Below are 121,896 nucleotides of genomic sequence, written 5' to 3'. Positions count from 1 at the left end.
GGGGGTTACTAGGCAGGGAAGTAAGTTGAGACCACAACCAGATCATTCAAAATCTTATAATGGTGGACCAGGCTTGAAGGGGTTAATGGTTCACTCCTGCTCCTGAGTCCTCAGAGGTTCCTGAAACTTTAATTTATTAAGACCCTTCCATTTAGCTGTCTCTGACCAAGTGCTGGGTCCCCACAAACCCTCCAGAAATCACCATCTGTAGCATTATCCTGGCCTTGCTTCTCTGAAGGGTTTGGGCCCTTGCTTTTATTGTTTGATTTCAAGCCACCAAATAATAAATGCAAAGGACTGAATAGAAAGAAGTGACCTTCCCCTGCCACTGCAAGAATTGCAAAACCTGCATCCATACCTCTCCCTCATCTCCGTCCAAGTCCCCAAAGGATCCTTCCACATCCAACAGAAATTTACCTGTAACTCAACCAACGTCTCTGTTGCACCCGATGTGGTCACCTCTATATCAGGGAGACAGGACGCCAACTTGTGAATCATCTCTGGGACACTCACACCCAACCCCACTGCCCCGTGGCTGAACACTTCAACTCCCCCTTCACTCCACCGAGGACATGCAGGTCCTCGGCCTCCTCCATCGCCAAACCCTCACCACCCGACACCTGGAGGAAAAACGCTTCATCTTCCGCCTCGGGACCCTCCAACCACACAGGATCAATATGGATTTCACCAGTTTCTTCATTTCCCCTCCCCCCACCTTATTCCAGTCTCAACCCTCCAACTCAGCACCACCCTCTTGACCTGTCCATCGTCTTTTCCATCTATCCGGTCTACCCTCCTCTCCGACCTATCACCTTCTCCCCCACCTTCATCTACCTATGACATTCCCAGCTACCTTTCCCCCAGCCTCACGCCCCTCCCATTTATCTCTCCCTCCCCCCAACCCCGGCCCACAAGCCTCATTCCTGATGAAGGGCTTATGCCCAAAACGTCGATTCTCCTGCTTCTCGGATGCTGCCTGACCTGCTGTGCCTTTCCAGCACCACACTCTCGACTCTGAATTGAAATTTAGCCAATGCTACCCCAGGCTACAAACTTGTGGCCAATTTCTTACCAGTTGATGATGGCTTGAAGGTGAACAGTAGAGGGTGGAAAGAGAATGACAGTTGAAGTACCCCAGGCTGGTGCCAGGGATAAACCTAGGCAGTTTGTAGAGGGTGGAAAGAAGGAGACAGTAGAGGGTGCTCTTCTGGTAATAGGTATGAGGTTGGGGTTAGAATGAAGAGAACATTTGGGCTACATCTTTCTGGCGAGTGTTTGTTGTATAAAATTAGAAAGTTAAAGATCACACAACACCAGGTTATAGTCCAACAGGTTTAATTGTTGTGTGATCTTTAACATTGTACACCCCAGTCCAAAACAGGCACCTCCAAATCATAAGAGTATAGAGAGCACCTCATTCTGCAGTCAAAGCATCAGGAACAAAAAGAAAACAGAAATTGCTGGAAAAGCTCAGCAGGTCTGGCAGCACCTGTGCAGAGAGAAATCAAAGTTAACGTTTCGGGCCGAGTGACCCTTCCGCAGCACGGGGATGATAAAAGAGGCATTGATGTTTAAAAGCAAACTTAAGGCGAATACCCACTGCTAAAAAAAAAACTCCCTGTCATGATAGTGACTGGAGAGGGAATAACTCTTCCATACATGTAGATTTTTTTTTCCTGTTTTTTCTAAATGAAAAGCCTCGAAGCGGATGATGAATGGACACGGTGGCGGTTTTGATCAAGATGTGAGTTGGGGAGGGAGGGGAGGGAGGCGGGGGGAGAGAAAGGCGAAAAATAGCCTGAGTAGAAACCCTCCCACTGCCAGCAGACGGGGCAAGAGGCGAATACTCTCTGGCTGTGGCTCCCACACAAGGAAGGCTTTGTGCATTGGAGCGACAACATTGCATCTCTCCCCCCTCTCTCTCTCTCTCCCTCTCCTTCCCTCATGGATGCAGCAGCCGCTGTCTGTGATAACCTGCCTTTCTGATTTATCTCTTTTATCATTATTTCGTATTCCAGGCGCCCTTCCTGCTTTGTTGCCGATGCACTGAGATTAAAACACACAGAGAGAGAGAGAGAGAGAGGAAGGGAGGCAGGGAGAGCAGAGATTCGGATTGTTTTTGAATCCTTTTAGAAAGAGGGGCTTTTTTTTTTGTTAGTGGTTACAGTGATGGGGATGGGAGCTCTCCGTTCGCACATCCCCCGCAGACGCTGCATTGGCGTGATCTGCATCCCAGCTGGAAGGACACTCAGCCGGGGGACTATGTGAGGCTGGCCCGTTCCCTCAGCCCCTGCCTCCGGCCGCTGTTGGAGCATGCTGTGGAGGGGGCTATGCCCCCGCTCCCGGCTCTCTCTCGGGCTCGCCCTCTGTGTCTCGCTGCTGTGCTGGCTTTATGTCTACCCGGTCTACAGGATCCCCGACGAGAAGGAGATAGTCGAGGAGATCCTGCAGCAGGCGCGCTGGAAGAGGAACCAGACAGCCATCGCCGCATTCAGGTACAGCAAGGACAGGGGAGGGGGAGACTGGCTTACACCGACATACATAGCGGTACAGCAAGGTACCGGGGGCGGGGGAGGCTACTGGGCACCGAGGGATCATCACAGCAACTGACTCAGGCTACAGCACCTCAAATACACACACATTAGTATATCTCACATACGCATTTAAACATATCTCACACATCTTACACACAAATATATCTCACACGCAGGAATATCACATACAGAAATATAACACACAAATATCTCACGCAGAAATATCACACACATAGAAATACCACACAGAAATATCTCGGGCACAAAATTATCTCAGAAATATCAGATACAGAAATATAAGACACAAATATCTCGCACAGAAGTATCACACACAGCAATATCGCACACACAGAAATATCCCACACAAAAGTATCACACACAGAAATATCTCAGCCACAAAAATATCTCACACACAAATATCACACACAGAAATGTCACACGCAAAGAAATATCACACACAGAAATATCATACACAGAGAAATATCTCAGACACAAAAATATCTCAGACACAAAAATATCTCAGATAGAAATATCTCAGTCACACAAATAACACGCACAAATATCACACGCACAATTGTATAACACATAAATATGTAGCACGCACAATATACTGCATGTTATAAAGCATTGGAGCTTGGATAGGAAAATGCCTAAATTAATATATAACATAATATTTATAGCAGACATTCGTATATGAAACATACATTTAACACATACCTTTATGTATTATATAGTATATGCATAACACTAATGCATATGACACAAAGACAATGCACCTGCGTACAGCACATGTTCATATATTCATGCTACTTGAAGTGCATATATAAATTACATTATATATCTCATGACATGTTATGCACGCATACAAAAATATAAAACACACCGTGCATGCAATATATATGTTGTATATAAAATGTCAATCAAATATGTATAATATATTAATTAAATATGTATCCATGCAGAAGGACACATATTTAGGTCCTTCTGCACCACCAGGAGTCTGAGATCATTAACACAGCAATCCGTTCCCAATAAAAAGTCCCTTCTGTCCATACATTCTCCATTTGTAATCTCGATCATTTTTTGACTCACTGACAGTCAAGCTGTCTGACAGCCAAAGCCTGCTATCACTCCCAGTGTCTCTAAGATAGTTTTAATCTTCCTGTGAGTCCACAGTGGCGAGACTTCAGGACTGGTGAGGTGAATTGATTTTACTTTGGTGCTGTGACTCCGCCTGCACACACACACACACCCACCCCCTTGGAGCGTTTAATCATTCACCCATTCTTATTGTTTCAAACTATGTGAGGAGCCGCAGGAAATGGGGGAGATACTAAACGAGTATTTTGCATCAGTGTTTACTGTGGAGAAGGACATGGAAGATATAGAATATGGGGAAATAAATTGTGACATCTTAAAAAATGTCCATATTACAGAAGAGGACATGCTGGATGTCTTGAAACACATAAAAGTGGATAAATTTCCAGGACCTGATTGGGTATACCCTAGAACTCTGTGGGAAGCTAGGGAAGTGATTGCTGGGCCTCTTGCTGAGATATTTGTATCATCGATAGCCACAGGTGAAGTGCAGAAGACTGGAGGTTGGCAAACGTGGTGCCACTGTATAGAAGGGTGGTAAGGAAAAGCCAGGGAACTATAGACCAATGAGCCTAATGTTGGTGGTGGGCAAGTTGTTGGAGGGAATCCTGAGGGACGGGATGTACATGTATTTGGAAAGGCAAGGACTGATTAGGGATAGTCAACATGGCTTTGTGCGTGGGAAATCATGTCTCACAAACTTGATTGAGTTTTTTGAAGAAGTAACATCGAGGATTGATGAGGGCAGGGTATGATCTATATGGACTTCAGTAAGGCGTTTGACAAGGTTCCCCATGGGAGACTGGTTAGCAAGGTTAGATCTCATGGAATACAGGGAGAACTAGCCATTCGAATTCAGAACTGGCTTAAAAGTAGAAGACAGAGGGTGGTGGTGGAGGGTTGTTTTTCAGACTGGAAGCCTGTGACCAGTGGAGTGCCACAAGAATTGGTACTGGGCCCTCTACTTTTTGTCATTTATATAAATGATTTGGATGTGAGCACAATAGGTATAGTTAGTAAGTTTGCAGATGACGCCAAAATTGGAGGTGTAGTGGACAACGAAGAAGGTTACCTCAGATTACAACAGGATCTGGACCTGATGGGCCAATGGGCTGAGAAGTGGCAGATTGAGTTTAATTTAGGTAAATGTGAGGTGCTGCATTTTGGGAAAGTAAATCTTAGCAGGACTTATACACTTAATGGTAAGGTCCTAGGGAGTGTTGCTGAACAAAGAGACCTTGGAGTGCAGGTTCATAGTTCCTTGAAAATGGAGTCGCAGGTAGATAGGATAGTGAAGAAGGTAGGAGAAAGTGAGGACTGCAGATAGATTAGATTAGATTAGATTAGATTAGATTAGATTACATTACAGTGTGGAAACAGGCCCTTCGGCCCAACAAGTCCACACCGACCCGCCGAAGCGCAACCCACCTATACCCCTACATTTACCCCTTACCTAACATTACAGGCAATTTAGCATGGCCAATTCACCTGACCTGCACATCTTTGGACTGTGGGAGGAAACCGGAGCACCCGGAGGAAACCCACGCAGACACGGGGAGAACATGCAAACTCCACACAGTCAGTCGCCTGAGGCGGGAAGAGATGCTGGAGATCAGAGCTGAAAAATGTGTTGCTCAAAAAGCGCAGCCTGTCAGGCAGCATCCAAGGAGCAGGGTGCTGAAGAAGAGCTTATGCCTGAAACGTTGATTCTCCTGCTCCTTGAATGCTGCCTGCCCTGCTGCGCTTTTCCAGCAACACATAGTGAAGAAGGCGTTTGGTATGCTTTCCTTTATTGGTCAGAGTATTGAGTACAGGAGTTAGGAGGTCATGTTGTGGCTGTACAGGACATTGGTTAGGCCACTTTTAGAATATTGTTTACAGTTCTGGCCTCCTTCCTATTGGAAGGATGTTGTGAAACTTGAAAGGGTTCAGAAAAGATTTACAAGAATGTTGCCAGGGTTGGAGGATTTGAGCTATAGGGAGAGGTTGAATAGGCTAGGTCTGTTTTCCCTGGAGCATTGGAGACTGAGGGGTGACCTTTTAGAAGTTTATAAAATCATGAGGGGCATGGATAGGATAAATAGACAAAGTCTCTTCCCTGGAGTGGGGGAATGCAGAACTAGAGGGCATGGGTTTAGGGTGAGAGGGGAAAGATATAAAAGAGACTTAGGGGGCAACTTTTTCACGCAGAGGGTGGGACGTGTATGGAATGAGTTGCCAGAGGATGTGGTGGAGGCTGGTACAATTGTGACATTTAAAAGGCGTCTGGATGGGTATAGGAATAGAAAGAGTTTGGAGGGATATGGACCAGGGATTAGGTGGGACTAGATTAGGTTAGGCTATCTGGTCGGCATGGACGAGTTGGACCAAAGAGTCTGTTTCCGTGCTGTACATCTCTATGACTCTCTGACTCTACGTAACTTTATACCTACAGGAGGCCACTGATTAAAGGGTCAGGAAAAAGATGATAACTAGGCTTTTGCTTTTTTTAGTAAATTAGAAGTCTCGCCGTCAAATCATCCACTGATTATAAAACGTAAATTCTCACGTAAGCAGGGAGGAGGAAGTGTGTGGTTTTGCAGAGCCTCATGCAAGAACCCTAGTGGCAGCTCCAAGTACACTGAGTGAGCAAGTTCCATGTCCAGGACTCTGCTCCTGTTCCAGCACCATTGCTAAGAGACCAGTCTCAAGATATACTGCTGATAGTATTTTATCTTAACTGCCCTCTCGCGACCTCCCCCAGCTTGGAGAATGGTGTGTGGGGATTTGAATACAGCTTAGTCTGGGGTTATATATCAATAGGAAAAAGATGGCAGAATTCAATCTTCTCCTGAAGTGTTGAGAAAGAAAGGTCCTTGCATTGAAGTGTCATGGCTTCAGGACGTTACAATCTTACAGCCAATCATTTGAAGATTGTAATAGAGGAAAGGCACAGCTAGCAATTTGTGCGCTGTACAGTCTCCCAGAACTGCAGTGCTGATAAAGGCAAATTATTGCGGGTTACTGAAAATCTGACATAAAAACAAAAACGGAACGCAGGAAGTATTCGACAAGTTTGTCTATAGATAGGGAGAATCTGCTCCTTTTCCTAAAAGATAAAAGAATAAGAGGACATAGATTGAAAGTGATTTGCAGATGAATCGATGTTGTTTTGACACAGTGAACACTTAGGGTATGGAATGCATTGCCTGGAATTGGGGTGGAGGCAGACTGAGGTGAGTCAATTGATTCAGTTCAGGAGTTGTTGGATGGTTATTTGGATTGAAACGGTGTGCAGGGACCTGGGGAAAAGGTGGGCGAATGGTACTGGGTAGAGGAACACTTACAGGTGTATTGGGCTGAATGGCCTCCTTCTGGGCTGTAACAATGGCGTGATTCTGTGATAAAGTTATTTTTAATTCATCATCATACATCATCATAGATATAAATATTAGCCAGAACAGCCAGCAGAACTGCCCCTGCTCTTTTTTTCTGTCCTTAATGAGTGTGACTATGTCATTGTGATGAAGGCCAAAGTTCTATCCATTGCCACTGAGCATGACCGGACAGCCTCACTGGGAGGCAAGCTATGCAAATGTTTGCTGGTGCAATGTAAGAGCAGGGAGTTGCTAAGTGATGTATAGAATAAGGTATGTCCTCACAGCTCACCGTATCAGCCTACGACAAACTGCCTCTGCTGAAGTGCCTTTCCAGAATGTTTTAAATGAGTCCCGTTTCTTGTGTGGTCGTTTCCTGATGAAGAGCTTTTGTTTGAAATGTCGACTCTCCTGCTCCTTGGATTAGATTAGATTAGATTAGATTAGATTAGATTACAGTGTGGAAACAGGCCCTTCGGCCCAACAAGTCCACACCGACCCGCCGAAGCGAAACCCACCCATACCCCTACATTTACCCCTTACCTGACACTACGGGCAATTTAGTATGGCCAATTCACTTGACCCTGCACATCTTTGGACTGTGGGAGGAAACCGGAGCACCCAGAGGAAACCCACGCAGACACGGGGAGAACGTGCAAACTCCACACAGTCAGTCGCCTGAGGCGGGAATTGAACCCGGGTCTCTGGCGCTGTGAGGCAGCAGTGCTAACCACTGTGCCACCGTGCCGCTCACAGGATGCTGCCTGACCGGCTGTACTCTCCCAGCGCCACACTTTTTGATTCTGATCTCCAGCATCTGCCGTCCTCACTTTCTCCCCGTTTCTGGTGTAGTCAACAATTAAAACAATACATTTTTAAAAATTCATTCACGGGATGATGTCATCGCTGGTTAGGCCAGCATTTGTTGCCCATCCTGGAGGGCAGTTAAGAGTCAGCCACATTGCTGTGGGTCTGGAGTCACATGTTGGCCAGATCAGATAAGGATGGTCATTTCCTTCACTAAAGAACATTAGTGAACCAGATGAGTTTTTTTTTCCTGACAATTAACAACAGTTTCCGGGTTATCATCAGACTCTTTAATTCCAGACTTTTCCTGAATTCAAATTCCACCATCTGCTGTGGTAGGATTTGAACCCAGGTCCCCAGAACATTTCCTGGGTCTCTGGATTAACAGTCCAGTGACAATACCAGTAGGCCATTGCGTCCCCTCAAATAACTAAAATAGTGGCCTAAACGGAGCAAGTCAAAAAATGGACAAAATTGGCATACTTCATTAAAGTGTAGCATTGGGCAGAGCATAATTTAATTATCATATTACCATTCTGTCCAGTCCTATCTAAAATAAATGCCTGTGCAATCATAGGACTGTGCCGCACTTTGGCCGTATCACTGTGTTTGAAAATGTAAACTGGCAGTCTTGGGTTTAGTAAACTCTTGAACAAATTCAATAGAAGGTTTACCCATTTTTAGTTTACTTGTAACTTGACCTATGTTATTGCTGTCCAAAATGTGGTCTTCATTGTAACCTCTGTCTCAGATATACTAACAGCTGTTTGGTAATGCAGAACTTGACCTAAAAACAAAAGACACACTTTGTTGAAGCTTTTCATTTGCACTCATCAGGACATTTTGCAAGAATACCAATTCGAGTGGAAAACCACCATTTATATTGCATCAGAGGAGAGTGCTGATTAGTTGGCAAACAGACAATGAGTTGCAGAGGCAGTGTCATGGAGAATGCATCCATTAATGCTAACCAACGGGCACAGCTTCTTACTCAGTGCCAAATGCTGCATGTGCCCAGAATTTCCCATATGGAACTCTAAGGTCGCTTCCAGGTGTTACCCATGCTATGCAAAGGCGGAAAGTTTAGTATATATGTTTGTAATTTTGTGACTAGTTGCAGAATTGTTCATTTGTAATTGAACAATATTTAATCCTGTGCAATTGAGAGAGATCATTAAAGCAAGAGTAGCAATGGTTGATTAAAAAAAATAGGAATTTAAAGATGAGCAAAGATAGCATCCTGGAAGTCAGACAACAGTATTGAAGTTGGTGACTTATTGTATTGATCTCTAATCTCTATCAATTAATGGTAGGGCCTTGGGTAGTGTTGTAGAACAGAGGGACCGAGGGGTGCAGTACATAATTCTTTGACCTTTACGTCACATATAGACAGGGTCACAAAAATGGCATATGGCACACTTGCCTTCATTGCTCAGTCTTTTGTGTATAGGAGTTGGGACATCATGTTGAAGTTGTACAGGACATTGGTGAGGCCTTGTCTGGAAAACTGTGTCCAGTTCTGGTCGCCCAGTTATAGGAAGGATATTATCAGGCTGGAGAGAGTTCAGAAGAAGTTTACCAGTATGTTGCCAGGTATGGGAGATTTGAGTTATAAAGAAATGCTGAATAGGCTGGGACTTTTTTCATTAAATTGTGGGAGGTTGAGAGTCAATCTGATAGAAGTTTATAAAATATTGAGGGGTACGGACTGTGTTAATGGTTATAGTCTTTTCCCAAGGGATTTCAAGTCCATGGGACACATTTTTAAGGTGGCATTTAAAAAGACAGAGCAAGCAATTTTTTTACACAGAATGTGGTTGATGTGTGGAATGAACTTTCTGAGGAAGTGGTGGATGTGGGTACAATTACAACGTATAAAATACATTTGCATAAGTGCATGAATAGAATCATAGAGCCACAGAGGTATACAGCACGGGAACAGACCCTTCAGTCCAACTTGTCCATGCCAACCAGATATCTTAAACTAATCTAATCCCATTTGCCAGCACATGGTCCATGTCCCCCTAAATTCTTTCTATTCATATACCCATCTAGACGCCTTTTAGAGTCATAGAGATGTACAGCTTGGAAACATACCCTTCGGATCAACTTGTCCATGCTGACCAGATATCCTAATCTAGTCTAGTCCCATTTGCCAGCATTTGGTCTATATCCCTCTAAACCCTTCCTATTCATATACCCATCCAGATGCCTTTTAAATGTCATAATTGTACCAGCCATCACCACCTCCTCTGGCAACTCATTCCATACACGCAGAGATCAGAGTCGAGAATGTGGTGCTGGAAAAGCACAGCAGGTCAGGCAGCTTCCGAGGAGCAGGAGATTCGATGTTTCAGGCAAAAGTCCTTCATCAGGAATGAGCCTGATGAAGGGCTTCTGCCCGAAACGTTGACTCTCCTGTTCCTCGGATTCTGCCTGACCTGCTGTGCTTTCCAGCACCACACTCTCGACCATCATTTCAACATTCTCCATTCTACCACATTCTTAGATTAGATTACATTACAGTGTGGAAACAGGCCCTTCGGCCCAGCAAGTCCACACCGACCCGCCGAAGCGCAACCCACCCATACTCCTACATTTACCCCTTACCTAACACTACAGGCAATTTAGCATGGCCAATTCACCTGACCTGCGCATCTTTGGACTGTGGGAGGAAACCGGAGCACCCGGAGGAAACCCACGCAGACACGGGGAGAACGTGCAAACTCCACACAGTCAGTCGCCTGAGGCAGGAATTGAACCTGGGTCTCTGGCGCTCTGAGGCAGCAGTGCTAACCACTGTGCCATCGTGCCACCCATTCTGTTTTATCTTCACTTGAAAGTAAAAGTTTAAAACAAAACTGTCTTAGAAATCGTATACACCATCACCTGCACATAATTTAATGCGATTAATATACATTTAAGCGATCCCTTCTATCTATTTAAGAAATAGTTAGAGCTTATATATAAAACCAAAATTTCAAAATAAATTACATTAATAACTCCATATTCTGTACATTATGAGACATGTTGCCTGAAGGACCCTCAACAGTTTCTTCACTCCATGGCAAATAATGTTAATGAGAACCCAAAGAGATTCTATAAATACATTAAGGACAGGAGGGTAACTAGGGAGAGAATAGGGCCCCTTGAAGATCAACAAGGCAGTCTATGTGTGGAACTACAAGAGATGGGGGAGATACTAACCGAGTGTTTTGCATCAGTGCTTACTGTGGAGAAGGACACGGAAGATATAGAACTTGGGGAAATAGATGGTGACATCTTGAAAAACATCCATATTACAGAGGAGGAAGAGCTGGATGTCTTAAAACACATGAAGCTGGATAAATCCCCAGGACTTGATCAGGTGTACCCCAGAACTCTGTGGGAAGCTAGGGAAGTGATTGCTGGGCCCCTTGCTGAGATATTTGTATCATCGATAGTCACAGGTGAGATGTCGAAAGACTGGATGTTGGCTAACGTGGTGCCACTGTTTAAGAAAGGTGGTAAGGACATGCCAGGGAACTATAGACCGGTGAGCCGGACGTTAGTGGTGGATGAGTTGTTGAAGGGAATCCTGAGGGACAGGATGTACATATATTTGGAAAGGCAAGGAATGATTAGAGACAGTCAACATGGCTTTGTGCGTGGGAAGCCATGCCTCACTAACTTGACTGAGTTTTTTGAACAAGTAACAAAGAGGATTGATGAGGGCAGAGCACTGGATGTGATCTATATGGACGTCAGTAAGGCGTTTGACAAGGTTCCTCATGGTAGACTGATTAGCAAGGTTAGATCTCATGGAATATAAAGAGAACTAGCCATTTGGATACAGAAGTGGCTCGAAGGTAGAAGACAGAGGGTGGTGGTGGAGGGTTGCCTTTCAGACGAGAGGCCTTGACACGTGGAGTGCCACAAAGATCGGTGCTGGGTCCACTGTTTTTCATCATTTATAGAAGGTAAAGGAGGTATAGTTAGTAAGTTTGCAGATGAAATCAAAATTGGAGGTGTTGTGGACAGCGAAGGAGGTTACCTCAGAGTACAACAGGATCTTGATCAGATGGGCCAATGGGCTGAGAAGTGGCAGATGGAGTTTAATTCAGATAAATGCGAGGTGCTGCATTTTGGGAAAGCAAATCTTAGCAGGACTTATACACTTAATGGTAAGGTCCTAGGGAGTGTTGCTGAACAAAGAGATCTTGGAGTGCAAGTTCATAGCTCCTTGAAAGTGGAGTCGCAGGCAGATGGGATAATGAAGAAGGCACTTAATATGCTTACTTTTATTGGTCAGAGTGTTGAGTACAGGAGTTGGGAGGTCATGTTGCGGCTGTACAGGACATTGGTTAGGTCACTTTTGGATTATTGTGTGCAGTTCTGGTCTCCTTCCTATCGGAAAGATGTTGTGAAACTTAAAAGGGTTCAGAAAAGATTTACGAGGATGTTGCCCGGATTGGAGGGTTTGAGTTACAAGGGAGAGGCTGAACAGGCTGGGGCTGTTTTCCCTGGAGCGGTGGAGCCTGAGGGATGACTTGATAGAGGTTTATAAAATCATGAGGTGCATGGAACAGGTAAATAAACAATGCCTTTTCCCTGGGTTTTGGGAGTCCAGAACTAGAGGGCATAAGTTTAGGGTGAGTGGGGAAAAATTTAAAAGGGACATAATGGACCACCTTTTCACGCAGAGGGTGGTGTGTGTATGGAATGAGCCGCTAGAGGAAGTGGTGGAAGCTGGTAAAGTTACAACATTTAAAAGACATTTGGATGGGTACATGAATAGGAAGGGTTCAGAGGGATGTGGGTCAAGTGCTGGCAAATGGAACTAGATTAGGTTAGGATATGTGGTCAGCATGGACGAGTTGGACCAAGGGGTCTGTTTCCATGCTGTATATCTCTATGACTCTATGTATTTAATATTGTAAAGTCATCACGATGGTTGATGGCTTGCATCTCCTTGGTTGATTTAAGATATCTCTTTTCTCTTCAGAAATTGGTTCGAGCCCCGGCGATGTCAGTCTGTAATTTGACAGATGATGCCATTTCTCACTGGCACTCCTTGGTTGTGTGTACATTATTCTTTAAGGAAAGAGTTGTAAATGCTTGCATGAGCTTCAGCATGGTGATTGCACAGATGTGCAAACCATGTAAGAACTAAAATTCCATATCCAGTACTTCCTTAGGAACCAATGTTTCAGCAATGAAAGTATTTTCATTTGACCTTCCTGTTACATCTCCCATTTTTGCTGATACGAACTATTATAAGAACAGCTGCACTCGAAACCCCAGCAGCATGGGAGGCATGTGAAAAATAACTGGTTTCATATTCCTATGACCTAATGGTATGCAGTTAGACAGACTGAATTGTTTTTAATGCTTGATTTCCCTTTGAAACATTTTCTACTTTAGTGTGTTCTGTTGCAGTACTTAGCTCGAACACATGTCTAAGTTCCTAAACAGTTCAAGTTTCTCAATTTCTCTGTCTCTTTTGGAGCTGACCTGGTATGTTTATTCAGGTTGAGAGTAACACTCTCTAAGTAAGATTGTTGATTTAAAGTTCCTCCAGACCTACTTTGAGGTCCTGTGGTGCAGTAAGTATAGTCCTTGCCTCGAAACTAGAAGTTCCTCGTTTGAGTCCGACTCCAGGATCCTGATGGCCACTGAACCTATATGTTCACAACATTACTGAGGAGGTTGAATGTCATCCAGTACATCTTTCCAATGGCAGATGGTGAGAATGTGAGAGTCTCCTAATTAACCATGTTAATGTAGAGGGGCACCCCCTCAAACTGTTCCACCATCAACAGGAGATAATGACTGTGGAACTGAACATAAGAGGGTGCTTTCTCTGTCTCATCATGAGTGGATGTAGAAGTCTTCTGTGTTTAGAATCTACTGTGAGTAGTATCTGAACCAGTGTGTTTAAATACCTCCCAAACTATTTCCCATTTTTAACATATTTATTCCAACATTTTTAATATTCTCAAATCCCGTGTTGAAAGAAACCAACAACATGCATCATAAAGGTGCCTGAATGTTCTCTTTGTGACACCCATAAAATGTTATAGGATGTGTGTTTAATTAACTGCAATTAGTAAGCAAAACAGAGCCTGCTGAAATGATGATCGAGTTTCACTTGTGTATCTGTGCTGCCTTTTCAGTGGTGGCTGGGTGCAGGGAAGGTTTTGCGTTGTGTGGGCGGTGGGATTGGAGGTCTGAGTTTCTGAAGTATTTCCATCTAAGAGTTATTGCCCTGCGGAAATCTGGTTTGAATTTTGATTGGTCTGCACTCCTGTGGATATGTCGTCAAAGGACCGACAAATATTTTGAAGATAGTGTAGACAATTATGGGAGAGTCGACGTTTCGGGCATAAGCCCTTCTTCAGGAATGAGGAAAGTGTGTCCAGCAGGCTAAGATAAAAGGTAGGGAGGAGGGACTTGGGGGAGGGGCGTTGGAATTGCAATAGGTGGAGGGAGGTCAAAGTGAGGGTGATAGGCCGGAGTGGGGTGGGGGCGGAGAGGTCAGGAAGAAGATTGCAGGTTAGGAAGGCGGTGCTGAGTTCGAGGGATTTGACTGAGACAAGGTGGGGGGAGGGGAAATGAGGAAACTGGAGAAATCTGAGTTCATCCCTTGTGGTTGGAGGGTTCCCAGGCAGAAGATGAGACGCTCTTCCTACAACCGTCGTGTTGCCATGGTCTGGCGATGGAGGAGTCCAAGGACCTGCATGTTCTTGGTGTAGTGGGAGGGGGAGTTAAAGTGTTGGGCTGCAGGGTGGTTGGGTTGGATGGTCAGGGTGTCCCAGAGGTGTTCTCTGAAACGTTCCGCAAGTAGGCGGCCTGTCTCCCCAATATAGAGGAGGCCGCATCGGGTGCAGCGGATGCAATAGATGATGTGTGTGGAGGTGCAGGTGAATTTGTGGCGGATATGGAAGTGTCCCTTGGGGCCTTGGAGGGAAGTAAGGGGGGAGGTGTGGGCGCAAGTTTTGCATTTCTTGCGGTTGCAGGGGAAGGTGCCGGGAGTGGAGGTTGGGTTGGTGTGGGGTGTGGACCTGACGAGGGAGTCACGGAGGGAGTGGTCTTTTCGGAACGCTGATAGGGGAGGGGAGGGAAATATATCCCTGGTGGTGGGGTCCGTTTGGAGGTGGCGGAAATGACGGTGGATGATACGTTGTACATGGAGGTTGGTGGGGTGGTAGGTGAGGACCAGTGGGGTTCTGTCCTGGTGGTGGTTGGAGGGGCGGGGCTCAAGGGCGGAGGAGCGGGAAGTGGAAGAGATGCGGTGGAGGGCATCGTCGACCATGTCTGGCGGGAAATTGCGGTCCTTGAAGAAGGAGGCCATCTGGGTTGTACGGTTTTGGAACTGGTCCTCCTGGGAGCAGATGCGGCGGAGACAAAGGAATTGGGAATATGGGATGGCGTAGCCACCCACCCTCTGACGAACCAAGACTCTCGCCCACCCTCTGACGACCCCTTCTCCCGCCTCCAACACACCCCATCCACCTAGACACCCCGTGCTGGCCTCTTACCCACCCTCGATCTCTTCATAGCCAATTGCCACCGCGACATTAACCGCCTCAACCTCTCCACCCCTCTCACCCACTCCAACCTCTCACCCTCGGAACATGCAGCCCTCCACTCCCTCCTTTCCAACCCCAACCTCACTATCAAACCAGCAGACAAGGGAGGCGCGGTAGTAGTTTGGCGCACCGACCTTTACACCGCTGAGGCTAAATGCCAGCTCGCGGACACCTCCTCCTACTGCCCCCTTGACCATGACCCCACCTCTCACCACCAAACCATCATCTCCCAGACCGTCCATAACCTCATCACCTCGGGGGATCTCCCATCCACCGCCTCCAACCTCATAGTCCCACTACCCCGCGCCGCCCGTTTCTACCTCCTGCCCAAAATCCACAAACCTAACTGCCCCGGCCGACCCATTGTCTCAGCCTGCTCCTGCCCCACTGAACTCATCTCTGCATACCTCGATACGGTCCTGTCCCCCTTAGTCCAAGAACTCCCCACCTACGTTCGGGACACCACCCACGCCCTCCACCTCCTCCATGATTTTTGCTTCCCCGGTCCCCAACGCCTTATCTTCACCATGGACATCCAGTCCCTGTACATCTCCATGCCCCATCACGAAGGACTTAAAGCCCTCCGCTTCTTCCTTTCCCGCCGTACCAACCGGTACCCTTCCACTGACACCCTCCTTCGACTGACTAAACTGGTCCTCACCCTGAACAACTTCTCTTTCCAATCCTCCCACTTCCTCCAAACGAAAGGAGTAGCCATGGGCACCCGCATGGGCCCCAGCTATGCCTGCCTCTTCGTAGGATATGTGGAACAGTCCATCTTCCGCAGCTACACTGGCACCACCCACCACCTTTTCCTCCGCTACATCGATGACTGTATCAGGGCTGCCTCGTGCTCCCACGAGGAGGTTGAACAGTTCATCCACTTTACCAACGCCTTCCACCCCGACCTCAAATTCACCTGGACCGTCTCAGACTCCTCCCTCCCCTTCCTAGACCTTTCCATTTCTATCTTGGGTGACCGAATCGACACGGACATTTACTATAAACCGACCAACTCCCACAGCTACCTAGACTACAACTCCTCCCACCCTGCCCCCTGGAAAAACGCCATCCCATATTCCCCATTCTTTCGTCTCCGCCGCATCTGCTCCCAGGAGGACCAGTTCCAAAACCGTACAACCCAGATGGCCTCCTTCTTCAGGGACCGCAATTTCCCGCCAGACGTAGTCGACGATGCCCTCCACCGCATCTCTTCCACTTCCCGCTCCTCCACCCTTGAGTCCCGCCCCTCCAACTGCCACCAGGACAGAACCCCACTGTCCTCACCTACCACCCCACAAACCTCCATGTACAACGTATCATCCGCCGTCATTTCCGCCCTCCAAACGGACCCCACCACCAGGGATATATTTCCCTCCCCTCCCCTATCAGCGTTCCGAAAAGACCACTCCCTCCGTGACTCCCTCGTCAGGTCCACACCCCACACCAACCCAACCTCCACTCCCGGCACCTTCCCCTGCAACCGCAAGAAATGCAAAACTTGCGCCAACACCTCCCCCCTTACTTCCCTCCAAGGCCCCAAGGGACACTTCCATATCCGCCACAAATTCACCTGCACCTCCACACACATCATCTATTGCATCCGCTGCACCGGATGTGGCCTCCTCTATATTGGGGAGACAGGCCGCCTACTTGCGGAACATTTCAGAGAACACCTCTGGGACACCCTGACCATCCAACCCAACCACCCTGTAGCCCAATACTTTAACTCCCCCTCCCACTCCACCAAGGACATGCAGGTCCTTGGACTCCTCCATCGCCAGACCATGGCAACACGACGGTTGGAGGAAGAGCGTCTCATCTTCTGCCTGGGAACCCTCCAACCATAAGGGATGAACTCAGATTTCTCCAGTTTCCTCATTTCCCCTCCCCCCACCTTGTCTCAGTCAAATCCCTCGAACTCAGCACCGCCTTCCTAACCTGCAATCTTCTTCCTGACCTCTCCGCCCCCACCCCACTCCGGCCTATCACCCTCACCTTGACCTCCCTCCACCTATCGCAATTCCAACGCCCCTCCCCCAAGTCCCTCCTCCCTACCTTTTATCTTAGCCTGCTTGGCACACTTTCTTCATTCCTGAAGAAGGGCTTATGCCCGAAACATCGATTCTCCTGTTCCTTGGATGCTGCCTGACCTGCTGCGCTTTTCCGGCAACACATTTTCAGCTCTGATCTCCAGCATCTGCAGTCCTCACTTTCTCCACAATTATGGGAGTGTCCATTCTAACAACCACATAACCCAGTCTCCCAAACCTTGAGCTGTTAGCTGCACTTTCACTTTCTGACTCTCATTCACAAGGAGTCTTTCAGTTCAAATCCATCAACATGACTAATTAACTCCTCGTGATTGTTTCTTATTAGTTTATCGTCACGGCCACGAGGAATCCTGTATTCATCTGGGTCAAGACTGCATTGCTGCCTTCATTTCATTATGTAATCTATTCAAGGCCTCTACTGGCATTTTTTGGATCTGTCAAGCTTACTACAGAGAGACGACTCTTGTCACCATCAAATGCTCATTCTCCATTACAAGAAAATTCAGGAGAAACTCAGCAGGTCTGGCAGCATCTGTGAAAAGAGAAACAAAGTTAGCATTTTGAGTCTAATATTGACTCTTATTCAGAATAAGTTCTAAAGATATCAGATTTGAAATGTTAACTCTGCTTCTCTCTTCACAGATGCTGCCAGACCTGCTGAGTTTCCCCAGCATTCTCTGTGTTCATTTCAGAACTCCAGCATCTGCGATTTTTGCCTTTAATTGAACATTGCATTCTCCATCACATGCTTGTTTGCGGATCTATGAGCCATCTTCTGACCCAGTATCAGAGCTTGCACTACTTTTTCTTACTCTTCATTCTTCCAGTGCATTCTGCCAGTCCATGGACCTCACGTCTTGGCCATTATCCGGAATATTCAGCTAATATTCAAACTTCCCAGTAGCATTTCCCTGCAATTTATGTCAATGGAGTATGCATTCTGGCCTGTTGGCTTGTGGATTTGTTATCTCTGTCATGATCACTCACGTTATCATATCCAACCAGTTGTCTAATGCATTTGGTTCCTCAAGTATTCATCAGAAAACCCAAGTGCCTCATTTATTTCATTATCTTTTACGAGTCAAAAATTTGTAATTCGTACTGATGACTTGATGAATGAACTTCCAACAGTTTCATTTCATGATTTGAAGATGCCGGTGTTGGACTGGGGTGTACAGAGTTAAAAATCACACAACACCAGGCCAACAACCACCTGATGATGAAGGAGCATCGCTCCGAAAGCTAGTGCTTCCAATTAAACCTGTTGGACTATAACCTGGTGTTGTGTGATTTTTAATCTAGTTTCATTTCAATTTTGGTGAATACGATTTCCCATTACACCTATCACTTTACTTGGTCTTTCTGTTCTCTCTGACACCTCTTGTGAACTATACCAAATTTTCTGAATTGAAATCTCATTCAGATGGTCATATAGAGTCCCTCATTGATCTTGAAATATTTTCAAGATCTTGGCCTTGAGGAAATTTTGTCTCCTTGCTTCTGGAGAATACATGGAACTACTTACTGCAACTTCCAGAGCAGGGTGTCTATTGCACAGAGCAGTAGGCACTATTCATTGTTACTTTGATAACCTCCAAACATCTGGAGTGAACTCTGCATGAACTGTATGAGGTTGTACTCGAGTTGATCAGCTCCGGATTTATGCATCGATTTGTCACTCACCATATGATTCCTTTTGTAAAGTGTGTGGCTGAAAGGAGTTTTGGATGTAGTATTCAGGAACGTAATGTTTCTGTTTTCACATGTGTCATAAGAAAAACTGACATGAGGAACAAATTCTCCATTCACAATAAAATCTGAGTATTCCAAACCAGATATCTGTTCATTTCTGTGTGATTTTGTGGATAATCACCCTTACTAAATATTATTGCAAAAAGACTATTCCTGGTAGCTGGGTGAAAAGAATTGTAAAATTGAACTATGTCTATTATTGCAGGCAAAAGTGAGGACTGCAGATGCTGGAGATCAGAGTCTAGATTAGAGTGGTGCTGGAAAAGCACAACAGGTCAGGCAGCATCTGAGGAGCAGGAAAATCGACGTTTCGGGCAAAAGCCCTCCATCAGGGATGATGAAGGGCTTTTGCCCGAAACATTGATTTTCCTGCTCCTCGGATGCTGCTTGACCTGCTGTGTTTTTCCAGCACCACTCTAATCTATTTCTATTATTGTCCCAGAGCATGACAATGATCGTCTTAAAGTCATATACCAAGGGAAGGCTTAGAGGAAGACTTACGGCACTCTCCAATTATTTGTATAGACCTTCACAAGTCTTTTTTTTAAATTAATTATTGGAATCTGGATGTCACTATCAAAACGAGGATTGCTGCCCATCCCGAAGTGCCCTAGACAAGGTGGTAGTGAACTGCCTTCTTGAATTGCTGAAGTTCTCGAGATTTTGGGGCAACCACACTGCTTTAACAGCGGCAATTCCAGGATTTTAACTCAGTGACTGTAAAGGATTCCAAGTCAGGGTGCTGAGTGGTTGGAGGGGAGCTTGCAGGTGGCACTGTTCTGTAACCTGTTTTCATGGTTTTTCTAGATGTTAGAGGTCAGGGTTTGGAAGGTGTTGTTGGAGGAACCTTGCAGGGCATCCTGGCGATGTTACACCCTCTGTCCACGAAGATCATGACTAATCTGATAGCCTTCAATTTCACTTTCCTGCCTTTTCCCCAAAATCATTGATTCACTTCCTGTTAAGAATGTGTCTCTCAGTTATGAACAAACTTTGCAACTCAGCCTGGACAACTCTCTGTGGTTTAAAAAAAAAATCCACAGATGCACTTCCCTCTGAGAGAAGAAATCATCTGCATTCTCTGACTTAAAAGGCAACCTGTCACTCTGAGGTGGTGTCCTCTGGTCCTAGATTCTCCCAGAAGGAGAAACAACTCTCTGTGTCTACTCTGTCAAGTCCCCTAAGAATGTTTCATGTTTCAATAAAGTTGCTTTCTGTTGTTCTAAACCCAGTGAGTAGAGGCTTAACCTGCTCAACCTTTCTTCATGAGAAAACCCCTCCATCATCAGGATTAAACCTAGTGATCTTCTCTGGACTACCCTTCCAATGTCAGTAAGATCTTTCTATTGATAGTGGGACTAAAACCATTCACAATACTCCAGCTGACCCAGGGGCTTGTATAGTTTTAGCAAGATGTCCTTGTCTCTATACTCCATTCCTTTGGTATCAAGGCTGAAAATGTGTTGCTGGAAAAGCGCAGCAGGTCAGGCAGCATCCAAGGAACAGGAGAATCGACATTTCGGGCATAAGCCCTTCTTCAGGAATGAGGAAAGTGTGTCCAGCAGGCTAAGGTAAAAGGTAGGGAGGAGGGACTTGGGGGAGGGGCGTTGGAATTGCGATAGGTGGAGGGAGGTCAAGAGGGTGATAGGCCGGAGTGGGGTGGGGGCGGAGAGGTCAGGAAGATAGAGGAGGCTCAAGGCCAACAATCCATTGCGGTTCTCTATTACCCACTGAACTTGAATGCTATCTTTTTCTCATTGCTGTATGAGAACCCCCAAATCGCTTTGTCATAGAGTCATGCAAAATATCTCTCTTAGTCTAAGAATGAAAATGACTGTTTCCTCATAATTTTTTGTTGAAAGCACCAGATGCTGAATCCTTCTCTGAGCAGTTGGAACCAATCGATTCGCACAACCCAGTAATTTAAATACCCAGTAGCAATCCAAGAACCCCCAGACTAATTTTGATCAATTTTTCCTTTAATCTTTAATGTTCAGTTAAAGTCATAGAGTCATACAGGACAGAAAAGATCCTTTGGTCCAACTTATCCATGCCAACGAGATATCCGAGATTAACCTGCTAGCATTTGTCCCCTATCCCTCTAAACTCTTCCTATTCATATACCCATCCAGATACCTTTTAAATGTTTCAATTGTACCAGCCTCCACCACTTCCTCTGGCAGCTCATTCCATACACGCACCACCCTTTGCGTAAAAAAGTTTCCCCTTAGGTCCCTTTTAAATCTTTACCCTCTCACCCTAAACCTATGCCCTCTAGTTCTGGATTCCCCCACCCCAGGGATAAGATCTTGTCTATTTACCGTATCCGTGCCTCTCATGACTTTGTAAACCTTTATAAGATCACCCCTCAGCCTCCAATGCTCCAGGGAAAACAGCCCCAGCCGAATCAGCCTCTCCCTGGCGCTCAAACCCTCCAACCCTGGCAACATCATTCTAAATCTTTTCTGAACTCTTTCGTGTTTCTCAACATCCTTCCTATAGGAGGGAGACCAGAGTTGCACATAATATTCCGAAAATGGCCTACCCAGTCAGTGGGCGCACGGTGGCACAGTGGTTAGCACTGCTGCCTCACAGCGCCAGAGACCCGGGTTCAATTCCCGCCTCAGATGACTGACTGTGTGGAGTTTGCACATTCTCCCCGTGTCTGCGTGGGTTTCCTCCGGGTGCTCCGGTTTCCTCCCACAGTCCAAAGATGTGCAGGTCAGGTGAATTGGCCATGCTAAATTGCCCGTAGTGTTAGGTAAGGGGTAAATGTAGGGGTATGAGTGAGTTGCGCTTCGGCGGGGCGGTGTGGACTTGTTGGGCCGAAGGGCCTGTTTCCACACTGTAAGTAATCTAATGTCCTGTATAGCTGCAACATGACCTCCTATCTCTTGTACTCAATGCTCTGACTAATAAACAAAAGCATACTAAATGCCTTCTTCACTATCCTCTAAATGTTCAAGTTCTAAATTGGAGAAAGGCCAATTTTGGTGGTATTAGGCAAGAACTTTCGAAACCTGATTGGGGGCAGACGTTTGCAGGTAAAGGGACGGCTGGAAAATGGGAAGCCTTCAGAAATGAGATAACGAGAGTCCAAAGAAAGTATATTCCTGTCAGGGTGAAAGGAAATGCTGGTAGATATAGGGAATGCTGGATGACTAAAGAAATTGAGGGTTTAGTTAAGAAAAAGAAGGAAGCATATGTAAGGTATCGACAGGATAGATCTAGTGAATCCTTAGAAGAGTTAAAGGAAGTAGGAGTATACTTAAGAGGGAAATCAGGACGGCAAAAAGGGGACATGAGATAGCTTTGGCAAATAGAATTAAGGAGAATCCAAAGAGTGTTTACAAATACATAAAGGACAAAAGGGTAACTAGGGAGAGAATAGGGCCCCTCAAAGATCAGCAAGGCGGCCTTTGTATGGAGCCGCAGAAAATGGGGTAGATACTAAATAAGAGTCATAGAGATGTATAGCATAGAAACAGACCCTTCAGTCCAACCCGTCCATGCCGATCAGATATCCCAACCCAATCTAGTCCCACCTGCCAGCACCTGGCCCATATCCCTCCAAATCCTTCCTATTCATATACTCATCCAAATGCCTCTTAAATGTTGCAATTATCAGTATTTACTATGGAAAAGGATATGGAAGATATAGACTGTAGGGAAATAGATGGTGACATCTTGCAAAATGTCCATATTACAGAGGAGGAAGTGCTGGATGTCTTGAAATGGGTAAATATGGATAAATCCCCAGGACCTGATAAGGTGTACCCGAGAACTCTGTGGGAAGCTAGAGAAGTGATTGCTGGGCCTCTTGCTGAGATATTTGCATCATCGATAGTCACAGGTGAGGTGCCGGAAGACTGGATGTTGGCAAATGTGGTGCCACTGTTTAAGAAGGGTGGTAAGGACATGCCAGGGAACTATAGACCAGTGAGCCTGACCTCGGTGGTGGGCAAGTTGTTGGAGGGAATCCTGAGGGACAGGATGTACATGTATTTGGAAAGGCAAGGACTGATTAGGGATAGTCACCATGGTTTTGTGCGTGGGAAATCATGTCTCACAAACTTGATTGAGTTTTTTGAGGAAGTAACAGAGAGGATTGATGAGGGCAGAGCGGTAGATGTGATCTATATGGACTTCAGTAAGGCGTTTGACAAGATTCCCCATGAGAGACTGATTAGCAAGGTTAGATCTCACAGAATACAAGGAGAACTAGCCATTTGGATACAGAACTGGCTCAAAGGTAGAAGACAGAGGGTGGTGGTGGAGGGTTGTTTTTCAGACTGGAGGCCTGTGACCAGTGGAGTGCCACAAGGATCGGTGCTGGGTCCTCTACTTTTTGCATTTACATAAATGATCTGGATGCAAGCATAAGAGGTACAGTTAGTAAGTTTGCAGATGACACCAAAATTGGAGGTGTAGTGGACAGCGAAGAGGGTTACCTCAGACTACAACAGGATCAGGCATAAGCCTGATGAAGGGCATATGCCCGAACCATCGATTCTCCTGCTCCTCGGATGCTCTCTGACCTGCTGTGCTTTTCCAGCACCACATTCATGCTGAACATAATCCCAAACTGAACTAGTCCTATCGACCTGCTCCTAGCCCATATTTCTCCAGACATTTCCTATTCATATACTTATCTAAGTGTTTTTTAAATGTCGTTACTATGCCCACATCCACCACTTCCTCAGGAAGTTCATTCCATAGCCAAAGCAAAAGTATGTGTAAAATATTTTCCCGTTGTGTCTTTTTAAAATCTCACTCACCTTACATGGTTGGTTTGGACATTTCTATCACTGTTTGTTAGTGGTGGCAAGAACGAGTGTTTAATGTGGTGGATGTGATGCCAGTCAAGTGGGCTGCTTTGTCCTGGATAGTGTCAAGCTTCTTGAATGTTGTTGGAGCTGCACCCATCCAGGCAAGTGGGGAGTATTCCATCACACTCCTGACTTGTGCCTTGTAAAAAGTGGACAGGCTTTGGGAAGTCAGGAGGTGAGTCACTTGCTGCAGAAATCCAAGCCTCTGACCTGTTTGTGTAGCAATTGCATTTATATGGCTGGCCCAGTTCAGTCTCTGCACAATGGCAAGCCCAAGGATGTTGATTTTGGTGTCTCAGTGACGGTAATTGAATGTTTAGTTGGTTGGTTTCTATTTTGTTCAGATAATAATTGCCTGGCACTTTTGTGGTTGTGTATGTTATCTTGCCACTTAACAGCTCAAGCTTCAATATTGTCTGAATGATATTGTACATGAGCATGGACTACTTCAGCAGCTGAGGGGGCCATGATGCTTAACGTGGTGTAAATGTCCCAAAATTCACAATGTTGAAGGAAAGGTGATAGCTGAAAAAGCTGAAGATGCTGAAACTGAGATGGTTGACCTCCAATAAATTCTTTGTAAGCTTTTCCATTGGCTACATGTCATTGTTGACCACATCTGCATTTTTTTGTAGGGTTTATAAGTTTTGTCTAGTAGGGTGAGCACACTGACTCCCATAATTTTTCGATAATTTAATTTTTGCCTTGCTAATTCCTCTCACTTGATGCTATTAACACTTGTCTAACACTCTGTTGAGAAACATCAGTTTTTTTTTTATAAGTGATACAACAATTTTCTGACAGGGTAATCTATCCATCAGATTTCCAAACATAGTTGCCTTATCTCATGTCAGGACTTATTTGTGTCTTTCTCGTTAAAGTTTTATGGCATCTCACTGGAGGATACAGCATTACTTACAAAGTGGCTTAATCCAGCTGTTTTATATGGAGTTACAACTCTCCATAGGGATCTCACATTTACTGCCATTGTCAAATTAGAAGCAGGTAGTACTTGTGTGCTCATTAGCCTTGTATTGGTAAGTGATTTAAGTACTCTGTAGTACTGCATAGTTAAAGGAGTCTGTGACTAATAACTAATTAGACTGAAGCTCATTGTGACCATTATTATTTGTCTGGGTTCATCATTATTTTCATCTTCGTCCTTGGGACCCTCACATGTCATTTCGAGAACTCAGTCTTATTTGAGCAGCCCATTGTGTAAAAAAAAAGCTTAAAGTCATCTATTAACTGTTCCACAGTCATTCCTTGGATTTATTGGTCCATTATTGCTGTTTATTTTTGTCATTTGATGTAAACAGCAGAGTTCCTCGAGGTGTTTTTATACTCATTACACTTGCCTTCAATCTTGCCAATGGGTTAGTGCCTGCAATTGGCAATTCACAATCTGGGAAGTGTGAAGTCCTCAAGGCTTTGCATCACTGCAGAAGATCTCCTTTGGCCTAAGAATGAAAATCACTGTTTCCTCATAATTTTTTTCAATGCACCAGATGCTGAATCCTTTCCTGAGAAGTGAACAGCAGTTGGAACCAATCGATTCGCACAACCCAGTAACTTAAATACCCGATAGTAATCCAGGTACCCCCAGATTAGTTTTGAACAATTTTTCCTTCAATCTTTAATGTTCAGTTAAAGTCATAGAGTCATAGATAACAGAAAGAGATCCTTTGGTCCAGCTCATTTGTGCCAACCAGATATCCAAAATTAACCTGCCAGCATTTGGCCCGTATCCCTGTAAACGCTCCCTATTCATGTGCCCATCCAGATGCCTTTTAAATGTTATAATTGTACCAGCCTCCATCACCTCCTCTGGCAGTTCATTCCATATAAACACCACCCTCTGTATGAAAAAGTTGCCCCTTATGTCCCTTTTAAATCTTTCCCCTCTCACCTTAAACCTATGCCCTCTATTTTGGACTCCCCAACCCTGAGGAAAAGACCTGGCCTATTCGCTCCCCCATGCCCCTCAAGATTTTATAAACTTCCATAAGTTCACCCGTCAGCCTCCAACGTTCCAGGGAAAATAACCCCAGCCTATTCAGCCCTGCCCTATAACTCAAACCCTCCAACCCTGCCAACCTCCTTATAAATCTATTCTGAACCCTTTCAAGTTTCACAATATCCTTCCTGTAGCAGGGAGACCAGAATTGAACACATTCCAAAAGTGGCCAAACCAACGTCCCGTATAGCCATAACATGACATGCTAACTCCTTTACTCAGTGCATTGACCAATAAAGGCAAGCATACCAAACGCCTTCTTCAACACCCTGTCTACTTGTTCATAGCCTTCCATGCAATGCTCACCTAAGATTGATCCGAGTATAGCACTGCCTCATACGTATTTAATAGATTGGCCTTTGTGGAGATCGCTTCCAAGAGCTCTGTTGGTAGGTCCAAAGCTTCATCACTAACAGACTGATGGGCCTTGATCTCAGCAGGTACTTCTGATGTAATTCCTAGTGGGAAGCAACTAAAACAAGGCAATACCTTGTTTCCTATTCAGTCAGGGTTTGCCCCTTGTCTAGATATCCACTTCATTCTTTTCCTCATCATGTGGTTCAGAACCACAGAACATTGGAGAATAATCAAACCCCAACAAGTTACACAATTTTTGCCACTTTTTACAATAGCCACAGGATTTTAGTTCCTTTGATCCAATGTCCGTCTTTAGGCAGACGTCCTCTGCTGCCATATAACATTCCAGGGAGCCGGCAGTGAAGGATGGACGTGAAGTCAACCCTTTTGCAATCTTATAAGCACTTATTTGCAGAGATACACATAACAGGTATGTGCTTCCCTATCTATATCCACAGTTTCACTCAGTTCCTTTTAATAGAATCCCAAGTTAATGTTCAGCACCTGACATACTTAATATACAGTCACACCTAGTGCATCTCTTTCTCCCTATACAATTTTTCCCCTTCCAACTATGCATCTAATTTTTTGTGATCATCCTACAAGTCTCTGTGCTGCCAACTTTGTGCACAATCTTTCATGTTACTGTCGGAGAAATTTGCCCAATAAATTAGAGATCACAAAGCACAGCTCGGAGTGAAATTGACAAACAGTTCATAACAAACGATATCGCTGGAAGAGAAACAGACTAGGCGAACACAGAACTGACGGCCTGTACAAGTAGATCAGAATCTCTCTTCCCAGAGCTGAGGATGAGAGCAGTTTTTATAATAATGCTGTACAATAGGCTGATTAAGCAATGGGGAAAATGAAGTGTATCTGGAAATGGAGTAATCTAGTTACAAGGATGCTAATTGGAAAACAGTTTTCGGATAAATGTCCTGTTCCTTCACACTATGCAATATCCTGACATTATCGATAGTTCCATTCCTCTTCGCAGATGGGTGTTAATGTCTTCTCTGAAGTGGTGAGGTGCTTTCATTGTCCTGTTCCTGGAGCATGTGCCTGCTGGTGCCTCTCTGTCTGACCTGCTCATTGTGTGGCTTTGATATTGCTGGGCTGTGAAACTGCCCATGGGGATTGCTCTGTCATTGTTAGAGAGCTTGAAGTGTCTTCCCTTGTCTGATTTGGCTTGTGAGCCTGCTTGAGAATTCTGGATGTTTTTGGTACAGTTTGGCCAATTTTGCTATTGTGGGCCTATCGTGGGTTGGCAGGGTGGCAGATCTTTTCCCACAGTTACATTAGCACATGTAATTAGCAAATCTCTTACACCAGTATATCTTCATTACTTTTCACCTCTCCCATTTACTTTATGGCAATTTTCATTCCAGCATTGGAATTATTAAATTTAGTTTTGTGTTTCATTGATACACCTTTGAGGGTTGGTCTGCCCTTTCTCCAGCTAGTACCAACTACCCAAAGGTAGGAAATCCTGAGAGAACTGTTCCATCACTGGGGTCAGACAACATCGTCTGTAAAAGACCAAGAACTGGGAGGGAAAGAAAATCTAGCAAAATGGACTGTAAAATCTTCTACACATTCATAAAAATGAAACAGTTGGCTAATTCATTGTGGGCCCATTGCAGGCAGAGTTAGGAGAATTTAGACTGGGGAATAATGACAGAGAAAGTAATATTTACTTTGTGTCTGTTTTCACTGATGAAGTTAACAGGAATCTCGTAGAATCAGAGATTCAAGTGACAAGGAATAGAACATATCATTCTATTATGTCAGGGAGGCAATGGCCTAGTGGTATTATCGTGGTGTTGTTAGACCAGAGACCCAGGTAGTATTGCAAGTATTCAAATCCCACTGTAGTAGATGGTAGAATTTGAGTTCAGGAAAAATCTGGAATTAAGAGTCTATTGATGACCCTTGAACTGTCAGGAGAAGCCCACCCGGTTCACTCATGACTTTTAGGGAAGGAAACTGCCATCCTTACCTGGTCTGGCCTACATGCGACTTCATTACCCTCTGGGCAGTTCCAGATGGGCGATAAATACTGTTCTTGCCAATGATGCCCACTTCCTGTGAATGAATAAAAAACAATTCCAGTATGTAGGGGCAATGAGAACCGAAGGAAATAAATAACAAGATTGTACCATGGAAATTAATGGGGCAGAAAGTTGATGAGTCCCTGGTATTTGACAGTCTGCATCCCTGAATATTGAAGGAGGTGGCTATAAAGAAAGGAGGTGCATTGGTGGCCATCTTCCAAAATTCCATGGATTTTGGAATTATTTCGACAATTTGTAAGCTTGCAAGTGTCACCTCACATTTTAGAAAAGGAACAAGAGAGAAAACAGGAAACTACAGACCTGTCACCTTCTTATCAATAACAGTGACAATGTTAGAATCTATCATTAAGTACTTGAATAATTGACGCATGGATAATAATGATCTAATTAGCCATAGTCAGCATGGATTCTCAAATGGGAAATTGTGTCTGACAAATTTGTTGGAGTTTTTTTGAGGATGTCACTAACAACATTGATAAAGAGGAATTGATGGATGTAGTAGATTTGCATTTTTAAAAGGTGTTTGATAAGGTCCCCCACAGGAGATTGCTTGGTCAAACTGAAGCACAGAGGTAGGTCATGGATTAATGATTGGCTAACAGACAGAAAACAGAGAGCGTTGGCAGACTGTGACTAGTGGGGTATGCAACAGTGCGTATCGATGCGGAGATCAAACGTAATCCAAACTTGCAAATGATACAAAGCTGTTGTCTGTTTTGAGAAGGCTGTAAAGCAGTTTCAGAAGGATTTGGACAAACTTAGTGATTGAGCAGAATGCGGCACGTGGACTACAATATGGAAAAATGTGAGGTTATCTGCTTTGGTAGGAGGAACAGTTGTACAGAGAATCTCTTAAACGGTGGGAGTTTGAAAAGTGTAGATACGGAAAGGGACCTAGATGTCCTTGTTAATAACCACTGAAAACTAAAGTACAAGTGCAGCAAGTTATTGGGAATGTTAGCCTTTACCACAAGAGTTGAAAATGTGTTGCTGGAAAAGCGCAGCAGGTCAGGCAGCATCCAAGGAGCAGGAGAATCGACGTTTCGGGCATGAGCCCTCCTTCAGGAATGAGGAAAGTGTGCCAAGCAGGCTAAGATAAAAGGTAGGGAGGAGGGACTTGGGGGAGGGGCGTTGGAAATGCGATAGGTGGAAGGAGGTTAAGGTGAGGGTGATAGGCCGGAGAGGGGGTGGGGGCGGAGAGGTCAGGAAGAAGATTGCAGGTTAGGAAGGTGGTGCTGAGTTCGAGGGTTGGGACTGAGACAAGGTGGGGGGAAGGGGAAATGAGGAAACTGGAGAAATCTGAGTTCATCCCTTGTGGTTGGAGGGTTCCTAGGGTTTACCACAAGAGTATATGCATAGTGAAGTCTATTTTCAATTGTATCCGAGAACATAGAACCAGAGGGCACAGTTTAAAACTAAAGGGGATGCCACTTAGGTCTGAGATGAGGGGATTTTTGTTTTATACAGAGGGTTATGAACCTTTGGATTTCTGTACCATGAAGACTGTGGAAGGTCGGTCTTTGAGTACACATGAGGTAAAAATTGATAGATATCTGATTACCAGTGGCATATGGTGTCAAGGGGACAGTATGGTTAAAAGTGTTCGATCAGCCATGAACATATTGAATGGCGGGGCAGGCATGATGGGCTGAATGGCCTATTTCTGTTCCTACATTCCCAAAAAGAGTCTTAAATTCATTTAGGGCAGAGTGCCAGCAACCTTCTAATATGATGAAATCTTGTTGGACCAATTACGCTGAAGACTGCACTTTGTTCAGTAGCTCCTTGAGTTTTGAATGATTGGTTCAGACTAGTAATAAAGTGCACCCACTTTAATTACAATTGGCTTGATTCTTGCATCTAATTGAGATTAAGTGAAACCACAGAAGAAAGGCAAATAATGACTGCTGAAACACCAGGCAGAATCTCTTTAGAAACAGCTAGGCTCCTGTTGAATACTCAAATGCTGATTCCCGAGCCACATTTTGGGTTTCACTAGTATTGAGCTGAATGCTATCAATTTATCCTGGTGCAGATTTCCGTAGCTTTGAAGTCACATGGACAATACCATAATGGATTAATTGAAATGGTCATCTCGTTGAGAAAGCTTCTTTGTACCTGAACCCAAAAGAGAAAAAATAGAATGCACTTGGACATCTAAAGCACGTTTCACATCCTTAAGACATTCTAAAGAGCTTTGCGGTCAATTGATTACCTTTGACCTGTAGCCAACATGGCAGCCAATTTGCAAAGACTCATGAACAGCCTGAACTAACATGTCATAGAGTCATACAGCATGGAAACAGACCCTTCAGTCCAACCAGTCCATGCTGAGCATTATCCCAAGCTAAACGATTCATAACAGCTTGCTCCTGGCACAGGTCCCTCTAAATCTTTCAGATTCATGTCCATATCCAAATGTCTTTTAACCATTGTAACTGTACCTGTATCATTCAGACTCCTTTGCTTTCAGTTAATCTGGGAAGAATGTCCTTTGCGAGTTTATTGAATCATTTGGCCATACATGGATATTAGCTTGCCAGAGGTCTCCCTATCAAAGAGGGTATTAGATTACTTACAGTGTGGAAACAGGCCCTTCGGCCCAACAAGTCCACACCGACACTCCAAAGAGCAACCCACCCGGACCCATTCCCCCACACTCACCCCTTCACCTAACACTACAGGCAATTTAGCATGGCCAATTCACCTGACCTGCACGTCTTTGGACTGTGGGAGGAAACCGGAGCACCCAGAGGAAACCCACGCAGACACGGGGAGAACGTTCAAACTCCACACAGACAGTTGCCCAAGGCGGGAATTGAACCCGGGTCTCTGGCGCTGTGAGGCAGCAATGCTAACCACTGTGCCACTGTGCCGCCCCATGTTTTGATCTGAGCAATGACTTTTACAAACAGGAGGACACACTCTGGCAGAGATGTCAGATTTACTGAATAAACCCATCTTTCCTTGTAAGCAGAGGCAGAGCTAGTTAACTTTGGAACCTCTGGGCTCTGATAGGAATTATTTGACAATTGATCATCATTATTTTGAAAACTATATTTAATGGAAAGCTAGGAAAGTTTATGAGACTGAACAAAGCAGAAAAATGCTCATGTGCCATATATTCATTAGCATGGACCAGATGGGCTGAACATAGTTTGCAGTACTTAGTAATTTTGTAGTCTATTCATTCATGTATTTTCTTCAGTGCCTTGTTGTGTGCTCATTGGTCACTGACTAGGGAGTTTATCAGCCCATCTTCTGTGTAAGGTGGCATTGCAGGGATGGGCACTGTGTGAGACAGTATTAGTCACTTCCCCCAACAAGGGTACTGTGTTACTATACCCGGGTCTTAACTAGTCAAAACAGGCTTGGGATTAGAGAGAACTTAGAGAGCCAGTTTTGTGGGTGGCTGTTAGAGCTGAACCCCAGAGGATATTGAATGTAAAATTCTGGCAAGTTACACAAAGTCTTGGAAAAGTCGAGCAAAATGCGATTGACACACCAATCCTACAGTCACCTAGGCAATGATCACAGACACCAGGAAGATTATGGCCCATAATAATGTACCCTTCATTGTCTTCTGGGTTTGTTTCGGAAGGTTACGATGAATAATTGAGATGAACAGGTTAGTGTAATTCTCCATCAGTGTTCCTGGTGAGAATCCCCAAATATGGTGATTTTTGTCACCATATTTCCTGTTCCCTGGATGCTGCCTGACCTGCTGTGCTGTTCCAGCAATAAAGTTTCAACTTTGATTTTTGTCACCTCCAAGCAGCCACAAGTTGATTGAGTGCCAATGGGATTCTCAGCAGTCAGAAGGCACGATGCTGGAATGACTTATTAGAGATGTCTCCAGCAGTCTGGTATCTCTGTGAAAGAATGAACCCAGTTTACACGTACCTGAACATGGGCTCATCACTGCCCAAACTCCAAAGGAACTAAAACAACAAGGTGCCTCAGTGGTTAACACTGCAGCCTCACAGTGTCACGGATCCACGTTCGGTTCCAGCCTTGGGCAACAGTCTGTGTGGAGTTTGCTCATTCTCCCCGTGTCTGTGTGGGTTTCCTCTGGTTGCTCCTGTTTCCTCCCACGGTTCAAAGATGTGCAGGTTAGGTGGATTGGCCATGCTAAATTGCCCATAATGACTAGGATGTGTAGATTAGGTGGATCATGCAGAGTTTTGGGGGTGAGATGCTCTTCAGAGGGTCAGTGTAGTCTCAGTGGGCTGAATGGCCTGCTTCCACACTATAGGGATTCTATGATTCTAACAATGTGAGTGCTTAAACTTATAACAACATGCAATCTTGCAAATGCAATATTCAGATAATGTCATTTGCTTCAGTCAACCTGCGCATCAGGGAGCAATAATGTGGTGCTATCTGACTGGAATTATTAATTCAGAGGAAACTATATTAAATTTTATCATAGCAATTTGAGAACTTGAATTCCAGTTTGAGATACAGGTTCAGGACGTTTGACACAAGAGGCCCAACTAATGCATAGGGGCATCACCCTGCCATTAGAGAGAGACGACTGAAGGGTGACTGTGCCTCAGGAGAGGGACAAGATTGTGACAGGGAGTCCTCCATGGTAACCTCAGCCAGTATCATGTATATGAGCACGTTGTTACTAGGTTAAGTATCTGCATTGCTATTTTACTTCCTTTAGGATCATTATTGGGGTTGAGGGTAAGGGTCATTTAAAGAGGCCCGAAATATTTAAGCAGAACCTTCTGGTAACAACAGCTGCCGTTGAAGTGCTGTTGGTAATCTTCCTATTGAAAGGATGTTGTGAAACTTGAAAGAGTTCAGACAAGATTTACAAGGATGTTGTGGTTCTGTTCGCCGAGCTGGAAGTTTTGGTTGCAAACGTTTCGTCCCCAGGCTAGGCGACATCATCAGTGCTTGGGAGCCTCCTGCGAAGCACTTCTTTGATGTTTCCCCCAGTGTTTATAGTGGTCTGTCCCTGCCGTTTCCGGTTGTCAGTTTCAGCTGTCCGCTGTAGTGGTTGGTATATTGGGTCCAGGTCGATGTGTTTGTTGATGGAGTTTGTGGGACTCGACTGAATTCGACTGGGACAACACACTATCATAGGGCAATCCAGACAGAGAACAGCCAGGGAATTCCTAGAGGCATGGCATTCATCCACAAACTCCATCAACAAACACATCGACCTGGACCCAATATACCAACCACTACAGCGGACAGCTGAAACTGACAACCGGAAGCAGCAGGGACAGACCACTATAAACACCGGAGGAAACCTCAAAGAAGCGCTTCGCAGGAGGCTCCCAAGCACTGATGATGTCGCCTAGCCAGGGGACGAAACGTTTGCAACCAAAACTTCCAGCTCGGCGAACAGAACCACAACAACGAGCACCCAAGCTACAAATCTTCGCACAAACTTTGAATTTACAAGGATGTTGCCGGGGTTGGAGGGTTTGAGCTACAGGGATAGGCCGAATAGACTGGGGCTGTTTTCTCTGGAGGCTGAGGGGTGAGAGATTTTTAAAATCACAAGGGTAATGGGTAGGATTAATAGCTGAGGTCTTTTCCCCGGGTTAGGGGAATCGAAAACCAGAGGGCATCGGTTTAAGGAGAGAAGGGAAAGGTATGAAAGGGACCTAAGGGGCAACTTTTTCGCACAGAGGGTGGTGTGTGCATGGAATGAGCAACCAGAGGAAATGGTGGAGGCTGGTACAATTACAACAATTAAAAGTTATCTGGATAGGAATAGGAAGGGTTTATAGGGATATGGGCCAAATGCTGGGAAATGGAACTGCATTAATTTAGGATATCTGCTCAGCATGGATGAGTTGGATTGAAGGGTCTGTTTCCATGCAAAGTGATAGATTTTATAGAAGACTATTTTCAAAAAGATATTTCTAAGTCTGCAGTAAAATTAAAAATCACTGTCTAACAAGATAACTGCTGACGATCTGCAAGTCCATGGTACATGAGGATATTTATCCAAGGATGAAATATGGACAAACCAAACTGTGTACACACACAACCAATAAAACCTTCCTCATTATCCAACGTTTACAGGTTTCCATTCAAGTAGAGACATGTAGGGAAGAATTGAAATTGAAATGTTCAAAGGAGAAACTGCATTGTGATTAATCGAAATCTAAAAAAATGTTAACCTTTTTTGCTGCATCTAAGCCGTTCCTCAGAACTTCACCTTTCACCCCTGCAAAACAAAATTGTTCAATTTCAGGACAGTCAGCAAGAATTTATAGTTTTTAAACTTCGCCAATGCAGATACAGTGACAATGTTTCCCAGAGTTCTAAAGCAAATTCTATTAGTATTTTCGAAAGGTTGTAGGTTTTGTTTCAAACCCTTCAAATAACGCACAGACTACCGCAGTCGTGATGTACACACATGGAAAGACGTTACTCAAGTAAATAGAAGACACAAAGGCCCATAATTCAGATAGTAGAAGCTGTGATGCTACTTGTATCTTCTGCACTGAGTACATTGATCTCTAGCTGTTCATGTCACATTAACAGTGAGTGCTCAGCAGCAGTTTCTGTCGTAAATCACAGTTGATTTGGTAACTTTATACTTTGATCACACAGTTTGATCTGATATCCATACACAACAAAGAGTTTCATTTTCAGAGTGATTCCAGAAACACTGTTTGTGAACCATTGAATTGGCTCCAGAATTCACTTTGTGGATGTAACCATCACTGTATGTGGGATATTGAAACACATGAAAAAAATTAGAGAGACAGTAGAGTTTTATTTGTGAAATTTGCAGAAAAGAACAAATCAATGGAAAACGTTGCGTTTCCCCAAGTTGGTGACATGATTATGTAGCAGCAACCTTGTAATTTCATTGACTAGTGAAACAGAGTGCAAAACTCCAGTTAGAAAATGCCTAGGTTACCATAAAGGTCTCGCTTTCTGTCTTCCCCTGAGGCATGGTGACTCTAAGGTTAAACCACCATCAGTCATTCTCTCAAAAGTGATTGAAATTGTTTGAAAATAGGTTGGCAGATTTTCATCTAATTTAGACTTGTTAAAAATTTGCTTAATTCCCTGTATTACAGCAACATGAGCTGCAACATTTTCTAAACGATCTTGTCAAGTCTTGAGGGGAAGTTGCTTTAGGGTATCTCAAGATTCCAAGAAGTATTTCTCAAATAAAATCTTTCTATTCTCCTTGACTCCAAACCAAGAGAATGGCTTCAGTTTTTTTATCTTTTCAACGTCAACTAAGTTTGAAGAAATGCGCACGAACTTTGCTTTATTCTGTTACCACGGCAATGTTATAATCCAGCAACTACCTGCTCATGTTCCACTGATATGAGATCCACCACCAGTTCAACAAGTGCTTGGGGACTAATACTTGGCTTTCCCAATTGCCCTTAAACTGAGTGGCTGGCTCAGCCATTGCAGTGGTTAGCTAAGGATTAGCCACATTGCTGTGGGTATGGAGCCTTATATAGGCCCAACCAGGTATGCAGAATTTCTTTCCTCAAGGGCATTAGTGAGCCAGGGAATTTTTGCAACAATAAATGAGAGTTATAATGGCTAACGATCAACGAGGTGGGATTTGAACCTGTCTCCCCAGAGTCTTAGTCTCTTGAGAAGCAAGTTTAGTGACGTTAATATTACATCACCAGTTCTCTCTGTTTGATGTGCAGCTGCTATCCAGGAATGCATCCAATGAAGTCTGGGAAATACATGCCTCATTGACCTTTGTGGATCACAATTCAGCTTACAAGCAAAAGCCTTGATCTTAAACCAGACCATTCTTTGTGGGTGAAGTAGGGACAGGTCAACAGTGCAGGCCTTGTGTTTTAAATCCTCTTCTCCTTCGGTTAACGTATGGTGGAATGGAATGGAATGGGACTGCACGACATGGGAGTTTAAACAGACATGCGGGCGAATGTCTGTAAAACACATGGGCACATGATAGGCCATAGTCAGCCTCCTGGAGACAAGATGAAATGTCGGAATTTGTTTGTCAGCGGATTGAGGTTCCTAGCACATGCTGGTAACCGCATAAAAGATGCATTGAGTTGCTCCCGACATGGAGTTGGGCCTTGCTGGACTTGTTGATACAATTTGCATCAGAGTCCATATCATTCAGGCCCCAAATGTTTTAGCACTTTGAGATGTTAAAGATGCTACATAAATACAAGTTCTCGCTGTTGTTGCCGATTCCCTTGGGTGCGATAGTTTGATTTGCTGAGGCTCTCTATGTTGGTATTGGGAATCGTCACCTCAGCTTCCTCTTTCCCACCTACTACAATGTGTTGCTGAATTTGTTCAGTACTTTAGCTTCTAATTACATTTTAGACACATCTAAAAATGTTTAATGAGTGAAAAAATATTGCAACAGGGCAAATATTTGTTGAAAATAAAACAGTATTAAAAGTTAAACCTGTAAACACTGAGGTAAAACATCTCAGAAAGAATCTTCCTCTACTCGAGAACACACCTGATTTAAAATGAGCTTTTAGAACAACCAGACCTAATTTCTGTTCTGAGCCGATGCATCTGACCAGAACGTCTACCCCAGAGAATTCAACGGGAATAATTTGAAAAATTCTTGGGAGTTACTTGGAGACAATGCGGTTCACCCAATCATTTCTGTGTTGGTTCTATGGCAGAGCTATCTAATACATTGTTACAATTTATTTGTGGGACTTGGGACTTCTAGCCTGGCCAGTCCACCATTTGTTATCCATTCCTCATTGTCCTTGAGAAGGTGGTGGAGTGTTGCCTTCTTGAACCACTGCAGTCCATGTGCTGCAGTTAGACCCTTAGGGAGGGAATTGCAGGATTTTGATCCAGGGAAATTCAAGGAACATCAAGATATTTCTCAGTGAGAGTGGGGAATGACTTGGAGGGGAATTTGAAGGTGATGGTGTTCCCATGCATCTGCTGCCTTTGCCCGTTTAGATGGAAGTGGGCATAAGCTCAGAAGATGCTCTCTAAGGATCTTTAGTGAATTTCTGCAGTGCATCTGGTAGGTAGTACACACTGCTGCTACTGAGCGTTGGTGGTGGGAGGAGTGGACATTTCTGGATGTGGTGCCAATCAAGCGGCTTGCTTTGTCTTGCATGGTAAAGCCTTTTCAGTGTTGCTGGAGCTGCAGTCCATCCAGGCAAGTGGGGAGTATTCCCTCACACTCCTGACTTGTGCCTCGTAGGTGGTGGCCAAGCTTTGAGAAGTCAGGAGGTGAGTTAGTCACCACAATATTCCTAGCCTCTGACCTGCTGTTGTAGCCAGTGGATTAATATGGCTGGTCCGGTTCAGTTTTTGGTCAACTAGTCCCACTCCCTAACTCTTTCAGCAGAATCCCTCAAATATTTATCCAATTGTCTTTTGAAAGCTGATATTCAATTTGTTCCTCCATCCTTTCCAGCAGTGCATTCCAGATTACAGCATTCTTTCTAAAATGTGGTGCCCACAATTAAATGCAGTCCAACCACAATCCAAATCCAAATCCAAAGATGTGCAGATTAGGTGAATTGGTCATGTTAAATTGCCCAGTGTTCAATAATGTATAGGTTAGGTGCATTAGTTAGGGATACATGTAGAGTAATAAGGTAGGTGTATGGGTCTGGGTGGGTTACTCTTCGGCTGGTCGGTGTGGACTTGTTGGGCCAAAGGGCTTGTTTCCACGTTGTAGAGATTCTATGATTCGATGATCAGATGAGGACTGGCATGTGTTTTTTTTTTACAGCGATTTTATAAAACTTCTTCCATTCCTTTATTAATAATGATTGCTTTATGTTTCCTTTCACAGCTTGCTTTAAATACTTTTCTACTTCCACCCCGACTTCCTATTCATGCGTACCTTTTAAAATTGCACCATTTAGTTTCTATTGCCTTTTCTCGTTCTTTTTGCCAAATGTATCACTTCATACTCCTCTGCATCATCTGCCATGTGTCTGCTCATTTCAGCAGGTTATCTATAACCTTGGAAGTTTGGTACTCTCCTCATTGCTTATCACAATTTTAAACTTCATGTCAACGTGAAACTTTGGAATTGTTCATAGTACAGCCAACTCCACTTCATCGATATCTGTCAATGAAAACCCAGAATTCCTGAAAAGCGGCTATTTGCTATTACCCTCAACTTTCTGTTCATTATCTTGCATCTGCTATACCACTGACCTTTCAGCCAGGTGTAGAATCTTGAACTCTGTGCCTCGCAGCACAAGTGGTGGTTGAAGACACTGTGGCACATCCTCAAAGTAGGGAGTTACGTGGAGAGCATGTTCAGAAAGGTGGTCACACCACAGCTTATGGGCTTGAAGGCAAGCAGGGAGTAGGTGACCACCAGGTCATTCCAGAAGAACTAGCCAGGTGGTGCAGGATTTCCTCGGGGTCCTGCTCACAAATCAGGTTTCCATTTTGGCGACAGATGGTTGTATTGCTTCCTCAAGAGTGTGCAGCCAGAGCCACTTTTGTGTTCTTTGTGAGTGGCTTGTGACTTGAGTTGGCACAGTGGCTCAGTGGTTAGCACTGCTGCCTCACAGCGCCAGGGACCCCGTTCGATTCCACCCTTGGGTGACTGTCTGTGTGGAGTTTGCACATTCTCCCCGTGTCTGTGTGGGTTTCCTCTGGGTGGTCCGGTTTCCTCCCACAATCCAAAGATTTGTAGGTTCGGGTGGATTGGCCACATTAAATTGCCCATAGTGTCCAGGGATGTGTAGGGTAGGTGCATTAGTCAGGAGCAAGTATACGATAATAGGGTAGGGGAATGGGTCTGGGTGGGTTACTGTTTGGAGGGTTGGTGTGGACCTGTTGGGAAGAGGGGCCTGTTTCCACACTGTGGGGATTCTATACAGAAAGGGAGGATGGAGTAGAAGGAGTGACAGCAAAAGGAGATTCATTACTTAGGGGATCAAACAGGTATTTTGGTGCTTTGATGTGACTCCAGGATGGTATGTTATCCCCTGGTGCCAAGATCCAGGATGTTGCCATTCTTCTGAGGGAGGGAAAACAGCCAGAGCTCATGGTCCACGCAGTGATGTAGGAAGGAAGGGGGAAATCGTTGAATTGCTACGGTGTGGCAGCAGGCTATTCGGCCCATCGAGTCCACACCGATCCTCTGAAGAACATGACACCCAGACCCAATTACGATGCACTGCATTTCATGGCCAATCCACCTAGCCTGCACATCCCTGGACACTGGTCAGTTTAGCATGGCCAATCCACCTAGCCTGCACATCCCTGGACACTGGTCAGTTTAGCATAGCCAATCCACCTAACCTGCACCTTCCTGGACACTGGTCAGTTTAGCATGGCCAATCCACCTAACCTGCACATCTCTGGGCACTGGTCAGTTTAGCATGACCAAACCACCTAACCTGCACATCCCTGGATACTGGTCAGTTTAGCATGGTCAATCCACCTAGTCTGGACACTGGTCAGGTTAGCATGGCCAATCCACCTAGCCTGCACATCCCTGGACACTGGTCAGGTTAGCATGGCCAATCCACCTAGCCTGCACATCCCTGGACACTGGGCAGTTTAGCATGGCCAATCCACCTAGCTTGCACATCTCTGGACACTGGGCTGTTTAGCATGGCCAATCCACCTAACCTGCACATCCCTGGACACTGGGCTGTTTAGCATGGCCAATCCACCTAACCTGCACATCTTTGGACCCAGAGGAAACCCTCACAGAAGCAATCTACAACATAGGAAGGATATTAATAAACTGCAGAGGGTTCAGAAAATATGTTGCATGGAAGGGAGGATTTCAGTTACAAAAATAGGCTGGATAAGCTGGGACTTTTTTCACTAGTTGAGGGGTGATCTTATGGAGGTTTATAAAATCGTGAGGAGCATAGATAAGGTGAATGACAAAGGTCTTTTCCCTTGGGTGAGGGGAGTTCAAAACGAGGGGACATCTTTTTAAGGTGAGAGGAGCAAGATTTAAAAAGGACATGAGGGGCAACCATTTTAGAGAGCGAGTGGTTTGTGTGTGAAGTGATCTGCCAGAGGAAGTGGTGGGTGCAGTTACAGTCACAACATTTCAAAGGCATTCGGATAAGTTCATGAATAGGAAAGGTTTGGAAGGATATGGGCCAAGAACAGGCAGATGGGACTAGTTTAGTTTGGGAACATGGTCAGAATGGACTGGTTGGACTGAAGGGTCTGTTTCTATGCTGTAAGACTCTACGAGGAAGTTCAGTCATGAGGATAGATTGAAGAAGTTGGGACTGTTCTCTTTGGAGAGAAGAAGGCTAAGAGGAGATTTAATAGAGGGTTTCAAAGTCATGAGCCACTGGATAGAGTGGATAGCAAGAAACTGTTCCAACTTAGAGTCATAGAGATGTACAGCATGGAAACAGACCTTTCGGTCCAACCCGTCCATGCTGACCAGATATGCTAACCTAATCTAGTCCCACCTGCCAAGACCTGGCCCATATCCCTCCAAACCCTTCCCATTTCTATACCCATCCAAATGCCTCTTAAATATTGCAATTTAGCAGCCTCCACCACTTCCTCTGCCAGCTCATTCCATACATGTACCACCCTCTGCATGAAAAAGTTGCCCCTTAGCTTCCATTTATATTTTTCCCTACTCACCCTAAACTTATGCCCTCTAGTTCTGGACTCCCCCACCCCAGGGAAAAGACTTTGTCTATGTACCCTGTCCATTCCCCTCATGATTTTATAAACCTCTATAAGGTCACCCCTCAGCCTCTGATGCTCCAGGGAAAACAGCCCCAGCCTGTTCAGCCTCTCTCTATAACTCAAACCCTCCAACCCTGGCAACATCCTTGTAAATCTTTTCTGAATCCTTTCAAGTTTCACAACATCCTTCCGATACGAAGGGGACAGAATTGCACGCAATATTCCAAAAGTGGCCTAACCAATGCAAAATGACCTCAAAACTCAATGCTCTGATCAATAAAGGAAAGCATACCAAACACCTTCTTCACTATCCTATCTACCTGCGATTCTACTTTCAAGGAGCTATGAACTTGCACTCCAAGGTCTCTTTGTTCAGCAACACCTCCTAGGACCTTACCATTAAGTGTATAAGTTCTGCTAAGATATGCTTTCCCAATATGCAGCACCTCATATTTACCTGAATTAAACTCCATCAGTCACTTCTCAGCCCACTGGCCCATTTAATCAAGATCCTGTTGTAAACTGAGGTAACCTTCTTCGCTGTCCACTGCACCTCCAATTTTGGTGTCGTCTGCGAACTTACTAACCGTACCTCCTATGTTCATATCCAAATCATTTATATAAATGATGAAAAGTAGAGGACTCGGCACCGATCCTTGTGGCACTCCACTGGTCACAGGCCTCCAGTCTGAAAAACAACCCTCCACCACCATCCTCTGTCTTCTACCTTTGAGCCAGTTCTGCATCCAAATGGCTAGTTCTCCCTGTATTTCATGAAATCTAACCTTGCTAACCAGTCTCCAACAGGGAACCTTATCGAACGTCTTACTGGCGTCCATATAGATCACATTTACCGCTCTGCCCTCATCAATCCTGTTTGTTACTTTCTCAAAAAACTCAATCAAGTTCGTGAGACATGATTTGCCATGTACAAAGCCATTTTGACTATCCCTAATCAGTCCTTGCCTTTCCAAATACATGTAAATCCTGTCCCTCAGGATTCTCTCTAAAAACTTGCCCACCAGCAATGTCAGGCTCACTGGTCTATAGTTCCCTGGCTTTTCCTTACCACCCTTCTTAAACAGTGGCACCACGTTCACCAACCTCCAGTCTTCTGGCACCTCACCTGTGACTAAACAAGAATGAGAGGGTATAGACTTAAAGTGATTTACAAAAGGAGCAATGTGATGTTCACACAGAAAGTAGTTAGGGTGTGGAATGCCTGAAAATACGATGGAAGCATTTTCAACTGAGGCATTCAAAAGGACATTAAATGGTTATTTGGAAAGAAATAGTGTGAAAAATGGGGAAAAGACAAGAAATTGGCATGAGGTAATGATACTCATTTGAAGACATGGTGGATGGAATGGTCGGCTCCTTTACTGTAATAATTCCGTGATTTTTTAAAATATAAACTAGGATGTTGTCAAATACCTTTCAAAAGCTCTTTTACACATTGACCTTTCTTCCATCAGAAACTGTTTCATCCCATCAGGGGTCACAGCCTATAGATAAGGTGAGGAGAAATTTGTTCACCGCGACAGTGGAAGCCTATGGAAACCATTGTCACAGAAAGCATTAGAGACCAAACATTAAATGTTTTTAAGAAGAATTAAGACATAGTTCTTAGGTGAAAGGAATCAACGGGTGCCAGGAAAAAGCAGGAATAGGGACTGAGATTGATGATCAGCTGTGATCGTACTGAATGCAGGAGGAAGCTTGAAGGGCCGAATGGTGTACTCCTGCTCCCATTTTCAATGTTAATTAACTTTACCAAAACCATTCATTGATCTTGAACACCATTGTCAAATATTCACTTAACCTTCTCTGGTCTGAGGGTATAGTCTCTAGTCTCTCCAAGTAACTTAACTTCCTCATCACTGATATTATTCACTCACTAATCCTCTCCGTTCTCTCAACTAAAAGCTTAATGACATTAATTAGATAGCTCCTCTGTATTTTTCTATTCAGTCCATTATTAATGCTACCTTTACATTGGTAACATGCTCTTCTTCAGTGAAGACAGGTGCAAAGTACTCATTCGGTACCACAGCTCCTACAAGCCATGGTTCCTTTTATTGATCCTTTCCCTTACCAGTCCCAACTTTCCTTTGACTACATGTTTATGTTTAGAAAAGTGTTCCTTTTTGAATTAGCTGTCCAGGGAAAACTCTGGACCAAGAGAACAGAGTGGTAAAATTTGTTGTCAATTCTCTTTCATTTAAAATGGCTCTTGTTTTATTGTAGGAGACTACTTGAGCAATGTTGTGATGCACAACGGCTGTTTGCTGTGACAAAGTTGAACTCACCCTTGGGAAAGAATCTCAGGTTTGATGGAGAGTTCCTCTACTCACTTGCTGTCAACAATGAAATCTTCTCCATGTTTCCACAGGTTAATAATCAATACTTTGACTTCAGTCCTAACCTCAGTCTCAATTGTGCATGAGAAAGCAATGAACTAGGAACTAAAGTAGATGTGAAAACTTTACATATTGACAATGATGAAGGTTATTGAAGTTTGTGAAACAAAATGGTCAGAGACATGTTTTAATATGGCCAATAGGGCACGATTCTTCCTATAGTGTAAAACAGGCTTTAAACAAATGAAAATATGGGAATCTTAACTAGTCTTGTGCATGAAACATTTTAAACTGGTGTAGTTACATATTAAGGCCTGGTATATTGTATAAGGGTTTTAATTCTTGTATCGTGCATGTAAGATCTTTATCATGGCGTAATCTTTGAAGGATATTGAAGCAAAACTAACCTTTTGTAAAGCCAGTAGTCTAAGAAATTGAGTGAAAAGCTCCCAGACCTTAAAGGTCAAAGGCGACTAAAGACTTGGAAGGGGGCAGGCTGAATCCAATAATTGAAAGCAGCTCTCTTTGTTGCTAGGATACACCATTCCAGTTGCCGCTGAAAAAGTGTTCGGTTGTGGGAAATGGCGGAATTTTGAAGGAGAGTAATTGTGGCAGTCGGATCGACAAGGCAGATTTTGTCATGCGGTAAGAGACCATTTTAATGATCTTTGTCTGCAGTTAAGTAACTCCTGCTGTTGAGTTTCACCTTGAAGCCTTTCTGTGTTTTGTCTGCTGCACACCATAGTGTTGGCTCTGTTATAAATACTCCACGCTGAACCACAATGTCGGTCCTCCTGAATTAAAATAACAATGAAAGAATCTAGTCAGAGGGATTGGGGAGGATTGTTTCATTGGCACTTAGAATTAATGAAGCCTGATAAAGTCTGCACTTGTCCAGTATCTTCTGTTTTTATTTTTAATATCTGTAATGTACTGTGAGACACTGAAATCTGACATTAAATAAAATTTATTGGTAATATTCAGTCAGTACTTGTTGGCAAAAAGCAGAGTTAACATTTTAAGTCAATGAGCTTTCATCAGAAGTGGTGAAAAAGAACGTTTGAAGCAAATATAGAGACAGACAAGAGGATGGAATTTCTGTGATAAGTGTACCAGACTGAAGAGATTAAATGCTGACTGGGATGATGTGCAAGGAAACAGATGGTGGTTATAGGGTGAGTAATAAAACACAAGATGGGTCCAAGTGGGCTTTAAATAGGAAAGCAGAAACATTGTTGAGAGTTGGATTTCAGAAATATGGAATCAATTTTTCTTGTTCCAAATTGTTGAACTCATTGTTGAATCTGGAAAGCTTTTAACTACCTGATCAAAAGATGCAGGCTGTTTCTTGAGCTACTGTCTTTGTGGTGATTAAAGGGGATATGGAAGAGGCCAAGTTCAGGGAAGTCAGAACTGGTATCAGGAAATGATTGAAAGTGACAAGTGACCTTAACATCAGAGTCGTGCTCCTGGGTCAAGTGGAATTGTTTAACCTGCATTCCTGATTTTAATGATTTGTGTGTTTTTTTTTTAAGAATGGCCTATTTTCTATAACTGTTGTACAGTTCTGTAGAGTACGGGGGAGGCAGGTTCAGTTGAGTCATTCAAGAGGGAATTGTGTTTTTATTAGAACAACAGAATGTAAGGGGGGAGGCAGGTGCCTTGCTGTTTGGAGAGCCAGCATCAACAAGATGGGTGGATTGACCTCCTGTGCTATACCAATGCTGAGTGGTTTGTGCCCTGATTCACGTTGACTGCATTTAAATGGCCTCCATATTCCTCTTGTCACAGAAACATAGAAAATAGGTGTAGGGGTAGGCCATTCAGTTCTTCAAACCTGCAACATCCCACATTCACTGGCCACTAACAGCCTGGAAATTTATAAATATCTTCCTGTATTTTGTTCCACTGTGTTAACCATATTCCTCAATTAGATGTGATCCACATATATAAGAATTGTAAAATTCACAAGTCCAAATTATGTTGTAGAGAGAGAGAGAGAGAGAGCAAGCAGCTGTGCTCCCTAACACTACTCCCTGTGGAATACACTCCCAATTTCCTGCCAGTATGAGTAACGTTTTTTGTAGTGATTGTAACAAGGTCAGCCAGGTAGACCTCATAGAATACGAGTTCCCTGATTGGGGCTGTTAATCTGGTCCAATCAGGGAGCCCTGGCTGACAGATATACACAGGAGGGTCAGAGATTCTCCTCACTCTGAGAGGTAGCTCTGAGGGAGCTGGATGAGTGTCTAGGACTCTCCACGTATAAATAAAGGGTGACTTGGTGATGGGATACCGACCTCTGTGGAGTTGTTTCAATCTTTACCTCCTACCTTCGGTTTGCTGTTTTGTAATCAGTTTATCATGTGTAACTTGTGCCTGACTCCATATTCTCTGACCATAGACATGTATCCACAATGTGGTACCTCAGGTAAACTCTTTTTTTTCACTTTTGACTGGACAAATATATTATTTTTACAACATCCCTTATTATAAAAACACACAGTTTTAGCTTTGATTTTCTACCTTGCATGATGAGAGTTGTCAGGCGATGGATAATTTTGTTTCAGTTTGGTTTTTTCTTGCCTTCCTGTTCCAGTTCTTGCCTCTCCCCAGGAAGGAGGAAATGATTTGTAATTTAAAGTCACGTATCAGTGGGTTAGCTTTGCTCTGATCAGAAAGTTGCTTGTTCGAGCCTCATTCTAGAGATCTCAGTATAAAAGCTCGGCTTATCCTTTCGTTGCAGTGCTGGAGGGGCTTTGCATTCTAGGAGGTGCTGTCTTCCACATGGAATTGTGTAGTGATGGTGTGTGTACGGTCTCAGTTGGGTGGAGAATACCCTATGGCACTGTTTGGAAGAAGAGTCATTGCAGCATACAAAATGGCTGTTCTCTGAATGGTGTCTCTCTGTAGACACATCCAGTCAGTCCTCTTTCCCTGGCCTATGTCTGTAGTGCAGCAAGATTACTCTCTTCAATTGCCGGTCCATTTTCTGTGTAATAACTGATTGCCTCTGCTTCTACCATGCTCACCAGCAGGAGGTTCCAGTTATTATCACTCACTGTTGCTTCTCATATTCTCCTCTGCATTTCTTGCATATATAAAACTGTGTTCCCTAGCCCTCGTACAGTCAGCTACTGTTTTCTTTGTTCACCTCGCCAATACCTCTCACAATCTTGTCCAATTCTATCAGAATGTCCCTCAACCCCATTTTCTCCAAGAAGAATAACCAGACGTTCCAAGCTTATTTCATAGATAGGACCTACATCCTGAAGCCATTCTGGTAAATCTCCACTGCGCCCTCCTGAAGGGCATTGTGGGTCTACCCGCAGCGCATGGACTGCAGTGGTTCAAGAAAGCAGCTCACCCCCACCTTCTCCAGGGCAACTAGGAATGGGCAGTAAGTGCTGGCTCAGTCAATGATGCCCATGTTCTGTGAATGAATATAAAGAAAACTCAGTGGTCCCATTGGATCATTTCCATTCACCTTTAGTCAGGACGTTGTGGGTTCAAGCCCCATCCACTCTCAGCACTTGACTTGATTTCATTTAGATTGGATTTATTATTGTCAATATGTACTGTGATACAGTGAAAAGAATTGTTTTGCGTGCTAACCAGACAAATTATACCTTACAAAGTACATCAGGGTAATAGAATAGAATGCTGAATATAGCATTACAGCTATTGGGAAGGTGCAGAGAAAGAGAAGAGACGAGAGGTCTGTTCATAAGTCGGATAACAGCAGAAAAGAAGCTGTTCTTAAATCTGTTGATAAGAGGTTTCAAGCTTTTGGATTGTCTGTCCGATGGAAGGGGGTGGAAGAGAGTATAACCAGGCTGGGAGGGGTCTTTGATAATGGTTGAAACTTTATTGCTGGAACAGCACAGCAGGTCAGGCAGCATCCAGGGAACAGGAGATTCGACGTTTCGGGCACAGGCCCTTCTTCTCATTCCTGAAGAAGGGCCTGTGCCCGAAACGTCGAATCTCCTGTTCCCTGGATGCTGCCTGACCTGCTGTGCTGTTCCAGCAATAAAGTTTCAACTTTGATCTCCAGCATCTGCAGACCTCACTTTCTCCTCTTTGATAATGGTGGCTGCTTTCCCGAGGCAGCTGGAAGTGTAGCGGGAGTCAATGGAAACAAAACAGGTCTGTGTGGTGGAGTGGGCTGCGTTAACAACTCTCTGTAATTTCTTGTGATCTTGGGCAGAGCAGTCAAACATTGAGGTTGATACTGAGCACGAACTAACACAGATCCAGGAAGATTTCCCTGTGTGAATACACATATGCTCCCATATATCCATACATAATTTCAATGGGAGTTATATTCTCTGCAGGGTTTTCCTCCCCATCAATCCCTGCTGGTGATACCTAACCGGTCCCCGGACTGTCCCACACAGTGACTGCTCCCTGGTCTGTCCTACACAGAGGCTGGTCCCAGTCTGTCCCACACAGAGACTGGTCCCCGGACTGTCCCACACAGAGACTGGTCCCCGGTCTGTCCCACACAGTGAATGGTCCCCGGACTGTCCCACACAGAGACGGGTCCCCGGTCTGTCCCACACAGAGACGGGTCCCCGGTCTGTCCCACACAGAGACTGGTCCCGGTCTGTCCCACACAGAGACTGGTCCCCGGTCTGTCCCACACAGAGACTGGTCCCGGTCTGTCCCACACAGAGACGGGTCCCCGGTCTGTCCCACACAGAGACTGGTCCCCGGACTGTCCCACACAGAGACTGGTCCCCGGTCTGTCCCACACAGAGACTGGTCCCCGGACTGTCCCACACAGAGACTGGTCCCGGTCTGTCCCACACAGAGACTGGTCCCCGGTCTGTCCCATTCAGAGACGGGTCCCCGGTCTGTCCCACACAGAGACTGGTCCCCGGACTGTCCCACACAGAGACTGGTCCCCGGTCTGTCCCACACAGAGACTGGTCCCCGGACTGTCCCACACAGAGACTGGTCCCGGTCTGTCCCACACAGAGACTGGTCCCCGGTCTGTCCCACACAGAGATTGGTCCTGGTCTGTCACACACCGAGACGGGTTCCCGGTCTGTCCCACACCGAGATGGGTCCCCGGTCTGTCCCACATAGAAACTGGTTCCCGGTCTGTCCCACACAGTGACTAGTCCCCGGTCTGTCCCACACAGAGACTGGTCCCCGGTCTGTCCCACACAGTGACTGGTCCCTGGTCTGTCCCACACAGAGACTGGTCCCCGGTCTGTCCCACACAAAAACTGGACCCCGGTCTGTCCCACACAGAGACTGGTCCCTGGTCTGTCCCACACAGAAACTGGTCCCCGGTCTGTCCCATATAGAGACTGTTCCCCGGTCGGTCCCACACAGAGACTGGTTCCCGGTCTGTCCTACACAGAGACTGGTCCCTGGTCTGTCCCACACAGAGACTGGTTCCCGGTCTGTCCTACACAGAGACTGGTCCCCGGTCTGTCCCACATAGAGACTGGTCCCCGGTCTGTCCCACAGAGAGACTGGTTCCCGGTCTGTCCCATATAGAGACTGTTCCCCGGTCTGTCCCACAGAGAGACTGGTTCCCGGTCTGTCCCACACAGAGACTGGTCCCTGGTCTGTCCCACACAGAGACTGGTCCCCGGTCTGTCCCTCACAGAGACTGGTCCTGGTCTATCCCACACAGTGACTGGTCCCCGGTCTGTCCCACACCGAGACTGGTCCCCGGTCTGTCCCACACAGTGACTGGTCCCCGGTCTGTCCCACACAGTGACTGGTCCCCGGTCTGTCCCACACCGAGACTGGTCCCCGGTCTGTCCCACACAGAGACCGGTCCCGGTCTGTCCCACACAGTGACTGGTCCCCGGTCTGTCCCACATAGTGACTGGTCCCCGGTCTGTCCCACACAGTGACTGGTCCCCGGTCTGTCCCATATAGAGACTGTTCCCCGGTCCGTCCCACACAGAGACTGGTCCCCGGTCTGTCCCATATAGAGACTGTTCCCCGGTCTGTCCCACACAGAGACTGGTCCCCGGTCTGTTCCACACAGAGACTGGTCCCTGGTCTGTCCCACACAGAGACTGGTCCCCGGTCTGTCCCACACAGTGACTGGTCCCCGGTCTGTCCCACACAGTGACTGGTCCCCGGTCTGTCCCACACAGAGACCGGTCCCGGTCTGTCCCACACAGTGACTGGTCCCCGGTCTGTCCCACACAGAGACTGGTCCCTGGTCTGTCCCACACAGAGACTGGTCCCCGGTCTGTCCCTCACAGAGACTGGTCCTGGTCTATCCCACACAGTGACTGGTCCCCGGTCTGTCCCACACCGAGACTGGTCCCCGGTCTGTCCCACACAGTGATTGGTCCCCGGTCTGTCCCACACAGTGACTGGTCCCCGGTCTGTCCCACACCGAGACTGGTCCCCGGTCTGTCCCACACAGTGACCAGTCCCGGTCTGTCCCACACAGTGACTGGTCCCCGGTCTGTCCCACATAGTGACTGGTCCCCGGTCTGTCCCACACAGTGACTTGTCCCCGGTCTGTCCCACACAGAGACCGGTCCCGGTCTGTCCCACACAGTGACTTGTCCCCGGTCTGTCTCACACAGAGACTGGTCCCAGTCTGTCCCACACAGAGACTGGTCCCTGGTCTGTCCCACACAGAGACGGGTCCCCAGTCTGTCCCACACCGAGACTGGTCCCCAGTCTGTCCCACACAGAGACTGGTCCCCAGTCTGTCCCACACAGAGACTGTTCCCCAGTCTGTCCCACACAGAGCTTCTCCTCGGTCTGCCTCCTGGTGGTATTCTTCGTCTAGCCCTCCCCTGCAATGACAGGTTTCTCAGAGGAGAGAGAATCTTCTACTTTCTGAAACTACGATTGTTTGTAGAGGTTGGGTATAGCCAATGAGCTTCTAGCGCATCCTGTTAGAAAATGTCCCCTAGCCAGGGTTAGTGCGGAATTAACCTTATGCCAGGTCCCTCAATGGCACTGCCGTGAGAATCCCCCCGTTGTGATAAAAGCAGTGGGCAGTGGCAGGGCTAACAGGGAGCTGTATTCCTTGAATGCGCTGGTGACATCAGGACACATTCAGTACCCCGACTTTGACAGCCTGACGTTCTGTCTGTTACTATGAATTCTCTGGCTATTTCGCTGTCTGACTTATCTGATTTCTAAATTTATCCATTCATGGCACTGGAGTGCTGTTCCAACATTTATTACCCCATCCCTAGAGAAGGTGATAGTGGAACATCCACAGTGCAGTTAAGAGGTCTTTGACCCAGTGACAATGAAGGGCATAGTCCCGAAACCAGATGGTATGTGGGACTTGGAAGGGAACTTGTAGAGGTTGCTGTCCCAATGCATCCATTGTTTTTATCTTTCTGGTGTCTGTCTAGAGCCTGTGGATTTGGGAGATTGTACAAAACATCTTTTATATGGCACGCACTGTGCATGGCTTATTTCAAGTGATGGACGTGTTGCTGATGGAACAATTTGCTTTATTCTTGAGGGTTTGCTGTTTAAATTGCTGTTTTGAGAGTATCTCAGTTTCTAGCTGTAATTGTACTTTGTGATCCATTTAATCTGAGTGCACTGATTAATTGAGTCTGATGGCATTAATTAATTCTCTGACAGCCATGGCTCAATAGACAACACTCTCACCTCTGAGGCATAGAGTTCCCCTCCTGAAACCTGAGCACAGGAATTAGGGTGGCTCAGTGGTCAGCACCAGGGATCCGGGTTCAGCTCTACCCTGAGGAAATTGTCTGTGTTGAGTTTGCATGATCTCCCCGTCTCTGTGTGGGTTTCCTCCCACAGTCCAATGATGTGCAGGTTAGATGGATCGGCCATGGGAAATGCAGGGTGACGGAGAGAGGGTAAGAAGTGGATCTGGGTGGGATGCTGTTTGGATGGTCAGTATGGGCTGAATGGCCTGCTTCCACAGCCTAGGGATTCTATGAATCATAGCCAGCCATTGCTTTGCTGAGTTTAGGGCACACTGAGGCCTTAAACAAAGGCTCTCTCTGTCTTTTCCAGTTGGTGTTAGGATCCCATGGCCTATTTAAAAGAAGAATATTGCTGATGTCCTGACCAATACTTATTCATCAGCCAACAGTAGAAACTGCATGATCTGGTCATGATCACATGGTTGTGTGTGGGAGCTGCTGTGTAATAATGGACTTCTGAGTTAGGGTGCAATGTGATTGCATTTCTAAAGTACTTCATTGATTGTAAATGCTTTAAGATGACCTCTCGTTATCCGAAGCAAATTATTGAAGGCAAGTCTTTTCCTTTTGACTTCCAGTACATTCTCAATGCATCAGAATAAACCTAAATGGATATTTTCACTTGAGTATTGCTAGTCACAGAGTCTTACAGCACGGAAACAGGCCTTCCAGTCCAACTAGCCCACACTGACCATGTTCCCAAACTAAACTAGCCCCGCCTGCCTGAGTTTGGCCCATATCCTTCCAAACCTTTAATACTTATCCAAATGTCTTTGAAATGTTGTAACTATACCTGCATCTACCATTTTGTCTAGCAGTTCATTCCACATGCGAACCACTCTCTGTTAAAAAAAATTGCCCCTCATGCCCTTTTTAAGTCTTTCTCCTCCCACCTTAAAAAGATGCCCCTTAGTTTTGAACTGCCCCACCTTAAGGAAAAGACCCTCATCATTCACCTTATCTGTGCCCCTCAGGATTTTATAAACCTCGATAAGTTCATCCCTCAACCTCCTAAGCTCCAGTGAAAAAAGCACCAGCCTATTTTTATCTCATTTCTGGCAACATCCTGGTAAATCTTTTCTGAACCCTCTCCAGTTTAATAACACCCTTCCTCTGACGGGACAACTCGACGATACACAGTATTCCAGAGAAAGCCTTAACAACATCCTGTACAACCTCAACAAGACTTTTGCAGTGTCAAAGATTTTCACATTTTTTCATCGATCTCCGTCAAACTGATTGTAAAATATGATGGTAAACATTGTGAAGTAAAATCAAGAGAAGTTTTCATTACGATAAATCTTGACCCCAGGCTCCTGGACTGTTTAAAGAATCAGCAGATGCTGCTAGGGCAAGATGATGTCTTAGGTCTCTTGGAAGACTCAAATAGATGGACAAGTGTATTTGAGCTTATCTAGTGACCTCGAGACTAACTTGTCTACATAATTTATTACATCAAGGCCATTTAGATTAGATTCTCTACAGTGTGGAAACAGGCCTTTCGGCCCAACCAGTCCGCACCGACCCTCCGAAGAGTAACCCACCCAGACCCATTTCCCTCTGACTAATGCATCTAACACTATGGGCAATTTAGCATGGCCAATTCACCTGACCTGCACATCTTTGGACTGTGGGAGGAAACCGGCGCACCCGTAGGAAACCCACGCAGACACAGGGAGAATGTGCAAACGCCACACAGACAGTCACCCGAGGCTGGAATTGAACCTGGGACACCAGTGCTGTGAGGATGCAGTGCTAACCACTGAGCCACTGTGTATAAATGAATATATTTGAAAATTATTCTAAATTTAGAGCGTAAAGTTGTACAGCACAGAAACAGACCCTTCAGTCCATCTTGTCCATGCCGATCAGATATCCTAATTAATCTAGTCCCATTTGTCAGCATTTTGCCCATGTCCCTGTATACCCTTCCTATTCAGGTACAAATCCAGATGCCTTTTGAATGTTGTAATTGTACCAGCCTCCACCACTTCCTCTGGCTGCACATTTTGTACATTCACTACCCTCTGTGTGAAAAAGTTGCCCGTCAGGTCGCTTTTAAATCTTTCTCACCTGAAACCTATGTCCTCTAGTTTTGGACTCCCTCACCCCAGGGAAAATACTTTGTCTGTTTATCCTATCCATGCCCCTCATGATTTTATAAACCTCTATGAGGTCATCCCTTAGCTTTTGATGCTCCAGGGAAAACAGCCCCAGCCTATTCAGCCTCTCCCAATAGCTCAAATCCTCTAACTCTGGCAGCATCCTTGTAAATCTTTTCTGAACTCTTTCAAGTTTCACTACATCTTTCCTAGAGCAGGGAGACTAGAATTGAACACAGTTTTCCAAATGTGGCCTAATCAATGTCCTGGCATCCCAACTCTTATATCGATGCTCTGACCAATAAATGAGAACATACTAAATGCTACCTTCACTATCCTGTCTACCTGTGACAGTTTTCAAGGAGCTATGAACCTGCACTCCCACGGTTTCTTTGTTCAGCATCACACACCCCAGGATGTCAGCATTAAGTCTTTAATTTCTGCTCTGATTAGCTTTTCCAAAATACAGCACCTCACATTTATCTAAATTAAATTCTATCTGCCTCTCCTTGGCCCATTAGCCCATCTGACCAAGATCCCGTTGTACTCTGAGGTGACCTTTCATCCTATGTTCACATCCAAATAACTTATATAAATAAATGTAGGCCTGAATTGTCGTAGAACATAGAACATAAACAGGCCCTTCGGCCTACCATGTTTGCGCTGACCATGAGGTCATTCTAAACTAATTCCACTTGTCTACATATGGTCCATATACCACTACTCCCTGCCTGTTCATGTGTCTGTCTGAATGCTTCTTTCCTAATCTTTGCTAATGTATCTGTTTCTATCGCCTTCCTTAATTCCAGGCACCTCCTACTCTCTGTTTTAAAAAAAAGTGCCTTAAGCTAATCTGTCAAACGTTACCCCCTCAGCTTAAACCTGTTTAACATTTTCACCTGGGAAAAAGACACCGACTATCCATTCTACCTTGCCTGTCATAATTTTATATACTTCTATCAGGTCACTCCCTTGGCCTCTGATGCCCTAGTGAAAACAATCCAAGTTTGTCCAACCCCTCCTTATAGCTCATACACTCCATTCCAGGCAACATCCTGGTAAACCTCTTTTGTACCCTATCCAAAGTCCTCCACATTGGTGCTATGGTGTGGTGACTAGAACTGTGCACAATAGTCCAAAAATGGCCTGAATAATGTCTTATACAACTGCGACATGACTTACCAACGTTTATTCTCAATTCCCTGACCCATGAGGATAAGCATCCTTTATGCCTTCTTTACTACCTTGACCACTTGTATTGCCACTTTCAGAGACTTATGGACTTGCATCCCAAGATCCATCTGTGTAAATCCGTGCTTCCATGGGACCTGCCATTTACTGTATACTTGCCTCTTGCATTTGACCTCTTAGAATGCATCACCTCACACTTGTCTGGTTTAATCTCCATCCGCCATTTCTCACCCAACTTTCTACCTGATCTACATCCTGCTGTGTCCTTTGACAATCTTCCTCACTCTTCACAGCTCCACCAATTTTCATGTTGTCTGCAAACCCACGAATCAGACCACCTAAATTTTTGTCCAAGTCGTATATATTTATTTCATAACATAGAGGCCTCGGCACTGAACCTTGTGGAACACCACTGGTCACAGATCACCAGTCGGAAAAACACGCAAGTATTGCTTAGTAGTAAAAGCTACTGTAACTTGTTTCCTAATAAAGTTGGGACTGTCTTGCATTGGTACCAGCTTGTGTGTGTTTTGTGGGACTCTTGGGCAAGTTCATTGATAACATTCTGGCTGGTGTTATGTGACATGGTTTAGGAGACACAGGCAACCTCTGACATATATAAGGAGGGACTAGAGAAAAACAACAACCCAATCGCCAGTGAAAGATAAAGGAATGGATATGTAAGTAGGTCAGGGAAAGATGTAAAAACAACCCTGACCTGCTTACATATCTGTTTCTCTATCTTTCACTGGCTGTTGGGAGGTCTACTTTCTAACCCCATCATAGGGTTTGCGCCTTTCATATTCTTAAGTCCTATCCATAAGGCCTCGCTGGATGAGTCCTCCAAGATGTACAGATTCTCTTTAGTCAGTAACCCAACTCCCCAACCTCCTTTCGTGAAGGCCTTGTCTCAATCTTGTGCTGCAAATTTGGCAAGAATGTGATCAAAGCTACAAGAGAGATTTTAAATGGGCTGAAAATGAATTGTAATTAGGTTATCAAGTATTTTAAATTAACGATTACGTAAAATGGGAGAAGATATCTAATTTACCGATGGTGTCTGAAAGCCGGAACTGCACCACATTGTGAGGAGACACTCATCTACATTATTATTTGGTTCTACTTATGCAACCTTACCGACCGACCCAACCACCCCATGGATCAACACTTCAACTCCCCCTCCCACTCCACCAAGGACATGCAGGTCCTTGGACTCCTCCATCGCCAGACCATAGCAACACGACGGTTGGAGGAAGAACGCCTCATCTTCCGCCTAGGAACCCTCCAACCACAAGGGATGAACTCAGATTTCACCAGTTTCCTCATTTCCCCTCCCCCCCACCTTGTCTCAGTCAAATCTCTCGAACTCAGCACCGCCTTCCTAACCTGCAATCTTCTTCCTGACCTCTCCACCCCCACCCCCACTCCGGCCTATCACCCTCACCTTGACCTCCTTCCACCTATCGCATTTCCAACGCCCCTCCCCCAAGTCCCTCCTCCCTACCTTTTATCTTAGCCTGCTGGTCACACTTGCCTCATTCCTGAAGAAGGGTTCATGCCAAAAACGTCGATTCTCCTTCTCCTTGGATGCTGCCTGACCTGCTGTGCTTTTCCAGCAACACATTTTCAGCTCTGATCTCCAGCATCTGCAGACCTCACTTTCTCCTCGAAGATTTCTTCTGTTATTGTCAGGTTCAGACAATGCATTTCCCTACTCTCAATATCAGGGCTGCACTGAAGTAAAAACCCAGTCTACTACTCTGATATGTGGCCAGCTAACACCTTATTAATGGTCTGGATCAGAATGGTTGAAACTTTATTGCTGGAACAGCACAGCAGGTCAGGCAGCATCCAGGGAACAGGAGATTCGACGTTTCGGGCACAGGCCCTTCTTCAGAAGAAGGGCCTGTGCCCGAAACGTCGAATCTCCTGTTCCCTGGATGCTGCCTGACCTGCTGTGCTGTTCCAGCAATAAAGTTTCAACTTTGATCTCCAGCATCTGCAGACCTCACTTTCTCCTCTGGATCAGAATGGGTCAATTTGCATTTGTCATTTTACAAGAGGCAAGAGCTGGAAGAAGCTAGCAATGACACAATAGATATTTTATAAGGTTATTTAGAGTAAGCATGAGTGGTCATAAATTCACTGCTTTTCCTTTACTTTATTCATGGGATGGGGATGGGGATAGGCCAGCATTTATTGCTCATCTCAGAGGGCAGTTAAGAGCCAATCACATTGCTGTGGGTCTGGAATCACATGTTACCCAGGCAAACATGGCAATCTACTTTCTTAAAGGGCATTAGTGAACCAGATGGATTTTTCTAATCATTGGCAATCAATTCATGGTCATTATTAGACTCTTAATTCCAGATTTTTATTGAACTCAAATTTCACAATCTGGGATTGGAATCCAGGACCCCCGGAATGTTACCTGGGTCTCCAGTCCATTGATAATACCATTAGGCCTCTCCATGTGAGGGTGGTGGAAGTAGAGACGATCATGGATTTCGAAAGAAAATTGGATGCCCATTGACGGAAATCAACTTGCAGAACAGTGGGCACTAAGCAGTAGAATGTGACCGATTTAATAAACCCTCAGAGAACCACTATGATTCATAGAAATGAGGACAAAGTTAAAATTCACATAATACCAAGATATTGTCCAGCAGGTTTATTTGGAGGCACTAGGTTTTGAAACACTGCTCCTTCATTAGGTGGTTGTGGAGCATAATCATAGACTTTATAGCAACAGGATTGCAGTGTCATGGAATGTAATATTAAACAAATTTAGCTTAAGTCTTTCATCTTTTAGTGTAAGTTCTGGTTCCTTCGGAAAGAGTAGGCCATTCAATATGGTCCTGGCTGATCCTCTAACTCAATGCCAAATTCCTGCTTTCTCCTCACATCCTCTGATGCCTTTAAAGTCTTCAAAAAGCTATCTCTGTCTTGAATATATTCAGTGCCTTGTCCTCCACAGCCATTAACGTGAATGGTCTCCCTCTATGTATCTATATAATCCCTTTGTTTAACAGCACTGAAGCAGCTGGAGTGTGTACAACAACAACAGTCAGGCTATACAAAAGCATTCAACTGCCCCATTCCAGTGGACATGCTAAAGGCATGTTGACAGCGTCAGGCAGAGTGAGTAGGCTCTTTCGGAGTGTGTAGAAAAGACTGCACATGTATCACATTGAAAGAAGAATTCTGCAGAAACCTTTACAATGTCACGCAACCTCAAAGTGCTTTCCAGCTTTTTGCAGTGCGGTCACTGTTGTGGTGTACGAGCTGATGCAGACCGTTTTTGCACATTGACCTACTACAAGTAGCATTGTCGTTTGTTCTTTGGTGATGTAGCAGGGACAGGAATACGACATACCAGAGCTGCCAACAGCCAACGTGGAAATGCATTCACTTGCAACAAGGTTATCGACTAAGATTTTGAATCAGATACTGTTCATTTTGTGCCCTTGTCATGGACAGAATGTATGTTATTCCTCCCACTGTCTGTGATCAGTTTATTTTGTTTGGAAAGGGCATGACATTTCTTGTCCTTGTTGTGTGTGTCTAATTAAATGCTTCCGCAGCAAGCATTGTTGATTTTAATGTAAGGGTTATTTATTCCCACCCACTGAATGTAAATTTAAAACACATCTCACACACACGCATACACACACACACACGTGAACCAAGGCAGTAGAATTGTACAAATTATAGCTAATCTAGTCTCTAGCTCATAGTCTTCATCTCTAAGTTCGCAATGAGGGCCACATAAAGTACAGGGTTTGTAGCAGTTGTGAGGATCTCTGTGGCTGCATTTCGGGTAAGTTGATTCTCTACTGAACTTGAAGGTGGAACATTTTGGAGAGTCCTTGTGTTCATTGTTCTATCTCCAGCTTTCCAGGGGGGGGGGAGCGGAGGGGGGATCATGCTGTTTATTACCTTAGTTGCTCGATGATTTGCATCTAATGAATACAGTACTATCCACAGGTTCTGTCACTGACAATGCAAAGAAAGGCAGGAGGCCTAGCTGTCCGTGTAATAGAAACTACTGGAGCATCTCCAGGATCTGCCAACATCTGTGGAGACAGAACACAGAATTAACGTTTTGAGTCCAATAAGGTTCTTTTTTGGAACTAAGAGTGGCTGAAAAATTATGTTTTCTATCCTGTTAACGCGTAAGGAGGAACCAGTGGAAGGTACTAAGTAAAAGCCAAAGGGAGTGCACATTATGGAGAGGAGCGATATAGATGGATAGCTGGTGTTAATGGTTGGTGGGAATAGTAGAAATAGATCAAAGGCATGCAACCAAATCCCCACAATCTGGGATTGGAATCCAGGACCCCCGGAATGTTACCTGGGTCTCTGGATCAGCAGCTCATTGATAATACCATTAGGCCTCTCCATGTGAGGATGGTGGAAGTAGAGACGATCATGGATGGGAGGAGGGGGTGTGGGGGTTAGTGAGTTTAAAAGGGCGAAATAATCTAAGTAGCTCCGACTGCTAGATTCACAAGCCTCATCATGTCTGAACATAAAACAATGTGTAAAAGCCGTTCTCACCTTTTAACCTTAACAGAAATAAAACTGATTCAAGCTTCAGTTTATTTATGTAAGTGCAAAGATAGAGGAGAATCATCAGCAAAACAAGGTTTGCTTTTGAACTTTATCATCAATCCAACTCTGTAGCTCTTTATTTTTTATTCACTCATGGGATGTGGGTCTCGTTCACTGAGCCCAGCATTTATTGTCCATCCCTAGTTGCCCTTGAGAAGGTGGGGGTGAGCTGCCTTCCTGAACCGCTGCAGTCCACCTGCTGTGGGGTGACTCACAATGCCCTGAGGGAGGGAATTCTAGGATATTGACCCAGTGACAGTGAAGGAATGGCGTTATGCTTACAAGTCTGGATGGTGAATGGCTTGGAGGGGGATCTTGGTGTTTCCAAGAAACCAGTTTTCCTAATTAGTAAGCGAAATGGCTAAATTGAACAGGTTTGTTTCAATGTGACAGGATGTCAGCTTTAGTCAGTCTAATTCTGAAAGTAAATATGGAAAACGTACCAGAATTGTGGACGTGCATGCAGCAAAAATATGTATGTGTGTCTGTGGTGATACATGAAATACATCCCAGGCATCTTAAACATCTACCTCTATAAGACATCTAAATATAGGTCTTAGATGCAGATAGATATTCTTTTGAAACAAGTGGTGAAATTTCCTCATGACCTGAACAATGTGGTTAGGTACTTTCTCAATAAAGCAGTTCAGAATGTTTTTATATACAAAGTTTGTGAGAAGATTTATAGCTTGGGTGCTCGTTGCTGTGGTTCTGTTCGCCGAGCTGGAAGTTTTTGTTGCAAACGTTTCGTCCCCTGTCTAGGTGACATCCTCAGTGCTTGGGAGCCTCCTGTGAAGCGCTTCTGTGGTGTTTCCTCCGGCATTTATAGTGGCCTGTCCCTGCCGCTTCCGGTTGTCAGTTTCAGCTGTCCGCTGTAGTGGCCGGTAAATTGGGTCCAGGTCTGTGTATTTGTTGATGGAGTTTGTGGATGAGTGCCATGCTTCTAGGAATTCCCTGGTTTTTATATACCTCTGGAGTAAGTGGGATTTGAATCCAGGCCTACCTGGCTCAGAGGTAGGGACACTACCACTGCACCACTATAGCCCAAATAACATGGCCTTGGTGAAACATCTGGGAGAATAGCGAGAAGAGTCGAGTGCAGCCTTTCTTGACATTGCCCTGACAAGTCGCATTTTTCAACCATGTTCCATGTTCAAGATGTGATTCTTGTTAGTGAGCAACGTGCAGTGAGCAATTGGCCTTGCTAAATTGCCAAAAGTGTTCAGGGATGTGTAGGCTAGGTGCATTAGTCAGGGGTAAATATAGGACAATAGGGTAGGGGAATGGGCCTGGGTGGGTTACTTTTCAGAGGGTCGGTGTGGACTTGTTAGGCTTAAGAGTCTATTTCCACACTGTTGGGATTCTATTCTATAACGGGGGTCTATTAGTAGAGATTTTCATTCATTATCTTCATTAGGACTGTATCATGATTTGATAATGTGTAGGCTCCTATTCTCCCAGCCCCTGGATGGGAGCAAGGAACTGGGAATTACTGGCATGGAGGTTTGAGCAGGTACCTGGTGACTCCAGCTCACTTCTTGTTCCTGTGGCCCTCCATCTTGGCACCGTCACCTGAGGCCACGCTTCATGGGAGTTGGCCACACGCATCCCACATCCGGGAACATTTGCATCCAATGTGTCCCAGCCCCTCTGCACCATTGTGGGACGTCTCCAATCCCACTGACAATGCGCTCCTGCCCTGTGTGCTGCACTTTGGGACCCACTGGGTACTCTCACTGAAAGACTGCTGCAAGGGCACTTTGAACGCAGACAGGCACCCAGGCTGCATCTCAGGGCTGCTCACTGGGTCAGAGCATTCACTCACTTTGCACTTACCTGCATGTTTGCAGCTCCGTGCCTTACACCCTGAAGCACATTTTTTAAAGGCTTCTAGTATCTCCTTCAGACCTTGCAGTTTAATGCAGAATCAGTAGAGGCGACACTCACAATCAGAGGGTCAGTGCCCCTCGTCTGGGGAGTAGACCAAGGTCCTAATCCAATCAGTATGAGGAGCAGTGGGAAAGCCGTCGGGGTGACATACAAATCTCAGTCGGGTTGGTTGGGGAGGGGTGGTCTGGTCATTTCAGGGCTTTCTGGTTAAGTCGCTCAAGGAGGTGTGCCCCAGAGAGTCCTGGGGGTCTAAGCACTGAAAGTTAGGGCAGGTAATCAGTGCGCGAGGAAGGCTGGCTAACTTAATTGTGGGGTTGGGAGTCAGAACACTAAATACAAGATTGTGAAATACTGAGGTGGGGGGGAGCAAATCAATACACTAGAGCAAGGGGGGAGGAGGTGGAATGGCATGAAACGTCAATGTTCAATAGCACCCTGGCTTCTTTCAGGGGAGCTTCCATGCAGGGATAGCGGGCTACCAGACCTGGTATGTTTGCTTGATAAGATGGTGCTGGGGCGGTAACGTGGGCAGACAAAGACTCAGAGAGTTGGGTGGGGATTTGGAGCATGCAAAACAAATGGGGTTGATTGGGGCAATCAGACAGGGGTGTATACATCTGAAGGTTCACCAAGATGAAGAGGCAGAGCCTTAAGACTCTCAGTTTGAGGCATGGACACTGCCGCTTTCTACTGTACTGTAATTAACATTGCGCAAGGGAGATGAAAATGGCTGTGCTCACACCTGGAGAGGATGGAGGGGTGAAGTTGGGTCGGGGGGGGGGGTTTGCAGGGAGTTGGGGGGTAGCGCGATGGGGTAGTGTTTTGGACAGTGATGGATTAGGCTTCCGCTTGCAAATGATGGGAGACCCTTCAAAGGGTAACACCATGAGACAGACACCTACACGGAGGCTGACACACACTATGTGCTGTGGGAAGCTGAGGTATTGGTCGACTGTGTGCAGTCCAGATCCTGGCCCCAATCCAAGATCATTCAACACAAAATTGCCCCAGTGTTGCCTGTGATACAATAGCAGTGTTTGTCTGGAAAGATTCAAAGTAGTGATCACACCACGAACCATAAAACGTTGTGTAGCATTAACAGTGCATGGGCTCTGTACCTTTAGTGTTACACTTGGGGCTAGACAGAGACTCACACATACAGGAAATGGTGACGAGAGAACATACGATTATAAATGTGGCTCCGTATTTCGGAAGTTATTTGACTTATTTATTGTCACGCGTATTTTGTGACTTCAAGATGGTGCCAACACGAGATGACTCTTTTTGAGCTCTCTACAGCAGATCTTTTTCTCACATTTCTCACAACCATTATGCCTCACTCAGTCTGGGGATCCTGTGATCTCCATGTCCTCGTTTGGTATGATTTGCCTGCACTGCTCACAAAACAATACTTTTCATTGTCCTCAGGCACACGTGACAGTAATAACTCAAATTGGATCATACAAAATACAGTGAAAAGCATTGTGTAGTCTCGCCACTCTCCGGCACCATCTTAAAACGCAGAAAAATAAGCCAAAACATAGAACATAAAGGCAGAAAAATAAAGAAATAATGTGTTCAACTTTATAGTCCTTCTTGTGAAGTGCTCCACCTTGGGCCTGGTGACCAGGCATGACTCTCCTTCACCGTGCCACCACCACTCGATTGAAAGTCGTCACTCTTCGGCGCCATCTCCCCTCCACCGATGCCTTCGCCACTGAGTCCACCCTGCATCATGCCATTGCAGATGCCACCGGTTACAGCACTGGCTCAACCTCAACTCCACCGCCACCATGAGTCCAGTTCGGGCCCACTTTGCCGATGCAGCCTCTGCCAATGCCGTCTAGTCTCATAGTGGGCCCTAAACTCACCTCCGTGACATGCCATCTGTGCCATCCATGTGCCCTCAGACGATCTTCTTTCTTTCCCTCCCATTATGTCCACGCCTCCTTCGACTACAAAATGGAAAATCTCTGCCTTAGACTTTCCCTACAGTGTGGAAACAGGCAGTAGTGCTAACCACTGAGCCACCATGCTGCCCATTTCTGCAGCAAAAGGTCAAATTTGCCATGTCATCGAATCTATTGTGCACCTCGACCTTTACAATGCTGTGGTTAAAGTAATCTTTTATTTCTAAAAGCTACAGGCTATGTTCCCAAGTTAGCATACCATGATTTTTAATCAATATAAGAAAGACAGTAAAAGATATTTTAAAAAAAAAACCTACAGTTTACTTTGGATATTTTTTAACATTAATTCTGCTCCTCACTCTTTGTATTCCTGTTTGCTTAATTTTGATTTATTTATTTGATTTATAAGGGAAATCCCTGAAGGAGCATGCAAAACAATTGATTCTGATGTTGTCTTTCCCTGAAAGCGGCATTGCGTTCCTCATTCAGCAGTAAATTAGGTTGAATTGAGAAAGGACATGGAAAACTCGAGGCATTGTTTAAAGGTCCCAGTCCCTCCTTAGTTTCTTGACTGTCCAGCATCCACTATTTGATTGTATGTAGCAGGTACTGAGGTGGTTTAGTACTTATGTGGATTTTATGGAGGAGGTTAAATTACTGGCGTTTATGAGGAGCTTTAGGTTGTCAAGTTGGGGCACCCTTTTGAGGGCATTTGTGGCTTAGCAGCATTTCACTGATAGGGGTTAGGGAAAGGTACTTGCTGGTGTGCAAAGGGCCACAGAGCAACACACTTGGAGGATGCAATCACAGATTATATTTGTGAGGTCACTTACATCTTCTATAGGCTTGGAAAGAGCACTGAAGATCATGCACAGTAAGGTTTTATAGTGAGGAGTTGGTTGACACTTACTTGAGTAGTCAGTACCAACCATAGAGGACTTCATATCCCTACAGTTGTTACACAGTTAATATCATATGTGCCAAAGCACCAACTTCATATGACAGCCAGCATGTCAGACAAAGAGCATTTCTGTGACCCCCTTGCTGACATTCTGTGGAACATTCCAAATTGCAAGAGGCTGTGCACTTTGCATGACTTCACTGCACGTTAATTCAGTGCAATGTACCTCAGTATAGTACTGTACAGTTTCTATGCAGATCTACTGTGAATGTGATCTCTATAAGCCAGGGAAAAGAAAAAAAAATTGTAGGAAAGTATATGCCTCTCTATTGAATAAATTTCCACAAAGTGTCAATATTGTGAGCAGAGCATGACCGTACAAGGCTTTGGAAAGAATGGGCTGTCCACTAAAGCCCTCCAGTCTCATCTGCCCCTTCCATTGACTGCTGTACAGTTTATTGGCTTCACTGCCAAATTTTCAGAGTGATAAATTGAATGAATGCAACACGGTTGTGCTCTAGATCCTATTCAGGCATCCTCATTTCTGTGTTCCTGATGTTTTCCTCCCCTGCTGATAAGGTTATTGCTATATAGCAAGTTCAACAGGGCATCCCAAAGTGGGGTCCCAAGTTCTAAGGTGCCTGCCGTTGTAATAGCTGTGCTGTTTTAAATACATTACCCACCTTTTACAGCCCTCGCCAATCCATGTCCTGATTTTTCACTGAGGGCTCATAACAATTTTCATTCCTTGAAAATTCAGTCACAGTGGAAAAGAACATTTGGGCAACCAGTGTCCACGTTGGTTAATAAAGATCTGATTACACTCATCCCATTTTCCAACTCTTGGCCCATAGCCCTGGAGACCATGATAATGCAAATGAATATTTAAATACTCCTTAAATATTACGAGACTTTCTGGCTCAACCACCCTTTTTTTGGCAGAGAGTTCCAGACTCAAGGCCATACATTTTGTAAAAATATTCTCAGTGATCCTGTAAGCCTTCTATTTCATTTTAAACCTGTGCTCCCTCTGCTAATGAGAATGTACCTTTCTATCCACCCTATCTAAGCCCCTCATCATCTTATACACCTCCATCAGGTACACTCTAACTGTTCACTGCTCCAAGGAAAACAACAGCATCAGATCCAATCTTTCCTCATAGTTCAGATCCTCAGCCCAGGCAGCAACATGGTAAATCTCCTTTGCATCTTCTGTAATGCAGTCACAACTTCCTATAATGTAACAACTGCCCATAGTTCTACAGTTGTGGCCTTACCATCAGGCTTATACATTTCCAGCATAACTGCCTCCAATGTTTTTGAATACTATGGCTTGGCTAATAAAGGGAATTATTCCAGATGCAACCTGAAGGGACCTGTGTCTCTGCACACCATGGTCCCGCTAATCTTCATTAGTTTCCAGGGTCCTACCATTGCATCCTACCAGGGTGCAATCCCTTGTCATGTTAGCCCTCCCAATTGCATTAATTCACACTGTTCCAAGTTGAATGTCATTTTCAACACTCTGCCCATCTAATCAGTCAATTGATATGCTCCTGATGTTTACAGTTATCCTCTTTACTATTTACCACCTCAGATATTTTTGTGTTACTTGCAAACTTAATCATACCCCCTATACTTAAATCATAATGTTTCATGTACACCACCATAGTATGGGCCTTGCCTCAATAAAAACAGACTTCCAGTCACCGGAACATTGTATTACCGCCACCCCCCACCCATCACCTTTTGCTTCCTGCCTCAGTCAATTTTTCTGTCCAATGGATCCCAAAGATTCTTACTTTCTTTACCAAACTGCCATGAGGGACCTTGCCAAAATCCATGTAGACCACATCAAATGCATTAGCCTCATAAACACTCCTGGTTTTGTTTTCCAAAACTGATCGCCTAACTAATTTGTTTCCCTCTAAGCACAAAAAAAATTTATTTTGAATCAATTGCTTGAACATGTTGTGACACAGCTCTGGGGCTGGTGAGATGTGAACCTAGAGGCAAGAATGTTATGATTGTGCTACACGAGCAGTTATGTTCTGTGCCTTAGCATTTTCCAATAACCTGTCAACCACTGAGGTTAGACTGACTAGCCTATAATTTCTTGGTCTATTCCTTTTCTTAAATAATTGGACATTCGTAGTTAGCTCAAACCTCACCTGTGGCCTGAGAGGATTTGAAGATTAATGCCAAGGCCCCTGATATCTCCTCCATTGCCTCCCTCAAAAGCCTGGGATACATCTAAACAAGACCTGTGGATTTATCCACTTTTAAGGTTGTTAAACTGACTAGTAGTGCTCCTTCTGCTGATTTATTCTAATATTTCATAGTCTTCCACCCTGATGTCTATACCTGTATCATCCTTTTCAATTGTGAAGATTCTCAAGATATTCATAAAAGATGATGCCCACATTTTCTGAGTCTACACATACATTACCCCTATGGCTCCCAATGGATCTCTTTACCATTACTTTCTGTGGATATACACTTGCCCTTTTTACACTTTTCCTTTATTCTACCTACCAATACTTTATCATTATCTGAGCTTTCTGATATGCTTTTTAAGTTCCGCCTTGCTCTTTTCCAGGAGCTCTGCCATATTACATCATCATTACAGATAGGAACAGGTTTAGGGCATTCAGTCCTTTGAATCTGCTTTGCCATCCAGAATGATCATGAATGCTCTTCTATCTCAATGCCGTACTCTCGGTTTCTCCCTATACACTTTGATGCCTTTAAAAGCTATCTCTCAAGTTTCGTTTTTCTTCTTAATCCTAACCTTTATATCCCTTTGCATCCAATTTTCTCTGGTCTTGATCCCATTTGCTTGTTGTATGCATCCTATTGCTCTGATAGTTTCTTTCTATAAGCAATTGCTCCCAGTCCACTTGACCAAATCATATCTTATTAAAGTTTGTCTTTCCACAATTTAGAACTTTTATTCCCAGTCCATTCATTTCTACAACTATTCTAAATCTAACCCAGTAATGATCACTATTTCCAAATACAACCATGCTGATATGCTGTCCATCTGCTTGGGCTAATTTTCAAATGTTAGGTCCAGAACTGCTCCCTCTATTTTTGGGCTTTCTGTGTATTAGTTAAAAAGATTCTGCTGGATGTAACTTAAGAAAATTTATCCCCAGTTAATATTTGGAAAGTTAAAAATTGTGCTATACGTTTTCTTATTCTTACACTTTTCTGAAGAAGGCTTTCCTTTATTGGTCAGAGTATTGAGTACAGCAGTTGGGAGGTCATGTTGGAATATTGCATGCAGTTCTGGTCTCCTTCCTGTTGTGAAACTTGAAGAGGTTCAGAAAAGATTTACAAAGATGTTGCCAGGGTTGGAGGATCTGAGCTATAGGGAGAGGCTGAACAGGCTGGGGCTGTTTTCCCTGGAGTGTCAGAGGCTGAGGGGTGACCTTATAGAGGTTTACAAAATTATGAGGGGCATGGATAGGATAAATAGGCAAAGTCTTTTCCTCTGGGGTCGGGGAGTCCAGAACTAGAGGGCATAGGTTTAGGGTGAGATGGGACAGATATAAAAGAGACCTAAGGGGCAACCTTTTCACGCAGAGGGTGGTACGTGTATGGAATGAACTGCCACAGGATGTGGTGGAGGCTGGTACAATTGCAACATTTAAGAGGCATTTGGATGGGTATATGAATAGGAAGGGTTTGGAGGGATATGGGCCGGGTGCTGGCAGGTGGGACTAGATTGGGTTGGGATATCTGGTCGGCATGGACGGGTTGGACCGAAGGGTCTGTTTCTATGCTGTACATCTGTGTGACTCTATGGCTCTAGGTATCACACATAAGAGGGTTCCTTTATACTCATTGTCAACATGAGGGAGGAAAAAGCGGGCCACATTGTGGTCTTTAAACTGAATAAGAAATTTCAAACTGGGTAAAAGGTAGAGTTCCTGGTTGGGAAATAAAGTCCCTACACCCACAACATCTAGAATATAATCACTGTGATCAATCAAGTGGGTATGCAGTCAGCACTGGAGAAAGCCTGAATGTCAGCTCTTTGTATTACAAATGTTTTGGATCTCAAAGTTTTGCAGCACTCTTAGAGCAAGTCACATGACGAAGAAAAATGTCATAGATCCAACAGCAATACATTTCAATCATATAGTGCATGCGTGATGATCGTGAAGAGTCTTTGAAAGTGCCAATCGTGTGTCCGAAGTGAAAGTGACACCACTCGTGCATCTCTGTTTTAGTCAGCACTATTCACAATTAGTCAAAACAGGGCAATCAAGGGAGAAAAACTAATCACCTTAAGATCAGCTGGCGATGCAAACAATCATTTCATAACCAAGCTTTGGTCTGCGGAGGTTGGGCAAAGATGCCAATACATGTTGTCTTCAAATGGTAAGCTTTTGTAAATGTCACCTGGCCAAAACGTCTGATCATCTCCGAATATGGAAAGGTTCGATGGATGGATATTTGACCAAAAACAGGTCATGAGTGTGTGGCCCGTATTTCCATCTTGGGCAGAGTGTTTGCACCGAATGCCATAAATCAAGCTATCCTAGATGATAGTAAGCCAAACCTTGTCATTATTCCCAGGAGAGTAGTGAGTCAGTTAGTAGTGATGGATGTCAGCTACAACTGATCATTTAAACAGCAGATGCACCAAAAGTGAAACCAGTGATTGTATCCTCCACCATCGATTAACCCTAATTTTAGTCATATTTTTAAAACATCACCCCACTGTTGGTATCCAGGCTGTTAGCTACTTGCTGTCCCCTCCCTCCCTCCACTCCAAGCTTTCTAAGTCAAGAGTAATTGAAATAAAAGAACAACTTTAATCACACATGGCTTCATTCATTCTCAGCTGACCCCAGCATGTAGTGGTGTTGAGGAAGCTGTTGTCACCAGCTCCCAGTTTCTCCCTACCAGTTGCTGCACATTCCCCACTCAGTGGGGTACTTCTTATCATTCCCAGTCCTCACTGAGCTTTACCCCTCTCTCTTTCTTCATAATGCTACTTATATTCTCAGATTCTGACCAAACCAGTGGTCATCCGTCCTAATATTTCCTTGTGCAGATCAGCATTATGTTACTTGATAATCTTACTCCTACTTTGCCAAAAGTCAAATTGCTCAATCTCATATTTCTCAAGCTGCCAGTAATTTCTGCAATGTTTTCCTTGATGAACTCACCATTACTTTCTGCATGACTCTCACACCATCTGACGTTTGATGTTGGAAACCCCTCCCATAAAGTCTTTACTGTGTTTAACTCCCTCTCCTCCTTTTCAATCCCATCATAAAACTCATCTCTTTGAGCAAGTGTTTGATCAGCCCCCTCAGAGTATCTTTGGCTTTGGCTCTGGGACCTTAAGCCTTTATTGAATGCCTTGACACTTTGTCCTATTTTAAGGGCACTATAGATCATAATTGTAAAGCAACATTGAAGTTTCCTGATTTATGGTCCCTAGTTTGGCTGTGATGTCTTTGATATTTTAATGGTCATCATGTAATAGTCATTAGACATAATGGTTTGTAGACAGATGGGACGGGAGCGGTATTATAGAAGGCAATACTTCTCTATGGTACTTAATGAAAGTAAATATAGAGAAGACATTTCATATGTTATACTTATCATGTGTTTTGTTTTTGTCCACCTACATCAGACTCTTTAGTTGCTTAGGATTAGAACCTGGCATGAGCTTTAATGGTGTCTGGAATTATTAAGCCCATTGTTTTAAACCTGTAGTCAGTGTGCACGTGTCCCCCGTTTTAAGCTTGTGGAATGTTTTGTTACACGTCCTAGGTGATCTCCTTAAGCAGGTGATAAATACCTTAAAGTGTGAAGGACTCCATTCAGAAACTAGTCAGCTGTGAGTGGGACCGAACACCTCGGGATTCCTCACAACAAAATATTGTTTTCCTTAAAAACGATGTTTCTATGTGAAATAACTCCTCAGAGGCTGGCATCCCATCACCAATCACCCTTTGTTCACAAATGCATAGCCCTTGAATATGGCATTGCCTCTCTCTCACTGAGTCAGGCGTTCTGGGCTCCATATATCTGACATTCACCCTTCTATGTCAGCCAGGGCTCCCTGATTGAACCAGACAAATAGCCCCAATCAGAGAACTCATACTCTGTGACTGACCTCATTACAATTACTATATTGTGAAGTGAGGAAGAACATGTATGTACCCGCTTCCACCTCACCATGTGCCCAAGGCCATTGCCAGCTGGGTAGCTGACCCAACACCGATATCCCTGATTGAGCCAGTGACCTATAGAGGCACTGCCAGTGGTTGTAGCTCTGTGTGCTAAGGCACTAGGACCTCAGGAGCTAAGGGTAGACGGTATTTTTTCTTGATGAAAGTGAGGACTGCAGATGCTGGAGATTAGCGTCGAGAGTGTGGTGCTGGAAAAGCACAGCAGGTCAGGCAGCATCTGAGGAGCAGGAGAATCGAAGTTTCGGGCGAGAACCCTTCATCGGGAATGGGCCCTTCCTCTTTTCATGGGTGTGAACAAGTAAAGTAAACACAGATTTCAATGATTTAAAGGCATCTCTTTTTTTTCCTCTCTTTGCAGGTGTAACCTCCCTCCTCTATCTAATGAATACACCAAGGATGCAGGATATAGGACGCACCTGGTGACTGCAAACCCAAGCATCATTGAGAAAAGGTGAGTGCAGCATTCTTACAATAATCCCAAACTCAAGATCAGAGCACAGGCAGAGTCTGGTTCATTGAGATTTGATTCTCCTGCACTGGAACACGTCCAGTTCACAGAGTCACAGGACTGGTACAATGCAGAAGGTGACCATTCAGCCCATTGTGTCTGTACCAGTCCTACTCCCTCGTGCCAATCTGCTGCTTTTTCCTCATATCCCTGCACCCTGTTATTATCCGAATTGTTCAGGCCTCTAGCTGACCTTCCGCGGCATAACATCAATGATAAGGAGGATAAGCATACCAGCATTTATGGTCTGTACCTTTTAACTCAGTCTGCGCAGTTGAAGTATCGTGTCACTCATTAATAATCATCATGCCTTTTGGACCTATTCCAAACATTAAATATTAGCAATGAAACGCTCAGTGAGAGCAAATGGCAAACTGTCTTCAGACAAAGGATAGTCTTTGCTTCTTCATATTTGAAGACCAGTGTCACTGTGCTAACATGATTTGATTGCGTTACTTATGTTTTGGAACCTTTCAAGGACAAAGCAATAGGAGACCATTCAGCCTCTTCCACTTATCCCCAGTTACACTGTGACTGATCTGCATCTTAACTCCATTGACTTATACACGAGCTTGACTACTGCTGAAGCAATTATGGTCATTTTACTGTTTTACTCTCTTCTTCAGCAAGCGAAACAGTTTCTGTTAGAAACAGAGTTGAGCTGGGATTCAATTCCTCCCCCAACCCCAGTTGCTACAGACTGGGAGGATCTCTGATGTGATTGTTGATCCACACCAAGTAAATTGTTTTTGTTTAGGCCAACTATGGTACCCAACTGTTACGACGACTCCCAAGTTTCTGTACTGCTTAAGGATCCCTTCCTCTGGTGGCTGAGCGATAGCACTCTCAAGTTCAAAGTCAATATTTGTGGGTTCAGGCCGGGACCTGAGCATAAATGGTGGGCCAACGTTTCACTGCAGTACTGAGGAAGTGCCACATTGCCGAAGGTGCTGCCTTTCCAATGGGAAATTAAACTGAAGTCCCATCAGGTGTATGGAAAAGAATCTAGGGCACTATTGCAATGAAGAACAGGAGAGTTTACCTGAGGAAGAATTTTCCCTCTAAAGTCCATCCCTGAAGGCAGATTTCTGGTCACTCTATTGATTTTGTTGGATCTATCGCATTGCCCACGTTACCACAGCATTTTGAAGATATACTGTTTGTTGTTTGCATCGTGATGAAGCTGTTCAAGCTTTGAGACCAAGTTCTTTCTTTTCTGGAAATACTCTGCATTACTGGAAGAGTGTGCCAGGTGAATAGTTTACGTCAGTAATCTTTCACCAGCACCGTGATTTCCTGCTTTGCTTTATGATGGTGCAGCGGAGTTTGAATTCTCAGTCAAGTCTGCTGTAAGTGTTGTTCACAAAAATCCCAGACTAAATATTACTGTCAAGGAATGTTCAGCAGCTTGTCGCAGTGTAAGATCAAACTCCATTTACCTGATAAGTTTCACTATGCTTCAGATACAGAAAAATACTCAGAAAACACTCAAAGCTTAAAAGAAACACTAACGTCTTCGAATCATAGACTTGTACAGCACAGAAACAAACCTTTTGGTCCAATTTGTCCATGCCAACCAGATATCCTAAATCAATCTAGTCCCATTTGCCAGCATTTGGCCCATATCCCTTCAACCCCTTCCTATTCACATACCCATCCAGATGCCTTTTAAATGTTGTAATTGTACCAGCCTCCACCACTTCCTCTGGCAGCCCATTCCGTACACACACCACCCGCTGCATGAAAAAGCTGCCCGTTAGGTCCCTTTTAAAGCTTTCAGGAATAAAAGAATGACTAGGGTAGGAATAGATCCAGTCAAGGATAGTAGTGGGAAGTTGCGTGTGGAGGCTGAAGAGATTGGGGAGACACTGAATGAATACTTTTCGTCAGTATTCACTCAGGAACAGGACATTGTTGCCGATGTGAATATTGAGTCACAATTAATTAGAATGGATGGCTTTGAGGTATGTAGGGAAGAGGTGTTGGAAATTCTGGAAAGGGTGAAAATAGATAAGTCCCCTGGGCCTGATGGCATTTAGGAGGAGAAAGTGAGGTCTGCAGATGCTGGAGATCAAAGTTGAAACTTTATTGCTGGAACAGCACAGCAGGTCAGGCAGCATCCAGGGAACAGGAGATTCGACGTTTCGGGCACAGGCCCTTCTTCAGGAATGAGCAGAGAGTGTTCAGCAGGAGAAGATAAAAGGTAGGGAGGAGGGACTTGGAGGAGGGGAGTTGGAAATGTGATAGGTGGAAAGAGGTCAAGGTGAGGGTGATAGGTCGGAGTAGGATGGAGGCGGAGAGGTCAAGAAGAAGACTGCAGGTCAGGAAGGCGGTGCCGGGCTGGAGGGACAGTCTCCACCTGGACAGTCTCGGACTCCTCCCTCCCCTTCCTAGACCTTTCTGTTTCTATCTCAGGCGACCGAATCAACACGGACATCTACTACAAACCAACCGACTCCCACAGCTACCTGGACTACACCTCCTCCCATCCTGCCCCCTGTAAAAACGCCATCCCATTCTCCCAATTCCTTCGTCTCCACCGCATCTGCTCCCAGGAGGACCAGTTCAAAATACGTACAACACAGATGGCCTCCTTCTTCAAGGACCGCAATTTCCCCCCCGACATGGTCGACGGTGCCCTCCACCGCATCTCCTCCACTTCCCGCTCCTCCGCCCTTGAGCCCCGCCCCTCCAACCGCCACCAGGACAGAACCCCACTGGTCCTCACCTACCACCCCACCAATCTCCATGTACAGCGCATCATCCGCCGTCACTTCCGCCACCTCCAAACAGACCCCAGCACCAAGGATATATTTCCCTCCCCTCCCCTATCAGCTTTCCGTAGAGACCACTCCCTCCGCGACTCCCTTGTCAGATCCACACCCCCCACCGACCCAACCTCCACTCCCGGCACCTTCCCTTGCAACCGCAGGAGGTGCAACACTTGCGCCCACATCTCCCCCCTCACTTCTCTCCAAGGCCCCAAGGGAAACTTCCATATCTGCCACAGATTCACCTGCACCTCCACCCACATCATCTACTGCATCCGCTGCAGCCGGTGTGGCCTCCTCTATATTGGGGAGACAGGCCGCCTACTTGCGGAGCGATTCAGAGAGCACCTCTGGGCCACCCGGACGAACCAACCCAACCAACCTGTGGCACAGCATTTCAACTCCCCCTCCCACTCCACCGAGGATATGCAGGTCATTGGACTCATCCACCGCCAAACCACAACAACCCGACGGTCGGAGGAGGAGCGTCTTATCTTCCGACTGGGAACCCTCCAACCGCAGGGGATGAACTTGGACTTCACCAGTTTCTTCATCCCCCTCCCCCCACCTTGTCTCAGCCGGATCCCTCCAGCCCGGCACCGCCTTCCTGACCTGCAGTCTTCTTCTTGACCTCTCCGCCTCCATCCTACTCCGACCTATCACCCTCACCTTGACCTCTTTCCACCTATCACATTTCCAACTCCCCTCCTCCAAGTCCCTCCTCCCTACCTTTTATCTTCTCCTGCTGAACACTCTCTGCTCATTCCTGAAGAAGGGCCTGTGCCCGAAACGTCGAATCTCCTGTTCCCTGGATGCTGCCTGACCTGCTGTGCTGTTCCAGCAATAAAGTTTCAACCCTGATGGCATTTATCCTAGGATTCTCTGGGAAACAAGGGAGGAGATTGCAGAGCAATTGGTCTTGATTTTTATGTCCTCGTTGTCTACAGGAATAGTGCCAGAAGACTGGAGGATAGCAAATGTGGTTCCCTTGTTCAAGATGGGGAGTAGGGATAACTCTAGTAACTATAGGCCAGTGAGTCTCACTTCTGTTGTGGGCAAAGTCTTAGAGAGAATTGTAAGGGATAGGATTTATGAACATCTGGATAGGAATAATGTGATCAAGGATAGTCAGCATGGTTTTGTGAAGGGCAGGTCATGCCTCACAAACCTTATTGAATTCTTTGAGAAGGTGACTAAGGAGGTAGACGAGGGTAAAGCAGTAGATGTGGTGTATATGGATTTTAGTAAGGCGTTTGATAAGGTTCCCCATGGTAGGCTACTGCAAAAAATACGGAGGTATGGCATTGAGGGTGAGTTGGAGGTTTGGATTAGGAATTGGCTGGCTGGAAGAAGACAGAGGGTAGTAGTTGATGGTAAAGGTTCATCTTGGAGTGCAGTTACTAACGGTGTTCCGCAAGGATCTGTTTTGGGACCATTGCTGTTTGTCATTTTTATAAATGACCTGGAGGAGGGGCTAGAAGGTTGGGTGAGCAAGTTTGCGGATGATACAAAAGTCGGTGGAGTTGTTGACAGTGAGGAAGGATGTGTCAGGTTACAGCGTGATATAGATAAGCTGAAGAACTGGGCAGAAAGGTGGCAAATGGAGTTCAATGTAGGTAAGTGTGAGGTGATTTACTTTGGTAAGAGTAACAAAAAGACTGGGTACTGGGCCAATGGTCGGATACTTGGTAGTGTGGATGAGCAGAGAGATCTTGGTGTCCATGTACACAGATCTCTGAAAGTTGCCACCCAGGTAAATAGTGCGGTGAAGAAGGCATATGGCGTACTGGCTTTTATTGGTAGAGGAATTGAGTTCCGGAGCCCTGAGGTCATGTTGCAGTTGTATAAGACTCTGGTGCGGCCGCATCTGGAGTATTGTGTGCAGTTTTGGTCGCCATACTATAGGAAGGATGTGGAGGCACTGGAATGGGTGCAGAGGAGGTTTACCAGGATGTTGCCTGGTATGGTAGGAGGATCGTATGAGGAAAGGCTGAGGCACTTGAGGCTGTTTTCATTGGAGAAAAGAAGGTTTAGGGGTGACTTGATAGAGGTGTACAAGATGATTAGGGGTTTAGATAGGGTTGATCTTGAGAACCTTTTTCCACGTATGGAGTCAGCTATTACGAGGGGGCATAGCTTTAAATTATGGGGGGGTAGGTATAGGACAGATGTTAGGGGTAGATTCTTTACTCAACGAGTCGTGAGTTCATGGAATGCCCTGCCAGTAGCAGTGGTGGACTCTCCCTCATTATGGGCATTTAAACGGGCATTGGATAGGCATATGGAGGACAGTGGGCTAGTGTAGGTTAGGTGGGCTTGGACCGGCGCAGCATCGAGGGCCAAAGGGCCTGTACTGCGCTGTATTCTTCTATGTTCTATGTTCTAGATCGAGCTTTTCAGTATCTGAAAGAAAGACAAACTTTGACTTTATCGGCCAACGCCGGCTTGCATTGGAAGCTTGCCTTGAAATTACTTTGGTTGCACCGCGTTCAGCTGAACTAGTAACAATGCAAACCATTTTTACTGATCATGTTAGTAGTCTCTGTCTGTTCCCTAGTCGGGTTTTTTTTCTAACCTCCCTGAAACCAGCATCATGAAGTGGAATTTTAAAGCGACCTGAATGATGTGGTGAGATTTGTGGCGGAATCCCATGAGAAGTCAGTAAGGCCCCCCTCCCCCCACCTTGACGTTGGGAGCAGTTCCCTGCGGTGCTTATGCTCCTGTGGGCAGAAATGTGAGGTTTTCGCTCAGCAGTGGTGAGGTACCGATGAAGAGGGACTGCATCTTGTAAAACACCTTGTTATTGGCACAGCTCAGCTCATTAACGTTCACTTTCCTATCTTTCCAAACCCGCCTGGATACAGAGAATCCACGACGTGAAAGTCTCTGTGGGCACTTGGCAATTTCAGCCACCAGTGTCTCAGGGCATTTTCATGGGCACTGACCACGCACACGCATCCCCCATGTGCATGGGCATTAGCATCCAGTACGTGCCAGACTTTAAGGACCCTCGTCACACATCTCACATCTGCTTGCATGACAATTCTGCACCTTGCTGTTTAGCACTGACACGAGGGAAGGTGGCTTGTCTGCTGACCTTCATCTGAGAGATAGCCTTTGTTAAAGGGAGATAGCCTTTGTTAAAAGGAGTCTGGGCACAGTAGGCAAGGGCAGCTTCCACGTCGGTCAGCTGCTTGGGGAGGTCAAATTCAGGGGTACAGAGCTGAATGTCAAGGCAGCCAACTACCCCATCTTAACTCTTTCTGCCCTACTGGAGGCCGTTTTCCTCCTGGAATGAGAGAGAGGGGCATGTGTTAAGGGAGATGAAATTGGGTGGTACAGCTATTAATGTAGGTGGTGAGATGACCTGAATGGGAGAGTGGGCTGTGCAGACGGCACATGTTGTTTGATTTTTGTTGTCGCATGTACCAAGACACAATGAAAAGTGTTGTTTTGCGTGCTAACCAGGCAGATCATACCATACAAAGTGCAGAAAGGTAGCAGAGCAAAGTGCAGAATGCAGTGTGACAGCTGCAGAGAAGGTGGAGAAAGACAGACGAGAATTAACATTTGAGAGGTCTGTTCAAAAGTCTGGTAACAGCGGGGAAGAAGCTGTTCTTGAATCTGTTTGTACATGTTTTCAAACCTTTCTACCTTCAGCCTGGTGAAAGAGAGTATGACAGGAGTGAGCGGTCTTTGATTATTTTGGCTGTGCCTGAGGCAGTGGGAAGTGTAGACGGTGTCTGTAGATGGAAGGCTGGTTTGCATGGGGGAGAGGAGACAGCAAGCGAGGGAAGATAGTGTGAGTGGTAGAGCACATACCTCGGTGGGAGCCAGCGACAGAGCGTGAGTGTGCGATAGCGGAGAGAAGTTGGTAGTCCCTACCTTGGCGGATTGGAGAAGGTCATTGACTTCCTCCCTACGTTTCAGTGTATTCTTCCAGACAACTGATGCTGCGTTGATCCAGGGCAGGCCCAGCATGGTATGCTGTGGCATCCACTGCTGATCAAGTGGGGAAGAACGTACCTTATGTGTACACCAGCCTGTTCTGGAAGAGCTCCAGGTTCTTGCCCACAAGACAGGGTGCCAAATTTCCCTTCTCTGCCTTATCCAGGACAAATATCAGAAACTGTGTAGGGCAGCTCGAGACTGACTGATTGTGCAATGGGCTTTTAACGCTGTCACCAGAGCCCCTGGGTTAATTCTGGGACACCTCAGCATTGTTTCGGGAGCAGGGCGCGTAAGATGGGGTTAGATGAGAGAGACTGCATTGGAGAAGGGGAGCAGTTGGTAGTTTAGTAAGGAAAAAACCATTAGAACCCGCAGTGAAAAATCCTAAAAAAAAATGGAACACAGCTGGCACTTAGCCAATTAATCACTGTATTCAGCCGCCTATCTTCAACTTGTAAACCCAACGTTTGGGATCTGTTATCACTTATTTATGATCTGGTTTCCATTCTTATGAAAAATTGTAAAGTTTCATGAAGATTCGATTTTTGTGGTTCCACAGGTGTTATAAGGGGACACAGTTGGCTGCAATACAGCTGTAGGACCTATAGTGGGACATCTTTTGTTTTCTAAGCTCTTAGAAAACACACCTTTACAGCGTGCCACAATTTTATGCCACTTAAAGAAGATTGCTGTACGTCTGCAAAGCACTTTGGGAAGCTTGGCTTAAGTGTGGCTCAATTGGCGACTGCAAATACACTTCTGTATTTGATTTACACTGTTCGGTTGGATCACCTCCAACTCTCAACAGCAGGCCTAGCCTAAAATACCATTATTTTACCCTGAAACATTAACCATTTTTGACAGCAGCTCTCAGCTCTCTGTCAACTCAGCAAAAACAGGAATGATAGGTGACAGGACTGCGTGATAAAAATGACCTTTATCATAAAAATCCAACTGATTCAGTGTTTGTTAGGAAAGGAAACCTCCTGATCTGACTCTGTCACTCTTGTCCCACATTAGCGTGGTTGACTTTGAAGTGGCTGCCATCCTCCCTCACTGAGGGTGGAAAACGTACTCTGGCTGGGGGATTTCAGTGTCCACCACCAAGAGTGGCTCCACAGCAGTACTACTGATCAAGCTGGTTGGGTCCTAAAGGATGTAGCTGCTAGACTGGGTCTGCGGCAGGTGGTGAGGGAACCAACAAGAGGGGAAAGCATACTCGACCTCATCCTTACCAATCTGCCGAGGCTGCGGATGCATCTGTCCATGACAGCATCAATAACAGCACACAGTCCTTTTCCCGCTTTCACATTGAGAATAACCTCCATCGCCTTCAAACAGATCTAGCAACTCCAGTCTAGGCATCCATGCGGCGTTGTGGGCCATTGACAGCAGCAGCCCCCACTCAACCATTACCATCAAGCCAGGAGATCAACCCTGATTCAATGGAGAGTGCAGAAGGGCATGCCAGGAACAGCACCACGCCTTCCGAAAAATGATGCATTAATATGGTGAAACTACCTAACAGGACTACCAAACGGCATAAATGGCAAGTGATCCCACAACCAATGGATCAGACCTAAGCTCTGCAGTCCTGCCACATCCAATCATGAGTGGTGGTGGTCAATTAAACAACTCATTGGAGGAAGAGCCTCCACAAATATCCCCATCCTCACTGATGGAAGAGCCCAGCACATCAGTGCAAAAGATAAGGCTAAAGCATTCGCAGCAATCTTCAGCCAGAATTGTCGAGTGGATGATCCATCTCGGGATCCTCCAGTGGTCCCCAGCATCACAGATGCCAGTCTCCAGCCAATTTGATTCACCCCATATGATATCAAGAAATGGTTGAGGACTCTGCAAAGGCTACAGGCCATGATGACAACATCCCGACAATAGTCCTGAAGACTTCTGCTCCAAAACTGGCCACTCCCGAGCCAAGCTGTTCCAGTACAGTTACAACACTGGCATCTACCTGACAATATGGAAAATTGCCCAAGGATGTCCTGTAGCAAATCCTAACCAGCCAATTGCCACTCCATCAGTTTACTCTCTATCATCAGTAAAGTGATGGAAAGTGTCATCAATAATGCTGTCAAGCCGCACCTGCTCAGCAATAACCTGCTCAGTGATGCCCAGTTTGGGTCCTGCCAGGGCCACTCAGCTTCTGGCCTCTTTACAACCTTAGTCCAAACATGGACAAAAGAGCTGAATGCTTGAGGTGAGGTGAGAGTGACAGCTCTTGACACCAAGGCTGCATTTAACCTGAGTGTGGCATCAAGGAACCCAAGCAAAACTGGATCAATGGGTATTGGGGGAAAGCTCTCCCCTGGTTGGAGTCATACCTGGCAAATAGGAAGATGGTTAGGGTTGTTGGAGATAAGCCATCTCAGCTCCAGGACGTTTCTACAGGGGTTCCTCAGGGTAATGTCCTAGGCACAACCATCTTCAGCTGCTTCATCAATGACCTTCCCTCCATCATAAGGTCAGAAGTGGGGATGTGCGCTGATTGCACAAAATTCAGCACCATTCATGACTCCTCAGATGCTGAAGCAGTCCATGTTCAAATGTATCAAGATCTGGACAGTATCCAGGCTTGGGCTGACAAGTGGCAAGTAACATTCATGCCACACAAATGCCAGGCAATGATCATCTCCAATAAGAGACAATCTAACCACTAATGCCTGACATTCAATGGTGTTACAATGACTGAATACCCCACTGTTAACACCTTGAGGGTTACCATTGACCACAAACTCAACTGGGCGAAAGTAAGGACTGCAGATGCTAGAGATCAGAGTCTAGATTGGAGTGGTGCTGGAAAAGCACAGCAGGTCAGGCAGCATCCAAGGAGCAGGAAAATCGACGTTTCAGGTTTTTGCGCAAAACAACGATTTTCCTGCTCGTCGGATGCTGCCTGACCTGCTTAACTTTTCCAGCACCACTCCAATCAAGACCCACAAACTCAACTGGACTTGCCATGTAAACACAGTGGCTACAAGAGCCAGTCAGAGGCTAGGAATACTGTGCCAAGTGGCTCACCTCCTGACTCCCCAAGGCCTGTCCGCCATCTACAAGGCACAAGTCAGGAGTGTGATGGAATACTCCCCACTTGCCTGGATGGGTGCAGCTCCAACAACACTCAAAAAGCTTGATGTCATCCAGGACAAAGCAGCCCACTTGATTGGCACAACATCCACAAGCACCCAGTCACTCCACCACCACCACCACTCAGTAGCAGCAGTGTGTGTCTTCCAAACCCATGACCACTTCCATCTCGAAGGACAAGGGCATCAGATATATGGGAATACCACTCCCTGCAAGTTCCCCTCCAAGTTACTCACCATGCTGACTTGGAAATATGTCGCCGTACCTTCACTGTCGCTGAGTTTAACCCTAAAATTCCTTCCTTAAGGGTATTGTGGGTCCACCTACATGGACTGTAGCAGTTAAAGAAGGCAGCTCACCACCACCTTCTCAAGGGCAACTAGGGATGGGCAATAAACGCTGGTTCAGTTGCATAAGTGAATGAAAAGGATATGAAATAATTGTCCTGGCCATTGATGCCCTTAGAATGACTAAAGAAGTGAATGAATAGAAGCCGGTTCTGACAGACCTCACATTGGGAAATGCTTTGGCTGCATTACTCACTGGCACACAGCATGATGACACTGAATGCATAAGCATCGTTTCTGTACTCACCCGAGAGGTCTGAAATCTGTGGCGGTTCACATAGCCTGTCCTTTACAGAGTTGCCCGTCACGTTTGTGTGTGGCTGGGTGCTTTTCAGCAGCCTTTGTGAGTTCGCAAAGTTCGCACAATGCTCATTAACATTTTGGTCAGACAATGGGAGTCTGGAGAGGGATATGCTGGGCTGCTGATTGACTGTCACGCCTGCTTGTCACGAAAATATAGAAGTGCCATTGAAGTGCTGAAATTCGAGAAACAGACTTTTTTTTGTCTCAATTGAATTTGAATGTTTTTAAGGAAATGAACTGAAGACAGTGGTAATTCTCAAGTTACTCGGTACACTTTATTAGTGAAAGAATCATGACTGTCATCTTCTCAACTGATTTGAAGATGCCTGTAACTGGGGTGTACAAAGTTAAAAATCACACAACACCAGGTTATAGTCCAACAGGTTTAATTGGAAGCACTAGCTTTCGGAGCGCCGCTCTTTCATCAGGTGATAGTGGAGGGCCCAATCGTAAGACACAGAATTTATAGCAAAAATTTACATTGTGATGTAAATGAATTTATACATTGAAAAATACCTTGATTGTCTGTTGAGTCTTTTATCTGTTCGAATACCATGATGGTTTCACTTCTTTCATGTGTAAATCACAAAACCTTTTTTAAAGTTGCATTCTCAGGTTAGTTGTAACAATTCGTGTTAGCTAGACAATATGTTGAAGGTGTTAGCCCCCTGTGATCTCTGTCTATGCCATGATGTTTAGATTGATTCTAATCTAAAATGTGAGATAACAGAGTTTTACACAAATTCATGCAGTTTTTGAGCAAAATATAATGTAACTCTGCAAATATGGGTCTTTGTCTGTGTCTGTCTGGGTGGGGGTTCTGAGTGTGAGAGAGAGTGCATATGTGTGTGTAGTGAGTGCAGAGTGTCTTAAGTCTGTGAGGGGGTGCATGTGTGAGTGTGGGAGTGTGTGTGTGTGTCTGGGGTGGGGGGTTGTGAGTGTCTGTGGGAGAGAGTGCATATGCGTGTGCGTGAGTGTAGAGTGGTCTAAGTCTCTGAGAGGATGCCTGTGTGAGTGTGGGAGTGTGTGTGTCTGTAAGGGTGTCAGTGAGTGTCTGTGTGTGTGTCTGACACACGCACAGACAGACAAAGACCCACATGCACACATATATTTCGTGGGGTGAATTTGTACTTGCAGATTTACAGTGTACTTTGCTCAAAAACTGCATGAATTTATGTAAAACTCTGTTATCTCACTTCTTAGATTAGAATCAATCTAAACATCATGGCATAGACAGAGAACACAGGGGGCTAACACCTTCAACATATTGTCTAGCTGTCACCCATTGTTACAGCTAACCCAAGAATGCAACTTTATAAAAAAAGGTTTTGTGATTTACACATGAATGAAGTGAAACTATCGTGGTATTCTAACAGATGAAAGGCTCAACAGACAATCAAGGTATTTTTCAGTGTATAATTTCAGTTACATCACACTGCAAATTTTTGCTATAAATTCTGTGTTACGATCGAGCCCTCCACAATCACCTGACGAAGGCGCGTCGCTCCGAAAGCTAGTGTGCTTCCAATTAAACCTGTTGGACTATAACCTGGTGTTGTGTGATTTTTAATCTTCTAAACAGAATGATTCCATTGCGAAGAAGGTTCTTGTTTGAAGAAAAAGAACAGATGGTGGTGCATTTACACAGTCCTGAATATTTCTTTCCTTCATCATCTGTCACAAATCTTTTACCAATCCTCAAAGACTTTAGGTAAGCTAATGTGGTCTCTTAGAGAACCCCCCAGCCAGGTTCAATTGGCCGATTCTCCAGCCTTTGTGTTAAACCTGTCCTCAACTAACCTTCATGTGCAGAATTGCTGCAAACTGTCCCATGAAAAATGACAAAATTCTATCTTTCTAAATTTCTGTGCCAATTTTAAAGATAAACTCCTTGGGTTAAGAAGCTTTTAGGAGAAAGTGAGGTCTGCAGATGCTGGAGATCAAAGTTGAAACTTTATTGCTGGAACAGCACAGCAGGTCAGGCAGCATCCAGGGAACAGGAGATTCGACGTTTCGGGCACAGGCCCTTCTTCAGGAATGAAGAAGGGCTTGTGCCCGAAACGTCGAATCTCCTGTTCCCTGGATGCTGCCTGACCTGCTGTGCTGTTCCAGCAATAAAGTTTCAACTTAAGAAGCTTTTAATTGATGTGTGATTTGATCAGTTCATTCCAGAACATACACATGCGCTAATTTACTGATTTTTAAAATTCTTCCACAGGGCATTGGCATAGGCTGGCATTTCCTGCCCATCTGATTGCCCTTGAACTGATTTAGACAGGATTTAAGAAGATTGTTTTTCATCCAGAGGATGGGGGTTGGGGTCTGGGCTACCTGGAATTCACTGCCTAAGAGGCAAGAACTGTTAAAACATTTAGAGTTAAAAATCACACAACACCCAGTTATAGTCCAACAGGTTTACTTGGAAGCACTAGCTTTCGGAGCGCTGCTCCTTCATCAGGTGATTGTGGAGCAGGACCGTAAGATACAGAATTTATGGTCCTGCTGCACACCCACCTGATGAAGGAGCAGCGCTTTGAAAGCTAGGAATTAACCTGTTGGACTATCACCAGGTGTTGTGTGAGTTTTAACCTTATACACCCCAGTCCAACACCAGCTCCTCCCAATCATAAAGAGTCATAAAGTCACAACACAGAGGCAGGTCCTTTAGCCCAAACTGGGTCCATGCTGACCAGAATGTCCGTCCACTCTAACTCTTTTTCCCTGCACTTGGCCCATAACCTTCTAAACCTTTCCTATCCATGTATTTGTCCAAGTGCGTATGCCTGAAACGTCGATTCTCCTGCTCCTCGGATGCTGCCTGGCCTGCTGTGCTTTTCCAGCACCACATTTTTCAACCCTGGTCTCCAGCATCTGCAGTCCTCACTTTCTCCTTGTTGATCTAGAGTTCCAGCTGATGGTCTGGGGACCTGGGTTCAAATCCTACCACAGCAGATGGTGGAATTTGAGTTCGATGAAAATCTGGAATTAAGAGTCTGATGATGACCGTGAATCCATTGCAAGTTTACAGGGAAAAAGTCCAGCTGATTCACTAATCCTTTAGGGAAGGAAAATCCTTACTTGGGCTGGACTATATGTGACTCCAGACCTACTGCAATGTGGGTTGACTCTTAACTGCCCTGTGGGATGGGTAATAAATGCTGGCCTAGCCAATGATGCCCTCACCTGTGAATTTAAAAAAAACTTGTCTTCGTGACTGATAATTGGACAAACTGGTCTGTCGTTCCCTGCTGTCTCTGTCTCCTTTCTCAAAAAGTGGTAAAGCATTTGTTAACTTCCAATCTGCTGGGACCATTCCAGAATTTGAGGAATGCATCCACTTTATCTGCAACCACTTCTTTTAGAACATTCCGATATGGGCTGTATGATGCGGGGAATTTGCTGAATTTTAGTCCAGTTAATTTCCCCAAAACTTTTTCTTTATTAATATTATCTATTTCTAAGTCCTTCCCTCTCTTAGACCCATCCACTATTACTGGTAGATTTTTTTCCTTTCTACTGTGAAGGGCATTTCATAATTTCCTGATTACAACAACAACAATAACTCATGAGCACCTTTAAGGTTGTAAAAAGTACCCGAGGTACTTCACAGGAAACAAATGACAAGGAGCCAACACAGGAGATATTAGTTTAGATTTCTTAAAGCTTGCTTAGAAAGCTAGGTTTTAAGGTGTCCTAAAACAAGGTTAGAATGAGTTTATTGTCATGTGTATCAAGTTACAAAAGAATAGGAAGACAGTGAAAAGTGTACAATGTCGCCAACACATGGCGTCATCTGAGGTAGAAAGTACCTAGGTACAAAAAATAGAAAAAATAAAGAAAAAAGTCACAGTATATTACAGGTGGACATAGTATAAGTTTGGAAAATAAGAAATAAAGTGTAAAAGGTTGTCATTATGATGTTTCCACAAGGGCTTTTATATAGTTTGTCCAGATTCCAATCTTGGCTCCAGGCCACTGTGCCCTCACTGCTCCAGGCCGCTGTCCTCTCTGTGATTCAGGCCACTGTGCCCTCACTGCTCCAGGCCGCTGTCCTCTCTGTGATTCAGGCCACTGTGACCTCTTCGCGCAAGGCCACTGTCTCCTCTCTGCTCCAGGCCACTGTCCCCTCTCTGCTCCAGGCCACTGTCCCCTCTCTACTCCAAACCACTGTCCCCTCACTACTCCAGGCCACTGTCCCCTCTCTGCTCCAGGCCACTGTCCCCTTTCTGCTCCAGGCCACTGTCACCTCTTCGCTCCAGGCCACTGTCTCCTCTCCGCTCCAGGCCACTGTCCCTCTCTGCTCCAGGCCACTGTCTCCTCTCTGCTCCAGGCCACTGTCCCCTCTCTGCTCCAGGCCACTGTCACCTCTTCGCTCCAGGCCACTGTCCCCTCTCTACTCCAAGCCACTGTCCCCTCTCTGCTCCAGGCCACTGTCCCCTCTCTGCTCCAGGCCACTGTCTCCTCTCTGCTCCAGGCCACTGTCACCTCTTCGCTCCAGGCCACTGTCCCCTCTGTGCTCCAGGCCACTGTCCCCTATGTGCTCCAGGCCACTGTCCCCTCTCCGCTCCAGGCCACTGTCCCCTCTCTCCTCCAGGCCACTGTCACCTCTTCGCTCCAGGCCACTGTCCCCACTCTGCTCCAGGCCACTGTCCCCTCTCCGCTCCAGGCCACTGTCCCCTCTCTGCTCCAAGCCACTGTCCCCTCTCTGCTCCAGGCCACTGTCCCCTCTCTGCTCCAAGCCACTGTCCCCTCTCGGCTCCAGGCCTACTGTCCCCTTTCTGCTCCAGGCCACTGTCCCCTCTCCGCTCCAGGCCACTGTCCCCTCTCCGCTCCAAGCCACTGTCCCCTCTCTGCTCCAGGCCTACTGTCCCCTCTCTGCTCCAAGCCACTGTCCCCTCTCTGCTCCAGGCCTACTGTCCCCTCTCCGCTCCAGGCCACTGTTCCCTCTTCGCTCCAGGCCACTGTTCCTACTCGGCTCCAAGCCACTGTCCCCTCTCTGCTCCTGGCCACTGTTCCCTCTCTGCCCCAAGCCACTGTCCCCTCTCTGCTCCAGGCCTACTGTCCCCTCTCCGCTCCAGAACACTGTCCCCTCTCTGCTCCAGGCCTACTGTCCCCTCTCCGCTCCAGGCCACTGTCCCCTCTCTGCTCCAGGCCACTGTCCCCTCTCTGCTCCAAGCCACTGTCCCCTCTCTGCTCCAGGCCTACTGTCCCCTCTCCGCTCCAGGCCACTGTCCCCTCTCTGCTCCAAGCCACTGTCCCCTCTCTGCTCCAGGCCTACTGTCCCCTCTGTGATCCAGGCCACTGTCACCTCTTCGCTCCAGGCCACTGTCCCCTCTCTGCTCCAGGCCACTGTCCCCTCTCTGCTCCAGGCCACTGTCCCTCTCCGCTCCAGGCAACTGTCCCCTCTCTGCCCCAGGCCGCTGTCCCCTCTCTGCTCCAGGCCACTGTCCCACTCCGCTCCAGGCCACTGTCTCCTCTCTGCTCCAGGCCACTGTCCCCTCTGTGATCCAGGCCACTGTCCCTCTCTGCTCCAGGCCCCTGTCCCCTCTGTGATCCAGGCCACTGTCCCTCTCTGCTCCAGGCCATTGTCCCCTCTGTGATCCAAGCCACTGTCCCCTCTCTGCTCCAGGCCACTGCTCCCTCTCCGCTCCAAGCCACTGTCCCTTCTCTGCTCCAGCCCACTGTCCCCTCTCTGCTCCAGGTCACTGTCCCCTCTGTGATCCAGGCCACTGTCTCCTCTCCGCTCCAGGCCACTGCCCCCTCACTGCTCCAGGCCACTGTCCCCTCTCCGCTCCACGCTCCTGTCCCCTCTTCGCTCCAGGCCACTGTCCGCTCTGTGATCCAGGCCGCTGTCCCCCTCTCTGCTCCAGGCCTACTGTCCCCTCTCCGTTCCAAGCCACTGTCCCCTCTCTACTCCAGGCCACTGTCCCCTCTCTGCTCCAGGCCACTGTCCCCTCTCTATTCAAGGCCACTGTCCCCTCTCTGCTCCAGGCCACTGTCCCCTCTCTATTCAAGGCCACTGTCCCCTCTCCGCTCCAGGCCACTGTCCCCTCTCCGCTCAGGCCACTGTCCCATCTCTGCTCCAAGCCACTGTCTCCTCTCTGTTCCAGGCCACTGTCACCACTTCGCTCCAGGCCACTGTCACCTCTCTGCTCCAGGCCACTGTCCTCTCTCCGCACCAGGCCACTGTCCCCTCTCTGCTCCAGGCTGCTGTCCCCTCTCTGCTCCACGCTCCTGTCCCCTCTTCGCTCCAGGCCACTGTCCCCTCTGTACTCTAGGCCACTGTCCCCTCTCTGCTCCAAGCCACTGTCCCCTCTCTGCTCCAGGCCACTGTCGCATCTCCGCTCCAGGCCACTGTCCCCTCTCTGCTCCAAGCCACTGTCCCCTCTCTGCTCCAAGCCACTGTCCCCTCTGTGCTCCAGGCCACTGTCCCCTCTCCGCTCCAGACCACTGTCCCCTCTCTGCTCCAGACCACTGTCCCCTCTCTGCTCCAGGCCTACTGTCCCCTCTCCGCTCCAGGCCACTGTCCCCTCTCCGCTCCAGGCCACTGTCCCCTCTCTGCTCCAGGACTACTGTCCCCTCTCTGCTCCAAGCCACTGTCCCCTCTCTGCTCCAGGCCTACTGTCCCCTCTCCGCTCCAGGCCACTGTCCCCTCTCTGCTCCAAGCCACTGTCCCCTCTCTGCTCCAGGCCACTGTCACCTCCTCGCTCCAGGCCACTGTCACCTTTTCGCTCCAGGCCACTGTCCCCTCTCTGCTCCAGGCCACTGTCCCCTCTCCGTTCCAGGCTACTGTCCCCTCTCTGCTCCAGGCCGCTGTCCCCTCTCTGCTCCAGGCCACTGTCCACTCTCTGCTCCAGGCCAATGTCTCCTCTCTGCTCCAGGCCACTGTCCCCTCTCTGCTCCAGGCCACTGTCTCCTCTCTGCTCCAGGCCCCTGTCCCACTCCGCTCCAGGCCACTGTCCCCTCTCTGCTCCAGGCCACTGTCACCTCTTCGCTCCAGGCCACTGTCCCTCTCTGCTTCAGGCCACTGTCCCCTCTCTGCTCCAGGCCACTGTCCCCTCTCTGCTCCAGGCCCCTGTCCCCTCTGTGATCCAGGCCACTGTCCCTCCCTGCTCCAGGCCACTGTCCCCTCTGTGATCCAAGCCACTGTCCCCTCTCTGCTCCAGGCCACTGTCTCCTCTCCGCTCCAAGCCACTGTCCCCTCTCTGCTCCAGGCCACTGTCCCCTCTGTGATCCAAGCCACTGTCCCCTCTCTGCTCCAGGCCACTGTCTCCTCTCCGCTCCAGACCACTGTCCCCTCTCTGCTCCAGGCCTACTGTCCCCTCTCCGCTCCAGGCCACTGTCCCCTCTCCGCTCCACGCTCCTGTTCCCTCTTTGCTCCAGGCCACTGTCCACTCTGTGATCCAGGCCACTGTCCACTCTGTGATCCAGGCCGCTGTCCGCTCTCTGCTCCAGGCCACTGTCTCTCTCCACTCCAGGCCACTGTCCCTCTCCGCTCCAGGCTACTGTCCCCTCTCCGCTCCAAGCCACTGTCCCCTCTCTGCTCCAGGCCACTGTCCCCTCTGTGCTCCAGGCCACTGTCCCCTCTCCGCTCCAGGCCACTGTCACCTCTGTGCTCCAGGCCACTGTCCCCTCTCTGCTCCAGGCCACTGTCCCCTCTCTGCTCCAGGCCACTGTCCCTCTCCGCTCCAGGCCACTGTCCCTTCTCTGCTCCAAGCTACTGTCCCCTCTCTGCTCCAGGCCACTGTCCCCTCTGTGCTCCAGGCCACTGTCACCTCTGTGCTCCAGGCCACTGTCTCCTCTATGCTCCAGGCCACTGTCCCCTCTCCGCTCCAGGGCTCTATCCCCTCTCTGCTCCTGGCCACTGTCACCTCAGTGCTCCAGGCCACTGTCCCCTCTGTGATCCAGGCCACTGTCCCCTCTCTACTCCAGGCCACTGTCCCCTCTCCGCTCCAGGCCACTGTCCCCTCTCCGCTCCAGGCCACTGTCACCTCTTCGCTCCAGGCCACTGTCCCCTCTCCGCTCGAGGCCATTGTCCCCACTCTGCTCCAGGCCACTGCCCCCTCTCCGCTCCAGGCCACTGTCACCTCTTCGCTCCAGGCCACTGTCCCCTCTCTGCTCCAGGCCACTGTCCCATCTCTGCTCCAGGCCACTGTCCCTCTCCGCTCCAGGCCACTGTCCCCTCTCTGCTCCAGGCCACTGTCCCCTCTTCGCTCCAGGCCACTGTCCCCTCTGTACTCTATGCCACTGTCCCCTCTCTCCTCCAGGCCACTGTCACCTCTTCGCTCCAGGCAACTGTCCCTCTCTGCTCCAGGCCACTGCGCCTCTCCGCTCCAGGCCAATGTCCCCTCTCTGCTCCAGGCCACTGTCCCCTCTGTGATCCAGAGCACTGTCCCTCTCTGCTCCAGGCCACTGTCCCCTCTGTGATCCAGGCCACTGTCCCTCTCTGCTCCAGGCCACTGTCCCCTCTGTGATCCAGGCCACTGTCCCTCTCTGCTCCAGGCCACTGTTCCCTCTCCGCTCCAGGCCAATGTCCCCTCTCTGCTCCAGGCCACTGTCTCCTCTCTGCTCCAGGCCACTGTCCCCTCTCTGCTCCAGGCCACTGTCCCTCTATGCTCCAGGCCACTGTCCCCTCTCTGCATCAGGCCACTGTCCCCTCTCTACTCCAAGCCACTGTCCCCTCTGTTATCCAGGTTACTGTCCCCTCTGTGATCCAAGCCACGGTCCGCTCTGTGATCCAGGTCACTGTCCCCTCTGTGCACCAAGCCACTGTCCCCTCTCTGCTCCAGGCCGCTGTCCCCTCTCTGCTTCAGGCCACTGTCCCTCTCCGCTTCAGGCCACTGGCCCCTCAGTGCTTCAGGCCCCTGTCCCCTCTCCGCTCCACGCTCCTGTCCCATTTTCCCTCCAGGCCACTGTCCCTCTCCGCTCCAGGCCACTGTCCCCTCTCCGCTCCAAGCCACTGTCCCCTCTCTGCTCCAGGCCACTGTCCCCTCTCTGCTCCAGGCCGCTGTCCCTCTCCGCTCCAGGCCACTGTCCCCTCTCTGCTCCAGGCCACTGTCTCCTCTCCGCTCCAGGCCACTGTCCCCTCACTGCTCCAGGCCACTGTCCCCTCTCTGCTCCAGGCCACTGTCCCTCTCCGCTCCAGGCCACTGTCCCCTCTCCGCTCCAGGCCACTGTCCCTCTCTGCTCCAGGCCGCTGTCCCTCTCCGCTCCAGGCCACTGTCCCCTGTCTGCTCCAGGCCGCTGTCCCTCTCCGCTCCAGGCCACTGTCCTCTCTCTGCTCCATGCCACTGTCCCCTCTGTGCTCCAGGCCACTGTCCCCTCTCCGCTCCAGGCCACAGTCCCCTCTCTGCTCCAGGCCTACTGTCCGCTCTCCGCTCCAGACCACTGTCCCCTCTCTGCTCCAGGCCTACTGTCCCCTCTCCGCTCCAGGCCACTGTCCCCTCTCCGCTCCAGGCCACTGTCCCCTCTCTACTCCAGGCCACTGTCCCCTCTCTGCTTTAGGCCACTGTCCCCTCTCGGCTACAGGCCACAGTCCCCTCTCTGCTCCAGGCCTACTGTCCCCTCTCCGCTCCAGACCACTGTCCCCTCTGTGCTCCAGGCCTACTGTCCCCTCTCCGCACCAGGCCACTGTCCCCTCTCCGCTCCAGGCCACTGTCCCCTCTCCGCTCCAGCCCACTGTACCCTCTCTACTCCAGGCCACTGTCCCCTCTCCGCTCCAGGCCACTGTCCCCTCTCCGCTCCAGGCCACTGTCCCCTCTCTACTCCAGGCCACTGTCCCCTCTCTGCTTTAGGCCACTGTCCCCTCTCGGCTACAGGCCACAGTCCCCTCTCTGCTCCAGGCCTACTGTCCCCTCTCCGCTCCAGACCACTGTCCCCTCTGTGCTCCAGGCCTACTGTCCCCTCTCCGCACCAGGCCACTGTCCCCTCTCCGCTCCAGGCCACTGTCCCCTCTCCGCTCCAGCCCACTGTACCCTCTCTACTCCAGGCCACTGTCCCCTCTCCGCTCCAGGCCTACTGTCCCCTCTCTGCTCCAGGCCTACTGTCCCCTCTCCGCTCCAGTCCACTGTCCCTTCTGTGCTCCAGGCCACTGTCCCCTCTCCGCCCCAAGCCACTGTCCCCTCTCCGCTCCAGCCCACTGTCCCCTCTCCACTCCAGGCCACTGTCCCCCCTCTGCTCCAGGCCGCTGTCCCCTCTCCGCTGTGGGCCACTAGCTGCTGTTTTCGCTTCACTGAAGAAGAGGAATAAGACAGAGACAAAAAGGGAGAGAACAAAGTAAAGGATTGGATGGAGCTGGTGAGTTCCGGCTGGGGCATCCTACTCCGACATCATCTTGGGTCCAAACGATGGAGGGGCAGAGTGGGAATTGCAAAACGTGGAGCTGAGGCATCCCAATACTTCAAAGGGAAGGCGATGGCCTCGTGGTATAATCACTGGACTATTAATTCAGACATCTAGGCAATGTTCCAGACATCCGAGACCAAATCCTGCCACAGCAGGTGGTGGAATTTGAATCCAATGAAAAATATGGAATTAAGAGCCTAATCATGACTGTGAATCTGTTGCCAATTGTTGGAGAAAACCTTTTGGTTCAACTAATGCCCTTTCGGGAACGAAACTGCCATCCTTACCTGGTCTGAGACAACAAAAACGCAGATGTTGGAATCCAAGGTCGACAAACAAGAGACTGGAAGAACACAGCAAGCCCGGCAGCATCAGGAGGTGGAGAAGTCAACATTTCGGTCATGACCCTTCTTCAGGACTGGGGGTGGGTGTAGGGGGAGCTGCAGGGTGGTGAAGGGATAGGTGAAGACAGGTGGAGGGTACGACCTGGTTGGTCAATGGTGGCTGGGAGGGGCAGGGGCAGGGGCTTGGAATGCAGTCAGGGGATGGGAAGGGTGGTCATTTGAAATTGGCGTCCTCTTTACCACCCTGCCCCCACCACCCCTTTATCTGAGCTCCCCTTACACCCACACCCATTCCTGAGGAAGGGTTACACCCCAAACGTCGACTTCTCCACCTCATGGTGCTGCCTGGCTTGCTGTGCTCTTCCAGCCTCCTGCCTATCATTACCAGGTCTTGCCTTTATGTGACTCTAGACCCAAAACACTATGGTTGACTCTAACTGTCCTCTGGGCAATAAAGTGCTGGCCTAGCCAGTGACAGCTTCATCCTGTGAATGAACTCAAAGACAAATTAAACTTGGAGATGTACCAGAGACCAGAATCAAATGAATGCAGAGGGTTGTTGTGTAGAGAAGATTATAAAGATATGGGGACAATAGGAGGCAAGGCTATGGGGGGATTTGAAAATGGATGACCATTTTAGAATTGAGATTTTAATTAATTCCAATTTACACAGAAAACACATTTGGGAGACTAGCCAGCAGCTTCAAGGAACAGTCTGGTCTGAATGAAACGAAGACACATTTGAGAGTTTCAGCAATAGATGAGCTGATACAAGATTAGAATTGGGTTTTATTGTCCCACATACTCAAGTACAGGGATACATGTGAGAAATTTACAAAGTCCATTTATGGGGACTTAGAAAAAAAAGGTTAAAAAGCATTACAGCCTGTCTAAAGCAGAGAAAGAGGAAAAAATATATAAAAGCAGATGGAGCAGATGAGTCTGCACTGGGCCTTCACCCTGAGGCTGGGAGTCCATGCTGGGCCCTCACCCCGAGGCCGGGAGTCCATGCTGGGCCCTCACACTGAGGCCGGGAGTCCATGCTGGGCCTTCACCCCGAGGCTGGGCACTCACCCTGAGGGCGGGGGCCCGCGCTGGGCCCTCACCCCGAAGCCGGGAGTCTGTGCTGGGCCCTCACCTCGAGGCTGGGCCCTCACCCTGAGGCTGGGGCCCACTCTGGGCCCTCACCCCGAGGCCCGGAGACCGTGCTGGGCCCTCACCCCGAGGCTGGACCCTCACCCTGAGGCCGGGGGTCCTCGCTGGGCCTTCACCCCAAGGCTGGGCCCTCACCCCGAGGCTGGGGGCCCACTCTGGGCCCTCACCCCGAGGCTGGGGGCCCACTCTGGGCCCTCACCCCGAGGCCAGTGGTCCGCGCTGTGCTCTCACCCCGAGGTCGGGTGTCCATGCTGGGCCCTCACCCCGAGGCTGGGAGTCCGTGCTGGGCCCTCACCCCGAGGCTGGGCCCTCACCCCAAGGCCAGGAGTCCATGCTGGGCCCTCACCCCGAGGCTGAACCCTCACCCCGAGGCTGGGAGTCCGTGCTGGGCCCTCACCCCGAGGCTGGGCCCTCACCCCGAGGCCGGGAGTCCATGCTGGGCCCTCACCCCGAGGCCGGGGGTCCGTCCTGACCTTCCCCTCACTGGGTGAGATTGGGTAACCTTACAGAAATGGAAAAAGACAGTCTCAACGTGGCACAAATTGAGGTCAGAATCTCATTCTGGAATCAACTATGACACTAAGGTTGTGAATAGACTGTTTAATCTCAGATTGTTGCCAGGGAGAGCGATGGCGTTTTAAAGCCAAGGAACAAAGTTTGCAGTGGAACCTAAAAACAATAGCATCAACCTTCCGAGTGAGTAACTGAAGGGGATGTCTGTTCACTCATTATTTGATGTCAAATAAGCAGCCTGTAAATTTAACATCAGTGGAGGAGTCTTGAGAGGTGATGGTGAGGTAGAGCTGGGTCACTGTGGCATATGCATGAACTAACACTGTGCTGTTAGATGTTGCCACTGAGAAGCTGTAAGCAGATGAGAAATCAGTGGAGGTCAAAGGGTTAGCGGAGGTAATGGCTTGGGAACAGGAAGAGAAGCCTTTGCAAGTGTTTTACTGACCATAAATAAAAAGATAAGGATGGAAAGCATAAGGGCGCAGCTTCACCTGGCTGGACGACAATAGGGAGGCATTGATGGGAATGCATGTAGTGTCACAGGCTGCAGACAGGCCCAGAGGTCAAGGTGGGGAGGATTGTGGATTGGGGTACGATTTATATTTGACATAGTCACATGATGGTTGCCTATGAAAATATCTCTTGGCCCCAGCACTAGCGGGACCCACACTTACTTTCACTGCTCCTGTCTGTCTAAGATACTTGCAGAAATGACAACCACTTGTTTCAATGTTTGTTGCTGGTTTTCCCTTTCTAATATCTCATTTGATCAAGTTGCTGCTTTTGAAAAGTGTTGCCAATTCTCAGGCCTTGCTAATCGCCTTGGCAGTGCGACAATCCCATCCTTTTAATTTAGCACTATCCTTAGCCTCTTAGTTAGTCCCAGATGGATCATTCTTCCTGCGGACTGCTCAATAGTATACATACTGAATGAGAATTATGAAATGCCTTTTCAAATGCCATTACTAACTTTGCAGTTAGATAGTGAGGTCGGAAATCTTTGTCCTAGTGCAATGCCAAACCCAGAGGTGAAAGGTCAGATCGGTAGCTCACTGCATTGAACTGTTCAAAATTTTCAATGGAATATCTGGAAACAATAAAGTTGGGTAATCCATGAATCAATAAATAGGTGTTCCATCAAGTGTGAAATGTTGAGTGCCATTCATTGCTATTTGTAAGATTAAAAGTTTAAGAGAATTTATATCAAAATTTGACAGATAACAACGAAGATTCAATTTTTCTTTTGTTTTCTTCCAGATTCCAGAACCTTCTGTGGTCCAGGAAATCCTTTGTGGAAAGTATGAAGGTGTATGGCCATAGCTATATTTACATGCCTGCCTTTTCCATGAAGACAGGGACAGATCCTTCCTTCCGTACCTACTACACATTGTCTGACTTCAGTGCCAACCAAACCATACTCTTTGCCAATCCGGATTTTTTGCGCAATGTTGAGAAGTTCTGGAAGGGCAAGGGAATCCATGCCAAGCGCTTGTCCACCGGCCTGTTCCTTGTCAGTGTTGCCTTGGGCCTCTGTGAAGATGTGACCCTTTATGGATTTTGGCCATTTTCAATGGACCTGCAAGGGAGGATAATTAGCCACCACTACTATGACAATGTGATGCCTTTTTCAGGCTACCATGCCATGCCAGAGGAGTTCCTCCAACTCTGGCTCCTGCATAAAAGTGGCATATTAAAGATGCAGATTGGCAAATGTGATGAGAATACAAAACAGTGAATTGCAGAAGTATGGAGGGGCGTAACATACAGGTTTCTGATGTAGCCCTTGCAGGGTAAATCTATTGACTTGCACAGACATTTCGTTTTGATATCGACCCATATCATGTGAGAGAGACGGTGACTGAACACAAAACCAGAACATCTCTCTTCATTGCCATAGACTGCGAACGCATTTACTGAAATAAGTGACGGAGTGACCTAGATCCGTACTGACTTCTACTTCCAACACTTCACCTGCACTGTGCATGGAATATCTTGTTGAAAAGCGTGTGGACAGACTGGTAGAGTTGATGGACTGTGTCAATTTATACCAGTTGGTAGGCACATCCATTGTTAGTTAATGCGTAGACTGCCAGAGGCTTAGTTTTATAAAAGGTTGCTTGTAAATATTATCTTAGTTGTTGTTTAAAGATTCCCATGGAAGCAGCTGGTAACAAGATCTCTGTTGTCCTCGGATTTGTCTGTGAGTTATATTGGACCCAGACTAGTCGATCTGGTCAGCTCCATAAACAGATTCCTAGCATTTCCTTACTTTTTGATTCTTTTTGCAAGCCCCAGTGCAAAGGAATTAGCTTCATACATTTTTAAAACTGAGTGGGGTTTTCTTTCGGACCTGCATAAATAAGTCAATCTCAATCAGTTTTTTTTTTGCCTTAACTTCGTAGATACAGAATAGGCTTCCACCTCTTGTGTTTGTCTTATAACTTTGTTGCATCTTTCCGTGATCATTTACTTTCTATTCCTATGCTGTGGGTCAATGCAAAATGTCACTGAGGATATCTATTTCTCCCATTGCGAGAATATCATTGAACATATAAATATGGACAAAAAGTCCAATTGGAATCATTTATTACACAAAACTGACAGCAATTGAATGCAATCATTTATTGTATAGACTAGACAGCATGGGAGGTCTTTAGTTAGTTGCAACTCCTTGGGCTTGAAATTTTAAACAGAAGACTTTAGTTTTACATGTTCCTTCTACAGGATGGGCAAGTCTTTAGTGCTGGCTTGGAAACTCATTGGATAGAAGTTTAGCCCAAGGGACTGCTGGTGAGTGTGATGCTGTGCTCCCCACAGCCATGGAACCAGGCCATGTTGGGAGTGAATCATACAAATTTACTTCTTGCTAACAGCAATGGTATGAGATTTTCAGAGAATTGCCTTTCAGGCCAAGATATTTCATATCGTTACTGTTGATTTGCGAGAGAAACCTGACTTTTCTGCTTTGCTGTTGTGAGAATTTTGCCTTTGCTTTCTGGTTGTGTATCTGGTTTAGAGAGACTTGGGGATGGAATGAGAAATGTCTGTTATCAGTGTTGTTACAGTGTTTTTTCTAACTCAGGTTTAAAACTGTTTCCAATGCTGAATTTTCTCATGGCAACATTTTAATGTCAGATTGACATATTACTTGAAGCAAGTTCGTGTCAAATCTTGGGAAAATAGAACTCCTGGAGACAGTTGATCTGCCTTCAGCTCGGAAATCTATTTGGGGTTCATTGTCACAGTTTTCAAGATAGAGTGTCATAACAGCCAACTCTGCAAATTTGGGACAATACTGACCCTGGCCCTGACAAATATGTCTGCCTGGATATTTTCCTGAAGCATGTGTCGAATTTAGGAAACAGGTTTTGAATTTGCAAAATTTGTTAATGTTTTTTGTACGTTAGTAAGGAGAATCATATTACAACGCAAAAGAGGGTGAACTCAATCATCAGCAGGATCCCATTGCAACCTTCGCACTTAGATCGTTGCCATTGGTATTTACAATGCTGTGTTGCCAATCAAGGGGACTTTCAACCTGGATTGCAGTTGGAAGGGATTGTATGTTGTTGGACATTGAATTCAGATAGGCCCAAGTTTCATTCCAGTTGTTCATTTAAGAATGCTGTAGTTTCATCCCCATCCCCATACCCCAATTTGATATTGTTCAGCTGTGTTCAGCAAGTTGGAGTTTGATCATTGGTTAGAACCGAATGCTTCACTTACAAGGGCAAAGGTGAGTCCCACTCTATCAAAAGCAGCTTCCTGTATGCTCATTGCAAGGCAGAAATTGATGAATGGTTAGAAAGATGGATCTGACCCAGCCCAGACCTTCTTTGTCAGAGTGGGGAAAGCCTGTGAAAACAGAAAAATGAGAGCGTCGATGTTTAAATGTAAAAAGTACAGCAGTCAATTGTGACCAATGTGTTCAAAGAAAGTGAAAGATCCGTCTGTGCGTGTTGCAAATCCAGCTGGGTGGATATATTAATCTTAACACAGATAGTAGGTATTAGGTGGGTATCTGTGAATGTATTGTCTATGAAATGCTGTAGCAAACTGTCATAGAATACCCTGTCAAAACTCCCCATATGTTTCTTAAAAGCATTAGAATAGATCTTGTAGAACCCTAGTGGAAGAATTGCATATCCTGTAAGGTTTTGCTGATTTACCTTGTAAAACAGGGCTGACTTTAACCTTTGTAACGTAGTCGAAAAGGTGGAAGAAATCCTTGAATCTCCATGTCTTTGCGTCCCGTTACTATTGTAGCTGCCTGTCAACATAGGAACTTCAACTCCCTCAGTGAGGCCCAAAGGATTCCGCTTGGGATCCCAGTATTATTAAGGTGCAAACCACCATTTCTGTGTGCTGATATTAGTTGTTTCTTGATCTTTTAAAAGGGGCAGTGTTGTGTGTGCTGTGTGCGCAGTATGTGTATAAGCCAAATGTGCAGCATGGTTATGTTGCACTGTGAGAATATTTCAGCTAGCTGGCCTGTTCCTTTACCATGAACAGCAGATTTGATTTCACCTGATTTCATATTTGGCTACCTCAGGTATGTATCTGACTCCTGGCTGCCTTAATTATTCTCCCATCGGTTAATGAAAAAGGACACAAGTCTGTAAATGGATAGAAGACAAATTTGAATCAACTGATCTTTATCATTGTAATCCAGTTAATTTACATCATTTTTGCTCACAATCGATGAATCCTGTCCTTTTATTATGACACCCATTCCAGTAATATAAAGGCAACTGGCTCCTTTTTTACATTCAACAATGCTGTTGTAGTCTGGATCAACATTGTATAAGAGTGAATTGTGAGCTTTTTCATGGTCAATTAGATGAATCTTCTACTGGACTTGTAGTTTTTCTTGGTGCTATTAATGTAGCTTCAGATTAATAATTTTATTTTCATTTTCTTAAACATTTCATCAAAAATATGTACATCAAATGTATTTATAGTTTTTGATATGTGCCCTCCTGCTTGAGTAGATTATGGCATACTTTAACAATTACCGGTTCAGTCAGTTCCACAACAGATATATAAGTCAATAGCAACTGATGTTTGCACACATATACATTAGCGACCTCCTTATCAAGGTGTTCATTATAGGACAATGGAGCTTTAGTCATTGTAACGTATTAGTTTTGTAAATCAGAAAAAAAACTATTGTACTTAGTTCATTTTGTGCAAACTGTTGCATACATTGAAATCAATTGTGTACCTGCAGACATATGAGATGGCTGTCCAGCTATTAAGCTCGTGATTTTTTTTGTGAATGATGCAATCACTGTTTGATTGTTAGCATTTTAAGTGTAGCATGTGGAGAATAACAAGGTTACAGAATTGCATGAAGACATGATTAGTTAATAGCCTTCTCTCGTTCATTCTGTCTTCGTTTTTGTTTCTGAAGCCTTAAGCTCTTTGCAGCTTGAGTTGTTTATGATATTTCTGTCAGTATATACTTTTAAGAAATATGTGCACTTGGAACTGAAACTGTTTCCACATGCAACTAAACAGAACACTCCACGGGGTGAAGTACAACTCCAGGGGCCTGAGCTGCTGTAGTGGATACAATTACATTTTTGAAGGGAGACAATGTATAAAATTGCATGCAAAATTCAAGGAAGGATAATGGCAAAGATTTTGTTTGCTGCAAAGTTTTATCGATGTTTGACTTTTGACATCTTACACAATGTCGCTGGTGTCAGAATAGATTCACACAAAACTTTTGGAAGAATTTGTATTTCAAAGCCAGTGTCTATATTTTAATCGTATTCTTTTGTGAGCCCCAGGTTTATGACCATTCCTGACATACGTCCAGTAGTCCCACAGAGAGCAGTCAGATTTCCCAGCATTACATTTGAGTGTCTTCGTAACTCACTGAACGCAATGTTAATACCACAAGGGGAGATCTTTCTAAGTCTGAGCTATGAGCTGGGGAGTTACTGGGCGTAAGGAACTCATCCCATTTTCCGGTTTAATTACAATAAAAAGAAGCCATTCCACTCACTTTGTTGATCCAGTCAATCCTACATTCCCTCATTTTGGCATTTATCTGGCTGATCACTGACCCCCAGGAGTTTTGCTTCCATTTTTTTCTTGGAGGGAGTTCCCTGAGGGAATATCTAAGTTTGTCTCTCACCAGTTCAGCTGGTCTAACCTTCTCAATTTAACATAATATTCTGAATTTTCTTTATCCGTGGAAATATTGAAATAGGAGTGGGTTATGCAAACCCTCGAGCTTGTTCTGTCTCATCTACAGTCTAAACTCCATTTATCCATCTTGATCCCATAACGTTTAATACCGTTCCCTAATGAAAATGTGCTGTGCTCAACTTGGAGACTTTCAGTTCCTTTGGGAAGAGAGTTACAGGTTTTTATGGCTCTTTGGAGTGCTTCTTGACATCTCCTGTGAATGGCGCAGCACAATTTTTAACACTGTGACCCCTAATTCTGGACTTGCCTTTAACTATGAAACATTTAGGATCAATTTCTTCTCCTTACTCTGTTGCTGGAGGAGCTAACTCATTTATTCCAAAGGGGTTAGATAGTCCATGATACAAAAGGGGAATTTGACTCTGAATGAGCCAAACGTATTATGTTACTGAATAAAGAACCCTGTTGCAAACTTATACTTTTTGCACTTATCAGGACAAATGCAAGAGTGCCAAATTTCAATTGCTCACAATTTATGCAACAGACTTTGGGGAGGTGATGGCTGAGCGGTATTATCGCTGGACTGTTAATCCAGAAACTCAGGTCATGTTTTCGGGACCTGGGTTTGAATCCCACCATGGTATATGGTGAAATTGAGGATCTAATGATGACCATGAATCCATTGTTGACTGTTGGAAAAAACCATCTGATTCATGAATGTCCTTCAGAGAAGGAAACTGCCATCCTTACCTGGTCTGGCCTACATGTGACTCCAGACCCACAACAATGTGATTGATTCTTAACTGCCCTCTGGACAATTAGGGATGGGCAATAAATACTGCCCAGCCAGCAATTCCCTCAACCAATGAATAAAGAAAAAAATTTGGCATTCAGGGTAAACTCAAGAATGCCAAATTTAAAATCTGATGTATAACTAGTTGTGATCAATTAAAGTTTGGCAGTCTTGCATTTGTCCTGATGAGTGCAAGATTAAAAGTTTCAGCAACATGTCTCTGAGCACATTTTGAGTTCTGACCTACCAAGTAACTGTATATTAATGTTGCTCTATTACTTCCAGGCTCATCTCTGACTGTGCTTGAGACAGTGTACCCCATGCACCTATGTGAGAAGGTGACTTAGAGTCGGCTTCAACAGATCTCAGCTTAACACGGTGGCTAACAATGTTTATTGACTAACTTTGTATTGAGAGTTTTTAACGGATTCAGAATTCTTACTGGTTTAGGCCTTGTGAATGTCAGTAGGCCCCAATTTGTGTCAACATGCAATAAATTTCTGCAAGTTATAAAGTGTGACTTTTGACTGACTTATTTCTTGTTGCTATATCAAATAATTGTGAAATTTAGTGCGATGGGCTCCTTGCCACTGTCCCCCGTTCCCCCCACCCCACAAAACTGGGAGGGAGTCCCATCTCCAGGAGTTTTAACCCAACTAGCTCACGTGAGCCTCCTGCCATTTTATGTCATCCATTCACATCATCATACCTTTCTGTTCATTTCTCCCTCATGTATTTATCTGACTTGCCCTTGAATCATTTTATACCATTCATGTAAGTTACACCATATGTTGGGAACTCCACATTCTCACCACTCCCAGGATAAAAGGTTATTTCCTGGATTCATCATCACTTTTATTAGCTTGTATTTGCAATCCCTAGGTTTTAACTACCCTGCAACATTACTCGGTCCTAACAAATCCTTTTCATTACTTTTATTTTTACATTTAGGTTACCACTGAACCTTCCCTCTCCTAACAAAAGACCTCCAGACGCTAGTTATAACCTTCCAGTGTGACAGTGCTATTCTCACAAATCATTCTTTGCTCCTTCAACACTTTCTCCGTATTCTCTCCGTAAAATGGAGACCGGCCAGTGCACCAAGTATGGTCCATCCAAGGTCTTATGCAATTGAACTTCCCAGCCTTTCAACTTTATCCCACGAGGAATACGCTTCTGTGCTTTGGACGTTTTTATGAAGAAAGGCCAGAGAACCCTCCTGCTGTAGCCTCCATTCCAACAGCCCGCCTTGCCCCTCCACCCATTCATCAAATAATTTTGCTGTCTAGTGAGGAATGTACAAGAACTGCCCCAGGGTTGGCACTATTGATTTTCAGATGCAATACTTTGGTTAAGTGTTCCAGCATTGAAATACTCTGATGTTGTATTGTTCTATGAGTTGACCAATCTTCAAATGGGGGAAATTAAGACTTTCAGAATCATAGAACCCCAACAGTGTGGAAACAGGCCCTTCGGCCCAACAAGTCCACACCAACCCTCTGAAAAGTAACCCACCCAGACCCATTCCCCTATTAATCTATATTTACCCCTGGCTAGTGCACATAACCTACACATCTCTGAACACACTCTAGACAATTTAGCTTTGCCAATCCATCCAACCTGCACATCTTGGGATTATGGGAGGAAACCTATGCAGACGCAGGGAGAATGTGCAAACTTCACACAGGCAGTCGCCTGAGGCTGGAATTGAACCCAGGCCCCTGGTGCTGTGAGGCAGCAGTGCTAACCACTGAGCCACCATGTGATCCTTCAATGGATAATTACCTCAGAAATGTTTCAAAACTCTACATGTGAACAAAATGTACCTTGGTACCATGGCCAAGTAGAAGAGAGACATTGGCTTAATACGGATGTCAGGGTAAGCCTGCCTCTCTTGGCTGAAAGACAGTGAACAGCTGCTTGGCTAAACACTGACTTGGGATGGGTCATCTGCTGGCCAACTGGGAGGGAGTCCCACCTGCAGGAGTTGCCAACCAATTAACTGACCAGCAGCCCTGTTGTCCCAGCAGGGCACGGTAACCAGGTTCAAGGTAAGTCCAGGTATCATAACGGACAGTTCTTTTGTGGAACCTCTTTTGCCAGTGTCTCAATGCTTATTTACAGAAGATTAAGAGAGTATGATGTTTGAAGCCCCTCTCTTAAGGCCATTCAGCCCATTGAGTCTGCTCCGCCAACCAATCATGGTTGATAAGTTTCTCAACTCCATTCTCCCACTTTCTCTATATAACCCCTGATCCCTTCGATACTCAAGAACCTATTTATCCCAGTATTAAATATATTCAATGACCTGGCCTCCACTTGTTACTTTCCTGGCCTGTTTAATAGACACTTCTACAGGGCTGTAGGGACAGCAGTTTCTTTTGTCAAAAAAAATTTGTGAAATTTTTTTTTCCTGATGCCATTGTGACTATAAGGTTCATTGGTTCTATACAAAGTCTGTACTGGGAGAATGGGTTTTGAAGGTATGCCATTTCGCATGGTGCATATGAGAGGGAGATCGGGGATGGGAACAGGATCATGACAATGTACTGAGTAGGCATGGAGGGGTCATGGTGAGTGAATGTGGAGCCAGAAACCTCGCAAGTTTTTCTGCAAGTGGGGCAAAACCTCCAGTGGACTCAAACAGACCATTTAGCCATCCCATCTTGACCTTCAGCTCTCCCTGTGGCCACCTCTGCTCAGCTTCTTTGCCACAGTTGTCATTCATGGAGTGAAAAGCATCCCATGTGGGGCATACCTTACGCACCCCAACAGCAGAAATCCAGGCCATTGGGGGGCAGGGTCATGGCTAAATGTGATCTTGGTCAACTTACACAGAGGATTGCTCTATGCAAAACCAAATAGCACCTCCTCACACTATCATTCAAATTTAAGCCAATTTACCATTCACCATGTTCCGTATGGCGTCCTAGGCTCGTATTCCCACACTCACTGTTGGCAAAGGTTCTCGCCACTCCTGAAAGGTCCCAGCATTCCTGGTGTTATTGTTGAACTTCAGCTGAACAACTGGTGGAGTGTTGGTGATCCAGAGTTGCCTTCCTGTGAAGTGGGACACTTATGCTTCACCAGGTACTGCCTACACTTGCTTTCATTGTGCGGCTCACCATTGTCGTCTCTGTTTAAGCACCAATCCACACAGCTTAGCCATTCTTCACCCCACTCCCCCTTATCACCCTGAGTCAGTGCTACTGTTTCCCCAGTGCTCAGTGTAGCCCAGCATCTTCCCATGGCTTGATGTAGGACCATCACATACAGGAAATGGTTCAAAACAGGAAATAGTTTACTTATATCCAGCTACAGTAAAAGTGAACAAAAGACAAACAGAAACTGCATTTGGTTCTTGGAACGCAGAGGGACTGCTTACATTTCAATCATTGACAAATCCCCAGTCAATGAATGATCATTGCACCCTGCTCAACATCTACTGGAAATGGGTGTCAGTTAAGCCCCAACATTGCTGACCTCTCTCCTGTCATGCAGAGGGGGACATTCAGCTTGTTCAAAGGTCTCATTTTCTGTTTTGCAGTCTGTCCGCCCTCTTCAGCCTTCATCATATCCCTGCTCATTGCCTGCTCCAGTTATTCAGAGCATTGCAGGTTCGGGTAGTGTAGCACACTCTGCCTGGAGTGAACAGCAAGGTCCCCTCCAGACCGATCGATCCTAGCACCAGAACCTCAGCTGTAGCAGAGTGCTCCATAATGGCCTTGGTCAAAGAATGGGGCTACACTTTGTCTGCACTCAGCCTCAACCAGGGGCTTGTGGAATGGTCATCGGCAATGGTCAAGGGGCTAGCCCTTGTCTCTCAGTAACCATCAATGGAAGGCATCTAGCCCCTCAAACACAGCAACTGCGAGAGTTCTCATGGATATAGGCAACACAGCAGCTCCCCGGATACTTGGCACAGATTTCTGGGATGTGGTACCAACGATCACAGATGGCTTGTACATTAGTGGAGTGGAATCCTTTTCCATTGATGAACTCCACTGTGTTATGATGGAACCCCCTTGGTAGGACATGTCCATCACACCCTGCACCTAGGGAATGTCAACAAAACCTGCATCCAGGCTGCAGTACTGACCATCATTGTGGGGATGGTCCTGTGTGATACAGTCTTGATACATCTGTGGGTTGGGGATTGAGATATTCCACACAGGTCACCAGAGCCTCATTAGAAAGAGCCAGGTGAATTAAAGTTTTATTCAGTTGTTACCCTGGCGACCTAGCAGGATGGGATGGCCATACGTTCCATGTTGCAGGTTCTGCTTCAGCACTAGCTACAGTTCTGTGACAGTATCCTGGGGCATCCTGAATCTCAATGAAGGAAACGGGCAAAAGACTCTGGGTGTCCTGTACCTCCTGCACACCCTGAAGGGACCTTTAGCTGTGACCACTTCACGTGGAGGATTCTGTTACCCACTGGAGGTCCAGGACTTGCTGGTGGTTCGGTTCCTCCTTCATTTCTTGGGACCTTTGTTGTATCACATCAACAGCGACAATAACTCCCATTATGGCTGGGTCCATCAGTTACACTTGCCATGCCCCTGTGTGGATAATATCAGAAACAGAACAGTCTCTTAATAATGTGAGCAGTCAGCATTGGCATCATTTACAAATGATGGTTTGGCACCGTCCTCCATCCAGTGGGATACAGAGCACTCTGATAAGAGAGTTATGGAATGCCTCTAAATTGAACTTGATGCTGGATCTTATAGTCTGATGACTACAGCACCATCATGTTGCAAAGAGGCAGTAAGAGGTTGTAAGTGCAGTGTGAACACTGAGACCTTGTCCTCCCACCCCAGATTACCCAAGAAAGACACCATTGTATTTCAGACCATGTCGGTGAATAAAGTACAGTTCAAGATGAGAGGTAATCAGTTCTGTGTCCCTGTGCAGACTATGAGATCTTGCAGTGTCTCTGTGTTTTATGGTCTGCAAGTTATGATGTTCAGAGATGACTGTGATCACTTTGCAATGACCAACGACATGGTGAAGCTTGTTGTAGTCAGCATTTGAATCCCACACGGTTGGACATTGTATAGGTTTCACATACAGGGGTGTAGGAATACAGATGACTGCACCCTGTACTATTTAAGCCTCTGATTAATGCGCTTACCCCTTCTTCAGCCTTGCATTATTCACATGTGGACTCCACATGCTGTGTCAGAACAGAAACCCTGACTTCGTCCACACAAGTGCCCATGTTCAATTTGCATTAGGCACGACTGAATATGTGAGACAGCACAGTTTTCCATTAGCACACTGGGGCTCAGGCTCTGCCTGCTAATCAAGGACCCAATGAACCTCCATGGTCCTTTCTTCCTGGCAACCCTGGCCACACCATCACTCCTGATTCCCCACGTATTCCCACACACCACCTGGAATGGCATCACCTTTACTCCCTGAAGGCTGTATGGTGGGGGTGCTAGTGGGTTGAGGGGTCTCAGGGAAAGAACTTCCCCAAGGTTCATGCCCCACCCACTGACCCTAAGGTTGCATTCACCTGGCTGTATCGTAATCATTCACAAGCCCAGTATCGGTTATGATTAGATATTCTGTACCACCTCTGAATCTCGCAAAACAATCACAGCCAAAGGGGTGCTTTCGAAATGCAGTCGCTGTGGTCATGTAAGAATTAGTAGCAGCTGAAATCAGCACAGAGAAGGCTCACACACAACAAAGTGATAGCAACCAGATAATCTTTTTGTATGATGTTGATTGAGGGATATACATTGGCTGGGCTGCCAAGGATAAGTCCCTGTACTTCTTCCAAGTATTGCTCTGGGATTCCTTCCAGCCACCTGAGAGGGGAGCTGGAAACACGGTTCTGATATCTCAGCTGGAACATCGGTGTGTGTCATCTAATTTTTAATTAACATACAAATATTTGCTTGTTGCATTCATCATTGGCATACAAGACTGCAGCCTCTGTCTGTTATTATTACATTTTCATTCCGAAGAGTGTGTCAGTTGAGGCTTGGCTGTCGAACAATAGTCTCTGAGTGAGTCACAGAATTGCAGCAGAGCAGATTGAGGTCATTCAGTCTATCACATCCACAGTTGCTCTTTGAATGATCAATTCACCCCATGCCAACCTCCTGCTTTTTCTCCAGTGCCCTGTGCATTCTTCCTTTCCAGACCGTAGTCTAATTCCGTTTTGAATTCCCAGTTAAACCAGTGCCTACCACACATTCGGGCAGGGCATTCCAAATCCTCATCACTCACTGTGTGGAAATCTCATGCTTCTTTTGACAGTTACTTATACAGTCACAGAGTCATAGAGATGTACAGCACGGAAACAGACCTTTCGGTCCAACCTATCCATGCCGACCAGATATCCCAACCCAATCTAGTCCTACCTGCCAGCACCCGGCCCATATCCCTCCAAACCCTTCCTATTCATATACCCATCCAAATGCCTCTTAAATGGTGTAATTGTACCAGCTTCCATCACATCCTCTGGCAGCTCATTCCATATACGTACCACCCTCTCATGAAAAAGTTGCCCCTTGGGTCTCTTTTATATCTTTCCCCTTTCACCCTAAACCTATGCCCTCTAGTTCTTGATTTGCCCACATTCACCAAGCAGCACTACCTAATTCCTGTCACTCAACCAGTTTCATATTCACCTCTGATGTTGCTGCTGTCTCTTTATTCCATGACCTCTAGTTTTGCTCATGGGTCTCTGTGTTGAACACCTTCTGCAAGTCCATAAACACCATCACTCCTCTCTGTTATTTTTTATTATTTACCCTGGGTAGTATCCTTGTCCTGGCACTCAGGGTGAGCCTCACACTCACCCTTAGACTCTAAGTGGGAAGGTTAAGGGTTCAAGTTCCAACTCCAATGCCTTGAAGTATAGAATCTAGGATGGAGAGAGAGCTGTACTCACTGTAGTAAGTGCTGTCTTTCTAACGATATCTGAAACTGAGACCCCCATCTCAGATTAGAGTTACAATTAGATCTTATTGTCACATGTATTCAAATACAGGAATACAGCAGTGCTATCGAAAAAAGTGTGCAATGTCACCATTCTCCAGCGCCATCTTGGTTACAAAAACCAGAATTATAAAGAAACAGCAGAAATAAAAGAAAAAGATCCAAAACGAAAGAAAAACATCTAGATCTTAAAGTTGCATCCCAATGAAGGTGTACGTTACGTTCAGCCTCCCGTACAGGCACCCAGCCCGAGTTGTGGTCTGTCGTCCTATGCTGCCGCTGTTTTCCTGATCAATGGGAGGCTGCTGCCATTATGTGAAAGGATAGATGACCCCACCACAGAAACCTTTAAAGAGAAGAAAACAAACAAAAGAAAAACAACTGAGAGCAGGTGGGAGCAGATGAGCTCCTGGCTCAGAGGCCCTGCTACTCTGCCGCCATCTTGGAAATCAAACCATCAAAAAGATGGACATGGCAGACCTCGATTGGAAGCAGAGCAACTAAGTTTGTCTTCGTGCCCTCACTAATCTTTCAACCAGCATCACTAAAAATATCATCTGGCTATTTTCCAAATTTTACACCGAGTCAGACACTGTGCCTATGTTGGTGCTGGGTAAGGGCAAAAAGGATAACTTGCTGCAAGATCGCTCCACAGAAAGAATTCTTCAATGTAGAAACTACGTACAGGTATCAAGAGGGTAAGATGCAATAGGGTAGCTGGAGCTGATGGATCTGCAGTAATGTTTTCAGGAGGAAGGGGAATTAAAGAAAAAAAGATGAAAGGAAAATCTTAGCTCTTTGTGAGCAGAAATTAACCGCGAGATTAGAGGTCATGCGCACTTCATCTGCGATCCTCATCTGTGGCAGAAAATGTGACATCTTACGGAGAGCATGTGAAGAATATTTTCTGCACATAGATGGGATGAATTTAATTATGAGCACGAATGGCTTAGCTGTGTTTCAACAGAATAAAGTATTTGACCAGAACCTGCTCTGTTATTTACAGCTCTTGATGAATGAAGCTAATTCATTTGTCTCCTTTCAACCAGCTGCTTTTCATCCTGTTTCAATAGATTCTCAGATCAGCGCCAGTTTGATCAGTCTTGAAGCGCTGGATCCAAACCAGTTTTTGATTTCATTCTTTAGCTCAGAAAGTACAACAGTAGCCTTATAATAATGTATCCAATTGAAAGTACTACTGTGACTCAGTGAGTAGCTCTCTCTTGACTCTGAGTCAGAATCCTGTGGGTTCATAGACCCACTCTGGAGACTGAACCTCATCACCCAGATTGAAAACGAGCAGAGGAAAAAAAGACTTGCATTTGTCTTTCCCAGGATATTCCAAAGAAGCTTTACAGCAAGTGGAAGTGCAGCCAGCGCTGTATTGTTGGAAACATGGCAGGCAATATGGATGTAGTGTGCTCCCAAAAACAAGAATTGTGTTTCTGTAATGAGGATGATCAGTGACCTAGACATTTTGGTGAACCTTTCCGCTCCAATGCGAAAGACATACCACAAGATTTTTAAAATGCACCTGAAAGGGAAATCACAGCTTCAAGTTATCTGAAAGTTAACACTTTGAGCATTGTAACACCATTTGATACTGCACTGGAGTGTTAAGCTTGATTTTTGTTCTCACGTCCTAGAGTGGAGCAGTCAGTCGACGATGTTCTAACTCTGAGGTGGGATTGCTGCTAACTGAGCGGTAGCTGACAGTTAGGTTGACACTCAAGGTGTGTAAATAAAAGGGCTGCTTTTGTCAAAGATTCTATCTTTCAAAAGAACTGTTTTTAATTTGATTTGATTTATTACTACTGAGGTACAATGAAAAGTGTGCTCTTATGTGCTTTACAGGCAGATCGTACTATATAAGTGCATCAGGGTAACAGTGTTACAGCGCTTGGAAGGTGTACAGAGAGATCAACATTAACGTTACTGATTACAGTCTGTTGGTCAGGAATTCGAGATCCAGACAAGGGAGCACAGGCCTAAGTCTGGGAGTTTGGAGATTAGTTTGTTTGGAATTATGGTGTTGAAGGCTGCACTGCCATCTATAAGTAGGAGCCTGATGGAGGTATCTTTGTTATCCAAATGTTCCAGGGCTGATTGTAGGACCAGGAACATGGTATCTGTTGTGGACCTGTTGCACCAGTAGGCAAATTGTAAAGGGGGATCAAGGCAATCTGGGAGTCTGGGGTTGATGTGAGCCGTGACCAACCTCTTGAAGTACTTCATAATGAGCCACTGGGCGGAAGCCACTGAGGGCATCTGCATGACTTTCCTTTGGCACTGCTGATAATGGTTAAACCAATATCTGTTCTTCCACTCAAATGCACATAAAAGATACTTTTGAAGAAAAAGTGGTCAGTTTGCACCAATGTTTACTTGTCAATCAACATAAGATCATAAAACATTTGGAGTATCGTGCGCAGTTTTGGGCCCAATATCTTAGGAAGGATGTACTAGCCTGGAGCAGGTTCAGAGGAGATTCATGAGAATGGTCCCAGGAATGAAAAGCTTAACATATGAGGAATGTTTGAGGACTCTGGGTTTAATTGATGGAGTTTAGAAGGATGAGGGGGAATCTGATTGAAACTTTCAGAATACTGCATGGTCGGAACAGAGTAGATGTTAGGAAGATGTCTCCATTGGTAGGAGAGACTAGGACCCGAGGGCACAGCCTTAGAGTAAAGGGAAGACCTTTTAGAATGGAAATAAGGAAAAACTTCTTTAACCAGAGAATGGGGAATCTATGGAATTCATTCACCACCCTTTTTGTGTAGAAGTGTTTCCTAACATCTCTCCTGAACAGTCTGGCCCTAATTCTCAGGTTGTGCCCTCTAGTTCTAGAATCTCCAATGACTGGAAACAGTTTATCTTTATCTACCCTGTCTTTTCCTGTTAATGTCTTAAAGATTTCGATTAGATCGCCCTTTGAAATTCCAGAAAAAACAGCCTAATTTGTGTAATGTCTCATCATAAATTAACCCCTGAAGTCCAGGTATCATTCCTGTAAACCAGCATTGTACTCTTTCCAAGGCCAATGAGTTCCTCCTGAGATGTCATGCCCAGATCTGCTTACAGTACTCCAAGTGGGGTCTTAGCAGAGTTTTGTATAGCTGCAACAGAGCTTCTGCATTCTGAATCCCTAGTCCTCTAGATATAAAGGCCAGCATTCTATTAGCCTATTTGATTATTTTTTTGCCTAGTGACTCTCTGTTTCTGTAACAATGACCTTTTGTCAGGCCCCACTTCATGCAATGGCAGCTGTGTGTCAGATGCTTAGCTTAGATACTCAGCTCTGAAATTCTCCCCTTACAACCTCTTTGTATTTTTAACTCTCATTCCTTCTGTTATGAATCCAGCTGATGCTATTACTGGACAGTCAGATCCCAGACTGAAAACCAGCTTGATAGATCATACTTTGATTTTTTTTTTGTTCTGATTTTAACACTGAAACATAGGCATTCAATGCTGCAGATTTGGTTTAAACAATAAAACAGAAGGATATTACACAAAGGAAATGATGATAGAACAGAATAAACCTAACGACTTACATATAATAGTTCAAAGATTTCAAAATGCATGGCAAACTGTAATCCCCCCATTAATTCCAATAGCATGCTTTTACAATATTCACAGCAGAAAGAATTCCCTTCTCTATCATATCTACAGGGTTTGACTTACTTGTGGCTTCAATTCCTGATCTTGAGAATCTGACAGCCTCTTTGTTCAGTCTATCATCGATGTAGCTTAGACGTTCTCAGCTTCAAATAGCACCGCCAGGGTTTTAACCAAACACTTCTGGTGTTGAGTCAAGAATGTAGTGCTGGAAAAGCACTGCAGGTCAGGCAGCATTCGAGGAGCAGGAAAATTGAAGTTTCGGACAAAAGCCCATCTTCAGGAATGGCTTCTGGTGTTGAACTTCCATCCTAAACTCCTTACACTGAGATATATTACTTCTCAATTGTTCTAAGCTTCATTTAGTTAGGAATGCTTCCACTTTATTGTGCGGTGAAAGCAATGTTTTTGACAACAAATTTATTCTGCTCACATTTCTTAAAAAGCTTTGATTGTCTGGCAATGATGTTTTATGCAGTAGATCGTATACCGCAAAATTATGAGATCTTTTCACATCAGAAATAAAAACAGAATGAAAAGTTAAGTGAAAAGGAATAACTGAATTGAATGCATTTGCAGAATCAGAAAATAGTTAAAGCATGAAATGAGGCCTGTTGAGTCCATTCTGGCTCCTTCTAAAGGCAAATCAATGAGTTCCACAAGCGATGAAGTGATATATGGTTAGAATAATAATGTGGAAACTTGGGCTGAATAATGTGGAGAAAGTGAGGTCTGCAGATGCTGGAGATCAGAGCTGGAAATGTGTTGCTGGAAAAGCGCAGCAGGTCAGGCAGCATCCAGGGAACAGGAGAATCGACATTTCGGGCATAAGCCCTTCTTCAGGAATGAAGAAGGGCTTATGCCCGAAACGTCGATTCTCCTGTTCCCTGGATGCTGCCTGACCTGCTGCGCTTTTCCAGCAACACATTTCCAGCTCTGAATAATGTGGGCCATGGCATGAAATGTGGCAGAATCACACAAGAAATCCAGAAATAGCAGATTAATGCTTGCTAACAGCCTTATTAACTGCACAACTTACTTCATTATTGGGTTGTTTTCTATCATATCATCCACCATCTGCAAACTGGGCATTGAGAATGGAAATCTTCCATTGACATGGAAGTCAGACTGGGTACCTGGTGATGCAAAATGCCTCTATGTTGGTCACCATACAACAGCAGCTCCTCCCCCCACCTCCCCCCACCCCAGGTATGATCCATGGGTACCAGTCTCATGTCAATGGACATTGGCATCAGACAATTGCCAACTTCATTGCACCTCTCTGATTCACTTGTAGGATACTTAGAAAGTTGAGACCTACATTTCAAGGTGCACTGGCAATCAGCATTGAAAGGCAGCTGCAAGGCTACTTGGTGAACAGGGACAGGCACCCGGCTCACAGCTTCCACCAGGTTGCCTCTCAGGGCTTCTCACTTGCATTCTGCCGGTTATCTTACCTAACCTGCTACCCCAAAACTATGGCTGACCTCGCATCCGATTCTAGCCTCATTCCACCAATCGCTGTATGCAGAACAACCCACCATTGCTGGGATATCCCAGAATGCATTGGCATCCCTGGCACCAGTGCCTCCTTTAAAAACCCGTTGTGCACCTAGTCAAATACCATCAGACGGGTGCTGCCTTGCACGGTTCCTGTCATTAGTCCCAGACCTTTCAGGGAAAATAATGGTATCCACTTTGAGGGGATCGGGGGGTCATGCTGGACAAGGTAACACACACTCCTATGCCCGCAGAACCAGCAGTAGAGATCATGGCATCAGACCACACCAGCCTGGTTGGAGATTACCATCTATATCAGTGCAGTCTCAGTCATCTGGAGGGATGCCCAACAATGCAGGTAGTAGGTCAGTTACTTTCTCCACTCCACTGGCAGAACATAGAACATAGAACAATACAGCACAGAACAGGCCCTTCGGCCCACGATGTTGTGCCGAACATTTGTCCTAGCTTAAGCACCCATCCATGTACCTATCCAATTGCCGCTTTAAGGTCACCAAAGATTCTGACTCTACCACTCCCACAGGCAGCGCATTCCATGCCCCCACCACTCTCTGGGTAAAGAACCCACCCCTGACATCTCCCCTATACTTTCCACCCTTCACCTTAAATTTATGTCCCCTTGTAACACTCTGTTGTACCCGGGGAAAAAGTTTCTGACTGTCTACTCTATCTATTCCTCTGATCATCTTATAAACCTCTATCAAGTCACCCCTCATCCTTCGCTGTACCAACGAGAAAAGGCCTAGCACTCTCAACCTATCCTCGTACGACCTATTCTCCATTCCAGGCAACATCCTGGTAAATCTTCTCTGCACCCTCTCCAAAGCTTCCACATCTTTCCTAAAGTGAGGCGACCAGAACTGCACACAGTACTCCAACTGTGGCCTAACCAAAGTCCTGTACAGCTGCAACATCACTTCACGACTCTTGAATTCAATCCCTCTGCTATTGAACGCTAATACACCATAGGCCTTCTTACAAGCTCTATCCACCTGAGTGGCAACTTTCAAAGATCTATGAACATAGACCCCAAGATCCCTCTGTTCCTCCACCTCTCTAAGAACCCTACCGTTAACCCTGTATTCCGCATTCTTATTTGTCTTTCCAAAATGGACAACCTCATACTTGGTAGGGTTGAACTTCATCTGCCACTCCTCAGCCCAGCTCTGCATCATATCTAAGTCCCTTTGCAGCCGACAACAGCCCTCCTCACTATCCACAACTCCACCAATCTTCGTATCATCTGCCAATTTACTGACCCACCCTTCGACTCCCTCTTCCAAGTCATTAATAAAAATTACAAACAGCAGAGGACCCAGAACTGATCCCTGCAGAACTCCACTTGTAACTGGGCTCCAGGCTGAATATTTACCATCTACCACCACTCTCTGACTTTGACCGGTTAGCCAGTTTTCTATCCAATTGGCCAGATTTCCCTCTATCCCATGCCTCCTGACTTTCCGCAGAAGCCTACCATGGGGAACCTTATCAAATGTCTTACTAAAATCCATGTATACTACATCCACTGCTCTACCCTCATCCACATGCTTGGATGAGGGTCACCTCCTCAAAGAATTCAATAAGACTTGTAAGGCAAGACCTACCCTTCACAAATCCATGCTGGCTGTCCCGAATCAAGCAGTGTCTTTCCAGATACTCATAAATCCTATCCCTCAGTACCCTTTCCATTACTTTGCCTACCACCGAAGTAAGACTAACTGGCCTGTAATTCCCAGGGTTATCCCTATTCCCTTTTTTGAACAGGGGCACAACATTCGCCACTCTCCAGTCCCCTGGTACCACCCCCGTTGACAGTGAAGACGAAAAGATCATTGCCAACGGTACTGCAATTTCCTCTCTTGCTTCCCACATAATCCTAGGATATATCCCGTCAGGCCCGGGGGACATGTCGATCCTCAAGTTGTTCAAAATGTCCAACTCATCTTCCTTCCTAACAAGTATCTTCTCTAGCTTACCAGTCCGTTTCATACTCTCCTCTTCAACAATACGGTCCCTCTCATTCGTAAATACTGAAGAAAAGTACTCATTCAAGACCTCTCCTATCTCTTCCGACTCAATAACAGTCTCCCACTACTGTCCTTGATCGGACCTACCCTCGTTCTCGTCATTCTCATGTTTCTCACATACGCATAAAATGCCTTTGGGTTATCCTTGATCCTATCTGCCAAAGATTTTTCATGCCCTCTCTTAGCTCTCCTAATCCCTTTCTTCAGCTCCCTTCTGGCTATCCTGTATCCCTCCACTGCTCTGTCTGAACCTTGTTTCCTCAACCTTATGTAAGCCTCTTTCTTCCTCTTTACAAGACATTCAACCTCCCTCGTCAACCAAGGTTCCCTCACACGACCATTTCTTTCCTGCCTGACAGGTACATACATATCAAGGACACGTCGTATCTGTTCCTTGAAAAAGTTCCACATTTCCACGACATCCTTCCCTGACAGCCTATGCTCCCAACTTATGCTCCTCAGATCCTGTCTTACAGCATCGTAATTACCCTTCCCCCAATTGTAAAACCTACCCTGTTGCATGCACCTATCTCTCTCCATAACCAAGGTGAAAGTCACAGAATTGTGGTCACCATCACCAAAATGTTCACCCACTAACAAGCCCATCACTTGTCCCGGTTCATTACCGAGTACCAAATCCAATATGGCCTCCCCTCTGGTCGGACAATCTACATACTGAGTTAGAAGAGCTTCCTGGACACACTGCACAAATACCGCCCCATCCAATCTACTTGATCTAAAGAGCTTCCAATCAATATTTGGGAAGTTGAAATCACCCATGACTACTACCCTGTGGCTTCTGCACCTTTCCAAAATCTGTTGCCCAATCTGTTTCTCCACATCTCTGCTGCTATTGGGGGGGCCTATAGTAAACACCCAACAAGGTGACTGCACCTTTCCTATTTCTGACTTCAGCCCATACTACCTCTAAAGGCAGATCCCCCTCGAACAGCCTTTCTGCAGCCGTTATACCATTGCTAATTAGCAATGCCACCCCCCCTCCTTTTTTACCACCCCCCCTAATCTTACTGAAACATCTATAACCAGGAACCTCCAACAACCATTCCTGTCCCTCTTCTATCCACGTTTCCTTGATGGCCACAACATCGTAGTCCCAGGTACCGATCCACGCCTTAAGTTCACTCACCTTGTTTCTGATACTCTTTGCGTTGAAGTATATGCACTTGAACCCATCTCTGTGTCCGCAAGTATTCCCTGTCAGTGCTACCTTCTCCACAGCCTCCCTACATTCTTGGACATCCTGACAAACAGCTAGCCTACTTGCTGGACTACAAGTCCGGATCCCATCCCCCTGCCAAATTAGTTTAAATCCCCCTGAAGAGTGCTAGCAAACCTACCCCCCAGGATATTGGTGCCCTTCTGGTTCAGGTGCAACCCGTCCTGCTTGTACAGGTCCCACCTTCCCCAGAATGCAGTCCAATTGTCCAAATACCTGAAGCCCTCCCTCCTACACCATCCTTGCAGCCACGTGTTCAACTGCACTCTCTCCCTATTCCTTGCTTCACTGTCACGTGGCACCGGCAACAACCCAGAGATGACGACTCTGTCTGTCCTAGCTTTTAGCGTCCAGCCTAACTCCCTGAGCTCTTGAATGACCTCCCCAACCCTCTTCCTACCTATGTCGTTGGTGCCAACGTGCACCACGACTTCTGGCTGCACACCCTCCCCCTTAAGGATTCTGAAGACACGGTCCGAGACGACTTGGACCCTGGCACCCGGGAGGCAACAAACCATCCGAGAGTCTCGCCCATGTCCACAGAACCGCCTGTCCGTTCCTCTAACTAGAGAGTCTCCTATAACTAGCGCTCTACTCCTCTCCCCTTTCCCTTCTGAGTCTCAGAACCAGACCTCGCGCCAAAGACCCGGTCACTGCAGCTTACCCCTGCTAGGCTGTCCCCCCCAACAGTATCCAAAGCGGTATACTTATTGTTGAGGGGAACAACCAAAGGGGATCCCTGCACTGCCTGCTTCCTCCCCTTCCCATCTCTAACTGTTACCCAGCTACCTCTGTTCTCTGGCGTAACTATGTCCCTGTAGCTTCTATCTATCACCCTCTCAGCCTCTCGAATAATCCTCAGTTCATCCAACTCCAGTTCCAGTTCCCTAACCCGTTCTGTGAGGAGCAGGATCTGACTGCATTTCCTGCAGACGAAGTCGGCAGGAGTATCGGTGGTCACCCCTACCTCAAACATCCTGCAGGAGGAACATTCCACTGCCTGCACTGCCATTACTCTACACTTCGTCTCCAAAACAAGAACGCTGAGTAGCTTACCTGTGGACTTTAAAGAAGTACCACCATCCTATCTCTAAACCTTACTCCATCTCTGCTATTGTGCCCACCTCCCACCACGGCTCACGCTCTACCGCTGTCACTACTGCCTGCAACATCTTCCCTCACCCGCTATCACCCGCTATCACCCACCCCAACTCTCAATGTCACGAACCTTGCGTGCCCTCTGTGCTGCTTCCTCACTCACTCGAGATATCTTGGTCCCCTGCACTCACAGTAACAGTTATGCCACCCATCTCCCTTAACACCTGCCCCTCTCTCTCATTCCAGGAGGAAAACAGACCCCAATAGGGCAAATAGGGTGGAGGGCTGCCTGCCATTTAGCTCTGCACCCCTGAATCCGGAATCTGACCAACCCCAAGCAGCTGTCTGACCGTGTCCAAGCCTCTGATTTGTATTGGAGGCTGTCTTTGACTTACTATGCTATGAACACCCAACCAAAGGTTATCTCCCTTGACTTGTGTGAGGTCTACTGACAACAAGCTTTCTGTGCATTATGGCAATACAGTAGTAAGGTGAACCTAGTATCTTTGGATGATATACAAGACAAGGAGAGGCAAGGCTCTAAACATCCAAAGTGCGTGAGGACCAAGAGAGGAAAAGAACAGCCGATACAGGCAGCCTGGTCCAGTCCACGAGCTGGGTGCATGTCCCTTAGCATAAAGAGTCCCTTGATGCAAGATCACAATAACAGCTACCATTGTACCTTAAGGTACAATATTGAGGTGTTAGTAGCACCCTATAAATGGATTGGACATTTGCCATGAGCAATCTTAGAGGTGGCACGTGTCGATGCCAGTCTGCATGGATGTGGGATGTATGTTGCCCATAGAGTGTGCCTGAAGCTTTATTGCCTGGTCTCCAACAATGAGCTCCTTTGGAGCAAGAGGTGAGCTGGGGTTGCAAGGCCCACCATGTTGAGAATTGTTGATGCCTATTTCTCTCATGACAGATGAGAGCATAGAAAGCTGAAGATGAATGAGTTAAGCTCTGTAGTTAATAATGTCATTAACCAGCAAGAACTCCCTTTAATAGGCAATTGCTGCTGTCTAGTGCAAATCTCTGCTCAATATTTGGATCTCAGTCTGAAAATGTAATGAATCGGTCCCACTATCAAGAATCTCACACGATTCTACCAGATTTCTCGTCAATGCCCACATAGTTCAGGCCCCTATAAGATTCACCCTTAGCCAAAAAAAAATTCAATCCTTGGTTTTAAATTGTACATAACAATGTATAGCTTTAAGTCTGATTTTTGTTTTTACATTGTCTGTGTTAGGAAGGAGAGACAGTTTTAGTTTAACCTTTAAGTTCTGTGTCAGGTTGATGGAAATTTGTTGACACACATTTAAATGATGCTTCTAAAAGTAGTTCAATGTCTTGCAAATAAACGTAGAGGAGAGACAAGTTTAACAAATTGGGTTGTTGTCTAGTAACTAGGTTCCAATGACACAAGAGACATGGACAGATACTAGCACCTTTAGAAAGACCAAACTATCCAAATATCAGTGTTTGTGCAGATTTCATTCAGAGAAAGTATGCCATTCAGAGATAAAAAGACCTAAGACATAAGTGGTACAGTTTTGCAATCTCCAAAACAAACAGGCCAGAGGAAATTTAAGTTGAGAGTATGTTGCTGGAAAAGCACAGCTGGTCAGGCAGCATCCGAGGAGCAGGAAAATCGATGTTTCGGGCCGGAGCCCTTCATCAGGATTCCTGATAAAGGGGTCCAGCCTGAAATGTCTATTTTCCTGCTCCTCAGATGCTGCCTGACCTGCTGCGCTTTTCCAGCAACACATTTTCAACTCTGATCTCCAGCATCTGCAGACCTCACTGTTTCCCAGAGGAAATTTAAGCCATTCAGGACTAATGTCAGAAAAACTGTTGAAACAGTCTGACTGTGGGAGAGGGGCTTACAGAACTCATGTGAACTGTGTTAGCTGTTTAGTTAAGGATCTCACAAGAGATGTTATTTCGACAAATGACACTGGTGAATTAAGATGTTTGCTGAAAGAAACCAACTGAACAAGGAACTTTAAAATAGGAACAAAGTGACCCTTCATTGAGTTTTTGAGTATCTTTCTGATTATTGCTGATAGTAGAAGTTAGATCTTTATTCCCAATATTTGTTGAAAGAGAGGTTTAACTAGTTCTTGTATAGTGTAAAATTGTTCATCTTTTTCATATTTCTCTGGTTCTTTTGTTTAAAGTACATTGATAGCCTGTTGTGAATAAGCGCAGGGATTGTTCAGCATGGTAAACAAGTGGTTATAATAACTCTATCAAGCCATGTCTTATTCCGGGATTGGATTTACCCAGTACTATCGTCAGTTGATATCATATCAAATGACTCTTTTCTCTAACCTTAATCCAGGCAGTTATCCCATTCCCTTTTAACAGCCCCATTGAATGGGATATGCTGGATTGCAAGCTCCTTCCAGGTTCAGCTGGTGCCTCCATACAGTTGTGTTTACTCACTAATGTCTTTGAGGGAAGGAAATCTTCTGTCCTTGCCAAATCTGACTCATATGCGACTCCAGACCACAGAAGTGTGGTTGCTTTTTAGTGCTGTTTGGAATGCTACTCAAGCTCCTCAAATCCAGGGCAATTACAGATGGGCAACAACTGCTGCACGTGCTACATCTCACAGAAGAATACATATTAAAATGAAAATCTTGATCGCATTATAATCATTTTAAAGCATAGACCCCAATGTTATCATGGAGTTAATCAAGAGGAACAGACAATTTCCTATTGTAGACTCAGCAGAAGATAGAGACGATCATGTTTTCGCTGGTTCTGGTGACATTGTGTGAGTGTCTCATCGAAAGAACAAACTCACTTCTGTTGGTCTACATAATGTAAACTTGTTTTAAAATCCTTTGAGGACCAGTGCTGGCACTTGCACTCCTAGATAAAATAAGATCCATTATTCATGTCTGTTCACTGTCAGTGCATTGTCATACAAGCATTAAGTATTTGTTTGGCATTTTTCCAGGGCTTCTCAATCTCAGATGTGCTTTTTTAACACAGGCATATCCAACATTTGGATTTTGCAGGTTGCACTATTATGTAATGCAGGATTTTAGGAGATTCAAATAAAATCTATGATTATGCCATTGTTAATTTTTGTTAGCTATGGGTTACCGGCTTATACAGGTCAATCTGAAGCAATAGCTATATGCTTGTACAACGTTGCCACATTTCTCATAATGTTGAGAACTCAAAACAGTCCCAAGGACAGATACAAAGGACAGGACAGTTTAAAGAATTCAATTTGTACAGCTTCTCATGATCTCAAGGCTTTCCAGAGTGCTGTGCAATCAGTGAAATATTTTTCAAAGTGTAGTCACTGTGTAATTGTAGGAAACATGGCAGCTTATTTGTGCAAAGTAAGCTCTCACAGACAGCACTGCGATAAAGTGAAGATAATCTGTTCCACGGCTGTTGGTGAAACTATAAACATTGACCCCAGAAAGTTCTGAATGATCCATTCAGAAGTAAATTTAATGCTGAGATGGAAAGGACTTGTGGTTTCTTAAGGAATCATGGGAGATAGGGAATGGGAAAAAGGGAATAATGTTGAGGTGGAGGTCGAATACGATTATACTGAATGGTGGGGAAAAGTCGAGGTGCCATATAGTTCACAACTGCTCCTATTTCTTGTATGTCTGATTTCGTTCCCAATTTACCAATGGAGATCAGGGTCAGTGTTTTTTGAGTTTGAGTTAATGCAGAGGCTGCACTGTTCACCTACCAGGGGATTTCTGGTATGTTCTAATGATAGTTGTGTTCCCCCTTCCTAACCCACAGTTTTTGGAGTTGAAATTTCAATGATGGTAATGCTTGGACATTTTTCTTGTGGGGTCCCCCGAAGTTATTTTCTCCTCTGGTTTGATCTGCTCTTTCCTTGTTGAAAGCATCACAATGGTGCTGCATATTCTCACTGCAAAACTCAGATGTCGAAACCTTCAGTCCTATATAACGTTAGATCACTGTCAGCTGTGGTTTGGAAAAGCACTTGATATATTTATATCAAATACCATTCATGATGAATGGAGGGATTAACCTGTCGAAAATTAACAGTTTAAACTTGTCTTTCATTTGGAGATAAAATGATCAAGTTGAGGAGAAAACTATCAACTACAACAGGGGTGTATAATATGGGAGCAAATTCTTGCAGATGCTGGAATCTGTACTGAAAGCATGAGATGTTGGAGATCACAAAGGCTCAGACAGCATCCATAGAGAGAGAGGGAGAGAGAGAGAGGGAGAGAGAGCAAGCTAATGTTTTGAGTCTAGATGACTCTTCAGCAGTCAGCTCTGATGAATAGTCATCTAAACTCGAAATGTTAGCTTGCTCTCTCTTCATGGATGCTGTTTGATCCACCGTAATCTCCAGCATTTCATGTTTTCAGTGTATTACATTGATTGGGTATCTGCAATTGTTAGAGAAGGTAATGGTTCTGAAAGGGTTAATGCTGGAGACTGCATTAAGCTTCACCTAAACTGACAATATCATGATTTGGAGATGCCGGTGTTGGACTGGGGTGTACAAAGTTAAAAATCACACAACACCAGGTTATAGTCCAACAGGTTTAATTGGAAACACACTAGCTTTCGGAGCGACGCTCCTTCATCAGGTGATTGTGATCACCTGATGAAGAAGCGTCGCTCCGAAAGCTAGTGCTTCCAATTAAACCTGTTGGACTATAACCTGGTGTTGTGTGATTTTTAACTTTGACAATATCATGCACTCTTGAAATTGGGAGAATAGCTCTGATTCTCAACAGGGACTGATGTGACATCTATGTCTCCCAATACTGACAATGTCTAACTGGCTAATATACTTCACTGCTACTATGCAGTAAACTACCTCTTGTTAAGAGGCAAAAGTGAGAACTGCAGATGTTGGAGATTAGAGTCAAGAGTGTGGTGCTGGAAAAGTACAGCAGGTCAGGCAGCATCTGAGGAGCAGGAGAATCGATGTTTCGGGCAAAGTCCTTCATCAAGAATGAGGCTGGGAGCCTCCGGAGGGGAGAGGTAAATGGGAGGGGGCTGAGGCTGGGGGGAAGGTAGCTGAGAGTGCAATAGGTTGGATGGAGGTGGGGGTAAAGGTGATAGGTCAGGGAGGAGGGTGAAGCGGATAGGTAGGAAATAGCTAATAACTTCCCACCTATCCGCTCCACCCTTCTCTCTGACCTATCACCTTTAC

At 45.9% G+C, this 121,896-nt stretch overlaps 1 protein-coding gene across 1 annotated transcript; it reads left to right on the top strand.

The window, feature by feature from the left end:
* The first annotated feature begins 1,858 nt into the window (after positions 1-1,858).
* Positions 1,859-100,755, top strand: st8sia1 (ST8 alpha-N-acetyl-neuraminide alpha-2,8-sialyltransferase 1). Its single transcript, XM_043713425.2, has 5 exons — positions 1,859-2,495; positions 43,319-43,463; positions 43,967-44,076; positions 70,304-70,396; positions 94,547-100,755. Exons 1-5 carry the CDS (start codon positions 2,314-2,316, stop codon positions 95,022-95,024), a joined length of 1,008 nt encoding a protein of 335 aa, XP_043569360.1. The 5' UTR covers positions 1,859-2,313; the 3' UTR covers positions 95,025-100,755.
* The last annotated feature ends 21,141 nt before the right edge of the window (positions 100,756-121,896 follow it).

This window comes from Chiloscyllium plagiosum, unplaced genomic scaffold (genome assembly GCF_037043375.1).
Source record: "Chiloscyllium plagiosum isolate Xiang-an unplaced genomic scaffold, Cpla_swu_hap1 HiC_scaffold_23, whole genome shotgun sequence".
NCBI lineage: Eukaryota > Metazoa > Chordata > Chondrichthyes > Orectolobiformes > Hemiscylliidae > Chiloscyllium > Chiloscyllium plagiosum.
Note: the sequence above shows the minus strand (reverse complement) of the source record. Positions and strands in the feature narration are given on the sequence as shown.

Coding starts and splice junctions, on each gene's coding strand:
- st8sia1 (XM_043713425.2), top strand. CDS start 2,314: ATGCTGTGGAGGGGGCTATGCCCCCGCTCCCGGCTCTCTCTCGGGCTC. Junction 2,496..43,318: donor ACAGCCATCGCCGCATTCAG/GTACAGCAAGGA, acceptor GTTTTATTGTAG/GAGACTACTTGAGCAATGTT. Junction 70,397..94,546: donor CCAAGCATCATTGAGAAAAG/GTGAGTGCAGCA, acceptor GTTTTCTTCCAG/ATTCCAGAACCTTCTGTGGT.